A 144179-nucleotide genomic window follows, 5' to 3' on the forward strand; every position below is an offset into this window, starting at 1 on the left:
ATCAACACTGCACAGAAACAGTAAAGACAGTAAATAAATTAGTAAGGTTCATTAGAAGAACCTTTGAATTTAAATCAGAAAAGGTTATACTTACCTTATATAATTCACTGCTGCGCCTTCATCTAGAATACTTTGTACAGTTCTAGTTACCATATTATAAAAAAAGACATTGAAAAACTAGGAAAAGATAAAACCTAGAGTCACTAAGATAATTCCAAGATTGCGTAATAAGCCGTATGGGGAACGACTGGACGAACTAAACTTATTTAATTTATTTTAACAAAGAGGAGACCTAACTGAAGTGTTCAGTTTTTTTTTTTTTTTTATCATTCTAACCTAACAAGAAATAATGGATTCAAAATTATATCCAAAGATTTTAATTCCCTCGAGGCCAAACATCTTTCTTTAATCGTACAGTAAATGTATGGAATAAATTTCCTGCAAAAATCGTAAACAGCAACTCTATTGAATCATTAAAAAATAAAATAGACAAATATTTAAAAGTAAATCCCCAACAAGCCCTTTTCTTTTCGGAATAATTGCTTATTACTCGTAGGGTGAATAGTAGAACTTCTTTTCATTCTTTCTTATGAAAATTCCATGTCAGTTTTTTTCATACTGCATCGTACTTTCCCCAACTATTTCCATGCCAGCGCAAGCTGGAGGGAGTGGTGGGTGACGAGGAGCCTTCTGCTATGCTGTCCTGTCTCTCTTCCCTGTAGCTAGTTAGTAGTAGTTACCAAACAGCCTCGCAAGAACCAAAAGGTCTGTTGCTGTTTGGCTTTACTTTTGTATTCCTTTGTACCTCTCTCTCTCTCTCTCTCTCTCTCTCTCTCTCTCTCTCTCTCTCTCTCTCTCTCTCTCTCTCTCTCTCTCTCTCTCTCTCTCTCTCTCTCTCTCTCTCTCTCTCTCTCTCTCTCTCTCTCTCTCTCTCTCTCTCTCTCTCTCTCTCTCTCTCTCTCTCTCTCTCTCTCTCTCTCTCTCTCTCTCTCTCTCTCTCTCTCTCTCTCTCTCTCTCTCTCTCTCTCTCTCTCTCTCTCTCTCTCTCTCTCTCTCTCTCTCTCTCTCTCTCTCTCTCTCTCTCTCTCTCTCTCTCTCTCTCTCTCTCTCTCTCTCTCTCTCTCTCTCTCTCTCTCTCTCTCTCTCAGAGTGTTATTATAAATGGAAGATGAAGATGAAAAATGAAACTACGATATATGGAAGTACTAAATCGTGTGGATGAGCCACTCATCAGTAGCTATTTTAGTGCTGTCTATTGTTGTCTGGCCTTCCTTCCACTTCTGATATTCTGCCAAATGTTAAAGGCGTAGCTTGGTTGCCAGATGTGACGCATTCCTAAACTGCCACACTTGCAAGCTTTTGTCTGTGCCTCACGCCTCGCTGTCAAGCACGGGCCTCGCGCTGCTTTGCTGTTAGATTTGCATGGAGTCTATTTTCGTCACGAAACTCAAATAACCCAGTGAGTGCGTCTGTCCTGACTTTGCACAGGTGATCTCCACTCAGAAGAGCTGCAGGTCACGCAGATGCAGCTTCCTGGACTAACGTCACTGTGAATACCCTGGTAAGCACATGCTGCTGAGTTTTTAGTTAGGAATAAAGTTTGTAACGTGTCTATATTTTTTTTCATTATTATTATTATTCATTTTTATATTATTCATTATGACTTTTGTCTTTGACAAGCTTTTATAAGTGTTATTTTCCAACTTTTTTAAAATTGCAAAACAATAGGAAATGTACATTATTCCTGTCAAACTTTTGCTTTTGTGGGTTTTAGAATGATTTCCTGCCCCAAAATAGCTAAATTTCACTATTTTTTCACATCCTGAGGACACAGAGGACTTCTTTGCTCATGTCTTGATGAATTGACCACATATATAACAGAATGCATCTGGAGAATGATTGCAACCTCTTGATGCCATTTTACGTCTTTTGACGTGTCTTCTCAAGGAGCCAAATCAGAACTGATTGGTGGTCTGCAAACCCCTATTTTTATACTGTCATGTAGTAGTCTAGAACATTCCTAGTCTTTCCAGAATGTGTTCTAGAATGTTCCCAGTCTTTCTAGAATATTCTTGAACCTACTTTTGAATATTCATTCTAGATTTTTGTAGATTCTAGAAATTTTTTGACATTTCTACATATTACTACTGTATTCTAGAAAGTTCTAGAATATTCTGGAAATCTTTACATTGAATAGAATGTTCTAAAATGTTCTAGAAACTTCTAAAAGTGTCTGATAGAACATTCTGAAAAATTTGAGATTTCTGAAATGTAAGCAAATTCTTCAAAAAGAGAAATTTCAAGAATTTCAGTTCAAGAATGATCTTATTTTAATTTAAAAATCTTTAGAAAATCTCTCTCTCTCTCTCTCTCTCTCTCTCTCTCTCTCTCTCTCTCTCTCTCTCTCTCTCTCTCTCTCTCTCTCTCTCTCTCTATATATATATATATATATATATATATATATTTTTTTTTTTTTTTAGCTTATTTGCAATATTTCAAAAGCAATTAGATAAGCAATTGATATTTTTCAAAACTCTTTACCTGACATGAAAACTAGTAGTAATCCATATTACAATGACATAAGGAAAAAATGTTAATTCGTTATTCTAACCACAAAAGCAAAGTTTTAGGATCAAAATAACTTTTTTTTTTCTATTTTGTTTTGATGGAAATAACTGGAAAATTATTGTGTGAGGCCAAAGACAAGACAAAAGTGAAATTTTGTTAAACAGTGATAAGCGGTCTGAAATTCTTTCGTGAAAATCACGTCTCTCCTTGCTCCTTCATCACTTTTTTTTTTTTCTGATCCAGGCAAGAAATTTCTTGTGTGGTAGCGACTTCTTCTATCACAAAACGATACATGCACCTAACACACGTATGCCTTAATGTTCAATTCAATATCAACAAAATTGGCGACTCTAGTACTAGCCTCTGAGTGCCTGTTTAGAGACTGTAACAGGAAATAAAGGTCTCCTTGGTTAGACTGTTCTTAAAGTATCGACTTAAAATGTCTCGACACTCTTCTCATTATTTTCCTTTTTGAACATCTGCAATATTCACTGCCTTAGATATATATTTCAATCTATGGAACATCACCTCTCCTCTGCAAAATATCACACTCTTCTCCTCACAGAAACTCAGGTGTTTAAGGCAACTTACAGGAGGCCATTGTCAGTATTCTTCTATATATATCCTCCGTTTCAACTTTAAAAAGCCTGATGTTGCATCTCTGTGTGTGTGTGTGTGTGTGTGTGTGTGTGTGTGTGTGTGTGTGTGTGTGTGTATGTGTGTGTGTGTGTGTGTGTGTGTGTGTGTGTGTGTGTGTGTGTGCAACGACCTAACTTGTTCTCATGCCCATGCTCTTGAGTCTTTCGAATTTTCTACCAAGTAACTCCGACTTCAGTGTTATTTTGAAACTTAATTAATATGTCATGTATATATCTCACCTAACTCATGTAACTATATCATATCGTTTGACTGCTTGGCTTCCAAAATCGAGCACATGTAGCCTTTCTTCTCTTTCGCGGAGATCTTTGTAATTGAAGACCTATGTTCACCACCAGCTTTGCCTTTTATCTCCTTTCACTGTCCAACAAGATGAACTAGCCAATATTTTTTCTATCCTTCACGACCTAGATTATAGGCGCAGCACCCTAATCGTATTGTTGACCACCTTGGAAAAACGCCCAACATTCTTGATATTTTCCTAATCTATAATCATTTTGCTTATACTTCTTTTCCGTTGGGTTCCTCCGATCACAATCTCATAAGTGTAACATGCCCTTGTCCTTCTCAGGATCGCCCAAAGCGGAGGTGCCTCTTGATTTTGGCTCTGTTAGTTGGAGGACTTGAAAAATTATTATTCAGCATTTCCATGGAATGACTACTGCTTCTGTGTCAAAGATCTGTGATCTGAGCGCATAAAGGTGGTGATAGTGTCTGACATGGAGATGTACAGTCACGGTATGAAGCGATGTCGCCGTGTACGTTTGTTTTCGCTCACGCAAGTTTGGTATATATTTTCAAGAGTACCATTGTTTTCCTGTATCTACATCATAACTTAATTTAATATATTTTACAAGCCAGAAAAAAATTCGAAATATTCAATGATATCCTACGAAGAATTGCCGAAATATTTTGACACAAAAGTTTTCGTTCAAATGTCGACATATTATTCAAACAGAAAGTGAAATGATCTTTTCAAGATCTTTGTTGAATCTAACATATGCACAATATACAGGACATTCATAAGAAGTCAATATTCTAAACTAGGATGGAGTAATTTTTGGATATATACTCTCGTTTGATGAAGACGTCATCGCCCGCACACCATCACCACAATGGATTGCAGGAGGGAGACTTAAGTTGCTGACCGACAAACCATCATGGCTTTAGCAGCAGCCAATATGTCCACACGGGAGATAGCAAGAATACATAATGTCACCAAAAGAACAGTTCAACGCTGTATACGATGACACCAAAAAAGAGAAAGCCTCGAAAACCAGCTTAGATTTTGAGCTCCTTGCCACACCACCAGGGAGGAACTGCTGATCACCACTACATGGAGAAACCTGCTCACCACAGCTGTCACCATCAAGATTCAGACAGGATTCAACATGGGAGTGCAGACAGTGAGCCTAACCTAACCTAACCTAACCTACCTTAGCCTAACCTAACGGCTACATGCAGCCGAGCTACACCACGTAACTCCCGCCACCAAACCTTTCCTCACAGACACCAACAGAGAGCAACGCTTAGGCTTCGCTTTCCAGTACTAACCTGAGGACACGTCGTTCTTGAGTAATAATATTTTCTGTGACGAGAAAACCTTCGCCTCAGATAACCACGGCAAACTACACTGCTGGCGTCCACGCAACACCAGGTTAGTACTAATATACGAATTATTTTCAACAAATATTGCTAATACATTATTTAACTTTCAACCAATAGTGATTTACAAACTAGTGCATGAATTAATGATTCAGTCATTGGAAAAAAATAGAAGATAAAAACATAAAAAAAAATTCTAATAATAAAAAAAAAAATCTACTACTACGCACACACACGCACTCACACAAAGGAAATTAACCAAATATTCGCATTCGTAGGTACGAATACTGGCTTTTTTTTTTCAGAATTCGCATTCACGAATCTTTTACCGTTTATTTATTCATTACTATTATAATTTATTTATTTATTTATTTATTTATTTTTATTTATCTATTTATTTATTTATTTTATTTTATTTTTTTTTTTCCAATATGCGAATATATTTTCTCCAGTATTGATGAAAATACCAAATCTCAGAGAGTAAAATTTACTTCACCAAGGAGTATGTGTCAAGGATTAAAGACAGTATATATATATATATATATATATATATATATATATATATATATATATATATATATATATATATATATATATATATATATATATATATATATATATATATATATATATATATATATATATATATATATATATATATATATATATATATATATATATATTCATCACCTTCTCTGGTAAAATCCGGAACTCCCTGCCTGCTTCTCTATATCCACCTTCCTATGACTTGAATTTCTTCAAGAGGGAGGTTTCAAGACACTTATCCTTCAGTTTTTGACTACCGCTTTGGACCCTTTTATGGGACTGGCATTTCAGTGAGCATTTTTTTTATTGGATTTTTGTAGCCCTTGGCCAGTGTCTCTCCTACATAAAAAAAAAAAATTACATATATATATATATATATATATATATATATATATATATATATATATATATATATATATATATATATATATATATATATATATATATATATATATATATATATTTATTTATTTTATTTTTTTTGATACAACACCCTACTGGTATTCATGACCGTCTTCGAGATACTCCCCACATTCTTGTCCTTTTCCTGACCTCTAATCCTTCTGCTTATGCTGTCACCTTTTCTTCTCCGCTGGGCTCCTCCGATCACAATCTCATATCTGTATCTTGTCCTATCGCTCCAATCCCTCCTCATGATCCCCCTAAGCGAAGGTACCTCTGGCGTTTTGCCTCTGCTAGTTGGGGGGACCTGAGGAGCTATTTTGTTGATTTTCCTTGGAATGACAACTGCTTCCGTGTCAGAGACCCGTCTTTGTGTGCTGAGCGCATAACAGAGGTGATAGTGTCTGGCATGGAGGCGTACATTTTTCACTCTTTTTCTCGACATAAACATTCCAAACCTTGGTTTACACAACTTGTTCTAGTGCTATACGTGATAGAGAGGTGGCCCACAAAGGTACTTAAGCCCTCCATCACCAAAATCTCATGCACTTTATATTTCTGCCCAGAACCATGCCAAGTCTGTTCTCCAACTAGCCAGAAAATGCTTCATTAACAGAAAGTGTCAAAACCTTACAAGACCTAACTCCCCTCGTGACTTCTGGCATCTAGCCAAAAATATCTCCAATAACTTTACTTTTTCTTTCTTCCCTCCTTTATTTCAACCAGATGGCACCACTGCTATCACATCTATTTCTAAAGCTGAACTCTTCGCTCAAATCTTTGCCAAAAAACACTACCTTGCACGATTCTGGGCTTGTTCCCCCCTCTCCTCCACTCTCTGACTACTTCATGCTACCTATTAAAATTCTTCGCAATGATGTTTTCCATGCCCTTGCTGGCCTAAACCCTCGGAAGGCTTATGGACCTGATGGGGTCCCTTCTATTGGTCTCCGAAACTGCGCCTCTGTGTTTGCACCTTGCCTAGTCAAACTCTTTCAGCTTTGTCTGTCAACATCTACCTTTCCTTCTTGCTGGAAGTTTGTCTACATTCAGCCTGTTCCTTTATGACCGTTCTAATCAATCAAACTACCGTCCTATTGCTTTAATTTCCTGCCTATCTAAAGTTTTTGAATCTATCATCAACAGGAAGATTCTTAAACATCTATCACTTCACAAACTTCTATCTGATCGCCAGTATGGGTTCCGTCGAGGCCGCTCTACTGGTGATCTTCTGGCTTTCATTACTGAGTATTGGTCATCTTCTTTTAGAGATTATGGTGAAACTTTTGCTGTTGCCTTGGACATATCAAAAGTTTTTGATAGAGTCTGGCACAAAGCTTTGATTTCCAAACTACCCTCCTATGGCTTCTATCCTTCTCTCTATAACTTCATCTCAAGTTTCATTTCTGACTGACTCTGGTAGACGGTCACTGTTCCTCTAAATCTATTAACAGTGGTGTTCCTCAAGGTTCCGTCCTGTCACCCACTCTCTTCTTATTATTCATTATTGATCTTCTAAACCAGACTTCATGTCCTGTCCACTCCTATGCTGATGATACCATCCTGCACTTTTCCGATTTTTTTTCATGGACGTCCAACCCTTCAGGAGGTATAAAATTCACGCACGGAAGCCACAGAACGCTTGACTTCTGATCTTTTTAAAATTTCTGATTGGGGTAGAGCAAACTTGGTATTGTTCAATACCTCAAAAACTCAATTCCTCCATCTATCAACTCGACACAACCTTCCAGACAACTATCCCTTCTTCAATTACACTCAACTGTCCCCTTCTTCTACACTGGTCTTCTACACTGGTCCTTTACTTGTCCATCTCTTCAATAAACTTCCTTAGGGGACAAGCCAATAGTGCTGCACACAACTCCAGTCCAGGCATTGTGATCTGGCGAGCTGGTGCCAATTTGCTCTTTGACGCAATAAGACTTCTACTGTTGTTGCCGTCAGACAGCTGCCATCTTGCATATGCAACAGTTTCAAATGCCTATGTGCTCTCATCAGTAAATATTATTAGCTTAGGGTTTCTAATTGCATTCTGAGGTTTTATACATCTGTTAAACTTCAGAGATTCAAGCTCGAACATTTCCTTGAACAACGATTTCCACTTACTATATGCAGAAGGGCTAATATTATCATCCCAGCCAAGTCTTTCGTCATGGTTTGTACGCAATACCAATTCTCTCATTAAAAGTTTAGCCCTGCTGGTAAAGGGGGTTATCAGACCTAATGTGTTATAAATACTGGCTGCCTGTCTAAGAAGCATTCTCTTTGTCAGTTTCAATGGCAGTTGTGTGTCAGTTTCTTTTCTTGTAAAATCTGGTCCAATCAACCGATTTTTTTACCCTTTTCGAAAATTTCAAATGTACCTTGAAATAGAAAAACCTTTCAGCGGGTTCCAACTTATGCCTAACACCTTTTCCTCCTCTGTGCCTACAAAGTTTGAATATGAAGGTGGTAACTCCCTTTCGCCTGATACCACCCGTTCCTTAATTTTGAAGCCTCCTCTTCTTAGTACCTTTTCTACTTCCTGCACCATGCTACTTGCTTCAGTATAATAATTCACACTTGTTAGCAAATCATCTACATATGAATTAGCTTCGATGAGTATCATGGCTCTATGACAATCATTTGACATTTGCGCAGTTTTCTGATGAGTCATCATAGCAATTGCTCCTCCCGGCATGTCACCAAATGTAACCAACCGTTGTTAGAGCATACTGGCCAGGTTTTCGTTGATGTTCATCTCATGCCATAAAAATCTATGGCAGTGTTGATCTAATAGAGATAAATGAACCGAGTTATACATCTTACTTACATCTCCCATTAATCCAACAGATCTCTTTAGCAAAAGCCCTTTAGCAAAGAATTTATTGAGTGAGAAACCCATGTATTCTCACTGGTGTTGACCTCGAATCAGCTTTGTGTACCTCATGAGGAGGAAGGTAAAACATCTCTTCATCGTAGACTGACTTCATCAGTCAGTCTACGTGCAGCTCCTCTATCTATCATGTTTTGAATCTGGTCGCTATACTGGTTTGTGTAACTGATGCCTAGCTTGTTCAGTCTCCGTTCTTTTGATACCAATCTGGCAAAAGCTACCGAATAGTTATTAGGCAACTTACTCGGATCTCTAATCCATGGATATTCTGCTACCCACCTCTCATTTTTTTTTTTTTTTTATGTAGGAGGGACACTGGCCAAGGGCAACAAAAATCCAATAGAAAAAAAATGCCCACTGAAATGCCAGTCCCATAAAAGAGTCAAAGCATTAGTCAAAAATTGATGAATAAGTGTCATGAAACCTCCCTCTTGAAGGAATTCAAGTCATAGGAAGGTGGAAATATAGGCAGGGAGTTCCAGAGTTTACCAGAGAAAGGGATGAGTGATTGAGAATACTGGTTAACTCTTGCGATAGAGAGGTGGACAGAATAAGGGTGAGAGAAAGAAGAAAGTCTTGTGCAGGCAAGCCATGGGAGGAAGGGAGGCATGCAGTTAGCAAGATCAGAAGAGCAGTTAGCATGAAAATAGCGGTAGAAAACAGCTAGAGATGCCACATTGCGGCGGTGAGAAAGAGGGTGAAGACAGTCAGTTAGAGGAGAGGAGTTGATGAGACGAAAAGCTTTTGATTCCACCCTGTCTAGAAGAGCGGTATGAGTGGAATCCCCCCCCCAGACATGTGAAGCATACTCCATACATGTACGGATAAGGCCCTTCTACAGAGTTAGCAGCTGGAGGAGTGAGAAAAACTGGCGGAGACGTCCCAGAACACCTAACTTCATAGAAGCTGTTTTAGCTAGAGATGAGAAGTGAAGTTTCCAGTTCAGATTATAAGTAAAGGACAGACCGAGGACGTTCAATGTAGAAGAGGGAGACAATTGAGTGTCATTGAAGAAGAGGGAATAGTTGTCTGGAAGGTTGTGTCGAGTTGATAGATGGAGGAACTAAGTTTTTGAGGCATTGAACAATGCCAAGTTTGCTCTGCCGCAATCAGAAATTTTAGTCAAGCGTTTTGTGGCTTCCCTGCGTGAAATATTTACCTCCTGAAGGGTTGGATGTCTATGAAAACACGTCGAAAAGGGCAGGGTGATATCATCAGCGAAGGAGTGGATAGGACATGAAGTTTGGTTTAGAAGATCACTAATGAATAATAAGAAGAAAGTGGGTGACAGGACAGAACCCTGAGGAACACCACTGTTAATAGATTTAGGAGAAGAACAGTGACTGTCTACCACAGCAGCAATAGAACGGTCAGAAAGGAAACTTGAGATGAAGTTACAGAGAGAAGGATAGAAGCCGTAGTAGGGTAGTTTGGAAATCAAAGCTTTGTGCCAGACTCTATCAAAAGCTTTTGATATGTCCAAGGCAACAGCAAAAGTTTCACCAAAATCTCTAAAAGAGGATGACCAAGACTCAGTAAGGAAAGCCAGAAGATCATCAGTAGAGCGGCCTTGACGGAACCCATACTGGCGATCAGATATAAGGCTGTGAAGTGATAGATGTTTAAGAATCTTCCTGTTGAGGATAGATTCAAAAACTTTAGACAGGTAAGAAATTAAAGCACTAGGACGATAGTTTGAGGGATTAGAACGGTCACCCTTTCTAGGAAAAGGCTGAATGTAGGCAAACTTCCAGTAAGAAGGAAAGGTAGATGTTGACAGACAGAGTTGAAAGAGTTTGACTAGGCAAGGTGCAAGCACGGAGGCACAGTTTCGGAGAATAATAGGAGGGACCCCATCAGGTCCATAAGCCTTCCGAGGGTTTAGGCCAGCGAGGGCATGGAAAACATCATTGCGAAGAATCTTAATAGGTAGCATGAAGTAGTCAGAGGGTGGAGGAGAGGGAAGAACAAGCCCAGAATCGTCCAAGGTAGAGTGTTTAGCAAAGGTTTGAGTGAAGAGTTCAGCTTTAGAAATAAATTTGATAGCAGTTGTGGCATCTGGTTGAAATATAGGAGGAAAGGAAGAAGAAGCAAAGTTATTGAAATTATTTTTGTCTAGATGCCAGAAGTCTCGAGGGGAGTTAGATTTTGAAAGATTTTGATACTTTCTCTTAATGAAGGAGTTTTTGGGTAGTTGGAGAACAGACTTCGTATGGTTCCGTGCAGAAATATAAAGTGCATGAGATTCTGGTGATGGAAGGCCCTTTTGTAGGCCACCTCTGGAAGTGGTCCGGTGCCTCCTTAAAACCTAGGCTGCGAGACGGAAAAATAATGCATCAAATCAAAAAAATATGAATACAAAGCCATAAGGCAAAAAAAAAAAAAAAAAAACACTAGGTATTGGCACACGCGCCCACTCCCTCGGTCAGATGCATGGGATGTTAATGGTAGTGTGTTTTTGTCACATCCCTTTCCAAGGAGCGGTCCAGTGCCTCCTTAGAACCTATGCTGCGAGACAGAAAAATAATGCATAAAGACAAAAATATGAACATTAAGCCATAAGACAAAAAAAATATGAAAAACGGCTAGGTGTTGGCACACGGGTCTGTCCACGTGAACGAGAGTGCGACAATGATGCCACTCAGACACCATGAGTGGTAGAGGGGTATAGAGACATTGAAAGACAGAGGAGTCTATTATTTAAAGCATGGAATTAGGAGGTCAGTGGGAGGGTCAATGAGGTTGGTTCGGGGCAGGTGACAGTAAGCTTGGGGGAGGTTATTTATGAAGTTTTATGTGATCGTGTGTCTGTCTGAGAAGGAGTTTAGTTGTTTCTCAACTCTATTGTAGTCTCTTACGTTAAGTAGGGGGTGTTGGACTCTTCGTGAATAGAGAGAGAGGTCCGGAAGTCGAACCATTTCGTCCCAAGAACGAAACGAATTTTGACCCTCAAGTTTTGAGAGGTTAGAGGGAGCAGAAAGAGAGAGGGCAAGAGGGCAGTAGGTTAGCAGAGGGAGAATGAAGGTTTTGTAGAGGTGAAGTTTTGTTTTCGTGCTGCTATCGCGAAATCTTTCCAGGTTGCTCAGGGCCCTGGCGGCTATGGCTGCTCTTTGCTTTATGTGGATGTTTAATCTGAGGTAATTATCGATGGTGAGGCCAAGCATTTTGTTGTTGCTACTGATGGGGATTGGGGTGGGGTTTTTGACAATTTTGTACAGTGAAATTTGGCGGGGCTGACTTTTTTAATGTTGAAATATATGACCATAGATTTTTCGGGGTGAGAGAGAATTTGCCATTTCATCTCCCATAGGCAAGTTGCCATTAGTTCCCATTGAATTTTCTCTGTGAGCAGATCTAACGACCCGGCACTGGCCAATTGTGTTACATCGTATGCGTATTGAATAGTCAATGAGTCATTATGGAATGGGGGGGAGGCAGGTCAGATGTATACATATTGAAAAGGGCAGGGGAGAGTACAGCATGAGGGGTAAGAAATGCCGAAAAGATGCCCTGGTAAAGGATTCTCGTCTGTCTCTCTTCCAAAAAAACTACTTAACATTCGTTGTGTTAAAAGAGGTAGCTTGAAGTTGTTACAAATTCTGTGTTTTAATCCAATGTGCCAAACAGTGTCAAATGCTTTTTTGACATCTTTAGTAACAAGAGTTGTTTTTTAGCAGGGCTTGTTGAAATTTAAGTATGCTACAATGCTATTAACGGCTGTTTATTATGTGTGTGCGGAGAATACTGATGTCTCTGTAAATGGGTATGTGGTTTTGCATGTTTTATAGAAAACGTGTTCTGTAACATACTAGTAATCTTTGTGTTCTTATGGAAGGTCTAAAGTCTATGTGAATTTCGTGTTGTTTCTCTGGTATGTGTCTGTTGGCTGATGTTAGAATGTCATTGTGTAGCATCTCTAAGGCACTGTCTATTTTTGTATAGGGTTAGCCTTAGAGCTGCGTTGGTCGGTGTAAGTCTGTAAGTGTTTCCTTGAAGCTCTCCCAGTCGGCGGAGCGGTAGTCGGGGACAGGTGGGGATGGGATGGATATGAGGTTGGAGGATATTTTAAGGATTAGGGGGACGTGGTCCGAGCCACAGAGGAGTCCGTGGGGTGATGTGGTGTTGAAAAGGTAGGGATTGGAGAGGATGAGGTCCGGCCTGCCAGTCCCATTGTGGGAAAAGCAGGCAGGAAAGTCGGGCCCAAGGAAACGGAGGCGTTTCAGTTGTGTGAGTTGTAGGAGTTCGTCTCCGTGTTGGTTGTTGTTGGAGTGTCTGAATGCTGTGTGTCTGGCACTGAGGTCTGCCATTATGTAACCTGGTATGTTTGTGTTTAAGGCTGGTGAGTGGGAGCCCGGTATCTGCTGTATGTGGTGGCAATTAAAAAATGTAATTCGAGGCCGCGCACCACTATTTATACCCTGTCATGACGTCACAGGACATCTACCAGTCGGAGTGTTAAGAAACTATTACGCATATGGCAATACTAAACCAGTGTATACTATTGGCCATCATGAGCGAAATATTTCCATATCATTCATGCGATTTCTTTGAATACTGGATGAAGGGACACTATTCATGTATCATTTCTTTATACTCCATTTCGTTCACTTGTAGATGCATTTGCAAAATTTCCAGAATAATATTCATGATCACATATTTTAAACACTGCATAACTGTTTGTGATTTGTAACTCATGAGTATCAGACATCAGTACTCACGAGGAAACGTTAAGGCGAACCGGCTCCAAGACTCGGAACCGATTCCAAGCAAGGCCTAGCGGGACCGTCGGAACCGATTTCGGAACCGGTTCCCGCCCAGCCCTAATATATATACACACACACTCACATATGTACACTGTGTAATGTCTATAATCCTTAGTATGTAATAATGTATTATTATGTGTGGCCATGCGTGAAGGAGGATAGACGACAGGTCACAAAACACACACACACACACACACACACAAACACACACACTTATTTTAGAAAGGAACCAGAAAGGAATGAAAAGGAAGAGGAAGAGAGGACAAGGAATGAATGAAGGAAGGAAGGTAGAATAATACCATACGGGAAAAGAAAAGGAAGGGAAAGGATGGGAAGGATGGGAAGGGAAGAGAGGCTGATAAACACGAAAACATATATCACATGCGAGTATGGGAGTAAAGGAATTAGAAATCATATGTGTCTGACTGATGTAAAATCCCCATATGGTTATACAATTTAGCTATGGTATTCAGAAATTATATATTACGGTATTGCAATATTATTCGCCTTTGCGAATATTAAAACAGAATATTCGTATCCGCGAATTTAAAAAATAAACATTAATTCCATCTCTAACACACACACACACACACACACACACACACACACACACACACACACACACACACACACACACACACACACACCGCACTCCCGCGCGTATCATAATGATATTCTCTCTCTCTCTCTCTCTCTCTCTCTCTCTCTCTCTCTCTCTCTCTCTCTCTCTCTCTCTCTCTCTCTCTCTCTCTCTCTCTTATGTTAAGAAATATCTTTTGTTGAAGGTAACAAAATTGATCTGCGTCAACTCGCAAGAAAAATGCGGTGGAACAAATGTGATGGCATACAATAAAATAATGATTACTTACCTTAATCTTAATACTTTGTCGGCATTCCTTTACGTTAAATGCACTCTTTTATATATGATAGGATGCTCTCTATTCTCTACCGTGCTTTCTGCAGTATATTTCACATAGTGTCCCTCCTTGTGGAGTGGCGAAATAGCACTGATATCACCACTCGTTACTGGTCTATACTTCCTCATACTTCGTAGGAGAGGAAACATAGCGGGAATCACAATTGTAGTCGCTAATAATCGCGAATAGTCACGAGCGGTAACTCCTTCTTTCACGGGCTCTGTGGGATCACCGAGTGACCTTGAGATACACAAGCAAATGACAGATGTCATTGCGTCCGTTACTCACACAGCGTTTCCAAATAAGCAAAAAAGTAAATAATAGACTAGAGTTTATATTGTTTGCTCCGGGAATCAATTTGCTTATGTTTACAAAGCGAAAAGCAGCGCTATTCACACTGTAGCTCACGATGTTAGCAGAAAACACTCTATCCACAATGAAAAATGATGACAAACAATGTTTCTTTGTGCATGAAAGGATGAATTGGACGCAAGACGATGACGACACAGTACTAAAATGAAATACTACTTATTTATTATTCCATCACATTTGTTTCACCGTGCTAGCTTAAAAGCTGACGCTGCCAATATTTATATCGCCTACTGTATTAACATGACCAAATGAGTAATTACAAATCTTGAGGTCCCCATCTGGGGAGAGGACCACAAATGTTCCCAGGTCGGACTGTTCTTCTGATAACGACCGCAAGTGTCTTGACACCCCCCTCAACTTTTTCTTCATTAACTACTGCAACATTCGCGGTCTAAGATCTAATTTTCAATCTGTAGAACAGCACCCCTCCTCTTCTAAACCTCATCTTTTCCTCACTGAAACTCAGGTGTCTGAGACAACTAACAGTAGCCCCTTTTCTGTTTCCTATTTACTCTATCCTCGTTTTCAATCCAAAGCTGGATATTGCGTTTGTGTGCTCTCGTGCCCACGCTCTTGATTCTTCCGAGTTTTCCACCATCTGGTTAAGACTACAGAGTCGCTCTCAAACTAAATTTATCTGTGCTTTATACCTCTCACCTAACACCTCTGACTATAAGAAATTCCTTGACTGCTTAACTTCCAAAGTGAAACACATTCTGATTTTCCAGAGATCTCCATTCTTGGAGACTTCAATGTTCACCACCAGCTTTGCCTTTCCGCTCCCTTCACTGACCATCCTCGTGAACTAGCCTTCAACTTTGCTATCCTCCACGATCTAGAGCAATTGGTGCAACACCCTACTCGTATTCCTGACCGTCTTGGAGATACGCCCAACATTCTTGACATTTTCCTGACCTCTAATCCTTATGTTTATGCAGTCATCCTCTCTTATCCGTTTGTTTCCTCCAAAACGTACATTCCTCCTCTTTTTCTCAACCTAAACCTTCCAAACATTGGTTTAACACAGCTTGTTCTCGTGGTATACATGATAGAGAGGTGGCCCACAAAAGGTACTTAAGCCTTCCATCACCAGAATCTCATCCACTTATATGTTTGCCCGGAATCATGCCAAATCTGTTCTCTAACTAGCCAAAAACATTAACAGAAAGTGTCAAATTCTTTCAAGATCTAACTTCCGTCGTGACTTCTGGCATCTAACCAAAAATATCTCCAATAAATCTGTTTCTTCTTCATTCCCTCCTTTATTTCAACCGGATAGCACCACTGTTATCACATCTATCTCTAAAGCTGAACTCTTCGTTCAAGGCTTTGCTAAAAAAAACTCTACCTTGTACGATTCAGGGCTTGTTCCTCCCTCTCCTCTACCCCATGACTACTTCATGCTACCTATTAAAATTCTTCGCAATGATGTTTGTTCTCCGAAACTTTGCCTCCGTGCTTGCACCTTGCCTAGTCAAACTCTATCAACTCTGCCTGTCAACATCTACCTTTCCTTCTTGCTGGAAGTTTGTCTACATTTAGCGTGTTCTTAAAAAGGATGACTGTTCTAATCCTTTACACTACCGTCCTATAGGTTTAATTTCTTGCCAATCTAAAGATTTTGAATCTATCCTCAACTGGAAGATTCTTAAACATCCATCACTTCACAACCTTCTATCTGATCGCCAATATGGCTTCCGTCAAGGCCGCTCTACTGGTCATCTTCTGGATTTCCTTATTGAGTCTTGGTCATCTTCTTTTAAAAATTTTGGTGAAATGTTTGCTGTTGCCTTGGACATATCAAAAGCTTTTGATAGATTCTGGCATAAAGCTTTGATTTCCAAACTACCCTCCTATGGCTTCTATCCTTGTCTTTGTAACTCCATCTCAGGTTTTTTTTTTTTTTCTAACCATTCTATTGCTGCTGTGGTAAACGGTTACTGTTCTTCTCCTAAATCTATTAGCAGTGGTGTTCCTTAGCGTTCTGTCCTATCACCCACTCTCTTCTTATTATTCATCAATGACCTTCTAAACCAAACTTCTTGTCCCATCCACTCCTACGCTAATGATACCACCTTGCACTTTTCCACGTCTTTCAATAGACGTCCAAGCCTTCAGGAAGTAAACATTTCACGCAGGGAAGCCACAGAACGCCTTACTTCTGATTTTTTTCTAAAATTTCTGATTAGGGCAGAGCAAACTTGGAATTGTTTCAGAGCCTCAAAAATTCAATTCCTCATCTATCAACTCGATACATTCTTCCAGATAATTATCCCCTCTTCTTCAGTGACACTCAACTGTCCCTTTCTTCTACACTGAACATCTCGGTCTGTACTTTACTTATAATCTGAACTGGAAACTTCACATCTCATCTCTAGCTAAAACAGCTTCTATAAAGTTAGGTGTTCCGAGACGTATCCGCCAGTTTTTTTTTTTTTTCTCTCTCATTCCTCAAGCTGCTAAATCTGTACAAGCGCCTTATCCGTCCATGTATGGAATACGCTTCACATATCTGGGGGGGGTTCCACTCATATCGCTCTTCTAGACAGGGTGTAATCAAAAGCTTTTCGTCTCATCAAGTCCTCTCCTCTAACTGACTGTCTTCTGCCTGTCTTTCATCGCTGCACTGTTGCATCTTTAGCTGTCTTTTACCGCTATTTTCATGCTAATTGCTCTTCTGATCTTGCTAACTGCATGCCCCCCCTCCTCCCGCGGCATCGCTGCACAAGGCTTTCTTCTTTCTATCACCCTTATTTTGTCCACCTCTCCAATGCAAGAGTTAACCAGTATTCTCTGTCATTGATCCCTTTCTCTGGTAAACTCAGGAACTCGCTGCCTGCTTCTGTATTTCCACCTTCCTTTGACTTGAATTCCTTGTAGAGGGAGGCTCCAAGACACTTATCATTCAATTTTTGACTACCGCTTTGGACTCTTTTCTGGGACTGGCATCTCAGTTGGCTTTTAGTTATTTATTTATTTGATTTTTGTTGCCCTTGGCCAATGTCCCTTCGACATAAAAAAAAAAAAAAAAGTATAATGCAGAGAACATCCAGCCCTCACGACGGAGCGTGAGAATTCCAACAGGACTGTGGGGCTGGATGTCAGCCAGCGGCCATGGTGAGCTGACTGTCATCTAGGAACGCCTCACCACTCAACAATTCGTCCAGATACTGCAGGACATCATGCTGCCATCAGTCTGAGCCATGCTCACTTCTGAACCACTGCCCATATATATAGCCATGGACAACGCTCCAGTCCACAACTCCAAAGAGGTGGAGGAGTTGTTCAGGCACCATCCTGAGGCCGTTAGGATCTCATGGCCACCCATGATGCCAGTCGAACACTTGTGGGCAGCAATGACGAGGGAATGGGACGGGAGTGTCATCAGGAGCAAAGAAAATGTTATTTCGCATGTGAAAAACATTTGGGACAAGCTACGTGCAACAGACGAGTGTCATCATGTCGTAACCGCCGTGCCAAATTGAATACTTAAAGTAATTCAGAGTGGGGGCTTTTATACAAATCATGTGTGTGTGTGTGTGTGTGTGTGTGTGTGTGTGTGTGTTTGTGTGTCAAAGTCAAATGGAATGCAGGCATGTGGTGGCACAATGTTTTTCATTATACCTATTATTCACTCCTGACTCACTCTTTCCTTTTCGTGGTCAACATAACGATAACAAGAGCTTTCTGTGGACTTCTAATGCATGTTAGTGATCAAGGGAAGATGGCCACAGCCTATAACTACCGTGGGATAGCCGGAGATGGAAAAAATAAGAGTAAATAGCTTAAGAATAGTTGTGTTTTGTAACTCCAATCCCACTCTCTGCCACCGATCGCAAACATCATAGCCTTTTTCGTTCATTATAACGATGACATAAGCTTCGTGTAGACTTTTAATGCTTGGTTTGATCAATGGAACATGTCCACAGTTTATACGTTCTATAAAATAGTCAAGGAAGGTGGGTAAATAAATATGTGACTTTGAACTGAAGATGGTGAGAGAGCGAGCCTGTTGTCTTTGTCATATACCCTTTTTTTTCCAGGTTAAAAATAACAAGAACATAACAATAGAAAGAAATAACAAGAACATAACAATAGAAAGAAAATAACAGATGGCACCACTCAAACCTTTGCTAAGAACTCTTGGATGATTCAGGTCTGGGTCCTTCCTCTCAACCCTCTGAGTACTTCATGTTACCTATTAATATTCTTCGCAATGATGTTTTCCATCTATTCGATTGCCTAAATCCTCGGAAAGCTTATGGATCTGATGGGCTCCCTCCTATTGTTCTCCGAAACTGTGCCTCCGTACTTGTGCATTGCCTAGTCATACTCTTTCAACTGTGTCAACATGCACCTTTCCTTCTTACTGGAAGTTAGCCCACAGTCAGACTCTTCCTAAAAAAAGGGTGATCATTGAAGTCCCTTAAACTGCCATCCTATTACTTTAATTTCCTGCCTATCTAAATTTTTATTTATTCATTTATCCTCAACAGGAAGATACTTAAACATCTATCACTTCACAAATTTCTACCTTATCGCCAGTATGGGGGATCCGTCAAGGCCTCTTTAATTTTGATCTTTTGGTTTTCCTTACTGAGTCTTGGTCATCCTCTTTAGAGACTTTAGTGAAACTTTTGCTCTTGTTTTAGATATATCAAAAGCTCTTGATAGAGTCTGGTACAAAGCTTTGATTTCCAAACTACCCTCCTACAGCTTCTGTCCTTCTTTCTGCAACTTCATCTTAAGTGCCCTTAATCTTAAGTGTCATTATTCTCCTAAATCTATTAATAATGGTGTTCTTCAGTTTTCTGTCCTGTCACCCACTCTCTTCCTGTTATTTATCAATGTAAACCAAATTTCTTATCCTATTTACTCCTACGCTGATGATACCACCATGCACTTTTCCACGTCTTTTCGTAGACGTCCAACCCTTCAATACGTAAACAGTTCACGAGGAAGCACTGACTTCTGACCTCTCTAAAATTTCCGATTGGGGCAGAGCAAATTTGGTATTGTTCAATTTCTCAAATCTTCAATTCCTCCATCCATCAACTCAACACAGCCTTCCAGACATCTATCCTCTCTTCTTCAATGACACTCAACTGTCCCCTTCCTCTACACTGAACATCCTCGGTCTGCCCTTTTCTTATAATTTAAACAGGAAACTTTGTATCTCATCTCTAGCTAAAACAGCTTCTATGAAGTTAGGTGTTCTGAGACGTCTCTACCGGTTTTTCTCAACCACCCAGCTACTAACTCTGTACAATGGCCATATCCGTCCATGTATGGAGTATGCTTCACATGTCTAGGATGAGGGGAGGGTTCCTCTCATACCGCTCTGTTAGACAGGGTGTAATCAAAAGCTTTTCGTCTCATCAACTACTCTCCTCTAACTGACTGTCTTCAGTCTCTTTCTCATCGCCGCAGTGTTACATCTCTAGCTGTCTTCTACCGCTATTTTCATGCTAACTGCTCTTCTGGTCTTGCTAACTGCTTCCTCTCCTCTCGTGGCTTCACTGCAGAAGACTTTCTTTTTTTTCTCTCACCCCTATTCTGTCCACCTCTCTGATGCAAGAATTAACTAGTATTCTTAATCAGTCATCCCTTTCTCTGGTAAACTCTTGAACCTGCTTTTGTATTTCCACCTTCCTATGACTTGAATTCCTGTAAGAGGGAAGTTTAAATTTTTGACCACCGCTTTGGATCCTATTCGAGGACTGGCATCTCAGTGGGCTTTTTTTTCTTTTATTGAATTCTTGTTACCCTTGGCCGCTGTCCCTTCTACATAAAAAAAAAAAAAAAAAAAAACAGAAAAGATATCACTCCCGTAGTTCCACTAGGCTAGGACACTCCACTAGTAAGTGTCGGACTGTAAGGGGAAGTAAGCAATCACCACAAAATGACTGAGTTTCCTGGAACATGAGGTAACCATGAGTGAGACGTGTGCGACCCGTTCGGAGACTGGCCAGTGCAGTCTCTTGAGCGGGGTCCCTGCACACGGACATAGTCAATGGGCGGAAAGTTACAGAACTGGCAAGAACTGCCACCCATTTACTGGAGAATAAATCATGAAAGGGAATCGGGGTAGGAGGAGCAACTCGAGTCGCTGCCTTTTCAGCCAGCCTATCGCCCTTGTATTCCCATGAACTCCCACATGTGCGGTACCCAAGAAAATGCTATGTGATATCCTCTGCGTGGAAGCAGGTGAATCCACTCTAAAATAGATAAAATTAGGGGAGGAAGAAATTAAATAAAATAATTCAACGCACTACGAGAGTCACTAAAAAACAGTAAAGCTTAAAACTGACAATGGCAAGAATAATGGCATAGAACTCTACCATAAAAACGGAAGCAACTCTCGGAAGGCTGCCGCCTCGAGAAGGAAGGGAATGCAGCACTGTATCTCACTCCTGCATCGAACCTTGAACTATCTTTGTAGACTGGGATGGAGCAAGAGTGTGTCGAACAATGTTTCAAAAATAAATCTCGAGACTCATACCGTGGAAATAAGTTTTTATTATAAACAGGAGGGTAGATCGATACTCGCGAAAACTGCCAGTACACGACTCCTGGCTTGCGGCCCACTTACAAATCAAATTGATTGCCAACTGCAGCTTCCTCTCAATCAATGACATGCGCGCCGCAGAAAAGGAGATAGACAGGTCATCGACATATAAGCTACCACGAACTCCTTCCGGAAGTACACCAATGACATTTATATATATATATATATATATATATATATATATATATATATATATATATATATATATATATATATATATATATATATATATATATATATATATATATATATATATATATATATATATATATATATATATATATATATATATATATATATATATATATATATATATATATATATATATATATATATATATATATATATATATATATATATTATAGCTACAGCGAAAAGTGTGACATTAAGTATACTTCGTTGCAGCACGCCATCTTCAAGTGGGTAAACTCCTGACAGATCGCCACCAATCTGTACCAAAAAAAAAAAAAAAGACAAGATAAAAACTGTTGTATAAAAAAAGGGATTCGGCCACGGAGACCAAACTCGAAAAAAAAAAAAAAAAAAAAAAACTAAGTAAAAATGTCATGACGCCAGGCTGTGTCGTATGGTTTCTCTAAATAAAAAGGCCTGTTACATGGTGATGCTTATTAGAAAATGCCTCACAAATCAAAGGGTCCAGGTACAATAAAGCATCAGTCGTAAACTTCATTTTCTTAAAACCGTACTGAATAGGAGACAAGTATTTGCCTCTCTCCAAGTACCACATAAGCTTAACATTCACCATCTTTTCCAGCAATTTACAAATGCATGCAGTTAAAGAAATGTGGCGATAATTGGTCGTTAGATGATGATCTTTTTCAGGTTTTGAAATAGGGATAATTACAACAACACCCCAGGGAGATCGGTATTCCAGGGTATAGGTATTCACCGGTATTCCAAATATAGTTATAGAGGTCGAGCAAAAAGGTGAAGGTTTCATCGCACATGTGGGGCAAAAAGGAATATGGGATGACATCGGTACCTGGGGATGAATTATGCTACTGGGACATGCGTAGCTCAAAGAAAATGGGACCTTATAAGACTTTTTACCAGGGGAGGCAAAATTGATGCCAGCAGATTCCAAATCACGATGAAGTGCCATAGGTGTAGTTGGATTCTTTCTTGAGACAATTGCAAAGTGCTCAGCACCCAGGTCGCCAACTGTCTTTGGGTCTGCCACCGTCCTCCCATCATGGGTTAAGACAGGTAGGGAAGGTGCAGAGTATTTTCCAGATATTTAGCAGACTCTGTTGAAGACTTCGGTACGTGGAGTACAAGAACTCTCAGTCTGCTGCATTACAACAGCGCTTACACCTAAAGCACTTGCATCGGTGAACAATGTAAAAGGCAGACTGTAATCTGGAAAGGCTAGGACTGGAGCATGAATGAGTGCATGTTTGAGTCCGTGAAAGCTTGTTTCCTTGGCGTCGTGCCATATGAAAGAGACATCCTTTTTGAGAAGGCGCGTGAGAGGCGACGCAATGGATGCAACGTCTCTGATTAATGTACGGTAATAACCTGCAAGGCCGAGGAAAGAAACCAAGTAGTTTACTGATTTTGGGATAGAAAAATCTTAAACTATTCGAAATTTAGCATCGGTAGTGTGAATGCCATCCCTGTCAAATACATGATCTAAAAATTCAGTGCGTGAGGGAAGGAATTTACCTTCAAGTAGGTTAAATTTAAGACCTGCTTCCTGAATTTTTTGGCAAAATAACTTTGTTTGCCACAGTGGGACTGTAGATCACGAGACACCAAGATCAGATCATCAAAGTATGCAAACAAATCATCGCCAATAAGACCTTGAAAAGACTATTAATAAGTCGCTGGCACGTCAGGGACGAGGTACGTAAACCCATTGGGGCACGGAGCTATTCATGACCTGGTGGCGTAGAAAAAGCAGTAATCTCATGGCTACTAGAATCCAGTAGAATTTGCCAGAAACCTGATTTGAGATCGAGTAATGAAAATAATGTTATCTTTCCCGATGAACTGCAATAGGTCACTTAAAACAGGAAGAGGATAATGATCAGGGATGGTCATAGCGTCAATTCTCCGAAAATCAACTACAACACGAAAAGAGCCGTCTTTCTTTGGAACAAAAAACAGTGGTGAGTTTCACGGAGAGTTTGAGTCTTGGACGATACTGTATTTCAGCATTTCATGAACTATTTTCTGAACAACAGCACGCTGACTGTGACACAAACGATAGGAGGACACCAAAGAAGTATGTGTATCAGGTTTTAACCGATTGTGATGCGCAATACGCTCTGTGACACCAATAGGTTCGTTAGGCAAAACAACAGCCGGCTTATGTTTGACAACAAGTGGAGGAAACGAGACTTTGCTGTTGGGAAATCCAACACCTTTAAATGAGCTGAAAGCTGAGAAAAGAGATCAGCAGTATCATGAGAAATATCCATATTAGGAGAAACAAAAGGTGTGGAGAGTCAACAAAGGACTTACTGTCGCAGACTTCATAAGAAGCAAGAAGTACGCCGTTCTTGAGAGAAATCGGGGCACCACTTAGGTTACTCACCAAGGTATCAGTTACATGATCTTTTCGGACACAGGAAAGAGTGCTTTCAATAGCCAACCTATGAATGCAGACAGACTCTAGCAAAGATGAAACGCAGGAGTCAATAGCTTTGTCACGAGAACGGGAAGGCGAACAGCAACTATGGGGCCCACTCGCTGATCTCCAATCACAACAGCAGAACAGACATCTACAGCAGAGACTGAACGTTTCGACTCTGTGAAATCAGGCAATGATAAACCGTGATCTGTGGTGCGTAAATGCTTTAAAGTGTGAACAGGATGTTTAGAGGCTAAGAGTATTGCCGGAATGTCCATTACAGAGATAACAATGTCCTGATATGAAATGGTATGATGTTGAGGAAAACATTAATACCTTGAGTTACAAGCAAGTCAAGTTCTAATAGACCATCGCTGTTGAGAACAAAATCAGAAGTTACAAAAATTTTGTTTCAAATGGTGGTGCATTTTTGGCAAGAAACAAGGGGAGAACAACTGTACCAACGACATGTAAGGAAGAACCTTGTACACTGAAAAGGTTACTGGCAGCAGGCTGTAAGAAAAGGTTAAATGCGTCTTTAAATTTGGAATAAGCCTGGCCATCCAAGAGATCACAAGAAGCATCATTGTCATCTCCCAAAGAAGGAGGAATGTCATAAGAAAAGCACTGGTAAACTTGCATACCTTCAAAGGCAGCAATGACACTGGAAAGAGTGAGAGAGTGTTGTGGACAAGACGGCACAAATCTTTCCCGCGTCAAGTTTCAGGGCTCTGAAAATTTGACGGAGAGTCCGTTACAACTTGCTCTTGCTACCATTCTATAATTTTGAAACATTCCTCTGTTATGTGATTACCTGGACCATGAACAAGACAGAATTTAGATGGACGCTCAAGAGACATATGAGGTCTCGCGACCGGAGCTGGTGAGCGAGTATAACGTGTCTGAAAGCTGACAGGACGTTCAAGAGGCATACGAGGTCTGGGGGCCGGAGATAATGAGCGTGTATATCGTGTAGGAGCAGAGGAATGAAGCTGCACACGGCGACCAGGTGAGGAAGGTTTAGGACGAGAATGACCAGAAAACTGCTTTGAAGGCACATTCCCAGAAGTTGTGTCATGCTCAGGTGGAGGCGATGAGGGAGCACAATTGAGTTTTTTTCTTAAGAAGGAAGCAATATGAGTATGTGTGACCATCTTTGCGACAACAGGTGCATGGAAAAGCTGAACGTCAGGACGAAGGCAACGCTTGAGAGGAAATACAATCGTCTAAGGTGGTGAAGGTGCAGGAGATGGGTCACTTACAACAGGTGACAAGCTATGAGCATGAGGCAATTCGTGCACTTTATTACTGATTTTCATGGCAAAATAAAAAAAAAAGTCAGTGGGCTTAATCTCAATGGTGGATGCAACACGTCTTTCCCGAGGAGTAAGATAATTAACCTAACCTGTGAGCTCTAAGAAGACTTGTAGTTTATCTAAACTCATCTGACCATTTTATATCCAGTTTCCAGACTTAAAAAATGCAATAGCATCATGTGCGTACTCGGTTGCATGAACTTGACCGACCATGTGACCTACTTTTCCGAGCTGCGTAGTAAGCGACTCAGCATAACGAAAAGCCCAAAGAAAGGGATCGTGAGTCCGTGAAGCTCTAAAGACACGCAAGATATTATACTACGAAACTCAGCATAGTCATCTTGAAGCATACAAGGCTTAAAGAAGTGAGCGGACATCATGGTAAAGTCAAGTGAACCTGGAATCAACTGCGACATGATGAACGACATCTTGTCTGCCCCCGAGGTGATGTTACTGTTTGTCATCAATTTTTCGCATAGCTGTAAAAACGACAGTGCAAATGGTTGCGGTCCTCAGCCCAAATTTTTTTTTTTAATGGTAGGGTCCTGGTGCAGGAGTTTTATAGTGGGGACAGAAGGAGGAACCATAGTGGCGGCAGCAGCAGAAGCAGAAGCAGTAGCAGTAGGCAGAGTAAAAGCAATGCAATGGTTAGACATTGTAGAATTGCAGCTTATTAAAAGTATGTACAAAAAAAAAAGATACCAGATAAAATACATAAGAGAAATGTAAACAAAAGTAAGCACAAAGACACAAAATATAAATGGAATAATATATCAGCAATAATGTAATAAGTGGAACAATATTGTGACTAACAGTAAAATGTAAACAAGAGACATGAAAAATTTTAAGCAACTGCTGGCAAAACATAACAAGAAATAAGCAAATACTGGTTTGCTATACAAAATGAACTTATATTTGCAATGGCATACGCATCCAAATTTTCAGTACACAAGTACAAAAAGAAAATGGCAAAATGACAGTACCAGGAGTGAGCATAAACATAAGTGAGTTAGGCTAACTCGGCCTAAATAAATAAACAAAAGTTATAACACAACTCAGCTGGGTAAGGTGTAGGCTTAGGGCTGCTGCAGTTTCAGCAAGGAGAGGCACATGTAGAGGTAGGCGTAAGGTAATGGCTTGGCACAGGGAGCTGTGGGAGCTCAGGGGTTGACAAAGCACAGGCTCATAAAACACCAGAACACACACACAGCATACACACCAGACGGTCAAAAGAGGCACATGGTTACTGCAGAATAGTCCAAAATAAATAAAAAAAATGCACAGTCAAAAATATATATGCCTAGGAGAAAAAATATAAAATACAAATGCAAGAAAATGTGGTACATAAAAATGTTAAACACAGGCAAAAAGACAGTAATTGTGGGTGTATGTGTTGAAGGATGCGTGTATAGCAGTGGTTAATGATGCGACACTGTAGAAAGACACAGCACAATGAAAAAGCACACGAAATGAACACAAAAGTCTAAGAAAAAAAAAAAAGTAGAGGATGATGGACAAAATGGCGGCACAATTTGAAATAGCTAATCAGAGACCGGGGTAAGGTGCCGCGGCCAATCAGAAATGAGAAAAATGTAAACAAAGGCCAAGGACAAATGAAAGGAAGCAACACATGCCGGGAAAGCAGTAGGGAGCCAATGAAAGAGCAATTGGCAAAAAATGAACGCCAAAACAGAGGAGCAAAGGCGGGAAATGCAAAAAAAAAAATAAATAAATAATAATGATAAATAAATAAATAAATAAATAAATAAATAAAATAAGATAGAAATAATAATAATAAAAATAATAATAATATAATAATAATAATAATAATAATAATAATAATAATAATAATAATAATAATAATAAAATATTCACCAGACAAAAATATGAGAACCACAGCAAGGCAAATAAACACCAGATACTTAGGTAAAAGCCATAGAGCTGTAGACAGGGTGGTAGGCCGGAGGATAGCGGTGCACGCTGATAACAAGCAGGCAAGAACTGAGCAAAGCACAGGGGCTGGGAGACAGACAGGGAACCAGCCGGAGACAAGGCCGACTCCGCGAAGTGTGTAGGTAAATCCAAATCGTAGAACAGGCCGCAAAGCCTCTAAGGGACTAAGCCTTATAGCGGCAGTGTGGGGGCAGAAACCAAAGTGGATCTTGGCAGCGGCGCAGGACGGTGATGTTTGCGTGAAGGGACGAAAACGCATGTGTTGGCGTGCCTGGGTTCTAGGAGCAGTGAAGGCAGCCCAGAAATCCCCAAAAAATACTCAGTACAGGCACAGAAGGCAGCATGGTAGCAGGTGACACTATGGAGGCTCGGCCAAAATAGGAACAGACGTGATAAAGCACGAGGCGGGACACGTGGTTTGGAGCTTGGCCAGTCAACGTAGTCCACTCGGAGCAGGACATCCACCAAAACACCAAAATAGTCACAGGGAGGCACTGTGGGAGCACCGCTGCCATGATATATGTGCTAGGGGAATGAGCTAGCACATGTGGTAATGTCCAAAGCCAGGGATAACAGCAAACACCGTGTAAAATATCTCCCAACATAATAACAAACTGCCAATTAAAGAATAAACCTAAACAGCCCAGAGGCCAGCCGCTGACTGAATAAGGGAGCGCGCGTTGACGCCATCTATGGAGAGATAAGGAACCAAAGGGGAACGAGAGGCGTTGTACATACAAATTATATATATATATATATATATATATATATATATATATATATATATATATATATATATATATATATATATATATATATATATATATATATATATATATATATATATATGATAATAATGGCATAAAGAAAATAAACTTATAACATATACATGGACATCTTATCATAATCTCTTTGAAATTTACTAGTCTCCAACCACCCCAGATCTTATATGTGTGTGTGTGTGTGTGTGTGAAACGAAAAACTTGTTGCAGACAGTAGCTGGAGGAGCGACATTCTCACACGAACTGGAGAAAACAATTAATAGCTAAAAAAAAAAAGCGGGAAGGTGCCACAACCGTACTACCTGTACTAGAGGTGCAAAAAACTATAGTGGAGCGAAGAGGCGTATGTCTTTGCCCCACTATCTTTCTAAAAAGAAGTTCCCGCCTGGCACCACCGACTAATGAACTGAGAATTAGCTAGTTAATGAATATCCTGCTTAAAACAGTACCTCTTGCTTTGTCGAGAACGTAGCGGGTGAGCTTTCCTGCAACAGAAACAGTAAGGTTCCGATTCGCATTCAGGAGTAGGGTGTGAGTCAGGGCAAAACAATGACCGCACTGGGGACGATTTGCACAGTTTTTTCTTCCGTGACCGAACTCAAAACACCAGTAACGTTGCAAAGGAGCATCGATAAAAAAAACTCTACTGTGAGAGAAAGGAGACTGAGGATGAAAATGACTCCTCTCATGAAATTAAGTGCAGTAAAAAAAATAACCCAAGCTCTGGCAAAATTTTCACGGCGATGCGCATGTTTTAAAGGTCTTAAAGCACCGTTAAAGGGCCTTATGTAAACAAACACGAGTTCTTTAAAGTCCCACGTGTTTACCATTGATTCACTAACTTCCTTTACTTTTTTTCTCCGGTTAAAAAAGAAAAATTGCTGGTGACATCTGGCAACAATTTTGCCTTGGCGTCGAGAAGTGGGGGCGACAGAGTAATATTTGTCCTGTCCCTCCACTTCCCGCCACCATGCGCGCGCCTCATCCCTACCTGGAAAAATACTTAATACTTCTCCAGGTAGGGATGAGGCGCGCGCATGCTTGAGATTGAACGAGAGTTCACTCTCAAACTGCCATATATCCTTGACTGCGGCAATGCCGAGGCCCAAGAAGTATATTGCGGTACGGCGTGAGATTGGTGTGAAAATGGCAAAGGCTCTCCACGTCAGGAAGAAAAGGAAGAGTGAAGATGCTGAGATAGAAGAGAGTCAACCACATGTCGCCTCATCCCCCACCCACGCGGTCTCCTCGCCTTCTACTCACGCAGCTGACCCAAAACCAAGTTTGCGGAAGCGAAAATCCCTTTTTTCTCGGAGAAGAGACGCCAGAACTTAGTACAAAAAAATGACACTTGATTGATAAAAAGGACATTCATGAGACAGTGAAAAAAAAAAAAGCCCCGGCCTAGCTGCGTTTGGGGTTAGCGCAAAATTTACTCGACACCGAGTGGTTGCTTGTTTATGCAATGATGTTACTTGGTGTTGGCTATGATGGGGCGAGTGAATTGGTTTCGTTCTTGAAGCTGAATCATTTCACTGTGACGACGTACAATAGGTATGCTACCTATATCACATAAACAACTGTTGAACAAGCTAAAAGTATCATGAATAAGTGCCGAGAGTTTGTGCTAGAAAATAGTGCACATAAAAAAAGATGCAGATGTGAATAGATGCAGATGTGACAAGTAAGAAAAAACTGAGACGGATTATGTTCTGTGGTTCAACGAACATGTCGACGCAGAATGTGACGCGAATTACGAAGGCTTGTCTGGTGGTATGAAGGCAACTGTTGCAGTGAAGATGTGACAGATATCACTAGATCATAATATACAATATGAAACATTTGTACCAGATGGGGATAGTGCACCACTCCTCACAGTTTGTCTTGAGTGGAGGAAAAGGGCCCTATAGTGACAAGGAGAAATTACACTATGTAACACCATTTTTGTCTTTGACAAGCAAGTGTTATTTTCCAACTCTTTTCATTGCAAAACAATAAAAAATGTCCATTATTCCTGTCAAACTTTGCTTCCGTGGCTTTTAGAATGATTTTTTGCCCGAAAAGTTCTAAATTTCACTATTTTCACCGTTTTTAGACCAAAAAAAAAAATCAAATGACACAAAAAAAAAGATATTTTAAAACTTATATAACTAATTCTTAGGATTAGAAAATAACTTGTTTTTCCTTGATTTGGGTGAATATAAGAATACTTTCACGTATGAGGCCTCAAGTATAATCTCCCATCATGTTCTCATTGAAGGATCCCTGATATCTCTGTACAAAGTTCATTATATCTTGGTGGAAGCGCTCCCCTTGCTCCTCTGAATATGCTCCTTGAAGTTGTCAAGATGAGCATCTGGGAAACGGACCTTCAAGGACATTCTGCTGCCCATCTCACCATAGCTTTTCAATAAAGCTTCAACGAGCTTCATATAGTTATCAGCCTTGTGCTTGCCAAAAAAGCCCTGTACTACAGCAATAAAACACCCCCCAGGTTTTTTTTTTTTTTTCTACTTTTCTGTGAGTTTCTGTAGAAATTCTGAGCACTCCATAATTTTCCTTACTTGTGGTCCAATGATGATACCGGCTTTCACTTTTGCTTCTGAGAATTTAGGTACTGGTGCAATGGAATATGGAATGTCTGCATAGAAAACAGCATGTGCCTTTTTTCCTGATCGGCGTTTAGAAGGATCCACCATGCAGGAGGAAAGAAGGGGTTGTGAGGTCGAAATGAAAGTTAAATTATTTAAATCTAAAAAGGTAACTAGCTCACAGAAGGTGGGAAATAGCTTAAGTGTTTACTACACAAATTGTAGAAGAATTTTTAATAAGACAGACTTCCTTAGAGGAATGGCGTGTGTACTCGTAGAGAACCTTGATATCATTGCTTTAACAGAAACTTGGTCAGATATGTCAGGAAAATTTTTTAATCCAGAGGTTAAGATAGATGGTTATATACTATTCTATAAAGAAAGGGAAAACAGTAGAGGAGAAGGCGTAGCTTTGTACGTTAGGGACACATTACAGTGTTGTATTAACAGTAGAATTAAAACAGATAACAAAACAGAGTAGATATGGGTAGATATTAAGGAAGGATCAATCAGTAGTTTTGGGAGTAGTGTACAGACCACCGACCAGTACAAAGGAAATTAACACCTCACTGTGGCAGGAAATAAATAAATCACGCAGGTACAGTCAGGTATGTGTGGTAAGAGATTTTAATTTTAGGAATATCGACTGAAGCCTGATGGTGGGTAACAGGGAAGGAAAGAAACTTCTTAAGGTAATTCAGGATATATATATATATATATATATATATATATATATATATATATATATATATATATATATATATATATATATATATATATATATATATATATATATATATATATATATATATATATATATTATTTTTTTTAAACAAGTAATCGTAGAATTCACAAGGGGGAACAATATTCTAGATTTAATTCTTACTAACAGGAAGGAAGCAGTAACGCAGGTAGAAGTTGGAGGACAACAAGGTAACTGACCACTGGAAAATTAGGTACAACTTAAAATGGGAGGAAACTTTTAAAAGCAAAAAAAAAAAAAAACACTAGTAAAATACCTGACTTTAGGAGAGCAGATTTTGAGGAATTAAAAAGGTACCTCCAAGGAGTTAACTGGCAACGGATACAGGGTGAGGTCAGGTCCGGGACGGAGTTGAGAGAGATAAGGCAGGATGAGAGAGGTGAGGTGAGGCGTGAGGGTGTAGGACAAGAAAAAGGAAGATGTGTCCGGAAGGGGAGATAGGTGTGAGTATTTTGGAAGGTCAGGTCATGCTGAAATGGGAGAGGTGAGGTCGAGGCGAGTAGATGAGGGAATGGAGATGATCGAAAGGGCCGAGATGAAAGGATTAGGTGAAATAAACGTAGATGAGTTGTATAAATATTTCTTGGATAAAATGCATAGAGGACATTTAGCAAACATCCCATATAAAGCAATAAGATCACAGAAAAAGTACCCTAAATGGATAACTGCTAGATTAAAACACTATATAGGACAAAAGAGAAGTATATATAAGAGATTAAAGGCAGGGGAAGAGGTTTTAAGACCACAATATAATGAATTAGTTAGAACAGTCAGGAGGTTAACGAGAAAAGCTGGAAGCAATTATGAATTAAAGGTAGGCAGCCAGGCGAAGACGGACCCAAAGGGATTTTATCAGGTGTAAAGGACGAGGAGTAAGGAAACTATAGGTCCATTAAAGGCAGCACATGGGGAGCTGGTTAGGTGATTAGTAAACTCTGCGGAGGAGATTAGTAAAATTCTGAATGAGTATTTTTAAGTGTCTTCACCCAGGAAAACATGCAGGATATACCAGATAGTGAACATATGTTTAGAGCAGATTAGAATGAGAAGCTGACAGATATTACCATAAATAAGGAGATAGTGGGACAGGAGATAGGCCAAAAAAGTTCAAGACACCAGGACCAGATGAAATATATCCCAGAGTACTTAAGGAATGCAAAGAGTATTATTAGTGAGCCGTTAGTTTCTGTCAGGTGAGGTACCAGTAATGTGGATGCAGGCTAATGTAGTACCCATCCTTAAGAAAAGAGATAAAACTTTAGCGTCTAATTATAGACCTGTCAGCTTAACTTCAGTTGTGGGTAAAATAATGGAGTCAATAATAGCGAAGAACATTAAGGAACATTTAGACAAACGTAACTTGATAAATAAATCAGTCACAGCATGGCTTCACGAAGGGGAAGTCTTGCTTGACGAACTTGTTAAGTTTTTACAGTAAAGTATACGAGGCAGCAGATAATAGTGATAGTTATGACATCTTATATTTGAGCTTGAGTAAAGCATTTGACAAGGTAACCCCGAGTGGGGTTATGTAATTCGTAGGGTGCCACAAGGATCAATATTAGGGACATTTTTGTTTTTAATATATATCACTAAATTCAATAGTGGAATTAGTAGTGATGTTAATAAATTTGCGGATGATACAAAGACTAAATTAATTAAATTAAATTAAATTAATTAGGTCAGAATCAGATACCATCGCCTTGCAGGCAGATTTAGATAGGATGAATGAAAGGAGGGACAGAAGACAAATGCAGTTTAATATAAAAAAATGCGAAGTATTTAGCGTAGGTAGAGGAAACCCACACAATAAACAACGAAAAAATAATAATGAGTTATAGTTAGCTCTGAACTCCGTCTAGGAAAGCAATGTACAGAGGCCAAAAACAGGGCAAATGGGGTATTAAGATTCATTTTTAGGAGTGTTAAAAGTAGAAGGTTCGAAGTAATATTAAAGTTACATTTGCTGCTGATCAGACTTCATTTAGACCATGCTACGCAGTTTTGGTCCCCACATTACAGGAAGGATATAGGTCTATTAGAATCAGTACAGAGGAGAATGACTAAAAGGATACAGGAGATGGAGAGTATTCCTTACGAGGCGAGATTAAAGTTGTTAAATTTACATTCTTTAGAGAGATGTAGGTTAAGAGGGGACCTGATAGAAATCTTCAAGTGGTATAAGGGTTATAACGAGGGGGATGTAAGCAACATTCTTAGGATCAGCAACCAGGACAGAACATGACATAACGAGTTCAAGCTTGAAAAAATTGGGTTTAAGAAAGAGATAGAAAAAATTAGTCCTCAAATAGTGGTAGATGAATGGAACGGACTCAGTAATCATGTTGTTAGTGCTAAGATATTAGGGAGCTTTAAGAGAAGATTAGACGGGTTTATGGATGGGGATGATAGATGGAAAGAGGCAGGTATATTTCATACAGGGACTGCTTCGTGTAAGCCTGGTAGTTTCTTGCAGCTTCCCTCATTTCTTATGTTCTTATAAAAGCCGTCAGTTGAGTGATCAGTAGGTTCACGCCATATTCTACGAATTCACGCCACATTCCCCTCTATACCATCTGGATACTGTAAAGAGCAACAATATGAGCTTCTGTTAAACTTATTTTGTTTTTATTCTTAATTCTTAATTGGATTTTACTCTTGAAATACTAACAGCTATTTTACCTTCTAGTGCTCTCTTACAATGCTCACAAGCAAAATGAGGTGCCCATGTCTTGTCTTGGTCACCAACTAGCACAGCAAAATACGCTTTGCAAGCTTCACACATTTTTCCACATGCTGTCACAGAGAACTTCTTAGCTTTTGTCTTGATGAATTAATCACATATGTAGCAGAATGCATCTGGAGAATGATTACAGCCTCTTGATGCCATTTCACCTCTTATGATGTGTCTTCTCAGGCAGCCAAGGCAAAACTAATTAGTGGCCAAGCAGTATTCTAGAATATTCTAAGTCTTTCTAGAATGTGTTCCAGAATGTTCCCAATCTTTCTAGAATATTCTTGAACCTACTTTAGAAAATTCTTAATCATTCTAAAAAATTCTTGTGGATTCCAGATATTTTTTATACATATTTCTAATGTATTCTAGAAAGTTCTAGAATATTCCGGAAATGTTTACATTAAATAGAATGTTCTATAATGTTTTTAAATTTTCTGAAAGTGTCTGGTAAAGCATTCTGGGAGATTTGAGAAGATTTTTGAAATGTAAGTAATTTCTTCTAAATATGAAAAAAAAAATCTTGCTAGATCTGGTCAGTTCAAGAGTGATCTTACTAAAAAAAAAAGTCTTTTAGAACACTATATATTCTTTTCTCATTGTTATAACTTATTTGTAACATTTCAAAAGCAATTATATAAACAAATGAAATTTTGCAAGGGTCTTTACCTGACATGAAAATCAATAGTAACCCATACTATAATGAAATAAAGCAAAAATGTAAATTCATTGTTCTAATCACGAAAGAAACGTTTCAGAATAATAATAAAAAAAATACTTCTATTTTGTTTAAATGGAAATAACTGGAAATTATGTTTTGGGGCCAAGGACAAGAAAAAAATGAAATTTCATTACATAGTGTTAGCAATTTTGAAATCTCGCATCTGTCAAGAGACATTGAGTCCGGCTGGTTTGTTAGTCAATCAGATAAATTTGCTTCTCTCACTGCCTTTGATGATTTCACTACACAGCTCCAAAATCATTTCCCGAGTCATTCAAAACTCAGTGCCACACATTCTGTCCTCAAACTGTCAGAATCACTCAAAGCGTTCGATCACACACAAATCCATACAAGACGGAAAACATCGATTCATCTCTTAGCTTGGAATTGATCGCTCAGCTCCTGGACTCAAATTGGTTTACTAATGATTCATTGTCTAAGGAGGAGTGAAAGCACCTCATCGCTTATCTCTTGTTCACGGCCTTCCTTGGTGTTCCTATTTTCCAGGTCGCGAGTGACATAAAATTCAACAAAACAAATTTTATATATATATATACTCGTATATATATATATATATATATATATATATATATATATATATATATATATATATATATATATATATATATATATATATATATATATATATATATGAGGGACACTGGCCAAGGGGAACAAAAATCCAATAAAAAAAAAAAAAGTCCACTGAGATGCCAGTCCCAGAAAAGGGTCCAAAGCGGTAGTCAAAACATGAAGGATAAGTGTCTTTAGACCTCCCTCATGAAGGAATTCAGATCATAGGAAGGTTGAAATACAGAAGCAGGAAGGGAGTTCCAGAGTTTACTAGAGAAACGGATCAATGATCGAGAATACTGGTTAACTCTTGCATTAGAGAGGTGGACAGAATAGGGGTGAGAGAAAGAAGAAAGTCTTGTGCAGGGAAGCCGCGGGAGGAGGGGAGGCATGCAGTTAGCAAGATCAGAAGAACAGTTAGCATGAAAGTAGTGGTAGAAGATAGCTAGAGATGCAACGTTGCGGCGATGAGAGGCTAAAGACAATCAGTAAGAGAAGAGGAGTTGATGAGACGAAAAAGCTTTTGACCCAGTCTAGAAGAGCGGTATGAGTGGAATCCCACCAGACATGTGAAGTATATTCCATACATGGACGGATAAAGCCCTTGTACAGAGTTAGCAGATGGGGGGCTGAGAAAAACTGGCTGAGACGTCTCAGAAAGCCTAACTTCATAGAAGCTTTTTTTTTTATTAGCTGTAGATGAGATGTGAAGTTTCTAGTTCAGATTTTATATAAAGGACAAACCGATGTCCTCACGCTATTCTCAAATTTTAGATGGGTGAGATGACGAGTTTGCTTGAATGCTGAAGCTCCAGCGACTAATCTGAGTATCTAGTAAGCCAATTTTGGTAAAGTTAGGTACAGTTGAGTGTCACTGAAGAAGAGGTGATAGTTGTGTGGAAGGTTGTGTCGAGTTGATATGATATGATAGATGGAGTAATTGAGTTTCTGAGGCATTGAACAATATCAAGTTTGCTATGCCCCAATCAAAAATTTTATAAAGATCAGAAGTCAGGCGTTCTTTGGCTTCCCTTCGTAAAGTGTTTACTTCCTGAAGGGTTGGATGTCTATGAAAAGACGTGGAAAAGTTTAGTGTGGTATCATCATCATAGGACTGGATACGACAAGAAGTTTGGTTTAAAATATCATTGATGAATAATAACAAGAGAGTGGGTAACAGGACAGAACCTTGAGGAACACCACTGTTAATTTACTTAGGAGAAGAACACTGACCGTCTACCACATCACCAATAGAACGATCAGAAAGGAAACTTGAGATGAAGTTACAGAGAGAAGTATAAAAGCTGTAGGAAGGTAGTTTGGAAATCAAAGCTTTGTGTCAGACTCTATCAAAAGCTTTTGGTATATCCAAGGCAAGAGCAAAAGTTTCACCAAAATCTCTAAAAGAGGATGACCGAGACTCAGTAAGGAAGGCCAGAAGATCACCAGTAGAGCGGCCTTGACGGAACCCATACTGGCGATCAGATAGAAGGTTGTGAAGTGATAGATGTTTAAGAATCTTCCTGTTGAGGATAGACTGAAAAACTTTAGATAGGCAGGAAATTAAAGCAATAGGACGGTAGTTTGAGGGATTAGAACGGTCACCCTTTTTAGGAACGGGCTGAATGTAGGCAAACTTCTAGCAAGAAGGAAACCTAGATGTTGACAGACAGAGTTGAAAGAGTTTGACTAGGCGAGGTGGAAACACTGAGGTACAGTTTCGGAGAACAATACGAGGGACCCCATCAGGTCCATAAGCCTTCTGAGGGTTTAGGCCAGCGAAGGCATGGAAAACATCATTGCGAAGAATTTTAATATGTAGCATGAAATAGTCAAGAGGTGGTGGTGAAGGAGGAACAATCCCTGAATCGTCCAAGGTAGAGTTTTTAGCAAAGGTCTGAGTGAGGAATTCAGCTTTAGAGATGGATGTGATAGCGGTGGTGCTACCTGGTTGAAATAAAAGAAGGAAAAGAAGAAGCAAAGTTATTAGAGATATTTTTGGCTAGATGCCAGAAGTCACGAGTAGAGTTAGTTCTTGAAAGATTTTGACACTTTCTATTAATGAGGGAGTTTTTGGCTAGTTCGAGAACAAACTTGACATGGTTCTGGGTAGAAATATAAAATGCATGAGATTCTGGTGATGGAAGGCTTAAATATCTTTTGTGGGCCATCTCTCTATCACGTATAGCACGAAAACAAGCTGTGTGAAACCAAGGTTTCGAAGATTTAGGTCAAGGAAATGAGTGAGGAATGTACGCCTCCATGCCAGACACTATCACCTCTGTTATGCGCTCGGCACACAAAGACGGGTCTCTGATACGGAAGCAGCAGTCATTCCAAGAAAATCATTAAAATACCTCCTCAGGTCCCCCCAACTAGCAGAGGCAAAACACCAGAGGCACCTCCGCTTAGGGGAATCCTGAGGAGGGATTGGAGCGATAGGACAAAATACAGATATGAGATTGTGATCGGAGAAGCCCAGCGGAGAAGAGAGGGTGACCGCATAAGGAGAAGGGTTAGAGGTCAGGAAAGGGTCAAGAATGTTGCGCCTATCTCCAAGACGGTCAGAAATACGAGTAGGGTGTTGCATAAATTGCTCTAGGTTGTGGAGGATAGCAAAGTTGAAGGCTAGTTCACCAGGATGGTCAGTGAAGGGAGAGGAAAGCCAAAGGTGGTGGTAAACATTGAAGTCTCCAAGAATGGAGATCTCTGCAAAAGGGAAGAGAGTCAGAATGTGCTCCACTTTGGAAGTTAAGTAGTCAAAGAATTTCTTATAGTCAGAGGAGTTAGGTAAGAGGTATACGGCACAGATAAATTTAGTTTGAGAGTGACTCTGTAGTCGTAGGCAGATGGTGGAAAACTCGGGAAAATTCAAGAGCGTGGGCACGAGAGCAAGTTAAGTCGTTGCGGACATAACCGCAACATCCAGCTTTGGATTGAAAACGAGGATAGAGAAAGTAGGAGAAAACAGAAAAGGGGCTACTGTCAGTTGCCTCAGGCACCTGTGTTTTAGTGAGGAAAATAAGATGATGTTTAGAAAAGGAGAGGTGGTGTTCTACAGATTGAAAATTAAATGTGAATGTTGTAGGAGTCAATGAAAAAAAAAGTTGGGGGGGGGTGTCAAGACACTTAGGGTCGTTATCAGAAGAACATTCCGACCTGGGGATACTTGCGGTTTCCTTCCCAAAAGGGAACTCCGAGGCTGATGTAGGAGTCACCATGATCATTTAGAATACTTGAGTTAACGGTTTGTATGTTATTAGGCGCTTCTAGTTTTATGTGGAGGAAGAGACTTGTCTTTAGACGGCAGGCCGTGACTGCCCTTTGTATTGTTAGACACAAAGGGAAACGTTCAGTGAGGTCACTGCTGGGTTTAATGACAAGTTCACAGCACCCCCTGATCCAGTGCTTTATACCTCAATGGGAATAATTATCGTTTCGGCAGGTGCCTACTGCCTCCTCCTCATATATATATATATATATATATATATATATATATATATATATATATATATATATATATATATATATATATATATATATATATATATATATATATATATATATATATATATATATATATATATATATATATATATATATATATATATATATATATATATATATATATATATATGCCTGTGGGTCTACGGTTACGTTTGCGCGCGCGTGTGTGTGTGTGTGTGTGTGTGTGTGTGTGTGTGTGTGTGTGTGTGCGTTTAAATTTATTTGATTTATTTATTTTCCTCCGATACCTACAGTTTTGTCGTGTATAAGATTCATTAATTGTTTACCGATGCCAGCGTGAAGTGGAAGGAATGGGAAGAAGAGTGACACACGAGGTAGCGAAGGAAAAGGAGGACAAGGATGTGCAAGATGGCATTCAAGACAGCCGTGAAGACCGTCACGCCTTGGAGGTGGACGGTGACGCAAGGCTAGCCGGAGTCACCACATTTGAAGAACTGATGAGAATGGCTGGAACACGAGGACCGTGGAATATTGCTATCATTATCATATGTACTCTGGGTAAGTTTTCGCATTTGCTTAATTTCTGTCACTGTTTATTGTGACCTTGAATGGGATCACGTTGTCTTAGTGTCCCCCGTGTTCCGGTTACCTGCCATTCGCGCATTATCCTTATTATTGTTATAAGTAGTGTAAAGCTTATTTACCAATTTTATATCATGTAGTGTTATTCTCTTCATAATTTAAGTTCTCTTTATCTTTGTATGTATAAGGGAGGAAGTATAATTGAGGTGGAAATATGTTGAAACGAGGGGAGCTTGAGTGGGTAACAACACATTCCAAGGAGTGGAAGGCAAAGCGCCTTAGGTCATGAGGTATATCGGAGGGAAGGCGGCTCTCAGGGAAGAATCTTGGTGTGGATTGGTGATGGAGTGAGTGTGTGGAGGTATTAGTGGTGTAGCGGTATAACCTTGATATCCAGGATCAGTGAGTCTTTTGTGGTATCAAGAGCTCTTGTCCGCTGAAATTCGGTTGTTGAGTTGTGCCGGTGACGCTGTTCGAAGGGGTCATAGGTTAAACTGGCAGCCATTTTGTGGGTGGAGGTTGTGGTGTTGACCTTGGAAGCTGGTGTTGTGGTGTATTGGTGATTTTGGGGATGATGTTATGGTATTATGAGTAATCTTTGGTGATGGTGGTGATCTCCTGTGAGGTTTGAGGAGGTGAATTACGGGAATTGTTGTCTGGGGACGCGGTAATGGCGTCTGAGTAAATTCCTGCGGTTGAGGGGAAATATTTCAGTGACTGGTGGATGTGTAAACGGGTTCTGGTGTTGTGGGAAGTGACGAGAACGTCATGTAGTAACGTGTACTACCTCATGTTGTTTGTGAATTATTATTAGTATTAATATATGTGCTTGTAACATAGAATAATTTTAGAATGTTTTCTATTCCCCCAACATTAATCTGATATTAGAGGTGATTCCAGGTGTGCTGTGTCAAGGTAAAGGTACAGTGAGAGGGTGTAATTCTGGCGATTTCAGATAGGTCAGGTAGGCACTCGAAGCCTTTAAAAAATCCAGACCTTTAAAATTTTCCGGGATCAGTGTATGCTGATGATACCACCCTGCACTTTTCCACGTCTTTTCATAGACGTCCAACCCTTCAGGAGGTAAACATATCACGCAGGGAAGCCACAGAACGCCTGACTTCTGATCTTTCTAAAATTTCTGATTGGGGCAGAGCAAACTTGGTATTGTTCAATGCCTCAAAAACTCAATTCCTCCATCTATCAACTCGACACAATCTTCCAGACAACTACTCCCTCTTCTTCAATGACACTCAACTATCCCCCTCTTCTACACTGAACATCCTTGGTCTGTCCTTTACTTATAATCTGAACTGGAAACTTCACATCTCATCTCTAGCTAAAACAGCTTCTATGAAGTTAGGTGTTCTGAGACGTCTCCGCCAGTTTTTCTCACCCCCCCAGCTGCTAACTCTGTACAAGGGCCTTATCCGTCCATGTATGGAGTATGCTTCACATGTCTGGGGGGGTTCCACTCATACTGCTGTTCTAGACAGGGTGGAATCAAAAGCTTTTCGTCTCATCAACTCCTCTCCTCTAACTGACTGTCTTCAGCCTCTCTCTCACCGCCGCAATGTTGCATCTCTAGCTGTCTTCTACCGCTATTTTCATGCTAACTGCTCTTCTGATCTTGCTAACTGCATGCCTCCCCTCCTTCCGCGGCCTCGCTGCACAAGACTTTCATCTTTCTCTCACTCCTATTCTGTCCACCTCTCTAACGCAAGAGTTAACCAGTATTCTCAATCATTCATCCCTTTCTCTGGTAAACTCTGGAATTCCTTGCCTGCTTCTGTATTTCCACCTTCCTATGACTTGAATTCCTTCAAGAGGGAGGTTTCAAGACACTTATCCACCAATTTTTGACTACTGCTTTGACCCTTTTAGGGACTGGCATTTCAGTGGGCATTTTTTTTTATTAGATTTTTGTTGCCCTTGGCCAGTATCCTTCCTACATAAAAAAAAAAAAAAAAAAAAAAAAAAAAAAAAAAAAAAAAAAAAAAAAACGTTCACTTTCTTGGAAAGATAACCGGGATTGTACGATCGTAAGTATGTAAGCGATCTTGACAATATATATATATATATATATATATATATATATATATATATATATATATATATATATATATATATATATATATATATATATATATATATTAGAATAACTCACACCATTGTTCTTCATATCACTGAATGTGATGTGTTGGGATGTGTGGACTGATGTGTCTACAGTGACTTGGACATGTATGAGTTGACCTGGGCTTTCCATTCTCGGCCGGGCAGTACTGGAGTATGATGGCGACTCTGACGAGATAGCGGCCGAATTACCAGGCTTAAACACTGCCTTATACTTATATAGTACTACCACCACCACCACCTCCACCACCAAGTGGATCAATAGCGAAGTGTATTGTTGAGGGAGGGAGGGTGATGAACATCAGGAAGAGCCCCTCCAAGGTCCCTAGACGGACCTCCAGGAGGGGTGGCAGGAAATAGATAAGCAGAGAAAGATCGGGAGAAGCAATGCACAGCAAAGAAATATAAAGATGGGATAAACAGAGAAAGATAATGACAAGTGCAAGATTAAGATACAGAATTTACATAATAGGCTACAACGTTAACAGTGTCAGGGATGGATTTATCAGTGTCACTTGATAATCTATAAAACATTGCAGAGATGTGAAAAGGAGCTGTGATATTGTCCAGCATGTAAGGGCAAAATCTGAGGAGAGATCAAGGTTTTTGTATGGAACTCATAAAAGAGGGGATGGGTATGAAGCCAGAGGAAGATATTCAGAATGTCTTCAGGCTTGATAAAAAAAAAAAAAATGCAAGAGGTGAGGCTTGTTGTTGTTCGTCCTCTCACAGCTCGTTACTAAGCTTTAAGGCCGCTAGCATCGTCTCTAGTACTGCGTCATGTCAATTACACCTGCACCCTCGTGGTGGTCACAACAAGGCGGGCATTATCCTGATGTGGGTCGTGGGCGGCATAAGAGGGCGGCGTGGCCTCACGAGGGGCCACGCCTGGGGCGTTGCTATGGGCGTGGGTGTGGGTGTGGGCGTCGTCGGGTGCGATACTATAGGCATGGGTGCCGTGGCTGTGACAGACAGACGAGCTACTAAACTTGCGATGAAGAAAAGAGACTGTAGAGCACTTTTTGAAAGATTTCGCACCACTGAGGTAGATAAAAGTAAGGTTTGAAGTGGAGGAGGTAGAAAAAGTAAAAAAAAATATATTATATGATGAAGTGCGAGATACAGAAATAAAAATTATAAGGAATATATTTCTTGCCTATGGAAATAGGAAAAAAAAATTTAAGGAATGAAGAAATAAGGGAGGGGAAGTGCAGAGAGGAGAGGAGGAGAGGAGCGACCCAGTACTGCACAGGAACAGGAGCCTTCGCCAAAGGCTGATGTTGATACAAAAGCTATACGGGATGATACATTCTGATTTGATCCGATCTCAGATGACTAGCGTATGTCAGAGATGACTTGTGTATGTTTCAGCTGACCTGCATGTCTCAAGTAGCCTGATCACGTCTCAGGTGACCTGGACATAATATGTAAGGTAACTTGGATGTGTGTGAGGTGATCTAGACATGTTGGAGACGATGTGAGTATGTCATAGGTGACCTATTCATGTTTCAGATTACCTGAATATATTTTAGATTAATATGGCATGTTTAAGGTGACCTGCGCCTATCTCAGTCGACCTGCATATCTCTAAAGTGACCTGGACATGTCTAAGATGGTATAGTCGTGTCTAAGGTGACATGGACATGTATGAGATTACCTCGTTGTGTGAGACACGATCTTACCAAGTCTGAGATGATCTAATCCTGTCCAAGTTGATCCGACTATGTCTGGGGTCACCTCGGCATCTCTTAGCTGACCTATAGATGATGGAGATGCCTGAGGTTGGCTGAAGAACTCTGATATGGTCTGAAAATATATGAGATGACTTGAATATGTCTGAGATGATCTAGGCCTCTTTAAGATGACCTGGCCAACACTGAGGTGTGGTGGGTATGTTCTAGGTGACCTGGGCATATCTGACGTAACGTAGAGATGTAGTGGTGACCTGTGCATGCGTGGAGTCACATGACACGTGAGGTACCGTGGTGTCTGATTTATATTTTTTGTAAGTGTCAAGGTGATTTTTTCTAGTTGACAAAAAAAAAGAAAAAATCTCTCCAAGCACACTTTTGTCTTTCTATGATGCATTCTCACATTAGTCTCTCCTGTGGAATGGAACCACACAATTTCTACACTGCATGTATATTTATAAAATGGTAGTGAAAGCATTATTCTGGCTTTATCTTTCATCGCACCAAAATTAAAATCACATCCTTCCAAACCTGAATTCCTCAACGGAGGCAGTGTTCCATACTAGAACTTTATATATTAGAGCATTTGACTCCTCTCCTTTTTATGATTTATAAATGAGACAGACTTGCTCAATACTATTAAAACTCAGGTCCATCACTAATTAATGAAACCTTCCAGGTTATTTTAACTAAAGTTTCTTCCATCTTCCAGATGCTAACTCTATAAGGAGTCAAATCCACCTCTGCCTCTAGCAGGATTTTTATACACACAGAGTACCACTCATTAGACAGTGTGTAGTTAGTGAATACTGAAACCCATATGCATTGTGTTTGCAGGAAATATTGCTGCCCCAACAAATACCATGACGTACCACTTCCTGGGTGCCACTCCTGACCATTGGTGCTCAGTACAGCCACTCATCGATGCCAATTGGACTACCGAACAAATAATTTCTCTTGCAATCCCCACAAAGTAAGCCTCCTGTCTTTCTTCCTGTATTCATTATCATTTGTTCAGTCTCACACTGGCAGTAGTTTAGACTATTTTTTTTTTTTTTTTCGTGTTAACGCAGCATTAGCCAATTACTACATAGCCATATATGTGAAAAGATATTGAGCAAAACTATGTGGATTAACTTGCACTCACACACGCACACACACACACACACACACACACACACACACATATATATATATATATATATATATATATATATATATATATATATATATATATATATATATATATATATATATATATATATATATATATATATATATATATATATATATATATATATATATATATATATATATATATATATATATAAAGCTTACTCCATACTTGAACTGATAAGGTCCCTGCACAGAACTAGCAGACTGGGGATGGATGAAAGAAGAAAAACAAAAATAGGAGGAGACAAATCAGAGCACCTAACTTCATAAAAACTATTTTAGCAAGAGATGAAATGTGAAGTTTCCGTGTCGAAATCATAACTGAAAAAATATTTTTTGAGACATTGAAAACATGAAGTTTGGTCTGCCCAATCAAAAATTTTAGAAAGATCGGTAGTTACGTGTTCTGTTGGTGCCCTGTGTGACTTTTTTATTCATAATTGTTTGAATGCATACGAAAAGACAAAGAAAATGTTTAATCATCAGTGTAGGAGCGGTTAGGAAAATACACTTAGCTTAGACGATCATCGATGAATAACAAGAAGAGAGTGAATGACAGAACAGAACCCTGAGAGAGATCACTGTTAATAGACTTGAAGAAGAAAAGTGACTATCTACCACTGTAGGAATAGAGTGGTTAGAATGAAAACTTGAGATTAACTTAAAAAGAGAAGGATATAAGCTATATGAAGGTGGTTTGAAAATTAAAGGTGTGTACCAGACACTATAGAAATATTTTAATATGTCTTGGGCAACAGCAAAAGTTTCACCAAAATCTTTAAAAGATGATAACTAAGACTTGGTAAGGAAAGTTAGAATAAGACTAAGCAAGAAAATTGAGAATATCAGCAGTAGAGTAGCAACAATGAAACCTATACTGCCAATCATACATAAATCTGAGAAGTGATATATAATCAAGAGTCTTCCTGTCAGACAGGAAACTGAGTTGTTCCTTCCAGCCCGTCCCATTTCATGACTTTAACTCCTGTAATAGGGCGGCACTGCTTCCTATTTCTCAGAGCAGGTGGGCGGCTTTAGTTGTCACCACTAAGATGGGGGAGAGATCATCTTTGGCTGTCCTTCCGTGGACATTGTCCGTGTGCGGGGTCACCGCTCACAGACTGCACTGGCCTGTCTCTAAACGGGTCACACGTGTCTCACCACAAGATTACTTGATTTCCTAGAAAACACAAGCATACTATGATGACAACTTAAGCCTCCTTACAATGCGACACTTCCTGGTAAAGTGTCCCAGACTGGTCGACCTACGGAAGCGATACCTGTTCCGCTGTAGCGGTGAATATGTGACTTTCCGCGTGTCGCTAATATTTGGAGGGAGTTCTCTCTATCCGGGACTTAAAGTCCTTATATTTGTGGAGAATGCTGGTCTTATGAATAAATCATAGCTTTTCTTTAAAATATTATCAATTTAAATTATTTTACTAGTAGTATATTATTAAGCAGAGATGTTGCGGCGCCTACCCCCCTAATTTTTTTTAATCAATTGATTACTCAATCTTCTTGTTTTTGGATAGATTAAAACTTTAAAAAGTCAGGAAATTAAAGGATTTGGGTGTTAATTAGGATTAGAGCAGGCACGCCAGGAACAGGGTTAATATAAGCAAACTTCCAGCAGGCAAGAAATGTAAATGTTAACTTACAAAGTTGATTGAGTGTGACCAAGGAAGGTGTAAGCACAGAAGCACAGTTTTGGAGAACAATAGGATGGATGCCATTAGGTTCATAGGCCTTCGATAGATTACTTAAGGATAAAAGGGGCGTTAAATCATTATTAGGAAGACTCATAATAGGACGCATGAAGTAGTCGGACGGTGGAGGAGAGAGACGAACAATCCAGAATTGACTTTTTAACAGAGGTTTGCGCGAAGAGTTCAGGTAGAGAGATAGATGAAATAGCTGTAGTGTCAACAGGTTAAAATAAAAGAGAGAAAAAAAATGAGGAAGAAAATTTAAGAGATACTTTTTACCAGAAGCCAATATTTATAACGGGTGTTTTATCCAGAAAGATTTTGGCACTTTCTATTGAGAAAGGAGTTTTGTCTAGCTGGAGAACAAGCATGACATGATTTCTGGCAGAATTAAAGTGCGTGAGATTGAGGTTATGGAAGGCTCAAATATATTTTGTAGAGAGAAAGAGTGATGTTCACACTGGCAATATGTTGCCTACAAACGAGATGAAACCACTGTTGGAATAAGCACAACAACCGACACCTGAATACTTATGAAAAAAATGTTCGAAGATATGTTTGTTACAATGTTGGGTAACATTTTGGCAATAAGAGCCAACTTAGTTAGTTTACACTAGATCTTTATAGACAAGATGGCCATCTCGGTGTGAGGATGCATTAGTGGCAGTTGCTGCAGTAGTTATTTTGTATGGGCATCATTAGAGGAGGCGCCGCCGTAGGGAATGGGTGAGACCGTCCTTATTGAACAACAAGAACAGTGCAAGGCAGCAAGATCTCGTTAACAGTGTAGTAGCGGACGATGTCTCTCTCTGGCCACACACAGTACATGAAAAAGGAGTTTTGCAGATTTTTTTTTCGGATATCCGAAATTGAAAATGACTGGTACCCATATCTGTAAAGGTAACACAAACTTCACGCAGCCATTATCGGCAGCAGACCGCCTTGGTGTGACATTGCGGTTTCTGGCATTATGTGACTCCTACAGCAGCCTCGAATGAAACAGGTGCTGGATAGGAAACGCATCACCGTGCAGGCACTGCCGTCTTTTGGTAACGACTATTATAATTACAACGGATTACAGTATCATATTGTTTATTATCGTTGACAGTATGTACAACTTTCTTTATGTAAATGTAGGTAGTCAGGATAAATTATCAGATGCAGGTGTTTTTTTTCACACAATAGTTTAATTCAGGCCCTTTATGATGGTACTTTTAACATACCGTCCTCACATTCATGGCATTGTTATTCCTTACGTCTTTGTGGGTGATGACACATTTCCCTTAACACCAAACATTATGAAACCCTACCAGGCGAAAACACTTAGGGCTCAAACGAGAAGATATTTAACCATCATTTATGCAAAGCTAGAATGTGTTTGGGATTGTTTCGGCTGTGTTCACTGTTCTTCGTAAACTAATACTGGTGCAACCAGATTCTGCCAAGAAAATCACATCAGGATGTGCACATTTACACAATTCCCTAAGCCGCAGTACATCACAGCAATTATACACTCCTCCATGTACTTTCGATGCATGTGATGTGGTTTATGACACACTTATTCCGGGTTCAGGGAGGCAAGATGAAGTACCACCTGTGCAATCAACCCTTTTACTAGTGGAGCCAACGCAGGAAAATAGCAACATTGATGATAGAAACATTCGCAGGGAATTCACAGAATACTTCATCACTGATTTGGGTCGTATTAGCTGGCAAGACAGGTACTCCTAAATATCTTACACAAGTTATTCTAGTTGGGTATATATATTGTTACTACCACAAATTGCCGTCCTTTCCTCAGCTGCCTCAAATGGACTAGTTCCCCCCACCCCCCAAGTCATCTCCTATGTGACAGGATGCAGGGCTTAATATGAGATACAAGGTCCACTTTTGACTCATGCAACCTTCTTACCAACAGTCATAACACCATATTATACAAATAATGTTGCTAGTCTGTTTTACACACCCACAGACAAGGGAAATTAACTCCCACAGCTAAAAAAAAGAATTAATAACATGTCTAGCGAGAGAATTACAATTACAACAACAATTCGGTCAAGGTATAATACCCCGGGGAAAAATCACCCTCCTAACGGACCGCCCACTTCCGGCGATATATCATAATAATCTCCCTGCCCGGTAATACAATATCCCTTCCCCTTAAAAGGAAGAGACATAAATCAACACAAGGCAGTTCGAGAGAATCTTTATACCAAAAAGGGCATTGGGTATGCTCCCCTGATAGTAGTAACATTTATCACAACAATACGAATACAGGGGAGTGCCCACACACGAACAGGAGGGTAATTCACCCATCGCTGTACAAGAACTCTTCCCACATACACACGCAGCCGAGGAGCCCTTCAAATGGAATGCATTATAATCAACTACACTCCCTGGCAGACTACTATGGAGACTCCTATGTACTTAGATAGGCTGAGGTATACAGCCGGTAATTATTCACTTATCCCCTTAAATAAACTGACCCATCTAGCTGTAATCCCTTCCCAGTCTCCACTGAGCAATACTTTCTGCCTTAGTACATCTCTCTCTCTCTCTCTCTCTCTCTCTCTCTCTCTCTCTCTCTCTCCCTCGTGGTGGCTGGATGATGACTGACTATAGAGTCGCGGGGCAACACTCTCCCATCCTGCTACCAAGGGGGGTGGTAAATATAAGGTAGGGGGCGGGGTGGCTACATACTCGTACAGACATACATGCACGCCCGCCGCCTCGCGCACACAACGACCTGATGCAATAAGACTTTTATTCTGAAAATTTTTGTGACTAAACTATGGGACCTGAATGAGTACAGATTACTTTATCAAGAGCAACTCCTCTACTAGATACAGGGTGAGACTCAAATTGGATGAACAAGGAAAAAGTAAGGAAAATTACGTGGAAGGTACGAGCGTCTCTATGTGAGCGTAGCTGCAGGCTACACGTCAGAGATGTATTAAGTCTCATCCCCAACTTTTCTCTCTCTCTCTTTCATCTTTTATTCCTTCTTGTTCTTTTCATTTTACATCGTCTCTCAGAATAAATAAATAAATAAATAAATAAATAAATAAATAAATAAATAATATATATATATATATATATATATATATATATATATATATATATATATATATATATATATATATATATATATATATATATATATATATATATATATATATATTGTAACTCCGTCCCTCCCCCTCCCCTCGTGCATGAGTCATTTCCCGTGACAAGTGGTCAATCTCAGTTCTCAGGCTCAGTCATTGTCCAGTTGTCTAGAAAAAGGGACGTGCATGTTGAGGCAGGACGAGGCTTGGATAATTTGTGTCATGCTGATGATAGGTGGTAAATAGTTATCTCTAATAGTCTGCCTGTGATTATTGTGTCTTGTAATATAATAGATATATTCCACACTGGATTCTGGACTGTAAGTCCAGTGGGGTTTATCGGAGAGTGGTTGGTAGACTCTCTTTTGTGTGTTTAGGCTACTTGTTATGTATCTGTAATGTCTTGTTGTCTTGTTAAATGTTACTGGGTTCCAGTGGTCTTTTAAGGAACCTGAAGTTAGAAGATACCTGTCTCTGTGGTGAAGTGGCGTCTGCTACGAGCTTGGTCGGTCCTGGGTGGCCGTGGTTCGTCTTCTTAGAAGACGCAAATGGTGTTGATGGCAGAATGAGACATAATATTCGATGAAGGTTGGTGGATATTTGTCTTGTACTTTGTCAGGGCGGTAATCCATAGAATATTATAATCCTTATATGTTTTTGTCTCTTGTCAAAGCTGTGTCTCCTATCGATTCTTTCCTACTTGTTGGAGTGCCTTTATCGTTGTGGTACTTTCTTGCCTGTAGAAGGTGAAACAGGTTGGCGACCTCAGTTGTGTAATTCACCACAGGAGGACAGAAGGACCCTTGTTAAGTGATTGCGACCTTGCACCAGTTTAAGTAGGAAGTAGACTGGGTAGGCTGAGCTGCGATACAGGCAGCCGTGAAGAGGGGCGGAACCAAGTGCTGTGACCGTCTGTAAAAAGGCTGCAAGAGATCAGAAGGACCTTGTGACCCAGAATTAGGGTTAAGTAGTAACTTAGGGAAGCTTGCAGAGAAAAAGGCAGCTGTGAACGAGGTGGGATATATATATATATATATATATATATATATATATATATATATATATATATATATATATATATATATATATATATATATATATATATATATATATATATATATATATATATATATATATATATATATATATATATATATATATATATATATATATATATATATATATATATATATATATATATATATATATATATATATATATATATATATATATATATATATATATATATATATATATATATATATATATATATATATATATATATATATATATATATATATATATATATATATATATATATATATATAAGGTATCAAACTGGGCAGAAGTGCCGGGCTTCTTAGACCTGCTTCACACTAGTCCGTTTTTACGGATTCCGTCAAAAAAGAGAGTCAGTACTGAATGAAGGAGTTGGCCACCGTCTCTGTTTGTCAACATCGAAGTGCAGAGAAGAGATCTCCTTGACAAGGAATTTGTATACTTCTTGCAACATTGTTGCTCATAGCTAATGAAGGGAGGCCAGTGAAGTGAAGAAGAGTTTCATTTATTGCACAGTAAAGAAATATAACTACACGCAAGTGAATTTTACAAAGGCATGAAGGGGCAGTAGTGTCTGATAGCACGGTGTGGTGGAGAGGGAGGCCTTACTAGTGCTTTCAGGTTATCTGGTTGTCAATTATTAGTACATTGTCAATACCATAGCTGCTGACTGAGGCTTGTGTTTCTAAAGTTTGTTAGGCTGAAACCTGTCTTTGTCCTTGTGTTTACATGCTTTGCGGTGTTGCCCCACCTCACCATGGAACCCCAGTCACTCCTCTTTTTCCACAAAGTGTAAAAATTATTAATTTACAATATAGGATTATTACATTACAAAGCTGTAATTCAATAACATTTTTTCATGTACTTCAGTATCATGTCTAGAACATTCAAAATATTAGTACGTGCAACACTGCCCATCTCTCCCTACAAAGATAAACTTGGTTTATCTCTTCCGCTCGACGTCGTCCGTTGAAGCGGAAGCAGAAACGGAGTCCGGTTCCCACTACAGTCGCTCGAATGGAAACGGTAGTGACGTCATCGCTGGACTGTGTACGGAAAAGAAATCCGTAAAAACGTAGTGCAAACCAGGACTTACTCTCTCAGTCTCAGATCAGCGTTCCTTAGCCTCGGGTCAGGGTTCCTCAATCTCAGGTCAGATTTCCTAGCGAACGGACGTGTTTAGTGAGCAGTGACCTGACGTTATAGCTGGCTAGTGTAGACATGGTGCCTTGTGTTGCTGAGTCATCGGGTTGTGTTAGCTCTCCTGTTCTCGAGGCCATCGTTGCGAAGGTCTCAGAGATGGAGACTGAGTTTCATCGAAGGATCTCAGAGGTGCAGGCTGAGTTTCGTGAGAGGATCTCAGATCTGTAGGCTCAGTTTTGTGAAAGGATCTCAGCACTTGAGAGAGGGTCGTGCTTCGCCGTCACCTTACCTAGTAAGACGACGGAGGAGCAGTGTGCATGGGGTCCAAGAGATTGAAGGTCCTCAAGGCACGAGGAATCCCTTCAGTGTGCTGAAGGGAGTGATGGAGGAGGAGTTGGAAGTGGCGGGAGGAGACAAGGAGAAGAAAAAGAGGGCAGACAGACATAGTTACCGTGTCCTAAGGTAGAGTGCTTGTGCTTGGTGATAGTTAGGTACTTAGATAGTGCGTTTTGTGCCAGAGATAGGAGGCGTAGCTCAAGGGTGTGTTTGCCAGTGGCTGTAATAGGGGAGGTAGCAGATAGGCTAGACACGTGCTTGGAAAATTATGGGACCAAGCCCATTGTTTTTCTTCGCGCAGGAGGGAATTACCTTGGTATGGTCAAGAGTGAGGAGCTGTTCAGGAAGTTTAGACAGGGTTTGGATAAGATTAAAGATAAAGGAGGGATCCATGTGGTATATGGTGCCTTGCTAAGGAGGGGAGTTGGTGCTGAGGCTATTACAGTGAATTTCAGGCTCGCGAATCATTGTAAGAGTAATGGACAGACATTCATCGAAAACTGGGACTTCTTCCATAGTAAGGACACCTTCTAATCCAGGGATGGACTGCATTTCTCACGCCATGGTGTTCGGATTTTGGCCGGAACAGTCGAGCGCGAGGTAACTGCACTCCAGCGGTTTTTTCATCAGTCAAGAAGGAGGAAGGCATTATGAAGACGAAATGAAGGACAAAATCATTCAATCTAGAAAAGTAACTAGATCAGCGAAGGAGAGGAATAGTTTGAGTGTTTTCTACACGAGTTCTAGAAGTATTTTGAATAAAATAGAATTGCTTAGAGGAGTGACGTGTTTAGATAATCTGATATCATTACTTATATACTATTCTATAAAGACAGGGAAAACGGGAGAGGAGCTGATGTCGCACTGTACGTTAGGGACTTATTGCAATGCTATAACAACAGTAGAATTAAAACAAATAGCAAAACAAAGTCGATCTTGGCAGATATTAAGGAAGGATCACAGTCAGTAGTACTGGGATTATTGTACAGGCCATTGAACAGTACAAAGGATATTAACAACTCATCATGGCAGGAAATAAACAGAGCAGGCTGGTACAGTCAGGTATGTGTGGTAGATTTTAATTTTAGGAATATCGAGTGGAGGCTGATGGTTGGTAAGAGTTTAATCTTTGAACAGCTGATTTTAGAACCCACAAGGGGGTTCTTATTTAAAATAAAATTTTTGATTTATTTTTAAGTAACAGGTAGAAAGCAGTCATACAGTTACATAGTTACGTAGAAAAACAGGCTACAACAGACCTTGCGGTCCTCACGAGGTGGCCTGACCTAAGATTACTAAGGTGATAGTAGAAGAAAAGGACAGAAAAGCAGAAGGCTCTCTCCCCACCCTCCACTCCCTCCGGCATAAACCGTACAGGAAAAACAGGTCGGAAAGAAATACCTTACAGGGTTAGAGGAAAAAAAAAACGGAAATTTTATAGGAAAGAAAGAAAATGGATGAAATGAGGGGCCCAAATTTCCTGAAGGCAAGGAAGTTAATCACAAGCAAACAAACGCTGTTAGCATTGCAGGCAAGATATTTATCAAGACGGCGTTTAAAAGTCTCAACGGTGTTGCAGCTTATCACGTCCCGAGGAAGCCCACTCCACAGATTTATAAATCGATGAAAAATAATAAATAAATAAATAAAATAAAATAAAATAAAATATTCGTGAGTTGAAGGATTTCCCAACAATTTGGGAACGGTATCCTATTGAGAAATATTTACTGCAGTCCATGTTATCAATGACTTTGTTGATTTTAAACACCTGTATTAAGTCGCCTCTTAGTCTTCTTTTGTGTTAATGGGAAATAATTAATTCTTTAAGATGCTCTTCGTATGATTTGTTTCTTAGGCTTGGTATCATTTTAGTTGCTCTACGTTGAACTCTTTCTAATTTACCAATGTCTTTCTGGTAGTAGGGGCACCATGCTTGAACGCAATATTCCAAAAGGGGACTGACTAAAGAGTTATACAAAGTGAGGATTGTATCCTTAGATTTATATTCAAAAGATCTGCCGATTAAGCCAATTACCTTATTTGCTTTCTTTACGACTTCTGAACATTGCTGGCTAGGTTTTAAGCTACTCGATATTGTCACTCCCAAATCAATTTCGTTGTCAACACTTTTGAGTTGGGTACAATTTAAAATATACTTTACTTTCTCGTTTCTGTACCCTATGTGAAGCACTTTGCACTTATCTATATTAAAACTCACCTGCCAGATTTGCCCCCACTCAGTCAATTTGTCTAGATTTTTCTGCATTTCTGTTACTTGTACATTAGAAACTACGGAAATCGCAATTTTGGTGTCATCAGCAAACTTCGGTATTATACTGGTAACATCTACATCGTTGATATAAACAAGGAAGAGAACAGGTCCTAAGACTGATCCCTGTTGTACCCCGCTGGTTACGTTAGTCCACTTGGATGCTTTTCCATTTATTACTACTCTTTGTTTACGGTTATTTAGCCAGTTTTCAACCCATCGCAACACGTCGCCTTCAGTACCGTGTGATTTTAGTTTAATCAGTAAGCGTTTGTGGGAGACTTTGTCTAAGGCCTTTTGAAAATCAAGATATATCATATCTACCGCTTTACTCTCGTCGTACTGGTTCAGAATATCATAGAAATCTAAGAGGTTCGCCATGCAAGCAGAGGATGGACGACAACTTTCAGAAGGAACAACACTAGTAAAATTTTTAGGAAAAAAAAAACACTTTAGGAGAGCAGATTTTGAGGGATTAAAAAGGTATCTCCAGGGAGCAGGATAGCACGGTATGACATAGATGCATGTATATTAATGATCATAAGAGTTTCGAGGAAAGACTGAACAACTGACCGAAGTGATCTTCCACCATGAGCGGCAACAGCTAGGGGTGGAGTAGAAGCTCTAGACTGCACATCATCATCACAACCAGAGGGTGACGTCTCCAGGGCCTGTACGACCGCCCCTCAAGAACCAGATGCATTTTTGTTTACCTATAAAGATACCATAAAAATTAAATGGCACCATGGGCCAAGGGAAAGGTTAGATCAATGTCCTTAATGGGGAGTTGATGAAGGACAAAAACGTGTAGCCAAGGCAGAGAAGACAAGGAAGTCAGTTACTAGGTATTTCTTCTTTTTTATCGCCAGGCTTTGCTATTTCCGACGAAGAAATACTTGCGGTGTATATAGGTTTGCTTTTACATGTAGGAACTCAATATTTTAATGTTGAATATGCTGCCAATGCACTGCTTTTTGTGGCTTATATATATATATATATATATATATATATATATATATATATATATATATATATATATATATATATATATATATATATATATATATATATATATATATATATATATATATATATATATATATATATATATATATATAATTTCAAATTCTCATTTTTTCTCATTCTTAGCAACTCTTTTTTTTTCGTGTTTTTTTTTTTTTTTCTCTATCGTCTATACCAGGAAGGGTCCAAGACCGTGCTCCGAAACCACGAGCGATCTTGGATGACAAAAACGTTCCTCAACACGCGGCGAGAAACCTCTTAATGTGAAAGGGCCTCAAGCCCCTTTCACACTATGTGGATTGCCGCAGCACAATCCTCCAGCTACCGTAAACATTAAAACCTTGTGGAAAGTGCACTAAATATGTTTGTTACATGATGCTTGTGCGGCTACTAACCGCACAGTGTAAAATTTATTAAAATATATTTTTAACACTATTTTTTAAATTAAAATTTAAAGCCGGCTGCCACCTCGCACAGGTATGGGGCCGGACAAAACCAGTGGGATACCGCAACTGCATCCAGGCCCGGACCGGTAAATCACCCGCAGCCGCACAATGTGAAGAGGGACAAATTAACAGTCGACTGCTGTGTCCTGGCCCAGACAGCATGTAGATGTGGCAAGAACGGCTCCTAACTGCGGGAACAATTTCGTTTGGTCCCTCACTGATAACTTTGTAGAATAGGTAGTCCTCTCCTCCTAAGAAGGATGAAAGGAAGAGAGAGAGAGAGAGAGAGAGAGAGAGAGAGAGAGAGAGAGAGAGAGAGAGAGAGAGAGAGAGAGAGAGAGAGAGAGAGAGAGAGAGAGAGAGAGAGAGAGAGAGAGAGCAGAAATTAAACAAATATATTTATTTCCAGCAATGCCACGGGAAAGTATGAAGAGTGTCTCATGAGGGACTATGACTACCGTGGCGCAGCTGCATTGGGCTATGAGACTACTTTCGTTAACCTATCTGAAGCAGTGATGGACACACAGGCTCTCATCGCTTGCCCCTCCCGAACCTTTAATTATAGTCAGCACGCGGTAACCACCGTCACTGAGGTGCGTGGCTATATATGTAATATATATATATATATATATATATATATATATATATATATATATATATATATATATATATATATATATATATATATATATATATATATATATATTATGAGTGGCGCAGCGGAGAGGAGAGAGAGAGGGAAAGGAAGAAAAAAGGTGTATATATATATATATATATATATATATATATATATATATATATATATATATATATATATATATATATATATATATATATATATATATATATATATATTATTTATTTATTTATTTTTTTTGTAGGAAGGACACTGGCCAAGGGTAACAAAAATCTAATAAAAAAAAATGCCCACTGAAATGCCAGTCCCATAAAAGGATCAAAGCAGTGGTAAAAAATTGATGAATAAGTGTCTTGAAACTTCCTTCTTGAAGGAATTCAAGTCATAGGAAGGTGGAAATACAGAAGCAGGCAGGGAGTTCCAGAGTTTACCAGAGAAAGGGATGAATGATTGAGAATACTGGTTAACTCTTCCGTTAGAGAGGTGGACAGAATAGGGGTGAGAGAAAGAAGAAAGTCTTCTGCAGCGAGGCCGCGGAAGGAGGAGAGGCATGCAGTTAGCAAGATCAGAAGAGCAGTTAGCATGAAAATAGCGGTAGAAGACAGCTAGATATGCAACATTGCGGCGGTGAGAGAGAGGCTGAAGACAGTCAGTTAGAGGAGAAGAGTTGATGAGACGAAAAGCTTTTCATTCCACCTTGTCTAGAAGAGCAGTATGAGTGGAACCTCACCAGACATGTGAAGCATACTCCATACATGGACGGATAAAGCCCTTGTACAGAGTTAGCAGCTGGGGGGGTGAGAAAAATTGGCGGAGACGTCTCAGAACACCTAACTTCATAGAAGCTGTTTTAGCTAGAGATGAGATGTGAAGTTTCCAGTTCAGATTATAAGTAAAGGACAGACCGAGGATGTTCAGTGTAGAAGAGGGGGACAGTTGAGTGTCAATGAAGAAGAGGGGATAGTTGTCTGGAAGGTTGTGTCGAGTTGATAGATGGAGGAATTGAGTTTTTGAGGCATTGAACAATTCCAAGTTTGCTCTGCCCCAATCAGAAATTTTTGAAAGATCAGAAGTCAAGCGTTCTCTGGCTTCCCTGCGTGAAATGTTTACCTCCTGAAGGGTTGGACGTCTATGAAAAGACGTTGAAAAGTGCAGGGTGGTATCATCAGCGTAGGAGTGGATAGGACAAGAAGTTTGGTTTAGAAGATCATTAATGAATAATAAGAAGAGATTGGGTGACAGGACAGAACCCTGAGGAACACCACTGTTAATAGATTTAGGAGAAGAACAGTGACCGTCTACCACAGCAGCAATAGAACGGTCAGAAAGGAAACTTGAGATGAAGTTACAGAGAGAAGGATAGAAACCGTAGGAGGGTAGTTTGGAAATTAAAGCTTTGTGCCAGACTCTATCAAAAGCTTTTGATATGTCCAAGGCAACAGCAGAAGTTTCACCAAAATCTCTAAAAGAGGATGACCAAGACTCAGTAAGGAAAGCCAGAAGATCACCAGTAGAGCAGCCTTGACGGAACCCATACTGGCGATCAGATAGAAGGTTGTGAAGTGATAGATGTTTGTGAATATTCCTGTTGAGGATAGATTAAAAAAACTTTAGATAGGCAGGAAATTAAAGCAATAGGACGATAGTTTGAGGGATTAGAACGGTCACCCTTTCTAGGAACAAGCTGAATGTAGGGAAACTTTCAGCAAGAAGGAAAGGTAGATGTTGACAGACAGAGCTGAAAGAGTTTGACTAGGCAAGGTGCAAGCACGGACGCAATGTTTCGGAGAACAATTGGAGGGACCCCATCAGGTCCATAAGCCTTTCGAGGGTTTAGGCCAGCGAGGGCATGGAAAACAGCACTGCGAAGAATTTTAATAGGTGGCATGAAGTAGTCAGAGGGTGGAGGAGTGGGAGGAACAAGCCCAGAATCGTCCAAGATAAACTTTTTAGCAAAGGTTTGAGCGAAGAGTTGAGGTTTAGAAATAGATGTGATAGCAGTGGTGCCATCTGGATGAAATAGAGGAGGGAAAGAAGAAGCAAAGTTATTGGAGATATTTTTGGCTAGATGCCAGAAATCACGAAGGGAGTTAGATCTTGAAAGGTTTTGACATTTTCTGTTAATGAAGGAGTTTTTGGCTAGTTGGAGAACAGACTTGGCTATGAATGTTGTTAAAAATGAAATAATCAGTATTCTTTGAACAATGGATCCATATTGTTTGAACAATGGAGCCTTCTAGAGCAGCTCTAAAACGAATTGTTAGATATACACCAGTAGTTACTAGTAAAAGAATGAACTAAAGGTGAAAGGTGATACATGTGTTGGAGCGGCTATTGCAGCTAGTAATCAGGCAGCGAAAAGAACTTGGGCTCTTTTGGTTATAGCTGAAATTATATATATATATATATATATATATATATATATATATATATATATATATATATATATATATATATATATATATATATATATATATATATATATATATATATATATATATTAATCATCATCATCTCTCATCTATATAATATCTGTAGAACAAGAAATTTCACCCTCCCAACCTTCTTATTAATCCAGTTCTTAATAAAATTGCTACATCTCCTACACGATTAGAAAGAAAAGTGAGTACTCCTGCATTTGTAGATTTTTAAATTACTGAAGCATAAGACACTAATCCTCAGCCCAATAAAATTCTAACCAAATTATGCCGTAAAACTATAAATCTCTTAGAGAGAATGAAAGTCAAGACAAGATTATGTAAATCAATTAAAAGTCTTATCATCAGTTATATATCCTCCTCTATAAAAAAAAAAAAAAAAAAGAAAAAAAGAAAAAAAAAACCAACGTGGCAGAAATCGCAAATACAAATTTCATAAACACTAAAGAGATTCAATCTAAGACTCAAGTAAATACAATTCTTACTAACCTAAAAAGTTCCCATTCAACTACATCTATAACACCTCTTTTAATTTTTGTTAATGCTGAAAGTCCCGCAGATAGTCGACCCTCAAAATCAACTTAATATTCTAATTTCATGTATAGAAATTTTCCAAAGGATTCTTTTAAATTTTTAAGTCTATCAATAATAAAGTTCTATTTATAATTATTACATTTAAGGGGAATTAGTTTAAAAACAACCTTAGATACTCTCTAACTTTCCTTGAACAGCATGAATACAAGGAATTATTAAAAACTCCATGTTGTTTTAGACTATACATATATAAGGTGCAACTTGCGCAAAAAAAAAAAAAATAAATAAATAAATAAGACCTAATACCCAAAATCAATTTTTTTTCTTCAAGTTAGTAGTGCTAAAATTGATATAATCTCTCCTGACAAATTTAAAGAAAGAGGTCTGGGCATGTGTCTCACTCTCAAAAAAAAAAAAAGACCTATTCTAGGTATAAATGCCAATAATCCTTTATTTACTATTAATCTAACTTTCTGCTCCTTCATAAACCATATTAGCTAAACGAAATAAACCAGAACACAAACCGTGTCCAAGTATTAGAATTACACTTCCAGCTAATCCTCATCATTTAAAAATTACGATTTCACATAATACCAATCTTATATGGACAACAGAAGAATAAGCAATTCAAGATTTTATATTTACTTGACGTATACATATTAAACTAATATATACTCCACCTACAATTTCTAAACAAACTCAAAGTCAACAAAATTCTTAATTTACTAGTTGAAACATTACAAACACTCGAATTAAACCGTAGCCTCCAAATTTTAATAATACTCCTGCTAAATTATAGAACTTGCAATAGGTGCTTCATCATGAACTTTTGGTAGCCAGAAATGAAATATAAATATAGGTGTTTTAACTAAAAATGCTAAAACAGTTCTTACATATCAAAACCTATATAAATGATTTATTCCTTCTATAGAAATTCTTAAATTAATGACCGATCTTCCTGTTATCAGATAATAAATAAATAAAAAATACTAATAAAGGTAAAGAAAACAGCAAAGTATAAAAAGTATATAAACACCCACTTGCACACGTTCAAACTGGTACCCTCAACCTAAAATCGAAATTAACGTCGGAATTAAAGACGCTTCAAACATAATATAACATATTAAATAATCTATAGAAGAAAAGCTAATATTGAAAACAGTAATATAATATTTGTTACAATAAATCTTCCCCTAAAATTTTCTACTTTCAAAAATTTTCGGACTGGAAATTAAAATTAATGAAGCAGTCCAAGCACTTAATAAAATTGAAATATAGCCAATATAATCTAATCCCAGGCTGAATCCTGTACTAAAAAAAAAAGTGATAGCAGTTAATTCTAATTAAAAACAAATAAATAAATAAATAAATAAATAAATAAAATATATAAATAACCTCAATTTTCCAGTCGCTGTTAAACTTTATCAATATTACCAAAGGAATAATAACATTCTAATAAATTAAATCTTTGAAAAGCATAATTTCCATGTCTACGTACTACTAAAACCAATATAGTTAAACATAATGACCCTTCACGCGAAGGGTCATTATGTTAAATGAAGGGTCATTATTTAAAATTGTTAATAATACTCTAGTTGATAGACTCTTACCTTCAAATATTTCAGCTTTTTTTAAATTTTGGGTCCTCGTAATTCAAATTGCTACTGGTTTATTTTTAGCTATACATTACACTACCCATAATGACTTACCTTTCTCTAGAATGGCCAATTATCTGTCGAGATGTAAATTATGGTTGACTCCTTCGAACTATACATGACAATGGAGCATCATTTTTTTCTTTGTCCATATATCCATATCGGACGAGGTATTTACTATGGGTCTTATATAATCTTCCACGCTTTAGCAGTTAAAGTAGTATTTTTTTTTTTTTTTGTTATAGTAACGGCCTTTCTGGGTCATGTTCTTCGTTGGGGGCAACTATAATTTTGAGGAGCTACTGTTATTACTAAGCTTTTTTTCAGCTTTCCCTTATATTGGCAGGGACCTAGTTCAGTGAACTGAAGGAGGGTTTTCGGTTGACAATGCCACATTAACTCGCTTCTTTACCTTTCACTTTGTTCTCCCCTCTATCATTGCCGCTATAAATTTTATTCATTTTTTTTTCTCTCAATCAGGTGCCAATAGCACCTGACTGAGTGTATCTAGACAACTAGATAAAGTACCATTTCACCAATACTTTACATTTAAAGATATTGTAGAATTTATGGTTATATTTACCTTTCTACTTATCATATACCCTCTATAATATAAGAGAGATCTTATCTTTACTAGGTGATCCTGATAATTTTATTAGAGCCAGTCCTTTAGTTACCCCTGCTCATATTTCAACCAGAAGGGTATTTTCTATTTGCATACGCCATCCTTCGATCTATTCCAAATAAACTTGGAGAAGTAATTGCTATAGTTGCTTCAGTAGTAATTATTATATTTCTACCTTTTACTCATACCTCAAATTTTCGTAGATTAACTTTTCACCCTCTTAATCAGTTTACATTCTGAAAACTAGTTTCAGTATTTGTTTTACTAACATGAAATGGGACCCGGCCTGTTGAAGAGTCTTATGTAGTTACAGGTCAAATTTTAATTATTACCTATTTTTCTCTGTTTATTATTAACCACCTTCTACTTATTTATAGGATGAGATAAAATATTAAAATGACCGTTTAGTTTATCTAAAATAGATATTTTGAAAATACCAGGAAAGAGAAAAAATATTCTTAACAGTTGCGTTTAATATATTATTTTAGTAATATTTATAAATTATTTACAAAACATGAAGACTTTACTCCAATAAAGAACAATAAAGATTAATAGAAACAAGTAAAAACTTTTTTTCAGATAAATATATTAGTTTATCATACCGAAGTCGAGGTAAAGTTCCTCGAAGTCACACAAAAAGAACGCTAATAATAGACTTCAGATAAAATATTGTTCTACAATGTCTTCTCCCTGAAAATACAATATCAAAGAGAACTCTTATAAAATGAATTTTTGAATGCTCTGCTATAAAAATTAAAACAAATCCTTCTCTCCTATATTTTGTATAGAATCCTGATGCTAGGTCTGATTTCCCTTCTGCAAAATCAAAAGGTGATCGATTAGTCTCTGCTAAGCAAGAAGCAAATCTCAAAGGCAATGATATAAATATAAACCAAATATAACACTGATATTTAACAAACAACTCTAATTTAAACCCATCCAATAACACAATAAATGATAATAAAATTAAAGCTAATCTTACTTTGTAAGGAATAGTTTGAGCAACCCTTCGTAAACTTCATAATAGAAAATATTTACAATTTGAGACTCATCCTGCTACCATAACACTATAAACTCCTATACTAAAACAACAGTTTGAAAAAAAAAAAAAAAAAACATGATTATGCTACCTTTACACGGCCAAGATACCGCAGCTATTTAAAATCTAATGTTAGTAGGCTAGACTATAAATATCCTCAAATAGACATGTTTTTGATAAACAGGCAAGAAATAACCTTTGCCGAGTTCCTTTTTTTATTTCATCTTTTTATTATAATTAATTCTCTATATTCCAGATCTCCAGTTATTCTACAGCTTACTCTACTTATATTACCATTTTTTTTCTTAAAGTTTAACGTTAAATATAATATTGTAGTAGTACTTCAAAGGTAGAATGAATTATTTATTTATTTATTTTATATTTTTTTTTTATCTAAATTATAACACTAATTTCATAGCTACTTTTATGCCTTGAAAAAAAAAATAAATAAATAGATAAATAAATATGTTGGTTGATTATATTAATAATAAAAAGCTTCCTGCTTTTAAATATTAAATTACATCCACCCAATAATTAAATTATATTTTATTCCTATTGTAAAGCTCGTTTCACATTTCATCGTTAATATTATATTCCAAATTTTTATGCTACAAAAAAGGTATAAAATGTTAGTTATCCTTATTTCGGGATTGACATTTTTCGTCCGTTCTATTTTAAAATATTTATTTTAATCTTAAAAAAAATAAAAATAAATAAATAAATAAAAAATAAAAATTATATATATATATATATATATATATATATATATATATATATATATATATATATATATATATATATATATATATATATATATATATATATATATATATATATATATATATATATATATATATATATATATAGATATATATCTTATTTGCATTCCAGTAGTTATAATCTATGGCCTTTACTAGTATTTTATTATTAATTACTATTTTTCTCAGTATTATTTTTAACCTATAATGATTTCATAGCTTTAGCAACAATTTAAAATCAACTCAAAGTAAATTGATTGCACAATAAACCATTTCAATGTAACTGAAACGCTATAGTAACTTTAGCTCTACTTTGATTTTGATTTGAGTTTACGCTCTCCCTATCAATTTATATTAACTTTAGAAAGAAGTAATCTCAAGCTCTCGCAATCACCCAGTTCTTTCCAGAGATTGGAAACCGCAGCGATTACTTCTCGATATAAAGGGTTCATACACTTTAGTGTATTAACTATCTTGTTATATAAATTATTTAATAGAATATGCTACATTAAAATATTAAAGTAATATATAAAATCGTTACAAGCACGAATAGAACTTGGTTAACAAGGGGTGTGTTGTACCATATATATATATATATATATATATATATATATATATATATATATATATATATATATATATATATATATATATATATATATATATATATATATATATATATATATATATATATATATATATATATATATATATATATATATATATATATATATATATATATATATATATATATATATATATATATATATATATATATATATATATATATATATATATATATATATATATATATATATATATATATATATATATATATATATATATATATATATATATATATATATATATATATATATATATATATATATATATATATATATATATATATATATATATATAAATAATCGTTACAAGCACGGATAGAACTTGGTTAACTAGGGGTGTGTTGTATCCTTTCTGGTTGCATAAGGGCATAAGGCCGTGAAATGAGTATGAAATAAAACTTACAATCATTATCAAACTAAATATCCACTACCTGAAGCGGGCATAGCGTGTGCAACTTATCTAGGACACAATGATCCCGCTTGGGTTCAAGTAAGTATGTACAGTTAACATACACTTAACAGTAATAAAAGAAACCAAAGTGACGCAACATATAAAAGTTAATAAACAACAAAGTGAATGTAACATGTACCAAGTAATAAGCAATGAAGGAAAACAAATATATACCCAAAATACAACACAAATATAAGCAGCTCAGGCGTGTACGTAATGAAGAGTGTGAGTGTACGTGTGTGAGTGTTCGTATTCGTCACGTCTTCTGACTCACGTCGATGTAACCCAGTGGTTCCCAAAGTGGGCTGTACCGCCCCCCTGGGGGCGGTGGAAAGATCTGGGGGGGCGGTGAGGAAGAAGGGGGCGGTAGGGGGGCGGCAGTCCGAAGTCGAAGTCAGAAGTTCGAACATTTGTTTGATGATTTGTACACAACAAGTGCAGCAGGACGAGTCAGTGGACGACGCATCAGGGTCCGGTTACCGCACGCCGCTCTGGCCCAGTCAGATGCGACAGCATATGACTACAAAAGCAAAAGCTCAGGTTTGTAATTTCAAGCTTGTAATGTTCAGAATTTTATCATATAATAAAGATATCATGGAAGGACGCCAAAGGGTTTCACCATTAAATTTAATTTGGAAGTGTTACTGTGCTAAGGCTGTCCTTGCACATGCTTGCACCACAGCTTGAAACAGACACAGAAGGGGAGTCAGTATTTCGTGTCGTTGATGATTTTTTCAAAGAGAAAGACATCCCACTTTCTAACATTCTTGCTTGTGCAACATATGGGGCACCATCAATGGTAGGTCGTCATCGTGGCTTCATTAGTTTCTTGAAAAAAGTTGTACCTGGAGTACTTACAGTGCACTGTGTAATCCACAGGCAGCATCTGGTCGCAAAAAACCTGAGTGGTAGACTACACAAATCAATGAGTACTGTTATCACAGCAGTAAATAAAATCAGGGCACATGCCCTCAATTCCCGACTGTTTCGACAGCTCTGCACTGATAATGATGAAGAGTTTGAACGTTTAGTGTTGCACACAGAAGTTAGATGGCTATCAAAGGGAAACTGCCTGAGACGTTTCTATTCACTGATTGATACAGTTGTTGAATTCTTCCAAGACTCCAATTCTGTTCTGTGTGATGAACTAAGAAACATGAAGAAACATTGCTTATTTGGCAGATATATTCACAAAGTTCAATGAAGTTAATTTGCAGCTGCAAGGAAATGAGGCTAACCTAATTAAAGTCAAATCAGCTATCTCCACCTTCCTGGCCAAGTTACAGTTATTCAAAAGAAAAATAGCTCGTCATGCACTCTACCATTTCCCAAGCCTCTCTGAATTGGATAAGGAAAAAGGCATACCAGACGATGACCTTCAAATGTATTGTACACACCTGGATGAACTGCACAGAGACATGTCTGAGAGATTTGAGGACATTTTATTGCTTGAAATACCAGACTGGGTGATCAATTCATTCCTAAATGTCGACGGTGAGGAAACTGGAGTGGCAGAGGAAGAACTGATTTCAATTCAAAATGACATTGAGCTAAGGCCAAAGTTCAAAAAGTCATATCAAGATTTTTGGTTACAAAAAAAAATCTGACTGCTATCAAGTGCTGTGGAACAAGGTCAAGATGTACTTTATTGCCTTCCCAACATCGTATTTAGTAGAACGGGGCTTCAGTGCAGTCGCTTTGCTTCTTTCCAAGCAAAGAAACCGACTGAAAATTATTGACCGCGGGGATCTACGGCTTCTTCTTAGTGAGTTCCAGCCTGATGTTGAGAAGCTTATGTCCCTGCACCAAGCACATCCATCCCATTAACATTAAGTGTGAGACAATGAAGGTTACTGGTGGAATGTTTATTTATCATTCCATGTTGCTGAAACAGTTAAAACTGCTAAAAAATAAATTGGTTTACTAAATTGGGTTTTATTTGTGAAATACACATTTGTGTTTAACCTTTCTCTTTTCAAATTGCAGCATACCAAATATCAAGAAAGAGGTGTTTGTTTCCATATGTGTCTGTGTGTGTGTGTGTGGGGGGGGGGGGCGCTAGGAATTCACCGGGGAGCCAAGGGGGCGCCAGCCTATAAAAGTTTGGGAACCACCGATGTAACCGAATCCAGGCAGCAGGAGGGAGGATTGTTCCAACTGTGAGAAGCGAGTGAGACTGACGAGGTTTGGAGGTGGAAGTCAGTCGTCAGCTCGGTTAGCTCGATTGAGACGTGAGTCAAGACGTGTTTTCAAAGCTTTGTCTTTATGATACCGCACGGTGTGGTCGAGACGGTATTTGAAGCCGATGGTTAGATGGAGAGATTAGTGGTTGGCGAGGCGGGTACGAGGGCCGTAATACCTCCCCCCTGAGGACGGCGACACCCGGTAATAAGAACCTTGGTGATGGTGGAGACGCGAGGAAAATTGGAGAGGTCTTCGCCAACATTAGAGGTGAATTCGCGAGAGAGCGTCGGCGATGATATTTTCAGAGCCTTTTATGTGTCGAATGGTCACGTCATAAGGCTGGAGAAGTGACCACCGGAGAAGACACTGGTTGGTAAAACTTATTTCGCTGTAGGAATGTCCGAGGATTGTAGTCTGTGAATACCTGCAGGGGCTTGACGCTGGCGTGCAGGTAGCATTCAAACTTTTGAATTACTGAGACAGTTGAGAGCAGTTCCTTCTCGATGGTGCTGTAATTCCTTTGGTGGCTGCTGAACTTGGCTGAGTGATAGACCACTGGATGATAGATTCCATTCTTCTCCTGTAGGACTGCCTCTGATGCGATGCCGCTGGCGTCGGTTTGCAGAGAAAATGGCCGGGAGAAGTCCGATGCTTGCAGTACCAGCTCGCGAGCTAGAAGATTCTTGAGTTGATCGAATGCCCGCTGACAATCTGGTGTCCACTCGAATTTGGCAGTTCCACTGGTTAGTCCTGTTAGAGGAGCGGCTGCTACTGCGAAGTTCGGGCAGAACCAACAGAAGAAACCCGCCATCCCGAGGAAGCGCCGTATCTCTCTTGGAAAATGGCACCGGGAACTCCAGTACGGCGGACACGTTGGTGGCTCTGGGACGGACACAGCCATGTCCCACCTGGTGCCCCAAGTAGGTGACTGTTGTCCCACCGAATGTAGTTTTTGCCATTTTTACCGTCAGCCGTGCCTCCTACAGTTTGTGGAACATTACAGCAAGTTGGTGGATATGCTGCTCCCAATTATCTAAGAAGATAAGAAGATCGTCTAAGTACAGCGACACTCCGAGTAGGTCTTGGACGAGGTGATTCATGGCTCTCTGGAAGGAGGCTGGGCAATTTTTCATACCAAATGGAGCCACCAAGTAGTGAAAAAGGCCAAAGGGGGTAATGAAGGCTGAAATTTCCTGAGCTCTTTTAGTGAGTGGTATTTGATACTAGCCTTTTAAGAGGTCAATCTTAGTTACAAATTTGGATTGTCCCACCTCATCAAGGAGATCATCTATTCGTGGTAAAGGATAGACACCTGGCACTGTGACAGCATTCACTCGTCTGTAGTCCGTGCAGAAGAGTAGTTGAGGACTAGTATGCACGGGGAGCGACTAGGTGCAGCCAATCCCTGTTTGAGTAGGTAATCAACCTCTCTCCTCATCAGCTCTCGTTTCTGAGGATGTAGACCAGTGGTTCTCAAACTATGGGTCGCGAGATCAATTTTGATGTGTCGCAGGGACACAGGAACATTATCATGCTTTCAGTGTTTCAGTGTGTTTCAGTTACTTAATTGAATTATTCTTCTTTAACAACAAATTACTTTTGTTATGTATGTTCATCTTACCCCCACCTCCCTCCTCCTATTTATTTTTTTCCAAAATAAAGTGTATATATCATTGTACATTTTCTTTCTCTTTACTTTACTTTGGGTTGCGAAGGAATGAAATGTTCCAAATAGGGTCGCTCATGAAAAAGTTTGAGAACCACTGATGTAGACGGTAATGAGCTTGGCGGATAGGTGAAGTGCCTGGTAAAAGTTGCACGTCATGAGACATCAAGGAGCACTTTTGTGGGTGGTTTTGAAAACATCTTGATGTTGCTCCACAAGTGAAATTATGTCTTGTACTTATGAGGAAGATAGGTGACTGAGGTTATCGTGTAAATGTTCAAGTATATTTGCGTTACTGAAGGTGTCTTGTATAGCTGAGATTGTGTCTGAGTCTACTTGCTTAGTTTCTGCGATTATATTTGACGCACAAGGGACAGGTAACACTGCAGTTGTAGAGTCCGGTGCAGGCGTTCGGTGCTTGTATAACTTGAGCAAGTTAACATTAATTAATTGTGGAGACTTACGACGATCAGGAGTCTAAATTGTATGATATGTATCACTTACTTTCTTGAGGATGTCATATGGATCATGATAGTTAACCTGTAAAGGGAAGTCAGGAACAGGTAAAAAGGCGAGGACTCTTTCATCCTCTTTGAAAGTTCTTACTGGAGTGGCTCTCTCAAAATGAGCTTTCATCCCATGTTGTGTTTGCTGGAGATTAGAGTGGGCAAATGAGCGGACTTTATGAAGAGTGGATTTTAGATCATCCAAATAATGGATGACCATGACAAGCCTATGGGCAGTGGAGTCAAGCAGCTTATCCTTAACAAGTTGTAGGGATCCCTTACTTTCCTACCAGATAATAATTAAGAGAGACACCCAGGGTCTCGTTGGGTGTTTCTCTAATAGCGAACAACATGAAGGGCAGTGCCTCCTCCTATTCCTGGTCCTGTTCGTAACAGAATTTTCGTAGCATTGATTTCGGGGTTTGATGACACCTTTCTAGCGCACCCTTATACTCCTGATGGTAAACGGTCGCTAGAGTCTGCGTAATACCAAGTTCAGTTAAGACAGCCCATAAGAGATAACCCGTGAAGTTTGTTTCCCGATCGCTCTGTATTTCCTGGGGAATATCATAGATAATAAACATGTGGGTGAGTTTAGACGCAATAGTTTTAGCATTGATGTTCTTAACAGGGAAAGCCTTAGGATACCTAGTAGTTGGGTCAAGTACGAGTACAGTTAGGATGTATTGGTTACTTTTTTTGTTTTTTGTGAAGGGCCCTACAACATCAATGATTATTTTCTGAAATGGTTCTGAAGGAGCTTGTAATGGTTGTAGCGGGGATAAGGAGGGACGGTTTGGTTAGGTTTGCCTGCAACTTGACACGTATGACATGAAATGACAAATGAGGCTTCCGTAGAGCTGGCCAGTAGAAATGAATCAATATTTTATCACAGGTTTTCGTGATACCTAAGTGTCCAGCAACGTTTTCATGAGCGATCTCTATCACGGGTGTTCTCAAAACTCCTGGCAAGACTATTTGATGGACCCCAGCCCATGCTGAATCGTCATTAGGTTTAGGCGGTCTATACACTCTCATAAGGATGTCGCCCTGGTAGTAACATGATGGGTAGTGAATAATCTGATCCTTAGGAATGACTTGAGAGTAAGATTTTGTTAATGATTCATCCTCTTTTTGGGCCACTGAGAGAACCTTAGTAGTGAACAATTGATTTAGGTTCACTTGAGCTGCTGGAGGACTCGGAGGTTTGGGCAAAGACTGAGCAGCAACGGGATTGTTCTAGCGGCTTGTACTCGGGTCATGGCACAAACCGGAAGCAAATTAGCTTTGTTCCCGCTCAAGTTCCCCTATATGATTTTATGGGAGTGGCGAGTCTTTAGTGACAAGGGGTGGAAAGACTGCACCACCGGCCAAGTCATTAGCCAGTAAAAGCTCAACATTAGGTATGGGCAAAGATTGATCACTACTGACCCCAGCAATCACTTCTCCCTTCACTATAGGACTGTCAAGGTGTACTCTGAATAACGGGAGTGGAAATGGATCATGAAAATCATTTAAATACACCTTTTCACCAGTGTAACTTTTTTTTTACAATCCCATGGACTGATGATTTTAGTACAAGTGACTGGCCTCCACCAGTATCCCTTATGATATTTACTGAGCATTTTAAGTTATCATCAAAGTAGACTGATCCTTTTGACATAAATTGGGTAAATAGCTTGTCAGAGGGATATGTTTTCGTGGTATCAAATGAGTCCAATGTTTGATAAAAAAGCACCTTTTGCTACTTTGCACTTGGGATTAGAGCAATCTCTTGAGGTGGCCAGACTTTTTGCAAAATGAACACACTGGAGAGAACTTGTTACTACTAACGACCGACTTGCCATTGTTTACAACACCTGCACCGGACTTTACAATTGACTCAGCCTTCCTCTCTCCCACGGTACCTGGACGGTGAAAAAGTGAAAACACGTCTGCAATTTCAGCAGCTTTACTGCCTGAAATATTTTCCAGCTATAAGAAAAAAATCTTTCATTTCATTATCCTTCGCCTGGTTCAACTGAGAAGCGGCAACCATTCGATTGTAAACAAAGGTTCTGATCGAAAGCTGAAACGGGACTTGTATGTCCTGACCGGCGAGCGAACTCTAATACTTGATATCCGCAGAGTTAAAACCATGTATTCTAAGGAGAACATATTGTCTCGTCTCTGCTGGGGATGTGCATTACAACTGAATGAGGCACCTTGCGTTTAAATTCCTCTAAGGCGATCAAGTTTACTAGCTGGTCATATGTGGTGACTAAAGCCGAGTTAAGCCGCTTTTGCAGCGTTCTGTACTTATCTGATGCAAACTCACGAAGTATGTCTGGTGTTGGAGTTTGCTAAGATTCCTAAATTTTTTTGTCTGTAACCCTCTATTGTAATGGAATATGCCGCTAGAATACCTTTCTTAACTGAGGCATAAAAGTGTTATTTTCTAGACCTCCCAAGATAGTTAAAGCCTTCTCAGTGAGCTTGAGCTTAGGAGCCATCTCTAATCCTCCTGAGGCAATTCAAAGTGTTCAGCAGAGGATTCGAACTCCCAAAAAGAAATTTTCAGCATCTTGATCAGAGAATTTTAGTAAGAGGGAAAAATATTTAGTGATCTTAGCCTTGTTTGGTGGTTGTTTTTGCAACATGAGTAACTGGTGAGCTCTTTCTTTCTCTGCTTGTTTCTCCTCATGTTGTCTTTGTTTCTCCTTTTCATCCTTCTAATATTCTAACTGCATTTGCAAGGCTTTCATTTTAACTTTATTTCTAAAAGAATATAAAGATCTTTAGTCTGACAAGATTATCTTGAATCCTTTACTAGAGCTAGGTTCTTCTCCAAGATGAGTTAAAATGAGTGTCATGAAGTCATCTTTTCGAATGTCTTGTTGGAATGGAATCTCGAAACCACTAGCAGTGTAATTTAGTTGATATTTGGTTACTTTAAAGGTTTTCTTCTTCTTCTTCTTCTGAGTTCTTCTACAGAAGGATTTCGTACAAATTCCCTATGATCTACGAATTTCGTCATTTTGATGTACTCACTTGAGTAGAAAGTGAAAAGATATGATGTCAAAACTGTACTACAAGTTATCTTCTAAATTTCACTGAGTTAAAGCCTTGACATAAGATTCGAGAGGGTTATTAACCGCGAAGACGGGATTTGCACCCTTGGACACGAGTTAACAACCTTTAAGAGAGGGGGGGCGCGACCCCTGATGAGCCGTTCCTTCACAGGTATAACTAGCCGTAGGTTAGCGAATGATGTACCTCACTTACAACAAACAAGAGCTGGCCTAAAGTACTCTTGAGTTTACACTGGTCTAGTTACTCGCGAGGAAGTTAAGAATTGATTTGGAGCTTCAGTGGCCCCAAATGAGTGAGAATGAGTCTCGGAGCAGTAGGTGAGGAAGTTGAACTACACTCCGCGGAATAATCCTTACCTGAAAACGATACAACTACCGATGTTAATACGCAGTTAGTCCTTTACCTATTCACCAGGCCTCTCGTGAAATATTTTAAGGCAAGGTCACCGTGCACCCACCAACAGATACTCGTGAGATAAACGAAGAAGTGACGAAAACGAGTGTGAATAATGTGGTTATGTATGTATGTTAGTGGGTATGTAAGCCTGTAAACAAATCTTAACAAACTTAACAGAAACAGTGATTACTTAACTAGCAGTTGCGTTAACATACAAATAACATACCAGTTCATAAGATACTATCGCGGACAGGCCCCCAATATATGTTACAAGCACGGGTAGAAGTTGGTTGACTAAGGGTGTGTTGTATCCTTTCTTGTAGCATAAGGCAGTGAAACAAGTATGAAACAAAACATACAATAATGATTACACTAAATATCCACTACCTGAAGCGGGCATAGCGCGTGCAACTTATCTAGGACACAGTGATCCCGCTTGGTTTCAAGTAAGTATGTACTGTTAACATAACATATACAAGCCAAAGGCAACCAAAGGTGACGAAACATATACAAGTTAATAAGTAACAAAGTGAATGTAACATGCACCAAATAATAAACAATAAAGGAAAAGAAATGTATACCCAAAATACAACACAGATATAAGTAGCTCAGGCGTGTACGCAATGAAGAGTATGAGTGTACGTGTGTGTCTTCATGTTTGTGTTCATGTTTTCTTCTAACTCACGTCGATGTAACCGAATCCAGGCAGCAGGAGAAAGGATGGTTCCAACTGCGAGAAGCGAGTGCAACTGACGAGGTTTGGAAGTGGAAGTCAGTCGTCAGCTTGATTAGGTTGTAGTGTTCTCCACGCCAAGGACACGGAGGTAAACACAGATCACAGTCTTGGGTTTATTGTTGGTGTACAGCAATAACCGGGCGAGCGGCCACGGGTGTGCGAGACGAGAGTCGAGGGGAGACTAAATGCTGCCTCGTGGGTTCCCCCGGCTCCCAGGTGCTTGGCCTAACCTGACTTTGAGTCTGCCCGATCCCACACCTGGGAAGCTTAACATGTTGGGAATCCATGAGGATTAGCGTGGAGTGACTAGCCGGCTGGCCAGTCACTACATTACCGCCCATCCTCCACGAAACGAGAAACAAAGGGAGAGGCGACCCCCGGGGCCAAGCGAGGCGGCTAGGGTGGTCCGGAGCAGGCGGTGTGTGCGGTCCGGAGCAGGCAGCGAGGGCGGTCCGAGGTGAAGAAAACGTCCCGCATGTCGCAAGTGGTCGCCATCGCGTGTCACGGCATCACTCCGGGGTCACCAATTGTAGTGTTCTCCACGCCAAGGACACGGAGGCAAACACAGACCACACTCTTGGGTTTATTGTTGGTGTACAGCAATACCTGGGTGACCGGCCACGGGTGTGCGAGACGAGAGTCGAGGTGAGACTAATTGCTGCCTCGTGGGTTCTCCCAGCTCCCGGGTGCTTGGCCTGAGTCTGGCCGGTCCCACACCTGGGAAGCTTAGCATGTTGGGAATCCACGAGGATTGGCGTGGAGTGACTAGCCGGTTGGCCAGTCACTACAAGGTCTATGGAAGACTTGAGTCGAAACGTGTTTCCAAAGCTTCGTCTTTATGATACCGACACGGTGTGGTCGAGACGGTATTCGAAGCGGATGGTCAGTTGGAGAGATTACTGGTTGGTGAGGCGGGTACGAGGGTCGTAATAATATATATATATATATATATATATATATATATATATATATATATATATATATATATATATATATATATATATATATATATATATATATATAGAGAGAGAGAGAGAGAGAGAGAGAGAGAGAGAGAGAGAGAGAGAGAGAGAGAGAGAGAGAGAGAGAGAGAGAGAGTTTTATTAGTACTGTTACACAAGCACTATTATCATGTAATGATTTACACAGTGCATTTCCTTCTTTCTGCATGGCGGCGTCGGCAGTGGGACCTGGTGTGTGACCGACGGTACCTGTATTCCACGACGCAGACGGCGACCTTCCTCGGTCATTTCATAGGAAATTTGTTTTCGGGACATCTTTATAATGTGTAATGTATCCGTTTTTCTTCGGTTGTTCATTGATTAATTACAACAGGTAGTGAATGACTACTATAGGCTTATCCAAGTTGTAGTCTGTAATATTGAGTATCACAGTGAATCTGGGATTGAGAAAAATATGCCGAGAACAATACAATATTGCACCCCCTCATATTTCATTTTGATCACCTCCACCTATACTCAAGCAGTGCCTAAACAGATATGAGCACTTCCAATGATTTCGCTACAGACGGTTGAGGAGTGTATTGCTTCACCATTGTTGTTGCCTGTATGGATTTTTTTTTGCCACTTTAGTGACTGAAGTTGAATTCGTATTTACAAAAAAAGCAATCTTTGGTACTGATCTTTTTTGTGTAATGTATTGTTATCGCTGTCTTCCTGGTAGTTTTTTTAAGTACTTATTTATTCATTCTTACATAATATTAACATAATGCAGTTTCATATACAAGGAGCAGTTAATTAATTTTCCACACACAGGACTGGGCGGCGTCGTGGTGTGCTCATCTCGCGTATAGTGAACATCATTTTTAACTTCCTTGCTGCCGCTGCTCCTGATGTTTACACCTATATAGTGTTGAGAGTAATAATACAAATTACTCAAGCAATGTGCTACATCGGCTGCTTTATAATAGGTAAGATTAATTACCTTTGGTCAATTTCTAAAGCATTTATTGGTAATGTTTGCCTGCCAAGTATACCCACACGGTATTTTGACAAGGTTTTGGGTGCTGCGTTAAGACAGTGTGGCGGTCAGAAATGCATATATATTATAGTTAGTATTATACATACGATATAGCAAGTCCTCAGTTTGGATATCATTTCATATTTTTTTTTTTTCATTTACAGTTAAGTGAAGTATGGAAGGTAATATTGATGTTTCTTTTGTGAGGTTATTAAGAAGGCAGTGTACAAATTGATACATTCAATTGTCTTCTCTTAGATAATGAAACAGTCTTACGATGTCAAAGAAAAAACAAAGCGTGAGTGAATTCATTTTTTGTAAATCTTTGCTGTGACAGGTCAGCATCATCAGTGGCAAACTGGTGTTTTTTTTTTTTTTCGTCATTGTGATTATTATCAATTTGTTTATTTGTTTGTTTCTTTTTTTATTTATTTATTCATTTTTGTTTATTTAATTATTATTTTTTTTACGTATGAGTGGTCTCTGACCAAATGGGGGGAAAAAAAGGAGGAACCAGAAACCTGATGAAAGTGCCAGTCCCTAAAAATGAGATGAAAAATGTATTCTTCCTCTTGAAAACGTTTAAACCGTACACAGGAGGAAATACGAAAGAAAACAATGATTTATAAAATTTACCAATAACAGTGTCGAAATACTGAGACTAACCTAAGAAAAAATCAAGATTGATAGATTGATTTGGATTAATGTAGTGCAACCCCTCATCATTTGGCGCTGTTAAAAAAAATAATAAAGTTTAAGCAAACTAACGTGGTAGGTATTCATGTTAAAACAAAATTGTGGTGTGATAAAAACATAGAGAAATTATTAAAAATGGAAATATATGAAAGAAAATCAATGCCATTAAGCCGGGAAAAGCAATTTGAGAGAAGAATGAAAAGATTCAATAGGGCTGGTTATTGAATCTATTAATTTTACTGATCCCTCAGACCACATTCTTGGAGACTTTAATGTTCACCACCAGCTTGGGCTTTTCTCTCTCTTCACTGACCATCCTGGTGAACTAACCTTTATCTATCCTCCATGACCCTGAGTAACTCGTGCAACATCCTACCCGTATTCCTGCCCGTCCTGGAGATACACTCAAGATTCTTAACCTTTTGCTAACCACTAATCCTTCTGCTTATGCTGTCACCCTCTCTTCTCCGTTGGGCTCCTCCGATCATAATCACATATCTTTATCTTGTCTGATTCCTCTTCATGATCCCAAAAGCGGAGGTGCCTCTGGCATCTAATTGCCAGTATGGGTTCCGCCAAGGCCGCTCTACTGGTGATATCCTTACTTTCCTTACTGATTCTTGGTAATCCTCTTTTAGAAATTTTAGTGAAATCTTTGTTCTTGCCTTAGACATATCAAAAGCTTTTGACAGGGTCTGGCACAAAAGTTTGATTTCCAAACTACCCTGATACGGCTTCTATCCTTCTCTCTGTAACTTCATCTCAGTTTCCTTTCTGACCATTCTACTGCTGCTGTGGTATTTTTCCTATTGTTCATCAGAAGAGGAGGCAGTAGACACCTGCCAAAACGATAATTACTCCCAGTGAGGTCTAAAGCACTGTTCAGGGGGTGCTGTGAACTTATCATCAAACCCAGCTGTGACCTAACTGAATGTTTCTCTTTGTGTCTCACAACACAAGGGGGCAGTCACAACTTGCTCTCTAGAGGCAACTCTTTCTCCACACAAAACTACAAGCACCTAATAACACACACACCCTTCACTCAAAAATTCACAATTATCATGGGGACTCCTACACCAGCCTCGGAGTCCCCATCTGGGGAGGGGACCACAAATGTCCCGAGGCCGGAATGTTCTTCTGATAACGTCCCTACGTGTCTTAACACCCCCCTAAACTTTTCTTCATTAACTTCTGTAACATTCGCGTTCTAAGACAAAATTTTCAATCCGTAGAACACCACATCTCCTTTTCTTTTCCTCAGGTGTCTGAGGCAACTGATAATAGCCCCTTTTCTGTTCCCTCCTACTTTCTCTATCCTCATTTTCGATCCAAAACTGGATGTTGCGTTTATGTGCGCAACGACTTAACCTGCTCTCGTGCCCACGCTCTTGAATCTTCCGAGTTTTCCACCATCTGGCTATGACTGCAGATTCACTCTCAAACTAAATTTATGTGTGTTGTATACCTCTCACCTAACTCCTCTGACTATAAGAAATTCTTTGACCACATAACTTCCAAAATGGAGGATATTCTGACCCTTTTGCAGAGATCTCCTTTCTTGGAGACTACAATGTTCACCTCTAGTTTTGGCTTTCCTCTGCCCTCACTGGCCATCCTGGTAAACTAACATTCAACTTTGCTATCCTCCACGATCTAGAGAAATTGGTGCGACACCCTACTCATATTCATGACCGTCTTGAAGATACGCCCAACATTCTTGACCTTTTCCTGACCTCTAATCCTGCTTATGCTGTCACCCTTTCTTCTCCGTTGGGACCCTCCGATTACAATCTCATATCTGTATTTTTTCATATCGCTCCAATCCTTCCTCAGGATCCCCCTAAGAGAAGGTGCCTCTGGCGTTTTGCCTCTGCTAGTTGGGGGGGACCTGAGGAGATATTTTGCTGATTTTCTTTGGAATGACTACTGCTTCCGTGTCAGAGAGTCGTCTTTGTGTGCTGAGCGCATAACAGAGGTGATAGTGTCTGGCATGGAGGCGTACATTCCTCACTCTTTTCTCGACCTAAACCTTCCAAACCTTGGTTTAATACAGCTTCTTCTCCTGCTATACATGATAGACAGGTGGCCCACAAAAGGTATTTAAGCCTTCCATCACCAGAATCTTATGGACTTTATATTTCTGCCCGGAACCATGCCAAGTCTGTTCTCCAACTAGCCAAAAACTTCTTCGTTAACAGAAAGTATCAAAACCTTTCAAGATCTAACTCCCCTCGTGACTTCTGGCATCTAGCCAAAAATATCTCCAATAACTTTGCTTCTTCTTCTTTCCCTCCTTTATTTCAATCATATGGCACCACTGCTATAACATCTATTTCTAAAGCTGAACTCTTCGCTCAAACCTTAGCTAAAAACTCTACCTTGGACGATTATGGGCTTGTTCTCCTCCACCCTCTGACTACTTCATGCTACCTATTAAAATTCTTTGCAATGATGTTTACCATGCCCTTGCTGGCCTAAACCCTCTGAAGGCTTATGGACCTGATTTGGTCCCTCCTATTTTTCTCCGAAACTGCGCATCCGTGCTTGCACCTTGCCTAGTCAAACTCTTTCAGCTCTGTCTGTCAACATCTACCTTTCCTTCTTGCTGGAAGTTTTCCTATATTCAGCCTGTTCATAAAAAGGGTGACCGTTCTAATCCCTCAAACTACCGTTCTATTGCTTTAATTTCCTGCCTATTTAAAGTTTTTAAATCTATCCTCAACAGGAAGATTCTTAAACATCTATCACTTCACAACCTTCTATCTGGTCGCCAGTATGGGTTCCGTCAAGGCCGCTCTACTGGTGATCTACTGGCTTTCCTTACTGAGTCCTGGTCATTCTCTTTTAGAGATTTTGGTGAAACTCTTGCTGTTGCCTTGGACATATCAAAAGCTTTTGATAGAGTCTGGCACAAAGATTTGATTTCCAAATCTATCACTTCACAACCTTCTATCTGGTTGCCAGTATGGGTTCCGTCAAGGACGCTCTACAGGTGATCTGGCTTTCCATACTGAGTCCTGGTCATTCTCTTTTAGAGATTTTGGGGAAACTCTTGCTGTTGCCTTGGACATATCAAAAGCTTTTGATAGAGTCTGGCACAAAGCTTTGATTTCCAAACTACCCTCCTGCAGCTTCTATCCTTCTCTCTGTAATTTCATCTCAAGTTTCCTTTCTGACCGTTCAATTGCTGCTGTGGTAGACGGTCACTGTTCTTCTCCTAAATCTATTAACAGTGGTGTTTCTCAGGGTTCTGTCCTGTCATCCACTCTCTTCTTATTATTCATTAATGATCTTCTAAACCAAACTTCATGTCCTATCCACTCCTTCGCTGATGATACCCCCCTGCACTTTTTCACGTCTTTTCATAGACGTCCAACGATTCAGGAAGTAAACATTTCACGCAGGGAAGCCACAGAACGCTTGAGTTTTGATCTTTCTAAAATTTCTGACTGGGGAAGAGCAAACTTGGTATGCCTCAAAAACTCAATTCCTTCATCTATCAACTTGACACAACCTTCCAGACAACTATCCCTTCTTCTTCAATGACACTCAACTGTCCCACTCTTCTACACTGAATATCTCTGTCTGTCCTTTACTTATAATCTTAACTGGAAACTCCACATCTCATCTCTAGCTAAAAACAGCTTCTATGAAGTTAGGCGCTGTGAGACGTCTCTGCCAGTTTTTTTCTCATCCCGCCAGCTGCTAACTCTGTACAAGGGCCTTATCCGTCCATGTATGGAGTATGCTTCATATGGCTGGGAGGGTTCCACTCATACTGCTCTTCTAGACAGGGTGGAATCAAAAGCTTTTCGTCTCATCAACTCCTCTCCTCTAACTGATTGTCTTCAGCCTCTCTCTCATCGCCGCAATGTTGCATCTCTAGCTGTCTTCTACCGCTATTTTCATGCTAACTGCTCTTCTGATCTTGCTAACTGCATGCCTCCCCTGCTCCCGCGGCCTCGTTGCACAACACTTTCTCTTCACCCCTTTTCTCTCACCCCTATTCTGTCCACCTCTGTAACGCAAGAGTTAACCAGTATTCTCAGTCATTTATCCCTTTCTCTGGTAAACTCTGAAACTCCCTGCCTGCTTCTGTATTTCCACCTTCTTATGAATTGAATTCCTTCAAAAGGGAGGTTTCAAGACACTTATCCTTCAATTTTTGACTACCGCTTTGGACCCCTTTATGGGACTGGCATTTCAGTGGGTAGTTTTTTTTTTTTTTTTTATTGGATTTTTGTTGCCCTTGGACAGTGTTCCTCTTATATAGAAAAAAAAAAGACCTAAAACAATCTTCTTGTCCTATCCACTCTTATACTGATGATACCATCCTACATCTTTTCATCCACATCTTTTAATAGACATCCAATCCTTCAGGAAATAAACAGTTCACGCAGGGAAGCCACAGACCGCCTAACTTCTGATCTTTCTAATTTTTTTGATTGGGGCAGAGCAAACTAAGTATTGTTCAATGTCTCAGAAACTCAATTCTTCCATCTATCAAGTCTACACAACCTTCCACACAAAATTCCCCCCTTTTTTTCAATGAAACTCAACTGGCCCTCTCTTTTACACTGATCATCTTCGGTCTATCATTTACCTATAATCTAAACTGGAAACTTTTTAACAGTGTCGTTTTAATTGGTGCTGTTATACTGAGATATGAAGTACGTGTGTCATAGATGCCGTGGCGTGTGTAGTCTAACTGTATACACATGCTACAACATTCCCCCACTAGTGATGAGGTAGGAGGAACGACACAGACATTTTCCGCCCTTGGGTGGTACAAAAGGTGTCTTGCTCCTCTGCTGTAGACAATGTAACCCACGGGAATTTACGATAAGTAATCCACGGTAACGGTAGCGCGGCAGCGTGGCTGGGACTGCCGAAGGCGCAGCAGCAATGGGGAACCAGACGAGCCGGCTACCTTATGAAGAGACGGCAGAGGCTGAGGCAAGGCGTCAGTGAGCTGTCAGCTGCCGGGGACCGTGGTAAGGTTGGCAGAAGCTGGGGAAGCAACAGTAGGCAGCGGCAGGTTTCCCGGGCTGGGCCGTCAGTGGGTGAGGCATGTGCAGGAAACAGAGCGGGGCTGTCTGAGGCCGGGGAAGCAGCAGGGATCCAGGAGGGTTGCCGCTTCAGAGGTGCACGAAGGTGGCACCAGGATCTCAAGCGAGAGAGAGAGAGAGAGAGAGAGAGAGAGAGAGAGAGAGAGAGAGAGAGAGAGAGAGAGAGAGAGAGAGAGAGACGTGTGTAGCAGTCGCAGCACGCACCAGCTGCTGGGGGAGGACATCGGCTAAAACAACCGAAAATTTCCGGACTCACCAGTTTTACACACCTCATCTTCTATGAAAGTACGCGTTCTGAGCCCTCCTTTTTAAGGGAGCAATATGGGTGGAAATTCCCATATATGTACAAAGTACATCATTTGTGGGCAGATAAGGCCCTCGTACAGACTTTGCAGCGGGGGAGGGCGGCGGTGAGAAGATTGGCGGAGAAAGCTCCTAACACCTAATACCTATTTTAGCAAGGGACGAGATGTGAAGTTTTTGCTTGAGATTTTATGGTAAAGTAATAACTGAGAAAGGGTGTTCAATACAGATATATTGTTAAATATCACTGAAAAAGAGAGAACAGTTATGTGGTATGTTGTGGGGAATCAAGGGATGGAGGAATTTAGCTGTTAAAGCATGGAGCGACACAAAGTTTGCCCTGCCCAAATCTGATTTTTATACGTAGAAAGATCATACGTCAGGCGTTCCAGCGTGAATTATACAATTATTGAAGATTCTGGTATTTAGGAAAAGACGTGAAAAGTGTAGAGTGGTATCATGAGCATATGATTAGATTAGATTAGATTAGATTAGTTAAATATTCTGGAAAACAGTACTGCACAACAATGAAGAACAAATAAATTATACTTAAAATACTCATTATATTTCAACATTAGTACATAAAACAAACATCGGCGAGTACCTTTCATTTCATACTTATCCAGTCACCATCTTCCTCCACGTCCACTCCGACATGATGGCACACAACTAGTAGGCATATCTTGTGGAACTTGTTTCTCACGTTCCGCTTGTTAAGACATTTGTGACGAATTCCAGGTAGGTCACAGCTGAGTCAGAGGCAAATTCACAACACCTATCTACGTCTCTGTGTATGGAATCTCCCTGGGAATGTTTATCTTATCGCCATGTGTCTACTGTCTCCTCCTTCATCTGCTGCACAGTAATCTATTACATATATTTAATTTCAGCCATGGAAATCTGCGATGAGTCACAGAGGAATGGCGTAGGTTCCCTATTTCCACTACCGTGGGCATTTGGCTGTATGGTGGTACCAGGCATCGCTTACTTGGTCAAACCTTGGAGGTGGCAGCAAGTCTCATACTCTTTTCTTAGTTTGATTACTCTCTTATGCTGGTGAGTTCAGGCTCCATTGTAGGGGAAACCAGGGCAAGTTGGCAACAGGGGTAAGTTGGCACATTTAAAATAATTCCACTATTTACCGCTTGATAGCGTTGCTACTCACACCAGATAATCACCTCGTGGAGCCTCACTCATCAACATGCAGCCACGTTAGAAGGTTGTATGACTTGGTTTGAGTGAGGATAACTTTAATTTTGATGCTATTTAACAAAATTTTCACTCACTTATATTGTTGTAAAATGCATCTGGTTACAGATGGTCATATTTATTTTAGTCATTATTTTTCTTCAAAGACTGGTTATCTTGAAACAGATCATAATAGGTTTCTTAATATATACGAAAATTATTTGTTTAGATTAGTGGTATGGATGAGGCAAGTTGGAACGAAGAAAATGGGGGAAATTATCACAGCACCAACAATATATGAATAACATTGGCCTATTTATTACCTATCTATTCCCATATTATATTTGATTTATATTATTTTTGTGAAATATATATATATATATATATATATATATATATATATATATATATATATATATATATATATATATATATATATATATATATATATATATATATATATATATATATATATATATATATATATATATATATATATATATATATATATGTATATATATATATATATAGAAATTAGCTTCCTGAATAAATTTTTATCTTTTGCATTTTCAGAGATGTTTCCAACATAAAATTGAACTTACTTTCCTCATTAAGAATAGAAAAAATTTTACCCGTTGTTTGAACTGAATCTCCATGAAATTCAGCTTTACAGATACTTTGTATTTAAACTTAAAAATTGCGATGTGCCAACTTATCCCTCATATAGAGCGTGTTGAAACACTTAAGTTATTTTTTTCTAAGTACTGCGCAGCTTTAGTTTGGAAAGACAACCGTGTTTTCATTTCATGAAAAATAAAATGAATGTATTTTTCAGTGAAAGCATTAACAAACAAAAATTCTTTGTAGTTTATCTTCCATCACTGAAAATGTAAAAAGTGTGCCAACTAGCCCTGTCTGACCCCTACTGACCCCTGTCTGACCCCTATATGCCAGTCTGACATCCCTTGCAAAAAAAAAAAAAAGTTCGTTGAGATAAACACACACACACACACACACACACACACACACACACACACACACACACACACACACACACACACACACACACACACACACACACACACACACTTACTTACAATTTAAATTGGAAACTTCACATCTCATCTCTAAAACAACTTCTATGATGTTAGGCGTTCTGACTTGTCTCTGCCAGTTTTTTCTCACCCCCCCCCAGCTGCTAACTCTGTACAGGGGCCTTATCCGTCCATGTATAAATTGTGCTTTACATGTATGGGGGGGACTCCACTCATACCGTCCTTTTAGACATGGTCATATCAATTCCGCTTCTCTGAGTGTCTTCAACGTCTTTTTCATCGCCGCAATTTTGCATCTCTTGATATTTCCATGCCAACTGCTCTTCTAATCATGCTAACTGCATGCCTACCCTCCTCTCGTTGCACAAAACTTTCTCCTTTCTCTCACCCCTATTCTGTCCACCTCTCTAATGTAAGAGTTAACCAGTATTTTCAATCATTCATTCTTTTTCTGGTAATCTCTGAAACTCCCTGCCTGCTTCTGTATTTCCATCTTTCTATGACTTGAACCCTTTCAAGAAGGAGGTTTCAAGACACTTATCCTGTATTTTTTAATAACGCTTTCGACTCTGTGTGGGAAGCGACACCTCAGTGGGGCATTTTTTTTCTTTTCTTTTTGGAATTTTTGTTGCCCTTGTCCGGTGCCCCTTCTACATAAACACACACACACACACACACACACACACACACACACACACCACTACTACCTGAATTTCATGCGCTTTATATTTTTGCCCGCAAAGTTTCTTCTCCAGCTATACAAAGACTCCTTAATCAATAGAAATGTCAAACTCATAGATCTAACGCCTCTCGCGACATATGACACCTAGCCAAAAATATCCCCTTCAACGTTTAATCTTCATCTTTTTCTCTTTTATTTCAATCAAATGGAACCACTGTCATCTCATATTTCTCTAAAGCTGAACTCATCACGCAAATTTTTGTTATAAACTCTACCTTGTATGATTCAGGGTTTGTTCCTCCCTCTCCTCCACGTTTCAGTTATTACACACCTGTCATTAAGATCCTTCGCAATGATGTTTTGAATACTCCCGCTAACCCTAAGCATTGGAAGGCTTTTAGACCTAATGGGGTCTCTACCGGTGTTCTCCTAAACTACGACTCCGTGCTAATCATTCTCTTCCAACTCTATGAACATCTACCTTTCCATCTTCCTGAAAGTTAAACTACATTCATTCTCTTCCTGAAAAGAGTGACTCTCTAATCCCTGAAAGTACCGTCCTAATGCTTTAATTTCTTAAATTTCTAAGGTTTTTTTTTTTTTTTTTTTTTTTTTTTACATCTATCCTCGACAGGAAAATTCTTAAACATCTGTTACTTACCAATCCTATATCCGATCGCCAGTATGGGTTTTGTCACCGCCGCTCTGACTTTCTTTACTGAGTCTTGGTCATTCTTTTGTAGAAGATTTGGTGAAACTTTCGCTGCTGCCTGAGACATATCAGAAATATTTGATAGAATTTGGCACAAAGCTTTAATTTCCAAACTAACGTCTAACGACTTCTATCCTCTCTAACTTCATCTCAAGTTTCTTTTCTGACAGTTCTGTTGCTGATGTGGTAGACGGTCACTGTTCATCTTTTAAGTCTATTAAAATCACCTAAAAAAGTCTAAAAAAATCACCAATTCTACTTTCTTCTTCCCCTGAAGGTTCTTGCCTGAGTCCCCTCGCTGGCTGATCTTCAAGGGACGTCATGCCGAGGCTCTCAGTATACTCAAAACAGCTGCCAGAGTTAACAAGAAGAGTCTGCCATCGGAGGAGGTGCTATTTGCTGCAATGAGGAACATCATGCAAAAGGTATGAATCTGCTGGTGATGATCAGTGGCCTTCATTTTCATGCACACGTCTGTACAGATGATGTCTGGTATTTTTCGTAAGAGTGTATAGGTGTCCTTTTTTTGTATTTTCTTTATTCCCTATACTGCATTCTGTGTCTCCGTGGTGCAGTAATTAACGCGTTTGGCTACGTATCCGCTGTCCCTGTTTCGAATCAGGGCACTGTGCGCACACCGAATGAAGCTGTTCGTCCTTCCTTCGATTAAACTGCGGAAAAAAAGTTGTCACAGTAACACTGAGATGGTGAGGTAAGGAACGAAAACTGCGTTTCACCTTCCAAACACATGGCCCTATGACTTATTGGTGTCTTTTCCTAAATACCTCGTCCATTTTTTAGTTTGTGGTGATCATACATTAAGTAGTACATAACGTAAAGGCGAAACAAGAAGAGAAGAAAAGCTAACAAAATAAATAAAAAGAGAAAAGTGGAGGACACGAATGTAACAAGGAAAAATGAAACAGATCAATTAATAAGGAACAAGGCTATAAACACAAGATGTCATGGAGGTGGGAGCACTAGAATAAATCAGAAACTTATTCAACAAACACAGACGCATAACACTTCAGCAAGAGGGCCATAAACCACCACCTTAGCGAAAACGGCCAGGGAGCAGAGAGAACGAAAACTGCGTTCCACCCTTCAAACACATGGCCCTATAACTTATATAATCTACTGGTGTCTTTTCCTAAATACCAAACCTGTGGGCGGGTAATAGACTACTTATGAATTGATAACGTGAATATTAGACATATAATACGTTTTCAAAAATGAAAAAAAAAAATCTGACGAAAATATCCTCCCAAAAATCGGGCATATTATGTGAAGTGGCAGAGGAATACTTCAGTAGCAGACGGAGACAAGATACATTAAAAGGGGCTGACCAGAGCAGCGGCGATAAAGTCATTTAAAATAAAGTCATTTAAAAATACACTCACTAAAGGTGTACTAACGTAGAATTTAGAAGCGTAGAAGCTGACTCACACAAAATGCCAGAACTGCATCAGATTTATAGTTGATATTAATAAAATTTCACGCGAGTGATTAATCAAGTTAATGGTGCTTTGCCCCATAAGCAGGCCTTTTTTTTACAAGACTTTTGAAGGTTCTGCAGACCGGGATATTTCCTCCCTACCAGCTTTATCCTCGGCTCAGCTAGATACCTTACTCTAGTGAAGTGAAATGACTGAAAACCCTCTTGCGTAGCGCTGCAACAATAAAAATCACATGGCGCCGGATTATAAAACTGCAAAGAAAAAAAAGGTGTTACTTATATTAAAGTGAATGGCAAAGGTATAAAAAAATACGGTATATTTATCTACCTATATATATATATATATATATATATATATATATATATATATATATATATATATATATATATATATATATATATATATATATATATATATATATATATATATATATATATATATATATATATATATATATATATATATATATATATATATATATATATATATATATATATATATATATATATATATATATATATATATATATATATATATATATATATATATATATATATATATATATATATATATATATATATATATATATATATATATATATATATATATATATATATATATATATATATATATATATAATATTATATATATTATATATATATATATAGTAAATATAGTGAAGCTGAGTCCAGAAACTTGCTGAAGGCGTTGTCTTATTATTTCTGTGTCGGCTTGGCTCTTCGTTTTGATGAATATATCGTCGATGTATCTGCAGTATATGTCTGTTTTTTGTGTTTCCTTGAAGACTTCTTCTTCTATACACCCCATAAAAAAGTTGCCTAGTAATACTGCGAGTGGTGAACCCCTGGCGACTCCATCAATCTGGCGGTATTTGTTTCCTCGGGGACAGATGAATGGCGCTTCCTTAGTGCAGCATTCCAGTAGCTCGCGCAGCACGGATTCTTGGACGTCGAGGTCGGGGGTGGTGTCGTTATGGTAGACGCGTTCAATGATTAGGTCGACGGTACGATCAACTGGTACGTTTGTGAATAATGACTCGACGTCTAGCGATGCGATAACGCCGCTGATGTCGCTGGTCTTGAGGATGGCGAGGAATTCTGTTGCTGATCGTAGTGAGTACGTAGTAGGTATGTATGGGGATAGGAGAGTACACAGTCTCTTGGCAAGCTTTTAGGTAGGCGTCGGGATCTGCAAGATAATCGAACAAAGCTTGTTACCAGGTTTGTGGGTCTTTACATTCCCGTAACAGTATCCCATGCTGTATACTTCGGGTGGCTTCTCAAACTTGACGGTTTTGTTGGTGGAGTTATTCTTCATTATTATCCTATTGAGTTTCGTCTTCAGGGCTTCTGTGGGATCCTTGGTAATCTTCATGAATTTACTAGTATCGCTTAGAATTTCATCCATTTTCTGCAAGTACTCGGGAATGTCGATGAGGACGTAAGTGGAACCTTTGTCTGCACGTCTGATCGTAATATCTGGGTCTGCTTTAAGTTGTTGCGCTGCTTCCATGTGTCTTGGCTCAATGATGGTGCTGTTAAAGTTTCCTCTTGTTTTGCTGGATTTCGCGACGATTTCTTGTCTGAAGGATGGCTCGATGGTAACTTCACCTTTCTGTGACAGTTTTTCCACTTCATCGATGAGGATCTCGCATTCGATGCGTTTCTGGAATTTTCTTGGTTTGGACATTACGTGGCAGTTGAGTCCCATATTGAGAAGACATGTAATGTCCAAACCCGGCTGCCCTGACACACACATACACACAAGAAAATAAGTGGAAATAAATAAATGAAATACACAAAGAAAATTAATCCTCAGGAACATCACAAAAGTCTCTCATCCACCCTGGCCCCCACCAGCGCGTCGAGCGTGTCATCAATCCTCGGCTGGGGGTAAGAGCCCTTGGCAGTCACGTTATTCAGCGCCCGGTAGTCCACACAGAAGCGCTGCTTGCCGTCCTGCTTCTAAACCAGGACTACCGCTGATGACCACGGACTGTCCGACTGCTCAATCACCCCCTGCGCTGCCAGCTCGTTAACGGTGCGCTGCATCTCCTCCCGCCTGGCTGGTGTGATACGTCGGGGTGGGCTCTTGATGTGCGCACTGCTTCCCGTGTTGATGCTGTGCTTCACCAACCCCGTGCGGCCCAGGTCCGTCCGCGTACTGAGCCAGGGTGTGGCGCACCTTCTCCGTCTGCGTCTACGTCAGGTTAGCGGCACTCCGGTGAGCCAAATCCTACAGGAAGTTGGGCAGTGGCCTCACAGCAGCCACCTCTGCGCTTCCCGACGTCTCCTCAGGGCGCTCCACTTCCTCAAAAGTGCCCAGCTTGGCCCCAGCGGGCATCTTCCAAGCCTCATCAGAGAGGTTAGCTACCAACACCGTAACTAACTCCTCCCCCGCTTGAACAAGGCTCCTGCCACGCCGTCAGCCAGTCGAAAGTTTTCTGTGGGCTCCACCATGCATTCCGATCCACCCATCGCTCTGGACAGTCGACACCGGATTCTGGCCTCCGTCCTAGGGGCAAGGTGCACTCTCTCAGCCGCAACTACCTCCGCACAACCGACCTCCGGAAGCAAGGGCACTTCTTGGCCACGCACCCTCACCAGCTTCCGTCCAAGGTCGACACAAGCCTTGCTCTGCGTCAGGTTGTCGATTCCCAGCAGACATAGTTTGTCCAAGTCGGCGACGTACACTGGCAGCCGCTCCACAGTACTGCCCACGCCGATACGAACATCCAATGGGCCCTTGAGCTGCACATAGTGCCCCGTCACGCCACACAGCCTCTGTGGCGCGTCTGGGACTCGAATGGCGGCCAGCATGTCAGGCCGCACCAAAGTCTTCTCAGCCCCGGTGTCCACTGTCAGGCGGCATGGGTTCCCATCCACTGAGCCCTCCACCTGCATCGCGTTGGTTGTCCGGCGGCAGCTTACACAAGGTGGGGCCTGGGGACTGAGGATAGCTGGGGTTCGGCCCCCTTCTCCAGCCTGTCAGAGTTTCCCGCCTGCACCACTTCCTTTGGCTTGGGGCAGGCACTGGAGTGGTGGCCAGACTTGCCGCAGTGCTTGCAGCAAGACTGAAAGGCATCAGAACCCAGCCGGTCGAGAGAACGCGTCTTTCGTTCCCTCGGGCACCGACTGCATCTGTGGCCCTTCTCGCCACAGCCCCAACATAAGCCACGAAAACCGTCTGGGCTGGCCTTCCTCGACGGTGGCTTCTTCTCCACTTTCGCCTTCCAGCCTCGAAGGTCACGGCGGGGTGCTGGTCGTCTAGGGCGTCAATGGAGGATTTTTGGGCCAGCACCACAATAATTTCTTCCGGGGCCGCGGGATACGAACTTCTTACCAACGCCTCCACGTCCTGCCCCAACTGGGATAGCGTCTCGACCCGCTCCTGAGTCCTTTTCTTCAGGCGAGCCCGGTACACCTCGGCCTGGTGGTGGTGGCCGAAGCGGCGCCGAAGGGCCTCTGCCACACTTCCATAACATGCGCGTTGGGCCGGCGGCAGGTGCCCCAAGATTTCCACAGCGGGGCCTCGCAGCGCTGTTGCCAACTGAAGCGTCTTCTCAGCCTCGCTTTAGCCCTGGGCAGAGGCTAGCATCTTGAACTGGGCGATGTAAGCCTCCCAGGCTACCTTCCTGTCGTACTTCGCCGGCTTGCGTTTCCTCAAACGCCGGGAAGCCAAAGGACTGAAGGGTGGAGAACACGACTCCTTGGGGCAGCTGACGGGGCGGCCGGGGGAGGGAGACAGAGGGGGGGATGGCGACAGAAGGGGAGGTTGACTGATCCCCAGCCTGCCACCAGCCGGGCTCAAGGGAGGGGTTCCGATGGCTCTCCAGCCCCCTGAAGTAGCTACTGGCTCTGACACGAAGCTGCGAGGCCCCCGAGCCGAGGGTTCTTGCCAAGAGACCCAAGCATGCCCCAGTAGGTCCGCCACCCCGGCGGTTCCCGCCAGAACACGTGGGGACGCCTGTTCCTCCGCACGCGTTGTTGCCAGCTCGCGCCACTGCTTCTGCGTCTTCACCTCCTCCCTCAGTCCCTGGACCTCACCTTCCAGAGTCTACACCTTGTCCAGCATTTCATTCCTGACGCTGTCGCAAGCCTGGTCGGTGTACTGCTGTGTTTCCGCCTTCAAGGACGCGAGGCTGCCCTGTAGCACATCCTCAAGATGGCGGACCTGGCCCGTTGAGCCTGCTCACGTGCCAGCTGATCGGTCCTTTCAGCCTGCTCACGTGCCCTCTGAGCCTGTGCCTCACGGTTCACTGCCATTTCCTGCCTTATACCGGCCAGCATGGCATCAATCAAGTCCCTCTGGCCCGGTTTAACTTCACTCGAGCCGCCCTCAGCCCTGTCATGGCGGCCATCTTGTGACTCCATGATGACACACCGTCCCTCACTTCTCACTGTCCCCTGGATCTCACTCTGTGACATCACTTGTTACGCTCACCCCTCACTCCGGGCGGGGTTGCTACTTATACTATACATGCACATATGCACACTGAACTACAATTAAACAGTACCATATAACAATTATTCCATGGTTGGCTAACGCTCACACACACACACACACACACACACACACACACACACACACACACACACACACACACACACACACACACACACACACACACACACACACATGACCCCAGAGCCTCAGAAGTCAACCTATAGGCTTGTGTCAGCTCTCCTTCCATTAGGTCTGTAAATAACGGCGTCAGCCTCTAAACAACGACCCACACAACGCCACTAACTAAACCACTCAGAGGAATACTCCTACATGTACTCATAAGTACTCATATGAGTACATATGTATATGTATATGAGTACTCATATATATATACATATGAGGCTACCTCATACACACAGCATGTTAATGTGCTCGCCTGTAGGGTTGCTGCATATACGCATTTGTAACAATATATATATATATATATATATATATATATATATATATATATATATATATATATATATATATATATATATATATATATATATATATATATATATATATATATATATATATTTATTTTTTTTTATTTTTTTTATGAAGGAGGAACAATTGCCAAGAGCAACAAAAATCCAATAAAAAAAAACGCCCACTGAGATGGCAGTCCCATAAAAAGGTCTAATGCGGTAGTAAAAAATTGAAGGATAAGTGTCTTGAAACCTCTCTCTTCAAGGAATTCAAGTCATAGAAAGGTGGAAATATAAAAGCTGGCAGGGAGTTCCAGAGATTACCAGAGACAGAGATGAATAACTGAGAATACTGGTTAACTCTTGCTTTAGAGAGATGGACAGAATAGGGGTGAGAAAGAGAAGAAAGTCTTGTGCAGCGAGACCGCGAGAGGAGGGGAGGTATGCAATTAGCAGGATCAGAAGATAAGTTAACATGAAAATACCGGTAGAAGACAGCTAGAGATGAAACATTGTGGCGATGAGAGAGATGATGAATAGGGTCAGTTAGAGGAGAGGAATTGATGAGACAAAAAGCTTTTCATTCCACCCTATCTAGAAGAGCAGTATGAGTGGAATCCCCCCAGACATGTGAAGCATTTTTTTTTTTTTTTTATGTAGGAGGAACAATGGCCAAGGGTAACAGAAATCCAAGAAAAAAGTAAAAAAATAAATGCCCACTGAGATGGCAGTCCCATAAAAAGATCCAAAGCGGTAGCCAAAAATTGAAGGATAAGTGTCTTGAAACCTCCCTCTTCAAGGAATTCAAGTCATAGGAAGGTGGAAATACAAAAGCTGGCAGGGAGTTCCAGAGTTTACCAGAGAAAGAGATGAATAACTGAGAATACTGGTTAACTCTTGCAATAGAGAGGTGGACAGAATAGGGGTGAGAAAGAGAAGAAAGTCTTGTGCAGCGAGGCCCCGAGAGGAGGGGAGGTATGCAGTTAGCAGGATGAGAAGATGAGTTAACATGAAAATAGTGGTAGAAGAGAGCTAGAGATGCAACATTGTGGCGATGAGAGGGAGACTGAAGACAGTCAGTTAGAGGACAGGAGTTGATGAGACAAAAAGCTTTTCATTCCATCCTATCTAGAAGAGCGGTATGAGTGGAACCCCACCCCCTTGTCATGTGAGGCATATTCCATACATGGACGGATAAGGCCCTTGGCAACAGAGTTGGCAACTGGAGGTGAGAAAAACTGGCGGAGACGTCTCAGAACGCATAACTTCATAGAAGCTGTTTTAGCTAGAGATGAAATGTGAAGTTTCCAGTTCAGGTTATAGGTAAAGGACAGACCGAGGATACTCAGTGTTGAAGAGGAGGACAGTTGAGTGTCATTGAAAAAGAGGGGATAGTAGTCTGGAAGGTTGTGTCGAGTTAGATATGTCAGGAAAAGTATTTAATCCAGAGGTTAAGATAGATGGTTATACATTGTTCTATAAAGATAGGGAAAAGAGGAGAGGATTAGGCGTCGCGTCGTTAGGCACACATTATTGTGTTGTATTAACAGTAGAATTAAAACAGATAACAAAGCAGAGTCGATATGGGTAGATATTAAGGAAGGATCACAGTTAGTAGTACTGGGGGTAGTGTACAGACCACCGACCAGTACAAAAGAAATTAAGACCTCACTGTGGCAGGAATTATATAGAGAGGTAGGTACAGTCAGGTATGTGTGGTAGGAGATTTTTATTTTAGGAATATCGACTAGAGTCTGATGAAAGGTAACAAGGGAGCAGAGGAATTTCTTAAGGTAATTCATGATAATTTTTTTAAACAGGTAGTCGTAGAACCCTCAAGGAGGGAATAATATTCTAGATTTAATTCTTACTAACAAGGAGGAGGCAGTCACACAGGTTGGAGGACAGCTAGGTAACAGTGACCATAGGGAAATTAGGTACAATTTAGAATGGGAAGAAACTTTTAGAAGCAAAAACACTGGTAAAATACCTGACTTTAGGAAAGCAGATTTTGACGAATTAAAAAGGTACCTCCAAGGAGTGAACTGGCAACGGATGCACGGTGAGGTCAGGTCCGGGACGTAGTTCAGAGAGATAAGGCAGGATGAGAGAGGTGAGATGAGGCGTGAGGGTGTAGGACAAGAGGAGGGAAGATGTGTCCGGAAGGAGCGGAGGAGTGAGGGAGGGGGAGATAGGTGTGAGTATGTTGGAATGTCAGGTCATGCTGAAATGAGAGAGGTGAGGTCGAGGCGAGTAGATGAGGGAGTGGAGAGGATGGTAGGGGCCGAGATGAGGGGATTAGGTGAGGTAAATGTAGATAAATTGTACAAATATTTCGTAAAGTTCATACAGGTAAGTTAGCAAATGGGTTCCGTCAAGGCCGCTCTACTGGTGATCTTCTGGCTTTCCTTACTGAGTCTTGGTCATCCTCTTTTAGAGACTTTGGTGAAACTTTTGCTGTTGCCTTGGACATATCAAAAGCCTTTGATAGAGTCTGGCACAAAGCTTTGATTTCCAAACTACCCTCCTACGGTTTCTATCCTTCTCTCTGTAACTTCATCTCAAGTTTCCTTTCTGAACGTTCTATTGCTGCTGTGGTAGACGGTCACTGTTCTTCTCCTAAATCTATTAACAGTGGTGTTCCTCAGGGTTCTGTCCTGTCACCCACTCTCTTCTTATTATTCATTAATGATCTTCTAAACCAAACTTCTTGTCCTATCCACTCCTATGCTGATGATACCACCCTGCACTTTTCCACGTCTTTTCATAGACGTCCAACCCTTCAGGAGGTAAATGTAATAGGCACTACTTTGCATGAAGAAAAGAATAGATATAAGAGTAGAATTAGAAGGAAATTAGAGACGCGTTAGAGAATCTAACGCTAGTATTAGAAGAATTGTGCAAGAGGTGAACAGGACGTTGAATTGATAACAGCCAAGCTTAACTATAAACAGCCGGTTTGTTTTATGCCCATTCAGCTTGTTAAAGGCTTACCTCCCATTGGGTGGAGATTAAAACGTCATTCATTTTGCTTGATATTATTGGCTATGGAAATCTATGACGTATGCCTCGACACCTCTCGGACAATCCTCAAGTCACTTTTAGCAAGAGTAGCAGCCAGTCACCAAGATAGTACAGACGCACAACCCGTGTCGGTCTGACTTGAGTTACTCAAAGATTTAGACTCTGATCAAGACGCAAGAGTTTTAATAACTTTGCTTATAATCTTAGTCGTGTGATTGAGTAGTAAAGAAGTGCACTGTTGTTGAGCTGTAAAGACAATTTATATTTTCTAAATAAACTGCAAAACGCCAGACTAACTTTGATAACCCACTTGCACAAGGATGTTGTGAGTGATGATTATCGAGAAAGAAAATCGTCGTCTCCGATACCAAGCTACGCCCACCGACACATAGTCGCCACAAAGACTAGAGACAGTGTACACACAAATACATGACAACACATAAACATATCACGCAGGGAAGCCACAGAACGCCTGACTTCTGATCTTTCTAAAATTTCTGATTCGGCAGAGCAAACTTGGTATTGTTCAATGCCTCAAAAACTCAATTCTTTCATTTATCATCTCGACACAATCTTCCTGACAACTATCCCCTCTTCTTCAATGACACTCAACTGTCCCCCTCTTCTACACTGAACATCCTCGGTCTGTCCTTTACTTATAATCTGAACTGGAAACTTCACATCTCATCTCTAGCTAAAACAGCTTCTATGAAGTTAGGTGTTCTGAGACTTCTCCGCCAGTTTTTCTCACCCCCCCCAGCTGCTAACTCTGTACAAGGGCCTTATCCGTCCATGTATGGAGTATGCTTCACATGTCTGGGGGGGTTCCACTCATACTGCTCTTCTAGACAGGGTGGAATCAAAAGCTTTTCGTCTCATCAACTCCTCTCCTCTAACTGACTGTCTTCAGTCCCTCTCTCACCGCCGCAATGTTGCATATCTAGCTGTCTTCTACCGCTATTTTCATGCCAACTGCTCTTCTGATCTTGCTAACTGCATGCCTCCCCTCCTTCCGCGGCCTCGCTGCACAAGACTTTCTTCTTTCTCTCACCCCTATTCTGTCCACCTCTCTAACGCAAGAGTAAACCAGTATTCTCAATCATTCATCCCTTTCTCTGGTAAACTCTGGAACTCCCTGCCTTCTTCTGTATTTCCACCTTCCTATGACTTGAATTCCTTCAAGAGGGAGGTTTCAAGACACTTATCCACCAATTTTTGACCACTGCTTTGACCCTTTTATGGGACTGGCATTTCAGTGGGCATTTTTTTTTTTATTAGATTTTTGTTGCCCTTGGCCAGTATCCTTCCTACATAAAAAAAAAATAAATATTCCGTATAGGGCAAAAAGATCACAGAAAAATTACCCTAAATGAATGACTGCTAGGTTAAAACATTATATAGGGCGTAAGGAGAGTATATATAAGAGATTAAGGGCAGGTGAAGAAGTTTAAGGTCACAATATAATAAATTAGTTAGAACAGTCAGGAAGTTAACGAGGAAAGTTAAGGGCAATTATGAATTAAAGGTAGTCAGTCAGGCGAAGACTGACCCCAAGGGATTTTATCAGGTATACAGGACGAAGAATAAGGATACCATAGATCCATTAAGGGCAGCAGATGGGAGGCTGGTTAGTTCTGGGGAGGAGATTAGTAAACTTCTGAATGAGTATTTTTTAACTGTCTTCACCCAGGAAAACATGCAGGATATACCAGATAGTGAACAGATGTTTAGAGCAGATGGGAATGAGAAGCTGACACATGTTTCCATAACTAAGGAGATAGTGGAACAGGAGATAGGCTAAAAAATTTCAAGACACCAGGCCCAGATGAAATATATCCCAGAGTACTTAAGGAATGCAAAGATATTATTAGTGAGCCGTTAGTTTATGTCTTTAGGAAATCACTGGAGTCGAGAGTGGTACCAGTAATGTGGAGGCAGGCTAATGTAATACCCATCTTTAAGAAAGGAGATAAAACTTTAGCGTCTAACCATAGACCTGTCAGCTTAACTTAAGTTGTAGGTAAAATATTAGAGTCATCCAGCTTTTTTGGATAAAAAATGAGGATAGAGAAAGTAGGAGAGAACCGAAAAGGGGCTACTGTCAGTTGCTTCAGACACCTGAGTTTCAGTGAGGAAAAGAAGATGAGGTTTAGAAAAGGAGAGGTGGTGTTCTACAGATTGAAAATTAGATCTTAGACCGCGAATGTTGCAGAAATTAATGAAGAAAAAGTTGAGGGGGGTGTCAAGATACTTAGGGTAGTCGTCAGAAAGGCAGTCCGAACTGGGGACATTTATGGTTCCCTCCCCAGATGGGGACTGCGAGGACAGTGTAGGAGTCGCAATGATAATATTGAATTTTTTTAATGAAGGGTGTGTGTGTTATTAGGTGCTTGTAGTTTTGTGTGGAGGAAGGGAGATGTCTTTAGAGGACAGGCTGTGACTGCCCCCATGTGTTGTGAGACAAAGGAAAACATTCAGTGACGTCACAGCTTGGTTTAATGATAAGTTCACAGCACCCCCTGAACAGTGTTTAGACCTCACCGGGAATAATTATCGTTTCGGCAGGTGTCTACTGCTTCCTCCATATTGTATATATATATATATATATATATATATATATATATATATATATATATATATATATATATATATATATATATATATATATATATATATATATATAGTAAAATCCCTCTTATCCGGAATCAATGGGACCGCCGACATGCCGGATACTTGAATATTGCCGGATACTTGAATAGAAGTGAAATTATGTCCACAATCACCACCCTACACTCGTGCATCTTACCATAACAAAGATCAGCTGATCTTAATCAGCAGCTGATCTGATCAGCTGCTTAGGTGTAAGCACAGCACGCTTCCTCTTTTCTACAACTTTAGGCATGATGAAGGCGTCAGGCGATAAACAGTGCACACGTGGGACTGAGTCACTGAGTAAACACAGTGCAGTGGGCCGCGGGTGGCGCGAAGCAGTGCGCTCTGGTGGCGACAAAGTATGCCTTGCGTGGGAATTTTAATCGATTTTATGAGTACACATTAATTTTTTATTAATATATATTATATATATATATATATATATATATATATATATATATATATATATATATATATATATATATATATATATATATATATATATATATATATGCCCCCCCTCTTTTAATCTATTTTAGAGTGGTTTCGTTTGGTCCACCATAGAAAATATTACATAACATTTTGTTGGGTAGCTACACATGTGGCAGTTCATAAGAATGAAAAGGCCAATAGGCTGGTTAAAGAGGCGCCAACTCGAGCTGCTCCTTGTACCCCCATTCCCTCTTATGATTTATGCTCCTGTATAAGGGTGGTAGTTCTGTTGGAAGGGCAGATGGGAAAATGTGGTTGCAACCACTAAGATGGGTGAGATAACTTCTACAATTGTAGATCCATGGACGTATGTCCATGGACTGTTATTTATTTATTTATTTATTTATTACATTATATTTTATTTTTTCTATCAGTAATATAGTATTGGGTTGAACTTTATCTCTGGACTAGGAGAACATGGCAACAAATGAGGAAGACACGTAACTAATAATGCCAGGTCTTGGGCCTTGGGTCAGTGGGATCAGTGTCTTTGGCACGTAACGATTAACGCCTGAAGTCTGGGTCAATGGGGTCTGCGTCATTGGCATGTAACGAACAATGCCAGGTATTTCGGTCAGTGGGGTCATTGCCTTAGCTACGAAACGAACAGCGCCTGACAGAGTGATCAGTGAGATCAGTATGCCCTCACTTTAAATCGAACTAAATAGTTAAAAACTTTAATATACCAACCCTCATATAAGTTTTTATGATTCTTCCCATATCTCTTTTCATGTTCACTTTCTTAGTGATATTTCAATATTTTTACCATACCCATAATTCCGTTTTTAATACCAATGTTTTAAACTGCAAAGTTTGTTGCTTTTAAAGCTTTGTGGCAGCAATGTTCCAGCACCATAAGCTAAATCAATCATTCAATCAATAAGGTTCTTTCCCAGCGACTGGAGTGTTCAGAGTGTGTTGAAGATTAGTTTTTTTTTTCTTTTTCCGTGTTTATGTAAAAACGTAGTGGCGACCTTATCTTTACTAATCGTTGCAGACCAGAAGGACCCTGTATACTCATATTTGTGCCCTGCATTAGGTTACGTAGAAGATAGGTTAGCGAAGCTGACCCGAGTTAATGGTAGCCTAAGAATAAGCTGGTGTCCTAAGAATATATATATATATATATATATATATATATATATATATATATATATATATATATATATATATATATATATATATATATATATATATATATATATATATATATATATATATATATATATATATATATATATATATATATATATATATATATATATATATATATATATATATATATATATATATATATATATATATATATATATATATATATTGTTATGAGATGCGTGTAGTAGCGAGAAAGAACATGAAGGAAGAAAGGATTAGAAACTCTTCCTCCCATTTTAATTCTGTCTATTTCTCTTTTTCCCGGAGAATTGCGTTTAATAAATAAAACAATAGAACTTACTTTCCTCGATAATCTAGTCAGTTTTCGGTTAGCACCAACGTGCTGATCCGTAAATAATAGTTTCTAGAAGTTAGCCTCCTTTTGAAGCAAGATTGTGCGCTCTATGTGTAAGTGGTGGCGAGTTTGTAGCTGCTTGCTTCCCCTTCCTCGTCCTTTCCCTATCCTTTCCCTTCCCTGTAGTCACATGAGTCACTGCCTGTCACCTGAAACCAAGCAGTGTCTCTTTTCCATAGCCAAGCATTGTATTTCGTAGGAAGAAAATGGAACGACTGAGCGCTAGCACGGAGGATCGTGGAATATACGAGTATATATCAGAAGGCTACACATAGTGTTTTCAGTTGTATTGGCAGTAAACCCCTTCTTTGCTAGTTAAGATAAGTCCCTGTCAAGAGCTTGGCTGGGTGCTGTGCCAGAAACATTGTGGTGAACTAACTAGTCTTACCACCTTTTTCACAGGATCCTGAATGCTTCATGTCTTGGTGGGAGTCTGGGAGTGTTTTTCTGACCGTAATGGGCCCTGCCGGTTGTTGTTTACGTGCGTGTCTTTTGCCATTAAATATGACTTGTTCAAAGCTTACTGCTAGGAGCTCTAAAGCCCGATTTCATACTATCTTGCGCACATGTAGCTGTCTATAGTCTTCCAAGGGACTGAATATAGACTACTCATGGGTAGGAGGATATAATTTTCTGTGAGAGTGAGTGGCTCATCTCTGGACAGAGGTACTTCAACAGATTATTATAAATCTCACACTAGTGTATCCATTGTCCTAGCTGTGCCTCCTCAAACCCCCCAATACGTGGTTTGCAATTCTTTTCGTTGCGTTTATAACCGTACTACGCTTGTAAGAACTATCCTAACAAAAGCTGACCCAAGTGTAGTGGCAGCTGTGAAAGGGGCTGAACCTGGTCATGTAAATAAATAAATGAATATATATATATATATATATATATATATATATATATATATATATATATATATATATATATATATATATATATATATATATATATATATATATATATATATATATATATATATATATATATATATATATATATATATATATATATATATATATATATATATATATATATATATATATATATATATATATATATATATATATATATATATATATATATATATATATATATATATATATATATATATATATATATATATATATATATATATATATATATATATATTTAAGGAGGAGACAGTCTAAGGAGAAGGCAGTTGACACCTGTCGAAATGATAATTACTCCCAGTGAGGTCTAAAGCACTGTTCAGGGGGTATTGTGAATTTATCATTAAACCCAGCTGTGACCTCACTGAACGTTTCCCTTTGTGTCTCACAATACAAGGGGGCAGTCACAGCCTGCCCTCTAAAGACAACTCTCTTCCTCCACACAAAACTACAAGCACCCTTCAATTAAAAATTTCAAAATCATCATGGCAACTCCTAAACCAGCCTCGGAGTCCCCATCTGGCGTGGGGACCATAAATGTCCCCAGGTCGGACTGCCTTTTTGTCGACGACCCTAAGTGTCTTGACACCCTCCTCAATTTTTTCTTCATTCGCGGTCTAAGATCTAATTTTCAATATGTAGAACAACACCTCTCCTCTTTTAAACCTCATATTCTTTTCCTCACTGGAACTCAGGTGTCTGAGGCAACTGATAGTAGCCCCTTTTCTGTTCCCTCCTAATTTCTCTATCCTCATTTTCGATCCAAAGCTGGATGTTGCGTATATGTGCGCAATGACTTAACCTGCTCTCATGCCCACGCTCTTGAATCTTCCGAGTTTTCCACCATCTAGCTACGACTGCAGAGTCACTCTCAAACTAAATTAATCTGTGCTGTATACCTTTCACCTAACTCCACTAGCTATAAGAAAATCTTTAACTACATAACATCCAAAGTGGAGCACATTCTGACCCTCTTCTATTTTGCAGAGATCTCCAGTCTTGGAGACTTCAAGGTTCACCACCAGCTTTGGCTTTCCTCTCCCTTCACTGACCATCCTGGTGAACTAACCTTCAACTTTGCTATCCTCCACGACCTAGAGCAATTGGTGCAACACCCTATTCTTATTCCTAACCGTCTTGGAGATACGCCCAACATTCTTGACCTTTTTCCTGACCTCTAATCCTTCTGCTTATGCTGTCACCTTTTCTTCTCCGTTGGGCGAAGGACCTAAACCTTCCAAACCTTGGTTTTACACTGCTTTTTCTCGTGCTATACATGACAGAGAGGTGGCCCACAAAAGGCACTTAAGCCTTCAGTCACCAGAATCTCATGCACTTTATGTTTCTGATTTAAAGATCTAACTCCCTTCGTGACTTCTGGCACCTAGACAAAAATATCTCCAATAACTTTGCTTCTTCTTTCCCTCCTTTATTTCAGCCAGATGGCACCACTTCTATCACATCTATTTCTAAAGCTGTTTTCTTCGCTCAAACCTTTGCTAAAAACTCTATCTCCATCCTCTGACTACTTCATGTTACCTATTAAAATTCTTCGCAGTGTTATTTTCCATGCCTTTGCTGGCCTAAACCCTCAGAAGGATTATGAACCTGATGGGGCATCTACTATTCTTCTCCGAAACTGTGCTTCCGTGCTTGCACCTTGCCTAGTCAAACTCTTTCAGCTCTGTCTGCCAACATCTACCTTTCCTTCTTTTTGGAAGTTTGCCTACATTCAGCCTCTTCCTGAAAAGGGTGACCGTTCTAATCCCTCAAAGTACCGTCCTATTGCTGTAATCTCCTGCCTATCTAAAGTTTTTTAATCTATCCTCAACAGGAAGATTCTTAAACATCTATCACTTCACAACCTTTTATCTGAACGCCAGTATGGGTTCCGTCAATGCTGCTCTACTGGTGATCTTCTGGCTTTCCTTACTGAGTCTTGGTCATCCTCTTTTAGAGATTTTGGTGAAATTTTTGCTGTTGCCTTGGACATATGAAAAGCTTTTGATAGAGTTTGGCACAAAGCTTTGATTTCCAAACTACCCTCCTATGGCTTCTATCCTTCTCTCTGTAACTTCATCTCAAGTTTCATTTCTGAACGTTCTATTGTTGCTGAGGTAGACGGTCACTATTCTTCTCCTAAATCTATTAACTGTGGTGTTCTTCACGGTTCTGTCCTGTCATCCACTCCCTTCTTGTTATCCATTAATGATCTTCTAAACCAAACTTCTTGTCCTATCCACTCCTACGTTGATGATACCACCCTGCACTTTTCCACGTCTTTTCATAGACGTCCAACCCTTCAGAAAGTAAACATTTCAACCAGGGAATCCACAGAACGCTCGACTTCTGTTCTTTCTAAAATTTCTGATTGGGGCAGAGCAAACTTGAGATTGTTCATTGCCTCAAAAACTCAATTCCTCCATCTATCAACTCGACACAACCTTATAGACAACTAGCCTCTGTTCTTCATTGACACTCAATTGTCCCCATTTTCTACACTGAATATCCTCGGTATGTCCTTTACTTATAATCTGAACTGGAAGCTTCACATCTCATCTTTAGCTAAAACAGCTTCTATGAAGTTAAGCGTTCTGAGACGTTTCCGCCAGTTTTTCTCACCCCCAGCTGCTACCTCTGTAGAAGGGCCTTATCCGTCCATCTATGGAGTATGCTTCACATGTCTAGGAGAGTTCCAATCATACTGCTCTTCTAGACAGGGTGGAATCAAAAGCTTTTTGTCTCATCAACTCCTCTCCTCTAACTGACTGTCTTGAGCCTCTCTCTCATCGCCGCAATGTTGCATCTCTAGCTGACTTCTACCGTTATTTTCATGCTATCTGCTCTTGTAATCTTGCTAACTGCATGCCTCCTCTCCTCCCTCGGTCTTGCTGCACAAGACTTTCTTCTTTTTCTCACCTCTATTCTGTCCACCTGTCTAACGCAAGAGTTAACCAGTATTCTCAATCATTCATACCTTTCTCTGGTAAACTCTCGAACTCCCTGCCTGCTTCTGTATTTCCACCTTTCTATGACTTGAATTCCTTCAAGAAGGAGGTTTCAAGACATTTATCCTTCAATTTTCGACTACCACTTTGGACCCTTGTATGGGAATGGCATTTCAGTGGGCATTTTTTGTCCCTCCTACATAAAAGAAAAAAAAAACATGTAATATTCCTATAACACAATGAGTACTTATTTGATCACAGCAACTCTAAACAGAAATTGCTACAATACAGCCCTATCTTGCCCACCAGGAAGGTAACCCAGTAAAGGAAGAAAGTGGAGGTGCACTCACTTCAGGTTTCTGTCACTACATCAGGACAGCATGGAAGTACTCCATACTGGTGTTCACAACCCGAGGAGTGAGGTTGAGGGCTCTGTTGCTGTACTACATTTGGGTTGTCACTACTGCTCCTTACTATTCACTCAGCCACTTCTCCAGCATCATTAAGTAAGTACTGAAGAAGAAGAAGAATGTTCACATTGCTTCCTCTTGTTTATATAAAGCAGGTTTGTCTTACCACGGCATTATTTAACCTGCATAGTATGAGGTCTGTAAATATACGAACTATTCAAACCATTTCAGTATTATATTAAAGTATTTAAACACTGTCTTATGTCATCGCCTTTATTCTGTCTGGGACGCTTTATATATATATATATATATATATATATATATATATATATATATATATATATATATATATATATATATATATATATATATATATATATATATATATATATAGGGCATAACGCGATTTTCTAAAAATACTGAAAGAGGTGAAAGAATGTGTAATTCTAAGTAGGAAATGTTCAATAACCATCCATTTTAAGGATTTCTTTACCTATCAGAGGAGCTGAATATGTAAGAGACTCGCGGGTGTACTCTGTGTGTAACTATGAGGTGACTGACAGACGCTTGCATTGTTGCAGCCTCGGAGGTGCTACTTGGTCAAATTATGAATGGTTTAATGTTATTTTTTTGCAAGCTGTGGAATATTACAGTCTCTTATAACAAGACAAAATGATGTTAAAAACAAGTAATTTACTGGTAAGCATTACACGATAACATTATTCCGGTCTTTAAAAGTACTCCTGTAAAATGCTATGTAGCATCATCACTCAGCTGTTTTCAAGGTCGTTCGGATCTGCGTTCCCCCTGCTCCCTCACTTCGCTTGTATACCCCCCCTTGTAACAAAGTGGGAGATCGTGGTGCTGTTTACCACAGTCAGTCACTACCCAGCGCTTAGAAGAAACAGACGTATTGAGACGAGTACTAATATCTGACGGAGACTAGGGCGGTTTAAAAGTTAATCAGCTGCCTTAAGGGGGTAAGTGAGTCATTAATGGCCATACGCCTACTTATATAGAATAGGAGTCTCCATAGTAGTCTGCCAGAGAGGGAAGTTGTGCATAACACAGTCTGTACCTAGGAAGTCACTCCTCGCTGCATGTGTGTGTAGGCCTGCATGTATGTGTAGGCCGAGCTCATGCACAGGGAGCGGTGAATGATCCCCCTTTTGTGTTCGTGGGTACTTGTTTGTAGTAGTTTCTTGTGTGTCATGTTAGTGAGTTTGTTTTGACTATTACTGGTTGATGTAGCTCAGCTGTAGAGGACTTCAGTAATTAGCCGTGTAGTTAACTTTACTCCCTCCTCAGGTCCTGACAAGGCCTGCTGTCCAAAAGGTTATAAACGACACTACTTGGCTTTAGGAGGAGGAGGCAGTAGACACCTGCCGAAACGATAACTACTCCCAGTGAGGTCTAAAGCACTGTTCAGGGGGTGCTGTGAACTTATCATTAAACCCAGCTGTGACCTCACTGAACGTTTCCCTTTGTGTCTCACAACACAAGGGGGCAGTCACAGCCAGACAGGTGGAATCAAAAGCTTTTCGTCTCATCAACGTCTTCAGCCTCTCTCTCACCGCCGCAATGTTGCATATCTAGCAGTCTTCTACCGCTATTTTCATGCTAACTGCTCTTCTGATCTTGCTAACTGCATGCCTCCCCTCCTTCCGCGGCCTCACTGCAGAAGACTTTCTTCTTTCTCTCACCCTTATTCTGTCCACCTCTTTAACGCAAGAGTTAACCAGTATTCTCAATCATTCATCCCTTTCTCTGGTAAACTCTGGAACTCCCTGCCTGCTTCTGTATTTTCACCTTCCTATGACTTAAATTCCTTCAAGAGGGAGGTTTCAATACACTTATCCATCAATTTTTGACCACTGCTTTGACCCTATTATGGGACTGGCATTTCAGTGGGCATTTTTTTATTAGATTTTTGTTGCCCTTGGCCAGTGTCCTTCCTACATAAAAAAAAAAAGACTATAATACACTGTTGGACACTGGGTGGATTTGTTATGGAGGGCAGATTTCCAGCGAAGTGTTATACCTCACCTATATACGTGTTATTGTATGTTATAACTGTTTTTCCTAAATGTGTGTCTCGATCCTTTCACAGCTGTGGGTGTTAAGTGTTGCTAGAATATTTCCCTTGTCTGTAGGTAAGTAAAACAGACTGACGACTTCATTTAGTGTGACCTGGCGTTACGACTGTTGTAAAAAGGGTGCAGGAGTCACAAGGGACCCTGTACACCTGTATTTGAGCCCTGCAGTGAGTCCACGAAGGAAGTGGTTCAGGGAGTGGTCCCCGAACCACATCCACATAATATATATATATATATATATATATATATATATATATATATATATATATATATATATATATATATATATATATATATATATATATATATATATATATATATATATATATATATATATATATATATATATATATATATATATATATATATATATATATATATATATATATTATACACAAGATAAAATTCCGACCTATATTACAGGTGAACAGGGAAAGCATCCAGAGTTTCCTTGCTTCCTTTGTTTCTTGCAACTTTATACCTTCACTTAAAAATATATAAATAAGATTTAGCAAAACGCTCTTAAAGATACTTTTTTAAAATTATGAAAGCAAAGCCCTAACCCTTGAGGAGCACAGCAATATAAGTAAACAAAGACAGAACTATGAGGTGAAGGTATACAACGGCATGTTAACTAAAAAAAAAATAAGAAACAAACAACAAATGTTGAGTAGAAACAATAGGGATATATGTGGACATAATGGATAGACACAGATATTAATAAAAAAAAAAAAAAGTTGAATAAAAAAAAAAAGTGTAGGTAAGTAAACCGACCTGATAAATTTTCGTTGGAAGGTGGGTAAGGACTGATAGAGGGAAACTTGGTATTGTTCAGTGCTTCAAAATCTCATTTCCTCCATCTACCAACTCGACATAACCTTCCAGACAACTGTCCTCTCTTCTTCAATGACACTCATCTGTCCCCCTCCTCTACACTGAAAATCCTCGGTCTGTCCTTTTCTCATAATCTTAACTGGAAACTTCACATCTCATCTCTATCTAAAAAGGCTTCTATAAAATTAGGCATTCTTACTTGTCTCCGCCTGTTTTTCTTGCCCTTCCAGCTGCTAACTCTGTACAGAGGCCTTATCCGTGTCCATGTATGGAGTACGCTTCCCATGCCTAGGGGGGTTCCACTCATACCGCTCTTCTAGACAGGGTGGAATCAAAAGCTTTTCGCCTCATCAACTCCTCTCCCCTAACTGACTGTCTTCAGCCTTTTTCTCATCGTCGCAATGTTGCATCTCCTACTATCGTCTACCGCTATTTTAATGCTAACTGCTTTTATGATCTTGCTAACTGCATGCCTCCCCTCCTCCCGCCACCTTGCTGCACAAGACTTTCTTCTTTTTCTCACCCCTATTCTGTCCATGTTCTCTGGTAAACTCTGTAACTCCTTGCCTACTTCTGTATTTTCACCTTCCTATGACCTGAACTCCTTCAAGATGGAGGTATTAAAACACTTATCCTTTAATTTTTGAGTACTGCTTCGGACCCTATTCGTGGACCGGGATCTCAGTGGGATTTTTTTTTTTTTCATTAAATTTTTGTTGCCCTTGGCCGGTGTCCCAACTACAAAAAATTAAAAAAATAAAAATAAATAAATAAATATATATATATATATATATATATATATATATATATATATATATATATATATATATATATATATATATATATATATATATATATATATATATATATATATATATATATATATATATATATATATATATATATATATATATATATATATATATATATATATATATATATATATATATATATATATATATATATGGCTAAACAGTAGTGTTAGTTTGTTTTGGTGTGGCCGTCAGAAATGTTATTGGTACATCGGCGATAACAGCTCGGTTTTCTCCTAATTATTTATCTTCTTGGCACATGGTATGGCTATATCATCACTTTCGTGAAAGGAAACATACCAGCAAAGCCAGTATATTACTACTGGCTGATGAGTTTGGAGAGCGCAGGGAAGTTTAGCCGAAAGTCTGGGAGCATGTCTGCTCACCACCACCACCACGAAAGAGGAGTTAGCAAAATCTGAAAAGCAGTTGGCATGATAATGGCATAATAATGGTAGAAGATAGCAAGAGATGCAACATTGCGGTGATAAGAAAGAAACTGAAAACAGACTGTTAGAGTAGAGGAGCTGATAAGACGAAAAATTTTTGTTTCCACCCTATTTAAAGGAGCGATAGAAATGGAAACTCCCCATACATTTGAAGCATACTCCATACATGGACGGATACAGTCCTAGTACAGTTAATAGCTGGGGAACGGCGGTAAGAAAAACTGGCGGGGATAACTCAAGGTGCCTGACTTCTAAGCAGTTGTTTTAGCTAGAGATGATATGTGAAGTTTTTCACAAGTAAAGGACAAACCAAGGATGTTTAGTGTAGAAGGGGGCAGTTGAGTATCACTAAAGAAGAAGGGATAGTTATCTAAAAGGTTGTGTCTAGTTGATAGATGGAGGAACTGATTTTTTGAGGCATTGATTAATACTAAATTTGCTTTGCCCCAATCAGAAAAAAAAGCTGTCATTTTCAAACCTTCATAAAACTTCTATCCTCTTCACTGTAACTTTATCTCAAGTTTCCTTTCTGAACGTTCTTTGTGATGTCGTAGACTGGCATTGTTCTCCTCAGTCTTTTGATTTTTCACGCTAACTGATCCTGCTAACTGCATGCTTTCCTTCCTTTTGCAGCCTTGTTGCACAAGAATTTCTACTTCTTCTCACCCCTATTTTATCTCTCTGTCTAAAGCATTTTTTTTTTCTGGTAAATTCTGAAACTCCTTGCCTGGTTCTTTATGTCCATCTTTATATGATTTGAACTCTTTCAAGAGGGAGGTTTCAAGACACTTATCCTGTAATATTTGATGATTCCATTTGACTTTACTTTGAGAACTGGCATTCAAGTGGATTTTTTTTTTTTCAAATTTGTACTGCCTTTGGCCAGCGGCTATCATGCCCCAAAAAAATATCGCATTTTGTTACAGTGGTGGTTGATTTCATCCGTGTTTTTGTCTCGAATTGACTAATGTAACATTAAAAAATAAATAAATACATAAAAATTCCACAATTCTGCTATGTGTTTTCAGTACAAACGACTACGTGTACAGCTTCCTGTCTGCGGCTGTGGAGGTGCCTGCCTACCTTGGTCTGTGGCCGGCCATCACCTACCTGGGCAGAAGAGTGACTCTCGCAATGCTTTTACTGCTCACTGGAACTTGCGTCTCTGTTGTGACACTTTTCTTGATACTCCAGGATGAAGGTTTGTTTAAATCTAAATGTATAATTTCCCCACTACTTATATTGACGATGTGGCGTGATGCTCAGGTATGTAGGTCTTGAGGATGGAGATTTTCTATTTACGTAAAATTGTTCGTGTCATGATGAAAAGACAGATCTAACAAGGATAAGTCGCCTAAGAGCGACTTATCCTTATTACTGGTTGGTAATGTCTCTGGTGTCAGTTCCTGCCGAGTTGAAGGTGTTCTTCTCCCTGAGTGGCAAGATGGCCATCACAGCGAGCCTGCAATTAGTGTGGGTGTTCACCGGCGAGCTCTTCTCCACCAATCACAGGACGCGTATTGTTGGGGAGGCCAGCATGATTGCGAGGGTCGGCAGCATGATGGTTCCTTACATCAATGACCTTCTGGTACGAATGTGTAGCTCTTCATTAGTTCTATTTGACTGTGAAAAAGATTATTCAAGTAGGTGATACTGCTGGAGACTAAGCATGATGCAATGTTTTCAGGGCCGTGTGTACCCGTGGGCGCCCGGTGCAATGCTGAGCGTGGCAGTGATCATCGCCGCAGGATTGGTTTTTCTTCTGCCGGAGACTGCCAACCGTAAACTCACTCAGAATGAAAATGAGGAATTCACGGAGCCGGAAACTTCCAACCTTAGACCCACTCAGAATGAATATGAGAAAGTAACGGAAGAGGAGATCAGCCTTTCTGTCATCTGACCAACAAGAAATGTAAAGAACACTGGCAGGCGCTAGGAAGTTTTCATGATTCCTCTCATCTGGAATACCAATCAAGCTTAGATCTCTGATAGTAAAAGTTTATTGCCTGAAATGTATTTGCCAAATCAGTTAAAATTAAAACTACCAAATGTAATAAAAATTAATTTGCCAAACTAAATGAAGCTCAAGTACAGTTCATAATTTAGTATCCACATGGTGATGACAATAAAACGTCCTTCCTGCAACAACTTTCTAATGTTAACCAAAGCAGCATTCACTGCTTCTGGTGTACCTACCTGTCTGTTGGGCATCTCTCCTCCTCTAAGTCTCTCTTTTCCTCTTTGAGGGGTAAATATTTATGGCTTTAATGTTCCACTGTGTTCTGCTTCCTGTATTCTCTTTACTAACCAGAGCTGGCTGTTGTGTTTGACTCCACAATCAATCCGTTCTGGCGACAACCTTGTAATTTTCCACCATCTTTATGATTTAATTTATCTGTGCCTTACATCAGTCATTTTCGTACTGACTGGAAAACCGTGACAGTCTTTCAATATTTAACTTAATATGAAGTGCATTTCAATTTATTAATCTTATGGTAAATTTTCCACCAAAGCAAATCACGAAGCACAACAGTCATTTACTGTAACTGTTTACTTGTTAAATGTTATTTGTTACTGTAGCTGTTATTGCTTAACGTCAGTAACCATGACTTGTTGGTCCAGGTCGCAGTGTCTTGCAATGCTTCCATTTTGAATTATGATGCTTGAGTGAAGATAGTACAATGAACCAGTTCAACTATAACGGAAATTAGAAGTGTGTAGTACTAGTAGGCTAATGAATGGTGCCTGGATTCACTGATGAGTTACGAATCTTATAAGTACTTAAGAAATTCGCATCACCTTTAATGATGAGTCACTAAACACAACTTCTTAAGGTACCCGCTTTCTTCCTCAAGTTAAGAACAATTGTAGTGACTACATCAGACGGCGCGATCCTAATATATGAACGTTTCATCTCCACTATACAACCCACAAAAATTTTTTTAAAAACTGACACATGGAATTGCAAGTTGAATTAGCATATGACCGTCCAGTGAGGAGAGAGAGGGTGTTTAGAAATTTCTTAAGAACTTAATGTGGATAATGAGCACCTCCTGAGATAGTGTATGTTTCTGAAGAGGGAAATACTGGAGTAATGAACTTTCTCCATACATTAAGCAGATGAAGATGACGAAAGGCATGAAAGAGGAACGAAGCATAAGAGGAAAGAACACAAGGAAGAGAAAGGGAAAATGGAAGAAGGAAAAGCATCAAGAATGGTTTTGAACCTAAACGAACACTATTTTCCTGTATAAATTATAGCTTGAATAATTTTAACCTGCAATATGCTATCGAGAATATGTATCTACGCTGAAAACCATGTTTTCAAACAATATTTTTTTTGTATAAATCTGTATCAGTTTTAATTTCGCGAATGTTAAGCCATTACAAGTGACATTATGTACGTTGGAAGTAAACTTATGGCCTAATTGTATATATATTATGGAAATGAGAAAATATGTAGCCTTCCATTTACCTTAATATATTAAATCTTATTTGATTTCCACCAGTTGTAATATGGTGTCTCTTTCAGTGTTTAGACCGCTGAGATTGGTTGAGAAAAAATGTCAACAAACACACCAGGGTCATCTGTCGGCCACAGTAATGTTACCGTAGAGATCGTAAGTCTAAAATGGCAGGCTGAAAGGTTGAAAGGAGGAGGCAGTAGGCACCTGCCGAAACTATAATTACTCCCAATGAGGTCTAAAGCACTGGATCAGGGGGTGCTGTAACCTCACTGAACGTTTCCCTTTGTGTCTCACAACACAAGGGGGCATTCACAGTCTGCCCTCTAAAGACAACTCTCTTCCTCCACACAAAACTACAAGCACCTAATAACACACACACACCCTTCACTCAAAATTTCAAAATTATCATGGCGACTCCTACACCTGCCTCGGGGTCCCCATCTGGGGAGGGATCCACAAATGTCCAGAGGGACTGCCCTTCTGACGACGACCCGAAGTGTCTTGACACCCCCCTCAACTTTTTCTTCATTAACCTCTGAACCATTCGTGGTTTAAGATCTAATTTTCAACCAGTAGAACACCACATCATCTCTTCTAAACCTCATCTTCTTTTCCTCACTGAAACTCAGGTGTCTGAGGCAACTGACAATAGCCCCTTTTCTGTTCCCTCATACTTTCTCTATCCTCATTTTTCATCTAAAGCTACTGGTGATCTTCTGGCTTTCCTTACTGAGTCTTGGTCATCCTCTTTTAGAGATTTTGGTGAAACTTTAGCTTTTGCCTTGGACACATCAAAAGCTTTTGATATAATTTGGCATAAGGCTTTGATTTCCAAACTACCCTCTTATGGCTTCTATCCTTCTCTCTGTAACTTCATCTCAAGTTTCCTTTCTGAACGTCCTATTGCTGCTTTGGTAGACGGTCACTGTTCTCCTAAATCTATTAACAGTGTTGTTCCTCAGGGTTCTGTCCTGTCACCCACTATCTACTTATTATTTATCAATGACCCTCTAAACCAAACTTCTTGTCCTATCCACTCCTTCGCTAATAATACCACCCTGCACTTTTCCACTTCTTTTCATAGACGTCCAACCCTTCAGGGAGTAAACATTTCACGCAGGGAAACCACAGAACACATGACTTCTGATCTTTCTAAAATTTCTGATTTGGGCAGAGTAAACTTGGTATTGTTCAATGCCTCAAAAATTCAATTCCTCCATCTATCAACTCGACACAACCTTCCAGACAACTATCCCCTCTTCTTCAATGACACTCAACTGTCCCTTTTTTCTACACTGAACATCCTTGGTCAGTCCTTTAATTATAATCTGAACTGGAAACTTCTCATCTTATCTCTAGCTAAAACAGCTTCTATGAAGCTAGGTGTTCCGAGACGTCTCCGCCAGTATTTCTCACCCCCGCAGCTGTTAACTCTGTACAAGGGCCATATTCGTATGTATGTATGTATGTAGTATGCTTCACATGTCTGGGGGGGTTCCACTCATACCACTCTTCTAGATAGGATGGAATCAAAAGCTTTTCGCCTCATCAACTCATCTCCTCTAACTGACTGTCTTCAGCCTCCCCCTTATCGCTGCAATATCTCTAGCTGTCTTCTATCCCTATTTTCATGCTAACTGCTCTTCTGATCTTACTAACTACATGCCTCCCCTCCTCCCGCGGCCTCGCTGCACAAGACTTTCTTCTTTCTCTCACCCCTACTCTGTCCACCTCTCTAATGCAAGAGTTAACAAGTATTCTCGATCATTCATCCCTTTCTCTGGTAAACTCTGGAACTCCTTGCCTGCTTCTGTATTTCCACCATCCTATGACTTGAATTCCTTCAAGAGGGAGGTTTCAACACACTTATCCTTAAATTTTTTATGACCGCTTTGGACCTTTTCTGGGACTGGCACCTTAGTGGGCTTTTTTTTTTCTATTGTATTTTTGTTGCCCTTGGCCAGTGTCTCTTACATAAAAAAAATATATATATATATATATATATATATATATATATATATATATATATATATATATATATATATATATATATATATATATATATATATATATATATATATACTCGTATATATATATATATACGAGTATATATATACATATAAAGCTTACGAGGGCTTTGCTAAAAAGAGAGTTCGTACGGAGGGACGTATTATTTTTTATTTTTTTTTACTTTGTAAATTGATACCGTTAGTGAATCTTGATGCTGACTTTTATACCTAGATACTGGACACGCTGCATTGTTGGCGATGACTTGCTGGAAATCATGTTGTTCTTTGATATTTCAATCATCATACTTGAATAATCACGCACTCAATCTTCTAACACACAGAAAAATTACCTGGAGACCTTCTAACCACAGTCTTGACATGATTTATCATTGTGACTTTTTCTACCCACTCACTCAACACGTCATCATTGATCAGCAACCTAACAAAGTAACACCGCTATTGCAAAATGCTCGTAAACTTGTTGAGATAGATCAGATTATGTGAACCTTTTCCTTCCGCTCAGTCTGTATGAGTCATTCTGCTTAACAAATAATGAAATAGGTTTACAATTTTGCCTCAAGTTTCTTCAGGAAATGTGTTGTTTCATAAAATGCGCTTTCATAATATGGGCCAATGTTAAGAAATAAAAAATTCAAAGTCTTTTCCCTAATACATGAGTCTGTTACAAAATTCTGCAGAAAGGATTATTTGTGTGTATTGGGTTTACACGAACACATTACTGAGCACGCAGTAAAATGCAAAAATGATTTCTGTAGAGGGAGAGAACAAGATGACAGGGGAAGAAACTCGAGAAGAGATCAATGGAGGAGGAGAGTAGGCAGTGTGGTTGCAAAATGTACTTTTCCAGAGCAATATATGTGACATCCCCGATCAATAACAGAAAACTCAGGCCCATGATAACAGAAGATGTTGTTTGAAGAGGCTGCCCACCAAAAGATGGTTGTGAGGGTGCCAGCCACTAGAGGTGGTTGTGAAGGTGCCCGGCACTAGTGGTGGCTATGCAAAGAATAATATCGTCGAATTTTGCACCATCCATGGAACAATGAGGAAATATTTGCGAGTGGGATGCCTGATGATCATGACCAGTCTTGGTCTGCAGTAAAAAAAAAATAAGTAAGATTAATAAATAAGTAAATATAAAGAAGGAGATAGAAAATCTTATCAAAAGCTTACTGGCTAAGCTTTGGTAAGTGTGAGTAATGTAGACGCGGAGAGGATTTTTTCCCACGTAAACGCCGTCAAGAGAAAGGTACGCAACATAGTGAAATTGAAAAAGCTTGAAATAATTCTACGAATATGTACCGCTCTTATCATGATAGGGAAGTACTGCAAGGACTTGAAAGTCACAAATAACATGTTTGATAAATTTTCTGTGGACATGTATAACCAAATGCGTAAAGTAGACAGCACTGACAATATCACCTTAGATGCTCTATTCAATTAAGTAACCTAAGCAATATTGCACTGCAACCTGCAAGCTGCACTTGGTAAGTTATAGAGTTTCTAATTTTCTAATTGATCCTTATTAATAACGCTAATTTAATTTGTTTACTGCCTATGACATGGCGGACCTTTCTTAAAACACACACACACACACACACACACACACACACACACACACACACACACACACACACACACAAATAAACATAAGTTTATCTTGTGTGTCTGTCTTTGTAGGTGAGTGTGTATATATATATATATATATATATATATATATATATATATATATATATATATATATATATATATATATATATATATATATATATATATATATATATATATATATATATATATATATATATCGATAAGCTAGAAGCGATTCAGGAAATTTAATAATAAAACGTTCAGTTAGGCTATGATTCTTCGTAGACTTGGTAATCGCCCACTCGTGAGACTTGGCAACCCTGCAGACTGAAGTTGGCTAGAACGAAGACGTACCGCTGCTCCTCTAACCGTCTGCCATTATCATGTAGCTGTCTGGTTCGGAATTCTTTTTGCTTTTTTTTGTCTTGCTCCTCCTCCTTCTTTCCTGGTGGAAAGTACGTGTACCGACAGTAATGGTGATACGTATATGCGTGCTTGCTGATGAACTTGTGCCTAACTCAGTAAAGTTAAAGAAGTGATCCCATGTTTCCCTGTTTGTTTCCTTTCCCGTGTGATGCCTTGTGTCCGTGTCCCGCTTCATAATCCTTCCCACGCGGCATACCCAGCGTGGTGATATGTGACCCTTACTGACTTTCTAGTGAGCGCTGCTGAGTGAGTAAAATGAAGGAATAAAACCTGCTTATCGAATCATCATTAAAAATAGTTCTGCATTTCCTCAACAAACCAATCTTCTGGGAAATCAGAGATGTTATCCTAATGTGATTTTCAAGTCAGTTTGGAGTCCAGCAGTATACCAAGAAGGTTTAAGGAATACACAAATTGATTACTTGATTGTTATTTACAGTATCCTGATGTGGGGGACAGGGAGTTCTTGAACGGCTAAAGATAATGCTACTGGTCTTGGCAGGATTTAATTTAATGTTATAATGCCGACACCGAGAGAAGATAACTTAAGATCAGAAATAAGTTTTGTGGCTGCAAGATATCTTCTTGACGGATCAGGAATATGACAGAATAAAGAGAAGTCATAAGGCATCCAATGCTATGAAATCCCATGACACATACCACTAGAATAAAAAAATAAAAAAGAGAGGCACAAGAATACTCCCTTGGGGAATGCCAGACGTGACACAAGAGAAACTACTAAAATAACCATTTATACCCACACATTGGTGACTGTCAGATAAAAAGTCAGATAATATACCATTAAAACGCCTGGAAGACGATTGACGAGCGATGCTGTAAGTAATGAAACAGAGGAAGAACCCCACACTTCTCGTACTTGGCTAATATTCAAATCGCTCTACCTAAAAACTTTGCGAGAGCTGAATAATTGTGCTATATACCGTTGAATAGGAAACTTTTTTTTGTGTTCAGTGGTATGTGCCTACTCCTGTTGAGACAAACAGAAGTTGGTGAAAATTGCAGAAAACTGACGTTCAGTTTATAAAATCGCATTTTCGACACCTACATTTTTGCAAGTTATCCATTGACTTCAGCCAATTTTCCTAGCTCTCATAAACCTGTCTTTGAAATCTGACACATACTTCACCACATTAGCAGGCTCCTCTGTCTCTAACCACTTTTCTTTCACCATCCTCAAAGGACCATTCACCTCAAATGGGCTGAAACCTGTTGACCCTTGCACATTGTCTCTCAACGCGAACAAAGTAAGTGGCAACGCCTCATCTCACTCAACACTCATTTCCTCACAATACATCCTGAGAGTGTTTTTCGGAGTCTGGTGAAATCTTTCTGCGCAACTCTGAGACAGGGGATGATAAGCACTCGATAGCTTCTGTTCAATCTTCAGGGGCCTTAGAACATGCGAGAACATTCCTTGAACATGCGAGAAGTGAAGCTACTTCCCTGATCTGACTGCAACACCTTAAGAATTCCTACCCGTGAGAAAATTTTCACCAGCTCCCTCACAATATTTTTGGAGTTCATACTCCTGAGGGGAATGGCCTCAGGAAACCTTATTGTTCAAAGGTTATACATTATATGACATTTATATATGACATTCCCGTCAGTTCACAAAGCACTAAAACCCTTTTACTCCCTCATAGGTCACTGAAATATTTTCCCCAGCTTCAGGAATTTCCCTAGACGCCGTCACTGCGTCATTAAACAGCAATTCTCGCACTTCACCTCCTCAAACCTCAGAAGACATCACCACCATCACCATAGATCACCTATAACACCATAACACCACCCGCAAAGACACCAATAAGGCCACAACACCACCGCAACCCCAACCATAAAATGGCGGCCTCTCATCCCGGCGCTACCCCTCAGAGCTACGTCACCGACGTAATTTACCAACCGAATTTCAGCAGGCTGGAGCACTTGGTAACACAAGACTCACAAACCTGATCCTGGATAACAGGGTTATACCACCACTAATACTATTATACCATCACTAATACCTCCACACACCCACTCAATCACCACACCACTACCCAAACTTATCCCCCTATAAAGCCACCCTTTGCGCTCCCCTCAGGGCCTCTATCGTTCTGAAGAATTTTCTGACTAAATACGAAAGCCAGTCATTTATCGCTTCTCGCTTCAACACATTCAACCTCAAATACACTTTTTCCCTTACAAATACATACATATAAAGAATTTAAATTATTAATAGAATAATACTACATGATATGAAATGAGTAAGTAAGACTTATACTAACTTATAACTAAGAATTAAAGATATGTTTACAAGGAAAACGGAACACGGGGAAAACTAAGAAAACGTGTTCCTATTTAGGGTAAACTTGGCCAATAACATAACACTTAAATAAACAATACATAAATTATACATTTTATCCCAGACGAAATGTTTCCTTGAAACTAAACCTATGGCCAATTAAACCGGTTAAAAAAAAAGAAAATTTTCTTCACTCCTTTCTTAAACTTTCTTTTTCTACACCTTCACAGAAACCTTTCGGTATTTTTTTTTTTTTTTAGGTAGGATAAAAAATATCATAACTTCTCCTTCCTCGTGAATCAAGGAGAAAGATGAATGGAATGCAGAGAAAGGATGCTTTGAAATCTTATTTAAGAAAATGAACAATGCTACCAATAAAGGAACCTTTGAGTTAATAGAAAAGCATACCAAAGATTTGCAGGCCTTAGTACTCCTGATTAACATCGCCATAATACAGGGAAAAGAGAGAGAGAGAGAAAAAAAAATGGATGTTCCTTGTAGTTAAGATCCGCTGGCAAGACAGTCTCAAAAAATAATTCAGATAATTGTACGGATGCTGAATGATGACTGATCTTATGCCTTCGGCAAAATTCAAACCAAAGCAAACCCAATAATAAGCAAAAAAGCCTTAGACAGTTTTAAAGCTATGTATCACTGGCAACAGTTTTTTTTTTTTTTTCATATATGAAAAACATATTCACTAGGAAGTAGTATGCTATATGGTTTACTGTTTAGGATAAAAGTATTTCTAATATAGTGTTTATTTTTTGGTACGGACAGCTGTTTCAGGGCATAGGTCATTTCTTCCAAGTTCCTTGGCTTTTCTGGCTGTTTTCGGAAAGTATCTACCGTTATTTTCATGCTAACTGCTCTTCTGATCTTGCTAACTGCATGCCTCCCCTCCTTCCGCGGCCTCCCTGCACAAAACTTTCTTCTTTCTCTCACCCCTATTCTGTCCACCTCTCTAACGCAAGAGTTAACCAGTATTCTCAATCATTCATCCCTTTCTCTGGTAAACTCTGGAACTCCCTGCCTGCTTCTGTATTTCCACCTTCCTATGGCTTGAATTCCTTCAAGAGGGAGGTTTCAAGACACTTATCCACCAATTTTGACCACTGCTTTGACCCTTTTATGGGACTGGCATTTCAGTGGGCATTTTTTTTTATTAGATTTTTGTTGCCCTTGGCCAGTGTCCTTCCTACATAAAAAAAAAAAAAAATCTTTCTCTTTTAAAGTTCCAGTATTTTTCAGCTTATATACTTCAAGTGACAGAAGGCGAATATTGTTACTGTAATATTTGTCTTAATGGAAACACGTTAGAGATCCATTCTATATGGTTGGGTCAATTGCCAATGGTGCAGCCGCCTCAAGATAACTTTAAACGGGATTTTTTTTAGAATGCCCTCAGCTAGCCAAGGATAGCTTAGGTTTGCTTAGGTTAGGTCACGTTTAGTTTGGCTAGGTTAGGCTGTCCCCAGGGGTTAGTTAGTTTCTCACTCATGAATTTTAGAGTGCAATGGTTATTAGTGCTTTTCAAATGATTGTAAAATTCATCTTTGCTTGAGGATCACTGGTTTTCTCTTCACAGGAGAGGGTTATATCAGTGAAACTCATGCCGTTAGCATGGCAGTTAAGCAAGTGAATTGTGGAATCATTTAGTGGTACAAGACAGTTAAGAGACTGTATGTGCCATTTAGATCAGTGAATTCTGCAGTCATGTATCTAAATTACCTTACCTTGCCGAAATGCTGTTCCTGTGACGTTAGCGATCATGGAACGGCAATCATCTATCCTATATGCCATCCCATCCTGACCTGGTCCACGGTGTTCCATCCTTTGTTAACACCTTCCAGCAAGGTCTCCTTTCTTTACCTTCCTTTTGCTCATCCTCCATAAATCCTCCCCACCAAGCAATCCCTTTCCATTCCTCCAGCTCTCAGGATGTGTTCCAAAAACTGTATATACAGCCAAGTGGTACTGGCAGCCGGAGGATAACACCACAGATAAAGAAAATATTAAGTTATACTACAGAAGCTTCATATCACAAAACTACAAAGCAGAAGAAAGAATAATAAAAGACATTATCTACAGAAACGTAAAACCTGTAGATGCAGAAAAAAAGACTCCAGCTCGCCATCTACTACAAAAGCATGAAAACATCAAATCTACTAATAAAGGATCGACCCACGCAGACAAGGACACCTTGGCAGCAAGACCACGTCATCTACGAGCACACCTGCACTTTTGAGGGCTGCGGACCTCAATCTTACATCGGGATGACGCGGACTATACTGTCGAGGCGCCTCACCTGTCATCTACAAGTCGGAGCGGTCAAGAATCACTACAGAACCGAACACAAGGGAAATATAACACGAAAGAACCTGGAAGAAGGAACAAAAATTTTTGACAACGAAAGAAAACCACGCCGATTACTATTTCAAGAAGCCATCTACATTACAAGTCCGGAAACGTCTATCAACACACGCACAGAATTTTCAAGTCCATCCCTCCCTGAAACGCAAAACACGGAAAACCCCCGCGCCGCCGATCAACCATTGAGAATATAAGGATGTCTACATGCTGCCTTGCCTCACTTCCCCTGAAGCTGTTCCCTTGGCAGGAACGAAAAGCCGCATACAAAAATTTAACTGTTGACAGCCCCTCGGGGTTCTTGCTGCTCAAAAAATATGATTAGTTAGACAAATAAAAAAAAAATATAAAAAACCAGCAGAAGCTGAACAATGCAGAAGTTGCAGTCGATTACAATCTCGTATGCCTAAAAGAGAATATATATATATATATATATATATATATATATATATATATATATATATATATATATATATATATATATATATATATATATATATATATATATATATATATATATATATATATATATATATATATATATATATATATATATATATATATATATATATATATACCAGAGAAAGGGATGAATGAGAATACCAGTTAACTATTGCATTAGAGAGCTGGACAGAATAGGGATGAGAGAAAGAATAAAGTCTTTTGCAGCGAGGCCGCGAGAGGAGGGGAGGTATGCAATTAGCAAGATCAGAAGAGCAGTTAGCGTGGAAATAGCAGTAGAAGACAGCAAGAGCAGCAAGAGATGTAACATTGCGGCGATGAGAAAGAGGCTGAAGAGTCAGAGGGGAGGAGTTGATAACACGTAAAGCATTTGTTTCCACCCTGTCTATAAACACGGTATGAGTGGAACCCCCTCAGACATGTGAAGCATACGTCATACATGGACGGATAAGGCCCCTGTGCAGAGTTACCAGCTGGAAGAGTGAGAAAAATTGGTGAAGACGTCTCAGAATGCCTAACTTCCTAGAAGTTGTTTTAACTAGAGATGAGATGTGAAGTTTTCAGTTTAGATTACACTATGTAACAAAATTTCACTTTTGTCTTGTCCTTGGCCCCAAACCATAATTTTCCATGTATTTCCATCTAAATAAAATAGAAAAAAAATATCCTAAAACTTTGTTTCTGGGGTTAAAACAATGAATTTACATTTTTGCATTATTTCATTATAGTATGGGTTGCTATTAGTTTTCATGTCATGTAAAGACTTTTGCAAAATCTCAGCTGCTTATATAATTGCTCTTCAAATGTTACAAATGAGTTAAAACTATGAAAGAAAGAATATAAAGTGTTCTTTTAGATTTTTTTTATTTTATTTTAATAAGATCATTCTCGAAGTGACCAGATCTTGCAAGAAATTTCTCATATTGGGAAGAGTTTGCTTACATTTCAGAAACCTTCTCAAATCTTACAGAATGTTCTACCAGACACTTAGAAGTTTCTAAAACATTTTAGAGCATTGTATTGAATTTAAACATTTACAGTATATTCTAGAACTTTCTAGAATGCAGTTCAAATATGTAGGAGTATCAAGAATTTTCTAGAATCTACGAGAATTTTCTAAAATGATTCTGAATATTCTAAAATAGGTTCAAGAATTTTCTAGAATGATTCTAAATATTCTAAAATAGGACAAAGAATATTCTAGAAAGATTAAGAACATTCTGAAACATATTAAAGAAAGACTAAGAATATTCTAGATTACTACTTGACAATATAAGTAGGGGCTTGCCGACCACCAATCAGTTCTGCTTTGCCTGCCTGAGAGGACATATCACAAGAGGTGAATTGGCATCAAGAGGCTGCAATTATTCCCCACATGCATTCTGCATGTGGAGAATGATGCATGTGCATGTGGTCAATTCATCGTGAACAGTTTACTTCCTGATGGGTTGGACGTCTATGAAAAGACATAGAAAACCGCAAGGTGGTATCATCAGCGTAGGAGTGAATAAGACAAGAAGTTTGGTTTGGAAGATTATTGATGAATAATAGGAAGAGAGTGAGTCACAGGGCAGAACTCTAAGGATCACCACTGTTAATATACTTGGAAGAACAGTGACCGTCTACTACATAAGCAAAACAGCGGTCAGAAAGAAAAGACTGAAGGTTGTGAAGTGATAGATATTTAAGAATCTTCCTGATGAGGATATATTCAAAGACTTTGGATAGGCAGGAAATTAAATCAATAGGACGGTATTTTGAGGGATTAGCACGGTCACGAAGAAGCTGCATGTAGGTAAACTTCCAGCAAGAAGGAAAGGTAGATTCTGACAGACAGACATGAAAGAGTTTGACTAGGCAAAGTGCAAGCACGGAGGCGCAGTTTCCGAGAACAATAGGAGGGACTCCCATCAGGTCCATAAGCCTTCCGAGGATTTAGGCCAGCGAGGGGACTGAGAACATCATTGCGAATAATATTAATAGGTAGCATGAAGTAGTCAGAGTATGGAGGAGAGGGAGGAACAAGCTGTGAGTCATCCAAGGTAAAGTTTTTACCAAAGGCTTGAGGGAAGAGTTCAGCTTTAGCGATAAATGTGATAGCAGTGGTGCCATTTGGCTGAAATGAGGGAGGGAAAAAAGGAGAAGCAAAGTTATTGGAGATGTTTTGGGCTAAATGCCAGAATTCACGAGGGGAGTTAGATCTTGAAAGATTTTGACACTTTCTATTAATGAAGGGGTTTTTGGCTAGTTGGAGAACAGACTTGGCATGGTTTCGAGCAGAAATATAAAACGCATGAGATTCTGGTGATGGAAGGCTCAAGTACCTTTTGTGGGCCACCTATCTATCATGTATGGCACGACAACAGGCTGCGTTAAGCCAAGGTTTGGAAGGATTTATGTCAAGAAAAACAGTGAGAAATGTACACCTCCATGCTAGACATGATCACCTCTATTATGCACTCGGTACACAAAGACAGGTCTCTGACACGGAAGCATTAGTTATTCCAAGGAAAATCAGCAAAATACCTCCTCAGGTCTCCCCAACCAGCTGAGGCAAGATGCGAGAGGCACCTCCGATTAGAGGGATCCTGAGAAGGGATTGGAGCGATAGGACAAGATATAGATAAGAGATTGTGATCGGAGAAACCCACTGGAGAAGATAGGAAAAGGTCAAGAATGGTGGACGTATCTCCAAGACGGTCAGGAATACTAGTAGGATGTTGCACCAATTACTCTAGGTCGTGGAGGATAGCAAGGCTAAAGGCTAGTTTAACAGGATGGCCAGTGAAAGGAGAGGAAAGACAAAGTTGGAGATGAACCATGAAGTCTCCATGAATAGAGATCTCCGCAAAGAGGAATAGTGTCACCATGTGCTCACTTTGGAAGTTAAGTAGGATGCCGCACAAATTGCTCGAGGTCGTGGAGGACAGCAAAGTTAAAGGCTAGTTCATCACAATGGTCAGCGATGGGAGAAGAAAGCCAGTGTCTCCAAGAATGGAGATCCCCATAAAAGGGAAAAGAGTAAGAATGTGTTGCACTCGGAAGTTAAGTAATCAAAGATTTTTTTATGGTCAGAGGAGTTAGGTGAGAGGTATACAGCACAGATAAATTAAGTTTGAGAGTGACTCTGTAGTCGTAGCCAATGGAAAACATGGAAGATTCAAGAGTGTGGGCACGAGAGCAGCTTAAGTCATTGCGTACATAGGCAACATCCAGGTTTGGACTGAAAATGAGGGTAGAGAAAGTAGGAGAGAACAAGATTGAACAGAGATTGAATATTTTTATTCATTAAGCGTTTGGAAGTTTGTGAATAAGACCGGTTTATTCGCAGGGGGCAGTTCTCTCATGGTGCAAGATAGTACATACATGATAATATGTAATCGTACATAGGAGAATCATAAGTAAATGTTATGCGCAGGAGTACACTTAATTAATTGTTAACAATGACACTGTAGAATAGGATGATAGTGCGTACGTTCACATTATCATATAGCACAAAACTGAGGACGTGCGTTCAGGCATTTGGGGCGCGTTGTTACAAATGTTTGGCAAAGTCACCCAAGGTGGGGGAGGGTACAGGGCTCTGTTGTCTCTGGGCACTGGCATACTGACAGTCCCTCAAATAATGCTCGAGTGTGTGCCACTCGGGAGGTGGGTTGAGACGGCAGTGTTTGGTCTCCTCTGAGGGAGTAAGACCGAGCTGCTAAGTTGGGACGACTCATTATAACCTAGCATCTCATAATAAACAGCTACACCACTCGTAAGCGTAGCTAAGCCGGATCCTGGACCTCAACACCTCACACCGCCGGATGGGGTGACAGGGCAGGGCTGAGCTGTCTGCCGCCGCGGTGATCAGCCACTGGATGCTTGCACTGCCGTGGCCACTCTCGACTTCCTGCTGCAGTCACCTCTCTGCCTGTTGTTTCACCTTGCCTCGCAGTCGTAGTAAGGTGCTGGGGATGGTGTGGGTTACTTCTGCACTCTGGCAAGCTTGCTTATCCAAAGCGTCTGCCTCCTCATTGCTAGGGATGCCGACATGTGACAGGACCCAAGTCACGGTGACGGTCCTGCCCATGTTGGGTAGCGCTTGGGTCGTAGTATGGATGACGTGTGTCGGGTGTATGTTGTCACAGCATTCTTTGTTGAGTGTGGCTATGGCAGTCATGGCATAGAGTCTGTAACGAGTGTGTTGATGTGTGAGCGTGCTCAAGCACCATGTTGATGGCTGCTAACTCGGCTTGGGTTGAGAGGTCACTCAGCCTGGCAACAGTAGCGGCGGCCAGGCCGTCACCGTCACCACCCCCTCCGCCTCCCCAACTGCACACAAAGACAGCACCTGATTTGCTACCAACGGAATCTACGAAGCCGTCGGTGTAGTAGATGGCATTGTGTAAAGCCCAGGTGCCATAGATCCTGTGTAGGCTTCCTGTCGGATTTCTGCTGTAACACATTGCTGCTTTTTCCGTACTTGCTCGTACTGCGTCCTCTCTTGCGGTGAGTGGCGAGTAGAACGTGCACGTGTTTGTTGTTCATGGTTGTTTTTAGGTGGAAGTTGGTGGTGATGTATTTGACCCTGTTCGCCGGTGAAGTTACGTGTGTTTGCGCCCTGATGTTTACAGCCTTGGTCCACCTTGTTGCTCCTAGGGTAGTCCTCAACGCTTCATTTTTTATTGCCTCCAGGGTTCTGGCGTCGCTGTTAGTGATGATGATGAGGACGGGGCTTGAGTAATGAACAAGGGAGCAGCGCACCAAGGCTTTGTATGCTCTTATGAACACAGCTCCTGATGCCCCCATGCCCTACCACCTGAATGACTAGAAGTTTGTTCCTCATGCCGCATTCGTCTTTATGGTATTTGACTAGCGCTTTGCAGCTGTTATTGCGGCTAACAAGAGCACCGAGATAACAGTGCGCGACCACCTACTGTATATCTCATCTAGACTACGCTGTGCAGTTCTGGTCCCCACATTACAGGAAAGATATAGGTCTATTAGAATCAGTACAGAGGAGAATGACTAAAAGGATACAGAGGATGAGGAGTATTCCTTACGAGGCGAGATTGAAGCTGTTAAATTTACATTCTTTAGAGAGACGTAGGTTATCAGGGGACTTGATAAAAGTCTTTAAGTGGTATAAGGGTTATAACAAAGGGGATGTAAGCAAAATTCTTAGGATCAGCAATCAGTATAGAACAAGAAATAACGGGTTCAAGCTTGAAAAATTTAGGTTTAAGAGAGATAGAAAAAAATTGGTTCTCAAATAGATTGGTAGATGAGTGGAACGGACTCAGTAATCATGTTTTTAGTGCTAAGACATTAGGGAGCTTTAAGAGAAGATTAGACGGGTATATGGATGAGGTAATAGATGGAAACAGGCAGGTATATTTCATACAGGGACTGCCACGTGTAAGCCTGGTCGCTTCTTGCAGCTTTCTTTATTTCTTATGTTCTTATGTTATCTTCCTCTTGGATCTGCAGCCTGCCCTCAGGATTGACACGCTTATTTGTCATCGCTGTTGTCTTGGCCTGGGAGATGTTGTGAGAGAGAGAGAGAGAGAGAGAGAGAGAGAGAGAGAGAGAGAGAGAGAGAGAGAGAGAGAGAGAGAGAGAGAGAGAGAGAGAGAGAGAGAGAGAGAGAGAACTGATTTGCTGTAGGATGTTAAAAACATATGGCCTGATTTTCAAGGAAATAAAACAACTAGGGTTATTTTTTCACATCTAATGTTTATTCTCTTAAGTTCATTATTCTGCATCAGTTTTGTGTGGTCATACTTCGTCGAGGAGCTTCTTGAACGGACGTAGGTAAGTAATTAGCAATTCTTTTCAGCCCAGAAGCTCAGTACAGTGGGACCGCGTGGTGACAGAGCTTATGAAGTCCCTCATTGCTGTAGGTGGTGGAGAATAGCAAAGTGAAAGGTTAGCTCACCCGGTTGGTCAGTGAAGAGAGAGGAAAGCCAAAGGTGATGGTGAACAATGAAACCTTCAAGAATGGAGATCTCCGCGAAAGGAAATAGAGTTCGGACTTTGAAAGTTAGTCTTTTTTTTTTCTTTTTTTTTAGTTAGATGAGTCAAGTGAGAGATAAACAACACAAATTAATTAAATGAGAGTGATTCTGCAGTCATAGACAGTTTGCAGAAAATTGGAAAATTCCGAGGCGTTGACATGCGAGCAAGTTAAGTCATTACGCACACAAACGTTATAAACATAAGGACAGAGGATAGAGAAGGAGCGACCAGAGAAGGGGTTACTGTCAATTGCCTCAGACACCTGTGATTCGGTAAGGAATGGAAGATGAGGCTTAGTAGAATATAGTGGTGTTCCACAGATTGAAAGAGCAGTCCGACGTGGGGACATATGTGGTCACCTCCCCAGAGAGCTGCGAGGCTAATGTAGGAGTTGCGGTATTAATAATTAAGAATTTTGAGTGAATGGTATTTTTTTTTTTTTATGTAAGAAGGGCACTGGCCAAGGGTAACAAAAGTCTAATAAAAAAAATGCCCACTGAAATGCCAGTCCCATAAAGGGGTCAAAGCAGTGGTCAAAAATTGGTGGATAAGTGTCTTGAAACCTCCCTCTTGAAGGAATTCAAGCCATAGGAAGGTGGAAATACAGAAGCAGGCAGGGAGTTCCAGAGTTTACCAGAGAAAGGGGTGAATGATTCAGAATACTGGTTAACTCTTGCATTAGAGAGGTGGACAGAATAGGGGTGAGAGAAAGAAGACAGTCTTGTGCAGCGAGGCCACGGAAGGAGGGGAGGCATGCAGTTAGCAAGATCAGAAGAGCAGTTAGTATGAAAATAGCGGTAGAAGACAGCTAGATATGCAACATTGCGGCGGTGAGAGAGAGGCTGAAGACAGTCAGTTAGAGGAGAGGAGTTGATGAGACGAAAAGCTTTTGATTTCACCCTGTCTAGAAGAGTAGTATGAGTGGAACCCCCCAGACATGTGAAGCATACTCCATACATGGACGGATAAGGCCCTTGTACAGAGTTAGCAGCTGGGGGGGTGAGAAAAACTGGCGGAGACGTCTCAGAACACCTAACTTCATAGAAGCTGTTTTAGCTAGAGATGAGATGTGAAGTTTCCAGTTCAGATTATAAGTAAAGGACAGACCGAGGATGTTCAGTGTAGAAGAGGGGGACAGTTGAGTGTCATTGAAGAAGAGGGGATAGTTGTCTGGAAGGTTGTGTCGAGTTGATAGATGGAGGAATTGAGTTTTTGAGGCATTGAACAATACCAAGTTTGCTCTGCCCCAATCAGAAATTTTAGAAAGATCAGAAGTCAGGCGTTCTGTGGCTTCCCTGCGTGATATGTTTACCTCCTGAAGGGATGGACGTCTATGAAAAGACGTGGAAAAGTGCAGGGTGATATCATCAGCGTAGGAGTGGATAGGACAAGAAGTTTGGTTTAGAAGATCATTAATGAATAATAAGAAGAGAGTGGGTGACAGGACAGAACCCTGAGGAACACCACTGTTAATAGATTTAGGAGAAGAACAGTGACCGTCTACCACAGCAGCAATAGAACGGTCAGAAAGGAAACTTGAGATGAATTTACAGAGAGAAGGATAGAAACCGTAGGAGGGTAGTTTGGAAATCAAAGCTTTGTGCCAGACTCTATCAAAAGCTTTTGATATGTCCAAGGCAACAGCAAAAGTTTCACCAAAATCTCTAAAAGAGGATGACCAAGACTCAGTAAGGAAAGCCAGAAGATCACCAGTAGAGCGGCCTTGACGGAACCCATACTGGCGATCAGATAGAAGGTTGTGAAGTGATAGATGTTTAAGAATCTTCCTGTTGAGGATAGATTCAAAAACTTTAGATAGGCAGGAAATTAAAGCAATAGGACGGTAGTTTGAGGGATTAGAACGGTCACCCTTTTTAGGAACAGGTTGAATGTAGGCAAATTTCCACCAAGAAGGAAAGGTAGATGTTGAAAGAGTTTGACTAGGCAAGGTGCAAGCACGGAGGCACAGTTTCGGAGAACAATAGGAGGGACCCCATCAGGTCCATAAGCCTTCCGAGGGTTTAGGCCAGCGAGGGCATGGAAAACATCATTGCGAAGAATTTTAATACATGGCATGAAGTAGTCAGAGGGTGGAGGAGAGGGAGGAACAAGCCCAGAATCGTCCAAGATAGCGTTTTTAGCAAAGGTTTGAGCAAAGAGTTCAGCTTTAGAAATAGATGTGATAGCAGTGGTGCCATCTGGTTGAAATAGATGAGGGAAAGAAGAAGAAGCAAAGTTATTGGATATATTTTTGGCTAGATACCAGAAATCACGAGGGGAGTTAGATCTTGAAAGGTTTTGACATTTTCTGTTAATGATGGAGTTTTTGGCTAGTTGGAGAACAGACTTGGCATGATTCCGGGCAGAAATATAAAGTGCATGAGATTCTGGTGATGGAAGGCTGAAGTACCTTTTGTGGGCCACCTTTCTATCATGTATAGCACGAGAACAAGCTGTGTTAAACCAACGTTTAGAAGGTTTAGGACGAGAAAAAGAGTGAGGAATGTATGCCTCCATGCCAGACACTATCACCTCTGTTATGCGCTCAGCACACAAAGACGGGTCTCTGACACGGAAGCAGTAGTCATTCCAAGGAAAATCAGCAAAATACCTCCTCAGGTCCCCCCAACTAGCAGAGGCAAAACGCCATAGGTACCTTCGCTTAGGGGGATCCTGAGGAGGGATTGGAGTGATAGGACAAGATAAAGATATGAGATTGTGATCGGAGGAGCCCAACGGAGAAGAAAGAGTGACAGCATAAGCAAAAGGATTAGAGGTCAGGAAAAGGTCAAGAATGTTGGGCGTATCTCCAAGACGGTCAGGAATACGAGTAGGGTGTTGCACAAATTGCTCTAGGTCATGGAGGATAGCAAAGTTGTAGGTTAGTTCACCAGGATGGTCAGTGAAGGGCCAAAGCTGGTGGTGAACATTGAAGTCTCAAAGAATGGAGATCTCTGCAGAAGGGAAGAGGATCAGAATGTGCTCCACTTTGGAATTTAAGTAGTCAAAGAATTTCTTATAGTCAGAGGAGTTAGGTGAGAGGTATACAGCACAGATAGATTTAGTATGAGAGTGACTCTGTAGTCGTAGCCAGATGGTGGAAAACTCGGAAGATCCAAGAGCATGGGCACGAGAGGAGGTCAAGTCATTGCGCACATAAACGCAGCATCCAGCTTTGGATCGAAAATGAGAATAGAGAAAGTAGGAGGGAACAGAAAAGGGGCTACTGTCAGTTGCCCCAGACACCTGAGTTTCGGTGAGGAAAAGAAGATGAGGTTTAGAAGAGGAGAGGTGGTGTTCTACAGATTGAAAATTAGATCTTAGACCGCGAATGTTGCAGAAGTTAATGAAGAAAAAGTTGAGGGGGGTGTCAAGACACTTAGGGTCGTCGACAGAAAGACAGTCCGACCTGGGGACATTTATGGTCCCCTCCCCAGATAGAGACTCCGAGGCTGGTGTAGGAGTCGCCATGATGATTTAAAATTTTTTGAATGAAGGGTGTGTGTGTTATTAGGTGCTTGTAAGTTTGTGTGGAGGAAGAGAGTTGTCTTTAGAGGGCAGGCTGTGACTGCCCCCTTGTGTTGTGAGACACAAAGGGAAACGTTTAGTGAGGTCACAGCTGGGTTTAATGATAAGTTCACAGCACCCCCTGAACAGTGCTTTAGACCTCACTGGGAGTAATTATCGTTTCGGCAGGTGTCTACTGCCTCCTCCTCGTATAAATGTGTGTATTTGGTGTGTAGAATTTTGAGAAGGAAGAGAGTTGCCTTTAGAGGGCAGGCTAAGATTGTCCCCGATGCGTTGTGAAACACAAAGGGAAACCCGTTCAGGAGATCACAGCTGGGTCGCAGATAACTGGTCATTAATTTCCCACCAAGTATATTACTCTTGCTATATAATGGGCTGACTCTAGCCTCACTTCACTTGTATTAACTGACGGATTTACAATGTGTGATATAAATCCTTTCATGTTTTGGGCTTCACTTTTTAGAAATCTAAAATATCACATCTTTTACTGTGCTCTTATTTACTTTAACTCCTTAATCAATACAAGACGTTGTCTTCCGAAATTTATTTGATACTAAAACCATATCCTATTGTTCCCTGCCATACCAATCACAAAGACATGCATGAATAAGTTTTAAATCCAGGACTAGGTTAAACTAGAAAGAACCAGTCAATATTGAAGTTAGCCAAATTAAACTGCTTTGATTAAAAATGCCTCAGATGTAAAAGGAAACAATTATGATGGGATTAAGATAGACTTCTTCAAAGAACTCAACCCAAACAACACCTGAAACACCTTCGACAAAATTATTATCAACGGCGCAAAGAAAGTCTTGTAAGACGCTGATGGACTTTTATCGTTAAGTGAATAGATTATAAAATGAAGTGAATATCTTAGAGAAGACGCTAAGGCAATAAAAATTACCCTCTAGTATATGAATACCGACAAAGAAAACTACTTCAACAGTATGAAAGATTTTTAGTTTTACCTAAGAAATATCTGGACCCCGATATGACAAGTAAAAGGCAATCATCTTATTAGGCACAAATTGTAACTCTGATGAGGTGGCTTTCATTTCAAGTGGGGAGTGATATCACTGAATCTAAACACCAAACTGGACTCAAATCATTGTCATTTAGGTTCTCTTGAATCCACTGGTCCACCATTCCTTGCAGTTCAGGTGAGAAATGTCTTTTTTTTTTTTCTAGTCTCCTACCATTTTTGAAATAACAACAGACGTTTTAGCAATGTGCATGCAATATTCAAGATAATGTTTCAAGAATCAATATCAGGAATATTGGAAATTAAAGCTGAAAGGAGAGAGGTGTCAAGAGTTTAATATTGCTGCTTCATGGAAACTAAAAAACCTTTAGGTTTTCTGAGCTATCAGTGCCATGTCTCTGAGGTTTTATGTATCACTGTCGTCCAATTTTTTACAACTTCATTCTTGGCTACGAAACTCTATGGAATTAATACATCATAAATAAAGGGGCAATTTCTTCTTTGGATTGTGCTTATGCATCCTATCATGCTACCACGGCAGTATATGAGCCGTGTATGTAGGCGATTACTTCAAAGTATGTATGAGAAGCATGGTTATGGTCTTTGCGAAGTTAACCAGTAGAATAGGAACTATTCCATCGGTTCTTTTCTCGCTTTGGGAGGAGACACTAACTTCCGGACTGATTCAAACTTACGTCGCCATTTAAGCTCAAAGTAGGCTGATTTTGTTACCTTTACTAAATATTCAAAGGACAATCCTATCGCTGCCATCAGTTTTATGAAGAATTACGAGCACATTCTCCAACAATTTAATGCACAGCACACGCGAGCAAAGTTCAAAAAGAAAGAAAAAATTCAGTGTAGAACTGAGGGCCTTTCAGACTTAAGTACAATCCTAACCAGGAGGCACTGGCTTAATCGAGTGGAACAGTTGTTGAAAAATGAGAGAGAGAGAGAGAGAGAGAGAGAGAGAGAGAGAGAGAGAGAGAGAGAGAGAGAGAGAGAGAGAGAGAGAGAGAGAGAGAGAGAGAGAGAAAGGGAGGGGGGGGGGATAAGGTACGTTTGGGCGCGGACGTTTGGGATTATTTGACAACGGACATTTAGGCATCTAATAACTTTCCTTTATTTATAAAGATGTCTATATCGACACGTCTAGTGAATCTAACTTAATATACAGCAGTTATAAATAAAGACCTGATATACACATATTTAGAAATTGAAAAGTTACCTCTTTCCTTGTTTACCTTTTTACTCATACAACATACAGATGCCAGTCTCAGAAAAGGTCTAAAGCGGTAGTCAAAGATTTAAATATAAGTGTTTTGAAACCCCCCTATTGAAGGAATTCAAGTCATAAGAATGTGGAAATACAGAAGCAGGCAAGGAGTTCCAGAGTTTACCAGAGAAAGGCATGAATGATCGAGAATACTGGTTAACTCTTGCATTAGAGAGGTGGACAGAATAGGGGTAAGAGGAAGAAGAAAGTCTTGCGCAGCGAGGCCGCGGAAGGAGGAGAGACATGCAGTTAGCAAGATCAGAAAAGCAGTTAGCATGAAAATAGCAGTAGAAGACAGCTAGATATGCAACATTGCGGCGGTGAGAGAGAGGATGAAGACAGTCAGTTAGAGGAGAGGAGTTGATGAGACGAAAAGCATTCTCCATACATGGACGGATAAGGCCCTTGTACAGAGTTGGCAACTGGAGGTGAGAAAAACTAGCGGAGACGTCTCAAAACGCATAACTTCATAAAACCTGTTTTAGCTAGAGATGAAATGTGAAGTTTCCAGTTCAGATTATAAGTAAAGGACAGACCAAGGATGTTCAGCGTAGAAGAGAGGGACAGCTGAGTGTCATTGGAGAAGAAGGAATAGTTGTCTGGAAGGTTGTGTCGAGTTGATAGATGGAGGAATTGAGTTTTTGAGGCATTGAACAATACCAAGTTTGCTCTGCCCCAATCAGAAATTTTAGAAGGATCAGAAGTCAGGCGTTTTGTGGCGTCCCTGTGTGAAACGTTTATTTCCTGAAGAGTTGGACGTCTATTAAAAGACGTGGAAAAGTGCAGGGTGGTATCATCAGCGTAGAAGTGGATAGGACATTAAGTTTGGTTAAAAGGTCTTTAATAAATAATAAGAAGAGAGTGGTTGACAGGACAGAACCCTGAGGAACAACATTGTTAATAGATTTAGGAGAAGAACAATGACCGTCTATTAAAGCAGCAATAGAACGTTCAGAAAGGAAAATTGAGATGAAGTTACAGAGAGAAGGATAGAAACCATAGGAGGGTAGTTTGGAAATCAAAGCTTTGTGCCAGACTCTATTAAAAGCTTTTGATGTGTCCAAAGTAACAGCAAAAGTTTCACCAAAATCTCTAAAAGAGGATGACCAAGACTCAGTAAGGAAAGACAGAAGATCACCACTAGAGTGGCCTTGACGGAACACATACTGGCGATCAGATAGAAAGCTGTGAAGTGGTAGATGTTTAAGAATCTTCTTGTTGAGGATAGGCTCAAAATCTTTAGATAGGCAGGAAATTAAATCAATAGGACGGTAGTCTGAGGGATTAGAACGGTCACGCTTTCTAGGCTGAATGTAGGCAAACTTCCAGCAAGAAGGAAAGGTAGATGTTGACAGACAGAGCTGAAAGAGTTTGACTAAGCAAGATGGAAGCACGGAGGGACAGTTTCGGAGAACAATAGGAGGGACTCCATCAGGTCCATAAGCCTTCCGAGGGTTTAGGCCAGCGAGAGCATGGAAAACATCATTGCGAAGAATTTTAATAGGTAGCATGAAGTAGTCAGAATGTGGAGGAGAGGGAGAAACAAGCCCAGAACCGTCCAAGGTAGAGTTTTTAGCAAAGGTGTGAGCGAAGAGTTCAGCTTTAGAAACAGATGTGATAGCAGTGGTGCGATCTGGTTTAAATAAAGGAGGGAAAGAAGAAGCAAAGTAATTGGAGATATTTTTGTCTAGATGCCAGAAGTCAAGAGGGGAGTTAGATCTTGAAAGATTTTGACACTTTTTGTTAATGAAGGAGTTTTTGGTTAGTTGGAGAAAATACTTGTCATAGTTCCAGGCAGAAATATAAAGTGCATAATATTCTGGTGATGGAAGGCTTAAGTACTTTTGGATGGTACTTTTGGAAGGTTTATGTCGAGAGCACACAAAGACGGGGCTCTGACACGGAAACAGTAGTCATTCCAAGGAAAATCAGCAAAATACCTCTTCCGGTTCCCTCAACTAGCAGAGGCAAAACGCCAGAGGCACCATCGGTTAGGGGGATTCTGAGGAGGGATTAGAGAGATACGACAAGATACAGATATGAGATTTTGATCGGAAGAGCCCAACGGACAAGAGAGGGTGACAGCATAAGCAGAAGGATTGGTCAGAAAAAGGTCAAGAATGTTGGACGTATCTCCAAGACGGTCAGGAATAGGGTGTTGCACGAATTGCTCTAGGGCGTGGAGGATAACAAAGTTGAAGTCTAGTTCACCAGGATGGTCAGTGAAGGGAGAGGAAAGCCAAAGCTGGTGGTGAACATTGAAGTCTCCAAGAATGGAGATCTCTGCAAAAGGGAAGAGAGTCAGAATGTGCTCTACTTTGGAAATTAAGAAGTCAAAGAATTTTTTAGTCAGAGGAGTTAAGTGAGAGGTATACAGCACAAATAAATTTAGTTTGAGAGTCACTCTGTAGTCGTAGCCAGATGGTGGAAAACTTGGAAGATTTAAGAGCGTGGGCACGAGAGCAGGTTAAGTCGTTGTGCACATAAACGGAACATCCAGCTTTGGATCGAAAATGAGGATAGAGAAAGTAGGAGGGAACAGAAAAGGGGCTATTGTCAGTTGCCTGAGACACCTGAGTTTCAGTGAGGAAAGGAAGATGAGGTTTAGAAGAGGAGAGGTGGTGTTCTATAAGTTGTAAATTAGATCTTACACCACGAATGATCCAGAGGCTAATGAAGAAAACGTTGAGGGGAGGTGTCAAGACAGTTAGGGTCGTCGTCAGAAGGGCAGTCCGACCTCTAGACATTTGTGGTTCCCTTCCCAGATGGAGACTCCTAGGCAGGTGTAGGAGTCGCCATGATAATTTTGAAATTTTGAGTGAAGGGGGTGTGTGTGTTATTAGGTACTTGTAGTTTTGTGTGGAGTAAGAGAGTTGTCTTTAGAGGGCAGACTGTGAATGCTCCCTTGTGTTGTGAGACACAGAGGGAAACGTTCAGTGAGGTCACAGCAACCCCTGCTCCAATGCTTTAAACCTCACAGGGAGTAATTATCGTTTCGGCAGATGCCTACTGCCTCCTCCTTTCAACCTTTCAGCCTGCCATTTTAAACTTACGAACATTGCTGTGGCCGAAAGATGACCCTAGTGTATTTGTTGACATTTTTCTCTCAACCAGTCTCAGTGGTCTAAACAATGAAAGAGACACCATATTACAACTGGTGGAAATCAAATAAGATTTAATATATTAAGGTAAATGGAAGGCTACATATTTTCTCATTTCCATAATAAATATACAATTAGGGCATAATGTCACTTGTAATGGCTTAATATTCGCGAAATTCAAATTGATACAAAAGGATGCTAAAAAAATATATTGTTTGAAAACATAGTTTTCAGCGTAGATACATATTCTCTATAGCATATTGCAGGTTTAAATTATTTAAGCTATAATTTATACAGGTTAAGGAAAAAACTCTTGGTTTAGGTTTAAAACCTTCCTTGATGCTTTTTCTTCTTCCATTTTCCCTTTCTCTTCCTTGTGTTCTTTCCTCTTATGCGTCGTTCCTCTTTCATGTCTTTCGTCATCTTCATCTGCTTAATGTATGGTGAAAGTTCATTACTCCAGTATTTCCCTCTTCAGAAACATACACTATCTCAGGAGGTGCTCATTATCCACATTAAGTGTTTAAGAAATTTCTAAACACCCTCTCTCTCCTCACTGGACGGTCATATGCTAATTCAACTTGCAATTCCATGTGTCAGTTTATTTTACGGGTTGTATAGTGGAGATGAAACGTTCACATATTAGGATCACGCCGTCTGATGTAGTCACTACAATTGTTCTTAACTTGAGGAAGAAAGCGGGTACCTTAAGAAGTTGTGTTTAGTGACTCACCGTTAAGGGTGATGCGAATTTCTTAAATACTAATAAGATTCGTAGCTCATCAGTGAATCCAGGCACCATTCATTAGCCTACTGGTGCCACACACTTTTAATTTCCGTTATAGTTGAACTGGTTCATTGTACTATCTTCACTCAAGCATCATAATTCAAAATAGAAGCATTGCAAGACACTGCAACCTGGACCAACAAGCCATGGTTATTGACGTTAAGCAATAACAACTACATTAACAAATAACATTTAACAAGAAAACAGTTACAGTAAATGAATTTTGTGTTTTGTGATGGTATAAATTTTCATTCCATACCTTTTCTTACAGAGGTGTGATTCTGTAAAGTCTGGTCCAAGGTTATGGGGCTGTGATTCCATACATGAAATTTTATATCGTTGGGGTCGTAATAGTAAATTTGCTTTGGTGGAAAATCTCCCATAAGATTAATAAATTGAAATGCACTTCACATTAATTTAAATATCAAAGACCGTCAGAGTTTTCCAGTAAGTACGAAAATGACTGATGTAAGGCACAGATAAATTAAATCATAAAGATGGTGGAAAATTACAAGGTTGTCGCCACAACGGATTGAGTATGGAGTCAAACACAACAGCCAGCTCTGGTTAGTAAAGAGAATGCAGGAAGCAGAACACAATGGAAAATTAAAGCCATAAATATTTACCACTAAATTATGAACTGTACTTGAGCTTCAGTTTGGCAAATTCATTTTTATTACATTTAGTAGTTTTGATTTTAACTGATTTGGCAAATACGTTTCCGGCAATAAACTTTTACTGTCAGAAATCTAAGCTTGATTGATATTCCAGATGAGATGAACCATGAAAAATTCGTAGCGCCTGCCAGTGTTCTTTACATCTCTTGTTGGTCAGATGACAGACAGGCTGATCTCCTCTTCCGTTACTTTCTCATATTCATTCTGAGTGGGTCTAAGGTTGGAAGTTTCCGGCTCCATGAATTCCTCATTTTCATTCTGAGTGAGTTTACGGTTGGCAGTCTCCGGCAGAAGAAAAACCAATCCTGCGGCGATGATCACTGCCACGCTCAGCATTGCACCGGGCGCCCACGGGTACACACGGCCCTGAAAACATTGCATCATGCTTAGTCTCCAGCAGTATCACCTACTTGAATAATCTTTTTCACAGTCAAATAGAACTAATGAAGAGCTACACATTCGTACCAGAAGGTCGTTGATGTAAGGAACCATCAGGGTGCCAACCCTCCCAACCATGCTGGCCTCCCCAACAATACGCGTCCTGTGCTTGGTGGAGAAGAGCTCGCCGGTAAACACCCACACTAATTGCAGGCTCGCTGTGATGGTCATCTTTCCGCTCAGGGAGAAGAACACCTTCAACTCGGCAGGAACTGACACCAGAGACATTACCAACCAGTAATAAGGATAAGTCGCTCTTAGGCGACTTATCCTTGTTAGATCTGTCTTTTCATCATGACACGAACAATTTTATGTAAATAGAAAATCTCCATCCTCAAGACCTACATAACTGAGCATCACGCCACATCGTCAATATAAGTAGTGGGGAAATTATATATTTATATTTAAACAAACCTTCATCCTGGAGTATCAAGAAAAGTGTCACAACAGAGACGCAAGTTCCAGTGAGCAGTAAAAGCATTGCGAGAGTCACTCTTCTGCCAAGGTAGGTGATGGCAGGCCACAGACCAAGGTAGGCAGGCACCTCCACAGCCGCAGACAGGAAGCTGTACACATATTCGTTTGTACTGAAAATACATAGCAGAATGGTTGATTAGGTGTGGATTTTTTTTTTTTATATGTTACATTAGTCAATTCGAGACAAACACGGATGAAATCAACCACCACTTTAGCAGAATGTTATTATTATTATTATTTTTTCTTGTATGTCAGCCGCTGGCCAAAGGCAATACAAATTTGAAATAAAAAGTACCATTTGAGTGCCAGTTCTCAAAGTAAAGTCAAATGGAATCATCAAATATTACAGGATAAGTGTCTTGAAACCTCCCTCTTGAAAAGTTCAAATCATACGAAGATGGACATACAGAAGCAGGCAAGGAGTTTCAGAATTTACCAGAAAAAGAAATGCATGAATAAGATTTTTCTTTTTTATGTAGGAAGGATACTGGCCAAGGGCAACAAAAATCTAATAAAAAAATGTCCACTGAAATGCCAGTCCCATAAAAGGGTCAAAGCAGTGGTCAAAAATTGGTGGATAAGTGTCCTGAAACCTCCCTCTTGAAGGAATCCAAGTCATAGGAAGGTGGAAATACAGAAGCAGGCAGGGAGTTCCAGAGTTTACCAGAGAAAGGGATGAATGATTGAGAATACTGGTTAACTCTTGCATTAGAGAGATGGACAGAATAGGGGTGAGAGAAAGAAGAAAGTCTTGTGCAGCGAGGCCGCGGAAGGAGGGGAGGCATGCAGTTAGCAAGATCAGAAGAGCAGTTAGCATGAAAATACCGGTAGAAGACAGCTAGATATGCAACATTGCGGCGGTGAGAGAGAGGCTGAAGACAATCAGTTACAGCAGAGGAGTTAATGAGACGAAAAGCTTTTGATTCCACCCTGTCTAGAAGAGCATTATGAGTGGAACCCCCCCAGACATGTAAAGCGTACTCCATACATAGACGGATAAGGCCCTTGTACAGAGTTAGCAGCTGGGAGGGTGAGAAAAACTGGCGGAGACGCCTCAGAACACTAACTTCATAGAAGCTGTTTTAGCTAGAGATGAGATGTGAAGTTTCCAGTTCAGATTATAAGTACAGGACAGACCGAGGATGTTCAGTGTAGAAGAGGGGGACAGTTGAGAGTCACTGAAGAAGAGGGGATAGTTGTCTGGAAGGTTGTGTCGAGTTGATAGATGGAGGAATTGAGTTTTTGAGGCATTGAACAATACCAAGTTTGCTCTGCCCCAATCAGAAATTTTAGAAAGATCAGAAGTCATGCGTTCTGTGACTTCCCTGCGTGAAATGTTTACCTCCTGAAGGGTTGGACGTCTATGAAAAGACTTGGAAAATTGCATGGTGGTATTATCAGCGTAGGAGTGGATAGGACAAGAAGTTTGGTTTAGAAGATCATTAATGAATAATAAGAAGAGAGTGGGTGACAGGACAGAACCCTGAGGAACACCACTGTTAATAGATTTAGGAGAAGAACAGTGACCGTCTACCACAGTAGCAATAGAACGGTCAGAAAGGAAACTTGAGATGAAGTTACAGAGAGAAGGATAGAAACAGTAGGAGGGTAGTTTGGAAATCAAAGCTTTGTGCCAGACTCTATCAAAGGCTTTTGATATGTCCAAGGCAACAGCAAAAGTTTCACCAAAATCTCTAAAAGAGGATGACCAAGACTCAGTAAGGAAAGCAAGAAGATCACCAGTAGAGCGGCCTTGACGGAACCCATACCTGCGATCAGATAGAAGGTTGTGAAGTGATAGATGTTTAAGAATCTTCCTGTTGAGGATAGATTCAAAAACTTTAGATAAGCAGGAAATTAAAGCAATAGGACGGTAGTTTGAGGGATTAGAGCGGTCACCCTTTTTAGGAACAGGTTGAATGTAGGCAAACTTCCAGCAAGAAGGAAAGGTAGATGTTGACAGACAGAGCTGAAAGAGTTTGACTAGGCAAGGTGCAAGCACGGAGGCACAGTTTCGGAGAACAATAGGAGGTACCCCATCAGGTCCATAAGCCTTCCGAGGGTTTAGGCCAGCGAGGGCATGAAAAACATCATTACAAAGAATTTTAATAGGTGGCATGAAATAGTCAGAGGGTGGAGGAGAGGGAGGAACAAGCCCAGAATCGTACAAGGTAGCGTTTTTAGCAAAGGTTTGAGCAAAGAGTTCAGCTTTAGAAATAGATATGATAGCAGTGGCGCCATCTGGTTAAAGTAGAGGAGGGAAAGAAGAAGAAGTAAAGTTATTGGAGATATTTTTGGCTAGATGCCAGAAATCACGAGGGGAGTTCGATCTTGAAAGGTTTTGACATTTTCTGTTAATGAAGGAGTTTTTGGCTAGTTAGAGAACAGACTTGGCATGGTTCCGGGCAGAAATATAAATTGCATGAGATTCTGGTGATGGAAGGCTTAAGTACCTTTTGTGGGCCACCTCTCTATCATGTATAGCACGAGAACAAGCTGTGTTAAACCAAGGTTTAGAAGGTTTAGGACGAGAAAAAGAGTGAGGAATGTACGCCTCCATGCCAGACACTATCACCTCTGTTATGCGCTCAGCACACAAAGACGGGTCTCTGACACGGAAGCAGTAGTCATTCCAAGGAAAATCAGCAAAATACCTCCCCAGGTCCCCCCAACTAGCAGAGGCAAAACGCCAGAGGCACCTTCGCTTAGGGGGATCCTGAGGAGGGATTGGAGTGATAGGACAAGATAAAGATATGAGATTGTGATCGGAGGAGCCCAACGGAGAAGAAAGGGTGACAACATAAGCAGAAGGATTATAGGTCAGGAAAAGGTCAAGAATGTTGGGCGTTTCTCCAGGACGGTCAGGAATACGAGTAGGGTGTTGCACCAATTGCTCTAGGTCATGGTGGATAGCAAAGTTGTAGGCTAGTTCACCAGGATGGTCAGTGAAGGGAGAGGAAAGCCAAAGCTGGTGGTGAACATTGAAGTCTCCAAGAATGGAGATGTCTGCAAGAGGGAAGAGGGTCAGAATGTGCTCCACTTTGGAAGTTAAGTAGTCAAAGAATTTCTTATAGTCAGAGGAGTTAGGAGAGAGGTATACAGCACAGATAAATTTAGTATGAGAATGACTCTGTAGTCGTAGCCAGATGGTGGAAAACTCGGAAGATTCAAGAGCGTGGGCAGGAGAGCAGGTTAAGTCATTGCGCACATAAACGCAGCATCCAGCTTTGGATCGAAAATGAGGATAGAGATAGTAGGAGGGAACAGAAAAGGGGCTACTGTCAGTTGCCTCAGACACCTGAGTTTCAGTGAGGAAAAGAAGATGAGGTTTAGAAGAGGAGAGGTGGTGTTCTACAGATTGAAAATTAGATCTTAGACCGCGAATGTTGCAGAAGTTAATGAAGAAAAAGTTGAGGGGGGTGTCAAGACACTTAGGGTCGTCGACAGAAAGGCAGATCGACCTGGGGACATTTATGGTCCCCTCCCCAGATGGGGACTCCGAGGCTGGTGTAGGAACCGCCATGATTTTAAAATTTTTGAGTGAAGGGTGTGTGTGTTATTAGATGCTTGTAGTTTTGTGTGGAGGAAGAGAGTTGTCTTAAGAGGGCAGGCTGTGACTGCCCCCTTGTGTTGTGAGACAGAAAGGGAAACGTTCAGTGAGGTCACAGCTGGGTTTAATGATAAGTTCACAGCACCCCCTGAACAGTGTTTTAGACCTCACTGGGAGTAATTATCGTTTCGGCAGGTGTCTACTGCCTCCTCCTTGCAAGAATATTGGCATTAGACAGTGAGATAAAATAGGGATGAGAAAAAGTAGAAATTCTTGTGCAACAAGGCTGCAAGAGGAAGGAAAGCATGCAGTTAGCAAGATCAGTTAGCGTGAAAAATCAAAAGACTGAGGAGAACAGTGCCAGTCTACCACATCACAAAGAACGGTCAGAAAAGCAACTTGAGATAAAGTTACAGAGAAGAGGATAGAAGTTTTATGAGGGTTTGAAAATCAAAGCTTTTTTTCTGATTGGGGCAGAGCAAATTTAGTATTAATCAATGTCTCAAAAACTATATTCCTCCATCTATCAAACTAGACACAACCATTTATATAACTATCCCTTCTTCAGTGACACTCAACTGCCCCCTTCTACACTAAACATCCTTGGTTTTTCCTTTAATTGTGAAAAACCTCACATATCATCTCTAGCTAAAACAGCTTCTTTGAAGTCAGGCACTTTAAGTTATCTCCGCCAGTTTTTTTTCACCGCCGTCCCTCAGTTATTAACTGTAATAGGACTGTATACGTCCATGTATGGAGTATGCTTCAAATGTATGGGGAGTTTCCATTTCTACCGCTCTTTTAGATAGGGCTGAAACAAAAAGTTTTCGGCTTATCAGCTCCTCTCCTCTAACTGCCTGTTTTCAGCTTCTCTCTCATCACCGCAATGTTGCATCTTTTGCTATCTTCTACCATTATTTTCATGCCAACTGATTGTCAGATTTTGCTAACTCCTCTCTCGTGGTGGTGGTGGTGAGCAGACATGCTCCCAGACTTTCGTCTAAACTTCCCTGTGCTCTCCAAACTCATCAGCCAGTAGTAATATTCTGGCTTTGCTGGTATGTTTCCTTTCACGAAAGTGATGATATAGCCATACCATGTGCCAAGAAGATAAGTAATTAGGAGAAAACCGAGCCGCTATTGCCAATGTACCAATAACATTTCTGACAGCCGCACCAAAACAAACTCCCACTACTGTTATGAAATATTTAGTTTTGTTTATTCCTAAATAAATAAATAAATAAATAAATTTATAAATATATATATATATATATATATATATATATATATATATATATATATATATATATATATATATATATATATATATATATATATATATATATATATATATATATATATATTTATTTATTTATTTATTTATATATTTAATTTATTTATTTTTATTTTATTTTTTTATGTAGTTGGGACACCGGCCAAGGGCAACAAAAATTCAATAAAAAAAAATATAAAAAAAATCCCACCGAAATGCCGGTCCACGAATAGGGTCCAAAGCGGTACTCAAAAATTAAAGGATAAGTGTCATAATACCTCCATATTGAAGGAGTTCAGGTCATAGAAAGATGGAAATACAGAAGCAGGCAAGGAGTTACAGAGTTTACCAGTGAACATGGACAGAATAGGGGTGAGAGAAAGAAGAAAGTCTTGTGCAACAAGACGGCATGAGAGGAGGCATGCAGTTAGCAAGATCAGAAGAGCAGTTAGTATTAAAATGGTGGTAGAAAATAGCAAGAGATGCAACATTGCAACGATGAGAAAGAGGCTGAAGACAGTCAGTTAGAAGAGAGGAGTTGATGAGACAAAAAGCTTTTGATTCCACCCTGTCTAGAAGAGCGATATGAGTGGAACCCCCTCTAGGCATGGGAAGCATACTCTATACATGGACGGATAAGGCCTCTGTACAGAGTTAGCAGCTGGGAGGGCAAGAAAAGCAGGCGGAGACAACTAAGAATGCCTAATTTCATAGAAGCCTTTTTAGATAGAGATGAGATGTGAAGTTTCCAGTTAAGATTATGAGAAAAGGACAGACCAAGGATATTCAGTGTAGAGGAGGGGGACAGTTGAGTGTCACTGAAGAAGAGAGGATAGTTGTCTGGAAGGTCATGTCGAGTTGATAGATGGAGGAATTGAGTTTTTTAATTATTGAACAATACCAAGTTTCCCTCTGTTAGTCCTCACCCATCTTCAAACGAAAACTCACCACGTCGGTCCACTTAGCTACCTATATATATATATATATATATATATATATATATATATATATATATATATATATATATATATATATATATATATATATATATATATATATATATATATATATATATATATTATGACCATAATTCCCACCCCCTTCACAAGTCTGCCACTCCTGGACCACTCCCTGAACTACATCTTACGTGGAATCAGTGCAGGGCTGAAATACAGGTGTACTCGTACAGGGTCCCTTGTGACTCCTGCACCCTTTTTACAACAGTCGTAACACCAAGACACACTAAATGAGGCCGCCAGTCAGTTTTACCCATCTACAGAGAAGGGAAATATTCTAGTTCAGTTATAACATACAATAACACGTATATGGGTGAGGTATAACACTTCGCTGGACATCCGCCCTCCATAACAAATCCACGCACTGTCCAACAGTGTATTATAGCCTAAAGCCAAGTAGTGTCGTTTATAATCTTTTGGACAGCAGGCCTTGTCAGGACCTGAGGAGGGAGTAAAGTTAACTACACAGCTAATTACTGAAGTCCTCTGCGGCTGAACTGCATCAGCCAGTAGTAGCATTAAAGACAAAACAAACTAACTAACACGACACACAAGAAACTACTACAAACGAATACCCACGAACACAAAGGGGGGTCATTCACTGCTCCCTGTGCATGAGCTCAGCTTGTACACACATGCAGCTGAGGAGTGACTTCCTTGGTACAGATTGTGTTATGCACAATTTCCCTCTCTTTCAGACTACTATGGAGACTACTCCTATTCTATATAAGTTGGCGTTTGTCCAGTAATGACTCACTTATCCCCTTAAGGCAGCTGATTAACTTTTAAACCGCCCTAGTCTCCGTCAGATATTAGTACTCGTCTCAATACGTCTGTTCATTCTAAGCGCTGGGTAGTGACTGACTGTGGTAAACTGCACCACGTTCTCCCACTTTGTTACAAGGGGAGGGATACAAGCGAAGCGAGGGAGGAGGGGGTCTGAACGACCTTGAAAACAGCTGAGAGATGATGCCACATAGCATTTTACAGGAGTACTTTTAAAAGACCGGAATAATGTTATCGTGTAATACTTATCGGTAAATTACTTGTTTTTTAATACCATTTGTTTTGTTATAAGAAACTGTAATATTCCACAGCTTACAAAAAATAAGATTAAACCACTCATAATTTGACCAAGTAGCACCTCCGAGGCTGCAACAATACAAGCGTCTGTCAGTCACCTCATAGCTACACGCAGAGTACACCCGCGAGTCTCGTACATATTCAGCTCCTCTGATGGGTAAAGAAAGCCTTAAAATGGGTGGGTATGAAACATTTTCTTCTTAGAATTACACGTTGTTTCACCTCTTTCAGTATTTTCAGAAACTCGCATTACACCCTGTATATATATATATATATATATATATATATATATATATATATATATATATATATATATATATATATATATATATA

The 144179-nt window shown here is 39.9% G+C and overlaps 3 protein-coding genes across 6 annotated transcripts in view; 1 reads left to right on the top strand and 2 right to left on the bottom strand.

The window, feature by feature from the left end:
- Positions 1–1357: 1357 nt before the first annotated feature.
- Positions 1358–109945, top strand: LOC135092158 (organic cation transporter protein-like). 4 transcript variants are annotated; one of them, XM_063990428.1, is made up of 12 exons: positions 1358–1561; positions 39124–39346; positions 44032–44167; positions 55872–56055; positions 73970–74073; positions 74561–74715; positions 81724–81889; positions 84748–84895; positions 102717–102913; positions 108037–108209; positions 108412–108596; positions 108696–109945. In XM_063990428.1, the coding sequence occupies exons 2-12, from the start codon at positions 39139–39141 to the stop codon at positions 108906–108908; spliced, it is 1869 nt and encodes a 622-aa protein (XP_063846498.1). In that variant the 5' UTR covers positions 1358–1561; positions 39124–39138; the 3' UTR covers positions 108909–109945. The 4 variants fall into 4 exon arrangements, with proteins under 4 accessions (XP_063846498.1, XP_063846499.1, XP_063846500.1 ...); XM_063990429.1 differs by lacking the exon at positions 39124–39346; XM_063990430.1 differs by lacking the exons at positions 39124–39346; positions 44032–44167.
- Positions 109946–134601: 24656 nt separating this feature from the next.
- Positions 134602–136789, bottom strand: LOC135092355 (solute carrier family 22 member 6-like). The gene is made up of 2 exons (XM_063990817.1): positions 136475–136789; positions 134602–136375 (listed from the first exon to the last, which is right to left on the bottom strand). The coding sequence occupies exons 1-2, from the start codon at positions 136673–136675 to the stop codon at positions 136163–136165; spliced, it is 414 nt and encodes a 137-aa protein (XP_063846887.1). The 5' UTR covers positions 136676–136789; the 3' UTR covers positions 134602–136162.
- LOC135092294 (beta-alanine transporter-like) overlaps positions 136789–144179 on the bottom strand; it is a 24994-nt gene continuing 17603 nt past the window's right edge. The window contains exons 3-4 of the mRNA XM_063990748.1: positions 136862–137034; positions 136789–136796 (exon numbers count right to left, since the gene is read on the bottom strand). Of these exons, the coding sequence (XP_063846818.1) occupies positions 136789–136796; positions 136862–137034 (181 nt within the window). The remainder of the gene's footprint in view (positions 136797–136861; positions 137035–144179) is intronic.

Source organism: Scylla paramamosain, chromosome 39 (genome assembly GCF_035594125.1).
Source record: "Scylla paramamosain isolate STU-SP2022 chromosome 39, ASM3559412v1, whole genome shotgun sequence".
Lineage (NCBI taxonomy): Eukaryota > Metazoa > Arthropoda > Malacostraca > Decapoda > Portunidae > Scylla > Scylla paramamosain.

Excerpts from the sequence above, each read along its gene's own strand:
- LOC135092355 (XM_063990817.1), bottom strand. The coding sequence starts at position 136,675 with ATGTCTCTGGTGTCAGTTCCTGCCGAGTTGAAGGTGTTCTTCTCCCTG. Across the intron at positions 136,376-136,474 it reads CTTACATCAACGACCTTCTG|GGCCGTGTGTACCCGTGGGC; the intron begins GTACGAATGTGT and ends CAATGTTTTCAG.
- LOC135092158 (XM_063990428.1), top strand. The coding sequence starts at position 39,139 with ATGGGAAGAAGAGTGACACACGAGGTAGCGAAGGAAAAGGAGGACAAG. Across the intron at positions 56,056-73,969 it reads CGGTAACCACCGTCACTGAG|TGGGACCTGGTGTGTGACCG; the intron begins GTGCGTGGCTAT and ends CGGCGTCGGCAG. Across the intron at positions 108,597-108,695 it reads CTTACATCAATGACCTTCTG|GGCCGTGTGTACCCGTGGGC; the intron begins GTACGAATGTGT and ends CAATGTTTTCAG.